Genomic DNA, 142,393 nt, shown 5'->3' with positions numbered 1-142,393 from the left:
TGGATCAGATCAAATGCCTCTCTAGTCCATCCTGCTGTTTGTCACAGTGGACAGCCAGGTGCCTTTGGGAAGACTGCAAGCAGGACATGTCCTCTGATTCTCTGAAGAATCTGACACCCTCTTTTTCAGTTGTGTGTGCCTCCCTCCTTCCAGCTATATGGTGTATTGGGTTCAGGCAGGATTTTTATACCCAGCTCTCTCCTATGCCTGAGAAACTTCTCCCCCAGTACCTTGTAGGGCTTACAACTTAGGCAGGCAGAGCTCATAGATCTTGTCAGGGGAAGAAGCCATTGTAAAATGGAGGCAGAGTAAAGGATAAGCCAGAAGCTGGAATAGCAGAGGGGTTGTTCCAATTCTGGGTCAAAGGCCTTGGCAGAGTTGAGTGGGGAAGCTTCCTGCTCCTTCTGGCTACGCTGGCATGCACAGTATTTGTTAGGCTTCTAGGCATGATGGGCCCTTTCTCTAATCTGCCCCTTTCTCCCCAGGTCTACACACGCTATGGGAAGTGCTACACATTCAATGGCGACCGGAACAAACCACGAGTGACTCGCCAGAGTGGGATGGGCAACGGGTTGGAGATTATGTTGGACATCCAGCAGGAGGAGTACCTGCCCATCTGGAGAGAGACCAGTAAGAGCTGGGAGAGTGCAAAGGACGTAGAAACATAGGACGCTGCCCTACAACAAATTAGACAATTGCGCCTTCTAGCGCAAGGGGTATGTGTGCTCAGGCCTGGGGGCCAATTGCAGCCCTCCAGGCCTTTGACTGTCCCTAGGAATTCTTCCCAGGCCACATCCCTCACAGCCATGGTCCATAACCACCTTCATTTCTTTTGCCCGACTGTAATGTGTCCTTGAACTGCAATAATGCCTTTCACTTGCCTGGATGGAGCGATGAAGGCATAGAAACCTCTGACTTGTGTGGGACTGGACTTCCGTTACCCTGCCCACCACTGGCCTGCGACACCTGGAAAAGGTTTCCCACGAGGCAACAACCATCAGGCTGAAAAAGGCTTCCCATGCCTGATACAGTTTATTATTGCCCATTCTGAATTTCAGAAGCCCTCCAGGGTTTCAAAGGAGGGGTGTTCCCAGCCTTGCCTGGAGATGTCAGGGATTGAACCTAGTGCCTTCAGGATGCAGAACATGTGTTCTGCTACTGGGCTAAAATGATGGAGTCACTGTGCCAGCAGCTCTAATCTCCTTGCTCCCCAGCTCCCCTTCTCTCTGCCTACCTCAGTCCTCACTCTCCTGATAACAGATTCCCTCTTATATGGCTCATTGATGGCACTATCTACCCCCAGAAGCCAGTGGGAGTGAGCAGGAGGGGTAGCTGCAGTTTTGTGAAAGTAACTAGAGGTTCACCAACATTTTTTCAAGGGAAAGAGCACCTAAAAAAAACCAAGTTCTACACCCTAATCAAAGAGTTAGGAAGCACAATAAGAAAATTATTCATTACAAATATACAAACATAAAAAGCATTCATCAAACAACCAGATGCCCTAATTACTATACTGTATATTACAATTAAAAAAAATGTCACCAAGATGACCAGTTTAAGACACTGATGTGCTGGCATATTCAAATGGATGCTCCTGGCAGCACATTTGTGATATTTTTAAAAATTATAATACATAGCAGTAACCAGAGCTATTTGTTTTATTAATGCTTTTAATAAAATCAAGAGTCCCCACTTGATTAGGCGTCAATCAGCTGCTCTGCTCACAATGGTTGGAAAGGACAGGAGTGTATGAATGCATGAAGATCTCATTAAATTACATGGCTAAATTTATTCAGCTAAGGTCTAGCAAAACCTTCCTTAACTATGGCCTCATTCCTTCCACTTGCAGATGAGACATCATTTGAAGCCGGAATTCGAGTACAGATCCACAGCCAAGATGAGCCACCCTACATCCACCAACTGGGGTTTGGAGTCTCTCCAGGTTTCCAGACCTTTGTGTCCTGCCAGGAACAGAGGGTAAAGACCATGAGACAAGGGGAGATGAGTGCAGGGCTGGTGGGGTGTGAGGAGAAAAGGGCTCCAGCTTTTTGGGAAAAGTGAGACTAGATATTGTGTGGGGTCTGATAACAGTAAGGGGGCATAGAGAGATAGGCCTCTGGCAGGGACAGGTGGATGCAAAGTGTCATAGTCACATTGAGTAAGGATTAAGCATTGCTCCCAGTCAGTGAATGTTTATCCCTAGAACCTCCCTATGAGCTGTTAGAGAGGAGGACTAAGCAGTGGCTTTAATGATATGCTAGTCAAACATCCCAAAAGGATCTGGACTTGAATGTCACTGTAACAGGCATTTGATAGCCTAGGACACAGGACTCTTACCTGGTCTGGTTCATTCGGGCTAGTTGGAATGAGGAGAATTGGACAACCTCAATATCTCTCCCACCAGACCCTAGCCTATAGATAGCAACCAGATGTGATGCTGTTACAGTGACCTCCACTTAGCAGGCTGGACAATGGGTCAACCAGGATTTTTAAAAAATCAGATGATTGCTTGCAGAGAAGTTAAATATAAATGATAGGTCTGCTTGCTGACATCTGGAAAAAAACCCCAGCAGCACAGCACATCTTAATGCTATTCAGCAAACTCCACAACTTCTCAGCTAACTCTAATGCAGTTTGAATGAAGACACTGAAGTGTTTACAGATCTTTTGCAGGGATTGTTTTGTGCTTTCTAATGAGGAGAAGCAAATCTATACACTTAAACTGGTTTAATGGTTATTCCATCTTTCCAGGGAACTGTGACATTTGTAATTCAATAGAGTAATAAGAATCTTAGGAAAGAAAAATCTCAGCACCTAACCAAACTACAATTCCTAGGTTTCTTTGGGGGAGCCATGAAAGTTAATATGACATAAAAGCAATATAAATCTGTAGTGTAAATATAAGGTGCTGATTTTCTCAGTGCTCCGGGAAGAAATGCCTAAATCAGGAGGGGGCAGCCTTTTTGGCTCATCAGGCCAGATCTTTATCTACCCCTTCCCAACCGGCAATCTTTGTCAGGTGGGCAGGACCACCCACACATCAATCATATGATGTCATAATGATGTCATATGATTGATGTGTGGATTGTCCTGCCCACCTGTCAAGGTTGGCCCACAGGGTTGGGGGAAGATAGCGACCAGGCAGGATTGAGCTCCCCATGCCTCAGTCAATGTGTGATGAATTTAGTCCTGCTTTCTGCAGGGTTTGGGTGCACCATTGAGTTTCCCACCTTAAATGATTGTTTCTTCACAGGCATTGGAATCAGAGGGAAAATCTGAAATGGCAAAACACGGTTCCCATAATCAGAATGAATTGCAGAAGCTTATTTCAGACCCAAAAAAATGCAAGACAGCTGCCGTCCTTTTAGAAGCATTCCTTTATCAGACGTTACATTAATTGCATTGAACTGTGTCAATTTAGTGCCTCATTTCCTTCCTCCACCATGTTCAAATTAAACTCTACCTAGCTTTGTTTTAATTTTAGCTCAGCTTCAGCACAAGGCAGTGAGCAGTTTAAAATTTTTCATACATATCAATGAATTGGCATATGCAGATGAGCAATCCTTTTTCCATCTAGCTGGGTGGCAACTCTGATTATTCATCAAAGAATTTCACAGCATTACAATGAATGAAAGAAAAAATCACCGTAAAAAAAGTGTTAAATCAACATTTGTCATTTGAAGGCTCATTTCTTTGCATTCTGCCAGCATCTGTCAGAAAGAAGTTGATCACATCACATCATGTAGGCTTTCTCATTAGATATTGATCTTGAAATACCACCCCCCTCACACACCAATCACCTGCCTTTGTAGGGCTTATGCTTAGTATTTATATAGCACATTTCAAGTATTCAAGGTACACGTTATTGATAATGTAGTACAAGGTACTGAGTACTTTATCTCACTAGCCCTTACACAACATTCCTGTAAGTTGGGCTGGTGTCTTAATAGAGCACATTGGAAGGGAAAAGAGTGCAGAGGCTGTGAGGACAATGACTTCCTTATGGGAGCTTGTTCTTGATTTGAGATTTGAACTGCAGACTTCCTTAGCCACTGCACTAGATCTGTATGAAGAACTGCCCTTTTCCATGGCTCAAATGAAAACTGTGTTAGATTCATTCTGCAGATCTGTAGTGAGAGTACAAAGCGTGCACACTCCGAAATGTCAAGCAAATCTGTAAAATCTGATGCAACTGTATTCCCATTAATACAGAGCTCGCTGGTGGTTTGAACTTCCATGCTGATGGGGGGCAAAAACCAAGCACCACTAGGGTTATTTACAGCTGAGCTTGTGGGACATTGGGAGCGGATGGGGCCTGGAGAGCTGAGCTGGGAAATGGGCTTCAGTGAGAGCAAAACTCCCTGCCCCAGAGCTGCATTGAGAGAGGCATTCTTGGTCCCCCAGCTGGCCAGGGCGCCACTTTCTCTTGGCTCTTAGCCTGCCCGCCTTCTCCTGCAGCTGACGTACCTGCCCCAGCCCTGGGGCAGCTGCCGGGCCAGCGTGAAGGGGGAACAGGTTCTGCCCGGCTACGAGAGCTACAGTATTGCTGCTTGCAGGCTGCAGTGTGAGAAGGAGGCTGTGGTGCGGAACTGCCAGTGCCGCATGGTGCACATGCCAGGTAAGGTGACCCACCACCACCCCTCCCCTTAAGTCCCACGGACTCCAGGACTCTCTCCTTTTGCTGCCTCGTTGATGTGCTGGAATATGAATTCATTTCTGCCATGTGCTATTTTGACACTGTTGTCATTTTCCTGGACTGCTCTTGTTCCTTTAATGGAGCAGCCAGACATTTGGCAGCCAAGCAAGTGAAGCTTTCCCCATAATCCATTTGTGTGCCAGGAAATTTTTGTGTGTGTCATACAGTTATTAAAGAGACAGGAGCTGGGGGAGACATAGAGGTAGCACTCGCACATACCCACCCTGCTCTCAGCCTCTTTGCACTGCCATATTCTATGCCTTCTTGGGTATTAGGATCCCTGACACACTCAAGTTACTTGTGGGAGAAGAGACTCTCTTGCATAAGCCCCTGGTAATTGTGACTCAACTTGCCCATAGTGCAGATCTTTGCCCTGAGATCTCCCTACTGGAGCAGAAGTGTGACCCTCCATAGCGACTCCATGCAGGCATGTGAGCACCTTAGGAAAAGATCATTCAAATTATGTCTCCTCTGGCCCAGCCCCTGGAATGTGTTGGGCTGGCTGTAGCTTTCCCTTGCCTTCCACACCAGCAGCTGTTCTGCCTCCTTCAGTCTCCACCCCCCCCCAACAGCCATCTGCCACCTTCCAGGGCATCTCATCACATGAAGTGGACTGAAGTCCACAAACCCCCATCTAGAGAGCGATCAATCTGACAATGAAGTCCTGGGAGGTCTTGGGTATGTATGTTTAACGTGGAGAAGAGATGATTAAGAGGTGATACAATAGCCATCTTCAGTTATTTGAAGGCTGTCACATAGATGATGGAGCAAATTTGTTCCCTGTTGCTCCAGAGGGCAGGACCCCAATCAGATTACAAGAAAGGGGATTTCAACTAAATGTTAGGAAAAACTTCCTGGCTGTACGCACTGTTTGAGAGTGAAACAGACTGCCTTGGAAGCTGTGAGGAGAAGGGCTTTCCTTCATTAGAGGCTTTTAAACTGAGGTTGAAAGGTCACCTACCAGGAATGTCGTAGCAGTGGATTTCCTGTATCCAATGAAGAGTTGGACTAGGTGGCCACTGAGGTCCCATCCAACTCTAGAACGTCTTATCAATACAGGAAATTTACTACTACAGTGTCCCCGTTAAATTTCAGTCCATCGTCAGCTCAGGACTCATCCAGACTTCCTTTTGTGTGGCATTTCTAGGCTTTAAAGCTCTGTGTCCGAGTGGTTTTGTTTTGTTTTGTTTTGTTTTTTTTGTCTCTGCACTTTCCCTGGGAAAACCCTTGTTTTTACTGCTGAATCAGAGCAAATAGCAATCTGCAAGGGGGAAGCCCTTCCGTCAGCAATCCTAGGCAATTGCCTATAATTGCCTAATGAAGTGACCAACCTTCTCTCTTAACACCACCGAGTAAGAGCATGAACTTGAATTGGGGTGAGGAGAGGACCCAACTCTGTATCTCACTAACCAGGTCCTTCTCCATCAGGTAACGAAACCATCTGCTCGCCCAACGTTTACATTGAATGTGCTGACCATACACTAGGTAAGTGCTTCAGCAGATACTGAGCAGCCTGATGAGGGACCTGGGGGGAGAGGATCTAGTCAGCCGGTAGAACGGAAGGGGAACCCCTATTAATTGTTGTAGACACAGCTGGGTGTTTGATGGCTTAAGCCATTAAGCGATAAGGCTGAACAGTTTTTGTTTGTTTTGTTGTTTGTTTTACAGCGTTTATAGTGTGCTCTTCATGGAATATTTTCAATCCCAGAGCAGGAAAGAAAGTAATAATCAGAGGGGAAAAACAACAATATACAACATTACAAAAACTGGTCCAATAAAAACAAATTAACAGTTCTATCATAAGTCAAGCAAGTTTAGTATGGTGGTTTGTGAGGAAGAGTCAGGGAGGCTAATACCACAATCCCTCAGCTGAGGTCTAGTGGGCTGGTACAGAGGAGAGGAGGGCAGCTGTCACCCTGGGGTGTGATGGAGAGGCATGGTTGTTGGGCTGCATCGAGGGCTCCACTGACCCTCTCAGACACGTGTTCGTATCCCAACAGGAGTCCCAAGAGGATTTCTAGACCATGAGACATTGCCTCAATAGGCTGTGGGTCTTTTGCCATGGCAGGGATGAGCAGGCAATGGCTCATTTGATTGCTGTTCCAAAGTGTTCTTATCCTGCCTGACGTGCGGCTCTCTGCTCACAGATACAGCAGTTGAGGATTCCCAGGAGCGCTGTGTCTGCCCCACGCCCTGCAACTTGACCCGCTACGGCAAGGAGATCTCCATGGTGCGCATGCCCAACAAGGGCTCGGCCCGGTACCTTGCTCGCAAGTATAACCGCAATGAGACCTACATCCGGTGAGTGCCCTGTTGCTGATGCGCAGCCCACAGGCTGTGGGAGAAGCACCAGAACATTATAAACAAAAATGGGCTAGGAGGGAACTGGGTTGGAGGAATATATGAGCCGGCTCAGCCTCTGAATCCTTTCTCTCCCCTTCCCAACTCCCCTTAGGGAGAACTTCTTGGTGCTGGACATCTTCTTTGAGGCACTGAACTATGAGGCGATTGAGCAGAAGAGGGCATACAACCTGGCAGGGCTTCTTGGTGAGTGAATCTGCTCCCCTACCTGCCACCTTCCTTTGGTTAGGGCTAGTGCTCTTGAGGCAAAGCAAGCTTCGAGAAGGAAGCTACACAGGCAGGCAGGCAAATGGGCAAGAACCTGTTTGCGATTCACACCTTATGTTGCTGAGACAGAGACATGACGTGGGCTCACCAAAATCCCAAGTTTTTATGGCAACACAGGTGTCACCTCATTGGCCTTTCCCTGTCATCTGACAGCATCTCTGGCTGTTTGCTGCAGTACTTACTTCTGGACTCCATCACTGGTGGTGCCAGCAATGCAGGCCCAACAGCAGTTCCCTCTTTTGACAAGCCGCCACAGCAAGAAGGCGCCTGGCCTGGACTTTATAGAGCCCCACCCCCCTTCTCCCTGACACACCACACTTTGAGGCCTGTGCCGCCTTACTCCCTGCTGGGCACCCAACCAGTGTGCAGGGAGGTACTACTCCCATAGCAGCTGTGCTCACACACCTACTTCATCCTCTCCATGAGGTCTTCCTCCAACCTTTTCCTCCAGTGCTAGAAGGACCCTGGTGCCCATTGCTTTCAAAAGGCGCAGGAAGCTAACCCTGAAGGAAAGCAAAGTCATACCAATGCTCCTGCTGCTCACTCTCTTGCCTTTCCCCAGGCCACCACATTCAGTCACCATTTCTCCCTCTCCCATTCCCTGATACTCAATAAAAGCAGCATGGATCCTGCCTGAGGCCCGGTCACCCTCCTCCCTGCAGAGGCCTTCCCAGTGCTCAGAGTCCAGCAGATGACTTGCTTTTCACCATCGTCTCCCTTGCCCTAACTGCCTCCTTTTCTGCCAGGGGACATTGGAGGCCAAATGGGCCTGTTCATCGGAGCCAGCGTCCTCACTGTCCTGGAAATCTTGGACTACATCTATGAGGTGAGGGCCCACCTAGGGGAGAAAGAGTCTTGTGTTGCATTAGCTGTGACTTTGTACTGGGCTGAGCTTAGAGCTTGCATCGAGGGGGAACCTATAGCTCTGGCACCCCCACTAAGATAGTGCTGTACCGTTAACTGCTGACACCTTACACAGAGCTGGCAAACTCCCCATGTTGTCCTAAATTCAATGAGTTTACCTGCCGTCAGCACAGGCTATGCTATCCCCCCAAGGTGGTAATAACCAGCACCTGGACCACTTGTAGAGCAAGGATGAGGAACAAGGGATACTTGGAGTTGGGAGTCAAACAACAGCTAGGGAGCCACAAGTCTTCCCTGCATCCAGTACTACAGAATGAGCTGGTAACATCTCCTGCATCTGGACAGCTTCGGTGAACTCCAGCCACAGTCTGCATGATAGGTGCTTGCTATGGTCCATGTAGGATGCCTGGCTGTTCATGACTACCTGCTTGCAGGACTTAGGGCCTCTGAAGTTATTTTCCAGGAAGAAATCTAGCTTGATGACATCATAGGGCGAAGTGGGAATAGAGCAAAATTCAAGTTGGCAGGAGTTGCTGTGTGTATATGACACGTTCCCTACCGCAAAGTGATATAGGAGTTTAAACACACATGGAGCTGCCACTCTCTGTCTTTTGCTGTGCCCCAGGTGATCCGTGACAAGGTGGCCCATGGCCTACGACGCCCCAAGCCCCCTCTGAAGAAGCCTTCAGGCAGCATTGCCACCCTGGGACTGGAGGAGATCAAGGAGCAGGTACACTTGTTTCCCTTGCCACCCAGACTATTTACTGCAGCTGCCATAAAACAGGGAGTGGGTGGATCGCTGGAAGGAAGCGAGGTGCAATTCTTTGCCTTTCCCAGCTTTGAACCTTGTCAGCTAGAGAGGGATGGGGAGGGCAAGAGAGAACAATATTCTTTGCATATTTGTATTGGGTAGATCCACACAATGGCCACCAATATGAAAAATGATGTTGGAGAGTTTGTGTCATTTAAGCACGAGAGCCTCATTTTGTTTGTGGACCACTGCATGCTTTGGGCCATGTGGGCTGCATGTGATGTGTGTCTGTATTTCTTAACAGCGTTGGCTGGAAGAGATGCACGTTAATGTGTCAGCTGCTGTGCAAATTCTGTGTATTTATTTATGAGATGATTTACAAACTGCTAACTGATAGAATACATCAAGGCAGTGTACAAAAAAAAAGAATTAGAAAGCTATAAAATCATAAAACCATAACATATAAAACTCAGGGATGGCTCAGTTGGTAGAGCATGAGACCCTTAATCTCAGGGTTGTGGGTTTGAGCACCATGTTGGGCAAAAGGTTCCCTCATTGCAAGTGGTTGGACTAGATGACCCTCATCGTCCCTTCCAGATCTGTGATTCTAAAACAAATGGCCAGCACCAAATCAAATTAATTCTCTTAGAAATGCTTGGCAAAACAAAATGTTTCCAGAATTGTCAGTGCCTGTTTGATTTCAACAGGAACAGTGTTGCAGTTTACTGGTACCACCATGCTAAAAGCTTTGGTTTGTATAGAAATTAAACAAATATGAAATAACTATGAGACAGTAAGTAGGGCTTCTCCAGATGGTCACAGTTTTCTGGCCAGTTTATAAAGCACAAGGTGGTCCTTCAGGTAACTTCAGGTTAGGGCTTTATACACTGACAGTAATACCTTGAACTTTGTTCAGTAATGTGCTGGCTTTCCACACCAAAATGCTGATGCGGAGCTGCTCTGGCCAAAAACTGGACCGCAGCATTCTTCACTTGCTGCAATTTCTGAACCACCCTCAAGGTGCAGCAGTCCAGTCTAGAGGTCCCCCAGGCATGCAACAGCGTGGCCCATGTATTCCTGTCCAGGAGGCATACAAGCCCAAGCTGGAAAAGGCATTCTTAGTCACCAAGCACCCAGTGACAGTGATGTATCCAAGAGTACTCCCATGCTATGTACCTGTATCTTCAGGGAGAGTGCAACTCTATCAAGAAAAGGCAATTTCTGAAACTGCCCATTTCTGAAACTTGGGAACTGCACACCCACAAAGCTTCCATCTTACCAAGCTTCAGTGTGTATCGCCATTGTCATATATTAAAGTGCCTCAACACTGGGTGTGACGTTGTATAGTAAGCAACAAACGTTGCTTGAAGTCTTACAGTTTTGTCTTTTTTGTGCTCTGGACCATGAGAAGAGCCCTGCAGAATCAGACCAAGGTCCATCTGGTCCAGCACCTTTTTCGCACCAACTGTATCAAGCTAGATATCCCTGGAAGCTCATAGGCAGGAAATAGATTTGATGGCTATCTAGTGTTGAAGTTTCATCCTGCTAAAGCTTCATTTAGCTGTCATGTTGACAGACCAACATGCTGAGTTCTCATGTGCAACACATGACTGTGCTGCTGCAAGCAGTGTGTGGACATGCTCCTATGAGTATATTTTTATATATTTGTGTGAGCCCATTGTGATCTGGGTAGACAGCGCCTATATACCAGTACATACATGTGTGCATTAATGTATACATATGCACATACATATGTTTCTGTTTGTTTGTGCATAAAAGAGGCAAGACTGCTTGTGTGATGCCCACAGAGAAGGCTTTGGTTACATCTGTGAACTTGTCGTAGTTAAAATGGGGAATTTACTACAAAACCATCCTGGGCAATAAGTGTTTTACAGTGTATAAACCCAGAGAGCAGTCAGTGGATGAAAGCACCTCCTAGCTCAGCTTGAGCATCTGTTCACTCTGCGTCTCTCAAGTGCAGCAGATTCAGTGTGGCCAGACAAGTGACAGCTCCTCTCTGCTTTCCTCTTGCTGCATCCCACCTGACATGGGAAACCTACAACAGGGACCAGAATATGGAAAGCTGGTTACTTACGAAGAATATGAGTTATTGCCTAGTGAAATTGACAAGTGTACTTTCCAAAGGTTCTGAGAGCTAAAGGAGATGTTAGGCCTGTGCTTCTAAAGAAACCAGTCTCCAATCAGGAATGATTTCCAGAAGTTCGTTTGCGGTGTTTATAGAAGGTGTCAGCAACTGGAAGCCATGAGCCAAATCTGTCCCTCTAGGCAGTTGAGGAGTGTGAGATGGTTCCTCCACTTAGAGAGATGGAAACCAATGCCTTTCCCACCACCTCTTACAGCAGTGGAGGGGAATCTCCAGCCTTCCAGATATTGTTGGACTCCCAGCTCTCCTCAGCTCCAGCTAGCATGGCCAACTGTCAAGGATTATGAGAGTTGCATTCCAGAGACGGAATGTCTTGCTGGCCCGGGAATTTACAAAGCTAGCCTTTAGATAGCAAATCTTGCCTCCTTGCAAATAAATAATAATCCTAAAGAGAGTGTAAAGAGTACTTGATAAAGAGACAAAAAAAATCAAAGATGCACACTGGTGTTTGGGTTTTTTTTCAGGAATAGTTTCTGCAAAAGAATTGACCTACTTTGCTAACAGTTAATGAAGCAAATTGGTAGGGAGAGGAAAGATGGCAGGATATAACAGAACAAAGAAATCTAATCTATAATAGTAACTATTTGAAAAACAAAAGATGTGACCGGGCACTGTACCACAATGACTCTATTTAGCTTTAAATCAGGGAGTTAAGTAGTGTAAACATTCAAAAACCAACACTGCACCCGTGAAGAAAGAGAGGCCCTGATATCTGCCGGCTGTTTGCTCACCTATGGAAAGAATTGCTTAGAAAATGTGTATCTAACAAGATGCTGATAAATCTCAGACCCCGAGCAGGAAGAAGCTGATAAGGCCATTCAGCTGCAGAAAGAGTTGACTGGGAATACATAAGAAGTAAATGCAAGCTAAAATTGCATCAAAGAAGGATCCAGGCTATGTATATTTTAAGAACTCCTCCAAATCAAGGAACCTGACCCAGTGACTTCCACCCACAGAAACAGGCTTTTACACCTAGATCAGCTGCAGTGCACACTCAACAGGCTGCCATTTGGAAGGACAAGATGGTGCCCAGAATGAGATGGCTGAAAATAGAACTGATTGAATTACCCCCTCCAGATCCCTGTGCTGAAGCAATTTCTGAGTAGCTGTGAGTGCAGCTCTGTGCAGATTTATGTAAAGATCCTGGTACCATAGATCTGAGTGAAGAGGTCTAGGAAATGGGCTTTGCATTTTTCACTTTTCTAAAAGGTTACACGTATGAATTTGAAGGCAAAATCATTGTTTGCCTCTGTTATTTTATTGCACAAATAACAATAAGGATGTCAATTAAATCAACCAAAGGCCTGGTTAAAAAGGAATGTTTTTGCCGGGTGCCTAAAGGGGTATAATGAAGGTGCCAGGTAAGCCTCCCTGGGGAGCCACTGCAGAAAAGGCTAATTCTTGTGTTACCACCCTCCAGACCTCTTGAGGAGGCAGTACATGACGAAGGGCCTCAGAATATGATTTCAGCATCTGGGTAGGTTCATATGGAAAGAGGCAGCAAGGTATTGCGGTCTTGAGTCGTTTAAGGCTTTATAGGTCAAAACCAGCACTTTGAATTGGGCCTGGAAACTAATTGGTAGCCAGTGCGGTCAGACCAGGATCGGTGTGATATGATCAAACCATCCTGCTACAGTAACCAACCTGGCCGCTGAATTCTGCACTAGCTGAAGTTGCCTGTCTTCAGAGGCAGTACAACGCATTGCAATAATCTAACCTTGAGATTACCAGAGCATAGACATAGTAGTTAGGCTATCCCTGTCCAGTTAGGGGCATAGCTGGGCCACCAACCAAAGCTGGTGGAAGGCACTCCGGGCCATTGAAGCCACCTGGGTCTTGAGGAATAGCAAAGGATCCAGGAATACCCCAAGCTACAAAACTTCTCCTTCAGAGGAAGTGTAACCCCATCAAGAGCAGGCGACCTCCCACCCATCTGGTATAGGGAACCGCCCACTAACAGTGCTTCAGTCTTATCTGGATTGAGTTTCAGTTTGTTGGCTCCCATCCAGTCCATTACCAAGGCAAGACACTGATCCAGCACTTCCACTGCCTCACCTGCAGAGGTAAAGGAGAAATAGAGCTGAGTGTCATCAGCATAGTGCTGACAATTTACTCTGAACCTCCGGATAACCCTGCCCAGTGGTTTCATGTAGATGTTGAACAACATAGACATCAACAGTGAATACAGAATCCTGTTTTTCTTTTTAAATGAAAAGTGGGCGTCTCAAGACTTCCTCATATAGTAGTCAATGGTATAATAATGGTCTTGTGCCTTCCTCGGCCTGTTAATCATTAAAGAGAAACCAGTCTTAACATACCTGTCCCCAAGTGTGCAAAGGAAATGCTACCAAAAATTGAAGAGGGCTCAGGCCTAGCTAGCCTTGGTCAAGTGCAGCACTTTAGTTTTCACAGAGGTGTAAAGAAGACCAGTACCATTTTTCTAGACTATGCAGAGGCTCCTGCTCCTGTGAACCACAGCAGACACCTACTGAAAGGAGAGAGAAAATATCTAAGACCTACCAGATTGTTTGGTTAATGGCCTCATTACTACATATCGACATTTTTTCACCGAGATGAATGGGAAGAGAAATAGATGGCAGAGATGGAGAATGAGGAACCATTTGCGGATTTAGGCACCAAGGATTTTTTTTTTATATAATTTCTTTTTCCTGCCTCCACAGAAGTATCTTTGTCCTGATAACCTCTGCACCGTTAGTCAAGAAAAGGAATGCTTCAGATCCGTTGAGTAGGAAAAGGTGTGCTGCAATTTCCAGCTTGTGACTTTCTCCCCTGCAATATGATTATAGCTGCCGGAAATAAAACCCCTTAATACATTACTCCAGGGTAACTGGTCTACTTGGAAAACACGCTAGGCTGTTCTTCCTTGCTCAGGGCACAAATCCCAAAACCAGGGAGGAAAACCAACAGCATAGTGTGGTTGGGCTTCAGAAGCTGGCAAATGTGAAATGGTACACAGATGCACAAATGTAGCAGCTCTGGCTCTGCTGACTGTTGATTCCCTGCCTGGTACTGCCCAGCCCATGCAAGGAAGATCAATGTGGAACTAAATTGTATCTGCTGTATCATTAGTGGGACCCTGAGACCAACACAGATGCGCAGTTCTTTGTACCAACTTGGAAGCACTGCCCCACCATCAATCCACTGCAAAGTAGCATGTCATCGAGGACGTTGGAAACAGATGGAGGATCCAGGTCACCCTTTGTTTAGACATGAATGGATGGCTCGGAGGCTGAGATTCAGGAACAGATTCAAGGACACAGAACCTGGAGAGGAGAAAGTTTAGAGACACATGGAGGACTGGGAAGGTGGAGGCACAGGCTACACAAGAAGGCAGCAATAACATGAACGAAGCGTACTGAGAGCTGCTGGTGCCAGGCGTGGAGAAGCAAGGAATAATTGGTAGCTACCAAAGAAAGGCAGCCGCCTGTAGGATGAATCCATGCAGTCTGCATGAGATCATGTGTCAGCATTGGAATACAAACAGGTGGCTTTCTGAATGATGAGCTGGTGCCTCTACCTAAGAAGAGTCTGCTGGATCAGGCTCAAGACCCACTTGGTCCAGCATCTTGTTCTCACAGTGGCCAGCCAGATGCCTAGGGGGAGCTTGTGCACAGGACTTGAACACAACAGCACTTGTGGTAAACCACTCAAAGATGCAGAGTGGAGGAAAACTGGGCCAGCACTTCTATTCTGGGTGCCATTTGTCATGTAGTCTGTTGGTTCCTTCTGACCCAGCCTGGATACAGATAATTTCAGGTCAGGGCTGAGTCTTTTTTGCGGACAACAGCCCTCCCACTCTGTGTTTTCCAGCCTACGTTCCCTGTTTCCGCTGCTTGACCTTTGGAAAGCTGGAACAGCTTAAAGGCCACAGGTTCCCTCTCTCTCTCCTTTAAGCATTATTCCCTGGTGGCTTTCCTGTGGTGCTAGAACGATACAAGATTTGGAGCCCTGCGAACTCCCCCCCCCCCACACAAATGGGTGTTCCTGCTGAAATGGTCCCTTTCACAGTTGCCTCCTACCTAACCAACCTCTAAAGGCAGGAACCACCCAGAGAAAGGTCACAGAGGATGATCTTAACATTCAGGCAGGTCTGCATGGCCATGCGTATACAGCAATATAGTGTAATCAGGGCAAGCTGTAATGGTGCAGTTGGGCATTTCCTGTGGCCCCAAGGCCAGCAAGCGACTTGCTGCCTCAACAGTAGTGCCATTCTCATGTTACTTGGAGGATTCAAGAAGATCAGAGGCAGCATGACTTGAATTCTAGGTTGGCATGGCCCATAACATCTAGGCTCGCATGCTCCCCAAATCCTGGAGCTGGCGCTGAATTGTTTGTGTGCATGTGTGAGTGAGCATGAGAGATAGGGAGAGCTGCATTGCCTGCCTCTAATCTCATGTGAGCATGATGGTGAGCGAGTGACATATACCGCATGCCTGTATTACGGCATGAGCGGGAGCCGTTCCGCTGGTGCATTCAATATCCCAGGAGCCCTGATGTTATATAAAGATAAAACACAGGAGGCAGAGCCAGGGAAAGCCCATCAAACATGCCGATTTTTGGCTGGCTCTGGAGCCTTTGGACAAGGAATAACTAATTAGCAGCTGAGTTTACTTTAATTTCCTGCTGCTGCCAACATTTAAGTCAATAGAAGCTAGGGCTCCTTGAAATTCAACCTGGCTGCAGCAAAGAGCTGTAAATAAAGGTGCAGACAGAGAACTACCCAGACTGATCTTCGTATTGTGGCCGTTCCAATGCCACCTCTGATGAGTTGGCCAGTAGGGCACTGAAGGCAAAAGAGGCCCATGTGGCTGCAGCAGGACCTCTGGGCATCACCCCAGCAAAGCTGTGCTCACTCCTAGCACACTAGCCAAGATGAAAGCAGCATTTTGTATTCCACTTGAGTGCTTGTGGATTTACAGGCTTAACTCTGGACCCAACCCGCTGAAGGAAGTCCTTTGTTCTCATCTTAGCTTTCAGGACATGAAAGCTGCAATCCTGAGCCATTAAAATCAATGAGGCTGTTGCTGTCGATGTCTCAGGATTGCAGCCAAACATCCCAGGGTTACTCCTGGCATGGGATATATATCTTTACTGCAGTAGACTCAGTACTGTCCACTGCACACTGGCACACTCCATGTGGCTCAGGGTTGAATTTGGACATTGGCTCCTTAACAGCATCGTTTGTCGGCACAGAGATGAGCTATTCTGGGCCGACTGAGCTGTGATTTCTCGGTTCCTTCACTTTCTCCTTTTTATGTTTTTATTTTAACCTCACATGTAATAACCATGCAGTTGCATATTACTTCGGTTTTTATCACAGAGATGCACAATAGCACAAGTCAAGAGGATGTGCCCTAGATACAGTGCGAAGTACATACCATAAGGACATACGGAGAGCCTACCAGGTCAGACCAAAGGCCCATCTATCCCAGCATCCTGTTCTCGCATTGGTCAGCCAGATGTTCAGGGAAAGCCCACAAGCAGCACCTGCGTTCAGCAGCACTCTCCCCTCAGTTGCAAGTCCAGCAACAGATATTCACATGGACCACCCTACGTTTAGTACTTTCTTGCTTAAAATCTCAGGCAACTCTGCTGGGAGAGTCCTTTGCCCGACACCCTGGACAGCCACTTCCATTGAGAGCGGGCAGCCCTGAGCTAGTTGATGGTCCTGTGTTCCCACCTAGTGCAAGGCAGCTTCTTGTAACCTAAACCAGCCGCATAGTAAGAATTGCAGTTGCATCTGATTTTTTTTTTGGGGGGGGGGGGGAGCAGCTGTGAAGTTGGGAGAGACTACAAAAAAGTTGCTCTTCCTGCCCATACCTGTTGTTTGGACTTAAACCCAGGTGGGCTGTGGAAGGGCAGCAGGTGGGATGGGTAGAAGGGGTCTTATAAACAGCAGAGAACACCAAGAAGGAGAGGAGTGCTTACAGGATAGAGGAAGATTACAGTGGTGGAAGAGTAGCAGGAAAAATACCAAAGAAGGAAGATTCCTCATGCCAGCTGGTTTGCAGGAGGGATAGGCACTCACTCGTAGGATGAGCTGGGGCTCTTTGGTCCAAGAGCAGAAACCAGGAGAGCAGATATAAGCCCTGTCCTCTGACATAAGAGGGGATTGAGAAGAATCTGAAAGGACTTGTGGAGAACACCACACTGTTTTTCCAACTTCTCATAGTGGAAACCTTATGAGAAAGTGTTGATTTCTATTGTAGGGGATGGATTAGAATCTCCCCCCACCTCTAAAAAAAACAATGGGAGGGGGGTCTGATGCCAAACACATTTTCAGCCACAGAAGCAGTGGAGCAACAGACACCTTTAGGACATGCCACTCTGCTTCAGCATAGGATATATCTAAACAGAAGCAGGAGAGATGGATGTTGTTCGTGGTCCCTCCAGGTTAGATGCACGCAACAGATGCCTCCAATCAATACTTATCTGTGGCAAACAGCTAGTGTAAAATAAGCTCCAGCGTAGGAGATCAGCTGTGTTGTCACAGCACCACCTTGTGGACAGAATCATTTTTTTCTGAGCAAGTACTGTAGTGACAGTTCATCCTTTCCTGCTCAAGCGCCTGGAGGCCTTGTCTTCAGGAAGGATGGTGGCAAGTCCAGTAATATTATCATGTAGTCAAAGGGAGGCTGCCTTTTCTCCAGGAACTTCTGGTTTAGCCAGGCATAACATGAACCCAGCAGTGGCACAGTTAGGTCACCCCTGTGCTGGTAAGCTAATGAGCACATGGAGGGTGGTATTCAGCTAAGTTTTACTCAGCGAAGACCCATGAAATTAACAAGCATGACTAAGATAGATCTATTCTGAGGAAAATTGAGTTGAACACGATTTAAACACACACCCCTCATTCAAGCCATTCTATCTTTATCCACATTCCATGAAGTGCATGTTTGCTTGTTTGCTTGCCTAATGTTTCTTGGAGATGCTGTACAGTATTTGAAGTGCAAGCTTTTGTGTGTTTTTGACATGCTAACTGTTTTTCCTGTTTGTGAAAGGCATTTCATGCTGTGCACAGGCTATGCTTTCTGAAGACCCATGGATGCAACTTCCACCTTAACCTATAATTAATCCTGATCCAGCAATGGCAGCTTTCTAGCGCAGCAAAAACATTATCCATGGGGTGTAGAACCTCACTGGAGAGAGTGGGAACCTTTTTCTTGTTTCATAATTGCAGCCGTGTCCGCCCTGGTCCCTTACCAAGGGAATATTGCAGTGAAATGGATTAGACCAGGGGAGTGTATATGGAATGAAAACAGAATATGTAGTTTAGACAATGATATTCCCACATAGCAGCTCCATGAAGAAATATCATCTGTGTGCAGCCTCAGCTCTCCGCATTAAAATTGCTAATGCACCTAGAGACCTCCGATGTTAAAGACCTGAAATAAGTTTCCTGCCCGGGAATCCCACATTTTATTAACATTGGAATTACTACTTAATCAACATGAATTGTTCCCCTTCACCTTATTTATACATGCAGCAGCTAAGAACCATCTCTCTGGTCCATTTAAGAATGAGATTGGACATTCTAATCTCTCTCATAATTTTCTCTTTGAATAATATCCACCCTAAAGCATGATTCCTGAGCTCACAGAGCCTCTCTGAATTTGATGGTGTGAAGTATACCATGGTACAGCTTTACCCTCGGGAGCTATCATTTCATCTCATTCGCTAAATCACACAGGGCACTGCATGTTTCTAACAGCTTTATACCCACAGCTGTAATTATATTTAGAGTCTTGATTTCATCTGACATGGTTGAGTGTGGCATCCCTCCAAGTGTAGATTCCTATTCCATGGGGTGAGATCCCCCCCCCCCACATCCTACCTTTAAGGGTGTGGGAGATTTAACAGGGCTACAGGCAGGGGGTCAAAAGTAAAGCAGGCTCAAGAACTTGCACTGGGAAGGAGTTATATTGCTCTCCAGCAGTGGAAATGGGGGACTAGACAAAAAAGGCAGGTGACTGTCAAGAAGGTAGGGACTGCCTAAACCTGGCTTGGTACATGGGATGCCTGGAGAGAGTGAGGTTGTCAGAAGGTGATGGAGCTGTTTGAGGAAGAGCTGAACAGGCAAAGCCTGTGATAGAGCATTCCGAAGGCCCATCTCAGAGAGCAAAATTTAGGAGTGGAAGAATATTGCTATTCTGTGCCATAATCTTAACAGCTCCAGCCTTTTGCTACCACCACAGAGGAAAAGAGTTCCTGCTAGTCCATGTTTCTTCATCCTGCCTCTTTCTCATTTCTGGATGCAGCAGACAGTGTAATCTCATCACCAGGGCCAGGGCCAGGCTATTGGAGCCCTAGGCAAGGCTAATTACTCACACACAACACACACACACACACACACACACACACACACACACACACACCCCATAGCTAACTTAAAATTTCAAGAACAGATGTCCTGCAGAAATACAGTTCTCCAAAATATTATCAGAAATTTTTAAGCTATAACAAAAAATAATCTGAATAAAGCTGCCCCTCAAAGGTCAGTCCTGCACTCCTCTGAGGCCTGTGCGCTGGACAGCTGCCTAGTTGGACTGATGGTAGCACTGCCCGTGGTCATCACACTGTGGAGATGGAAGGGGCAGGGCAAGGCCTAGATAGCATGCTGATGTTATATCACTTTGCAAGAAAGCAGAGATGTCTCTCCATCACTTCTTGTCACATGCAGCCTTCCTGGAGGAGGTCTCCCTCTAGGAAACTTCAGCAGAATGCTCATAGAGCTCCGTACCACCCACCCACCCAGAGGTACCAGCTGCTGTGCTGACCGTGTTTCTTTTCTCTCTTTCTTTCTCAGAGCTCCTGTGAGAGCCTGGGCCGCCACAACGAGGGCAGCTACCCCACAGGACTTCTGCCCAACCACCACCACCGCCACCACTACTCGGGCCAAGGGGTCTTCGAAGACTTTGCTTGCTAAGCCAGCTCGTGCGCTGCTCCCCCCAAACAGCAGCAGTGCCTCTGGAGCAGCTTGGGGCACAGCAGGCTCCGGCCTGCGCCAAGAAGCCTTTTCCAAGTGGCCAGGCCAGGCCTTCCTCCCACCTCCAAAGGCTTCCAAAAAGCACCGTGGTGCTTTTATAGCCCCCTCCCTCCTGTAACTAACCCCCTTCCCCAGTCCAGCTGGTCCTGCCCCTGCCCTCCAGGGCTCAGCACCCCCTCCCCCAACAAACCTTCCCCATACTGAAGCACAGAGAAAGACCGAGGATCAGCTGCCAAGAACAGGGAGGTGGAATGGACTCTAAACTGCTCCACTGATAGGAAGCAAGGCTTGACTGAGGCAGGCAACCTGCCTGGAATTTCACAAAGTGGGAGGAAGGGGGACATGGAGCACGCAAGGGAGCAAAGAGGGCGTCACCAAAGGTAGAGGCAACTCTCTCTCCCAGGGCCGAGTCTATAACACAGTAGCACCACACAACCAGCTGCTCACACAGCCCCACGTGGCAGCCTCTGCCACAGACTCTGAGTAGCGGGAGCCATGTTCCCTCCAACACCTCTCACTTTGTCCTGTCTTATCATTACTGTTCCTACTTACACCTCTTCCCTCAGCCTCCTTACAAACATACATTTCCATGTACCACTATTTTACATGCACACAGGGGTGTCTCAGGGCAGGAAAGAGGTCCTGTATCCCACTGGCTGCTGCTGCTGCTGTTGGGCAGTGAGTGCCAAGATGTACCCCACTGCTCACTTGCTGCTGCCCCCCACATTGAGACTGTGCCCACAAGGAGGTTTAAAGACCTGCCATCCTGCCCACATTGTGCCCCTTTACCATATGGGTACAGGCCCCTCACCCTCATGGCTGGCCAGCCATCACCCATCCCTTCTTCCCTCAGAACTGTATATTTGTACATAACTGTTTTGGGTCTGTGGTTTTTAGCCGGCTACACTCAGTCTTTTGTTGCTGCAGCTGGCCCCTGCCGGCATCACTAAAAATTGCTGGTAAGGCAGGACACCACGACATCGACGTCCAATCTCAGGTTCCCTCCCAGCTCAAGTGCAGAGGCCGATGCTGCAGGAGGCTGCTGGCACCAACAAAGCCCGAGTTCCCTTGGGGCAGCCCCTTCCCAGATGTACAGACGCCCCCCTTCCCCACATGTTCCACCCTCCTCCAGCAGTATTCAGGGTCCAAGCCACACAAAAACACCCCACCCTCAGGAGAAAGAGCCTTATGGGTCCCATACAATGTCAAGGGAGGATAAGGAGCCCAGGCAGCGCCCCAGGACTCAGATCCCTAGGCTGAAGCACTTAGTAGCAGACTTGCCCAGTGCATCCGCGTGTGGGGAGTGTGGGTGTGTGCGATGACTCCTCAAGGGCAGCAGGGGGAAATGTCAACTTTCTCTTTGCAGCAGAGCCCTGAGTAAAGGTACAACAGGAAAAAGCCAACCAACCTACCTTGTGCTGTCTTGATGGGACAAAGGAATACCCCAGAACCCAGCTGTGGTCCTCAGCCCTCCATGTAGCAAACCAAAGGGGGCTCCAGCATGCACCGTCGAGACACCTCATGGTGTCATGCCCCACACTTAGGGAAATGTGCCTGTACTCCTGGGGGTGCATTTTCAGGAAGAAAGGTGGCACAGGAATATGCTGCAAATGCCCCCCCCCTTCAGTGACAACACCAAACTCTTGCATACACCACCTTCAAGAGCCAAGAGCAGTCAAGGCATTTGACTGCTGCAGAGGGAGTGGGATATTGCAGATCAAATCTGCCTGCCTGCTGCATATGTGTGTGACTCCAAGGGTGCAGGCTGCAGGAGACTCTCGACTGGGACCCAGCCAGGGATCTTCCCAGGAGGGGGTCTGTTAATCCCATGACTTTACTGAGCGCAAGTCGCCGTTTTACAAATGTACAAGTTTCTCCCAATAAAGAGGCACAAGTAGAACTCCAGCCTTGTTTCTTGTGTCATCAGTGATTCTACCCCACTATTATCTAGAGCTCCATCCTTTCTTGGTTTCTTTCCAGCTCTGCTCCTATCAGGAAAGGGATGGGGGAAAGGCACTGGACCATGTGAGATAACACTTGCATTGAGGCAATGTCCTCCTGCCAAGATGTCCAAATGAATGCTCATTAAATAGCCAATATTGTCTAATCACAAACAACTCAGGCTGAATGCTCATCTGCAGGCAAGCAAAACAACACCATCCCTGGCTGCTGGAGACAGGCAATCCTTACACTCATGTAGCCAGCAGACCAAACTAGAAGAAATGGTGGGAAGGAGATCCCATAACTGGATTTCTTACTGGTCGGTTGGTTGTAGCACAGGGAGTTGGACAAAGCAGCCATGGAAGAACCCCAATTGAGTGGGATGAACGGAGCTGGGGAAAGGTATGTTAAATTCTTTCTCCCATATATGCAAGCTTCCCAATAATAAATCCATAATAGGCTAAATCCTGTACAAGTATATCTTAGCTGCGATTCTGGCATTGCAGGGGATTGGACTATATGGCCCTTTGGGTCCCTTCCAACTCTGCAATTTCTCTAATTTTACGAACATAAAATGCGTTTGACACCAAGGTCTTCATCAACTGCCTAATATAAAACAAAAACAAATTAACTATCATGAATCAACAAGGTTTACCTCACATACTCACGAGAGGCTTCAAGTCTGGAAAAAGATGATAAATTTGTATGGCGGCTGGTTATATTAATTGGCCCAGGAAAGTTTGCTTTGATGAACAACAATTCATTTATCCAGAATGGCTATTTACACTGGAGATGTGAAGTAATTGTTTCGCCTTCCTCCTACAAAGTTTAACATCCAAGAGTCAAAGCTTATTGATTTGCTATGTTTATGGTTTCATTTCATTCATGTTATATTAAAGTACTGCTAAACAGTTGGGGGGGGAGCAACCCCACTGAAGAGCTGGGACAGATAGGCATCTTACAGAGGATACTGTCTTGAATGTGTGTGGGGTGCGTGATTTCAGATGGCGTAAAGCTTAATAGCATAAAGCTTGCTGTGGGGGTGGACACTCTCATTCCTTATTCTTTTCTACATATTTTGGCCATTATTGGCAGCAGCCTGGTCCTAAGGGAAAGATGATTCAACACCATATTGCAAAGAACACAATTGGGCCCATCATTTGGGGTGGTCCAAATCTAACTGTGGGGTGCACCCTCCCAGCTGCTCCTTTGTAATTGTTGTCTGGGCTCACCACATATGACTGGCCATTGTCCCAAAACTATGGCTTTGACTGGAGGACAATTATTGCCCATCTTGAAGAAGACGGTCACCCAGTCATGGTGTGTACATATAATATGGAACAGACCAAAGCTTGTTTGGGGGTTCAGGGGCATATAAACTTTAGGTCCCTTAATAATAGTTCTGACTGAGCTTTGTTTTGAACTCTCAGTGCAAACAGGGAACTGGTAACCAAGTTCAAGATCAACTCAGTCAGCCTCCTTGTCCACTAGGCCAAACAAGGATCTGCAACCCCACACCCAAAAAGAAAGAAAGAAAAAGGAACAAGTAAAAGGGATGAATTGACACTACTCTTTGTAAATATTAAAGGCAGCGTGATAGGAGATTTCAGATTTGCCTGTGGTGAACAATTTGGGTGAATATGTGCACAGTGCAAGTACTCTGAGAACTCACATATTCACACAATGAAGCCAAATGCCAGTCTGCACCACCCAAGCCCTCCTAAGTGGTCCTGGATACAGAACCATTGGTACAAGCTTGACTGCATACAGAGCAGCCAGCAATAGCTGCCAGTTTAGCTCTTTAGGTTTCTTAACCAGTATTCTGGAGCATGTGACTCCCCTGTTGTACCATTAGTTTCTAGGCTCAGCATAAAGTGAGCTGTCAGGAAGGACAGAGAGATGGTCAGGAAGAAAAACTGGGAAAACGCTGCTCTTTCTTAATAGGCAATATTTCTTTCGAGCTAGAGGCAAATAGACACAACAAAATGTTAAACATGCAAGTTAAACAAAAGCCTCCCTTTTCTCGGCTGATAATTGAGCTGGGCCACTTCAGCCAAGGCATTTATCTTCCCAGCCTACGTTCTGATAACCCATTTTAAACAAATCCACCCTAACTCAGCATGTACTCCCACTGCTAGATAAAAAGTTGGGTGGAATATATGGGAAGTCTTATCAACAAAAATAAACAAAGTTGACAACAATATGCTAAAAAATCTCTGCCTATATAAATGCTGCTGCTAGCACCTAGGACTTTTTTTCAGCCAGAACTCAGTTCCGGCACCTCTCAGGTGAGTGCCATTGCTATTATAAGAGAACAAGGGAGGTATTCATGGTGAGTTTCAGCACCTCTTTTTCTAGAAAAATAACACTGCTCGCGCCCATTAGTAATCTGTACCCCTCATTCACCTCCAGGGATTGCCCACCTTTTTTATACCTGGAAGAAGCATAAACCAAGTAACAAGGCTTTTGAAAGCTAGAACACGTCACCAAGCTATAGTAACAACAGGTGAGTACAAAATCTGGCTCAATGTGTTTATGCTCCCAGGTAGCAAAAAAATGATGGGTTGACTTGCTTCCTTTTGTCCTAGAATCTGATTTGCAAAAGAGAGTAGGGCTCCAGTTAATTAATCACATCAATCTTATTAGTTGCTCACTATAACAAATTATCCAAGTGATATACAAAAACATTCAGAGCTGAAAAGGCATAAGGCATTTGCTAGCACTGTGATCACTGTTTCCAGTTGGGTCAACAACCCTAACACAAAACAAGTGTAAGTGCACTCCCAAGTGCACTTAAGATTAAGTCCAGAGTTGTTGCTCCTCTGGTCAGTTCCATAACCAATTGTTCTAGGTCACAGTCAATCAGAGTATCTAGACCTCATTGTCATGACCAGATCCCACGTGTACACAAGTCTACGTGAGGGTAACTGAAATTACACATCGCTATGCCACTTCTTCCTTTGGAAGCTTACTTGATTCCATTCTCCATATAAAGATCACCTGGGCATTTTGGTCAGGGAGACAACATTACGTTCCAAGTACTAAATTACTCTTGGGGTCCAGTATCTCCACCCACAGAAATTCTGTGGAAGAGTCTGCTTCTTTGGGGATTTCTGCTTTGCTGAACTTTAATATACAGAGCAAGACCACCTCTGGTATATGGCTGCTGATCCTTCCTATGTAGCCTGTATCCAGAGATGAGTGTCCTGTTCCACTCTTCCATCTCTCCATTCCACCAGGTTTTGATTATGTCCACTGTGCTCTCCTTTGAGATGAAGCCCTCCAGTTTGCCCAGCTTGACTCAAAGGCTTCTAGTCTGGGCATACTACGATTACCGTATTTTTCGCTCTATAGGACGCACTTTTTCCCCTCCAAAAATGAAGGGGAAATGTGTGTGCGTCCTATGGAGTGAATGCAGGCTTCAGGAAGCTATCTGCAAGCCTTCGGAGCGCGGCGGGAGTGCCCGCCGCGCTCCGAAGGCTTGCAGATAGCAGTCTGCAGCCCAAAGCCCGGGGAGCGCTGCGCAGCGCGCCCCAGGCTTCGGGCAGATATCCACAAGCCTTGGGAGCCGGGAGGGAGATCCCGCCAGGCTCCCAAGGCTTGCGGATAGCAGCCTGCATACCGACCTGGTTTGGAGCCTGACGGTGGGGAAAGCAGCGCTTTTCCCCACCGCCAGCCCCACAAGCTCGGGGGACACCGGGGAGGCGGAGCGCCGCCTTCCCGCTGTTCCCCGACCTGGTCTTTGGGGCTGGCAGTGGGGGAAAGCAGCGCTCCCCCCCCACCAGCCCCAAAGAGCAGGTCGAAAGGAACCCAAAGCCTCCAGAGCCCAGCAGGAACTCCCGCTGGGCTCCGGAGGCTTCGGGTGAACGCACCTTGAACGCACAGAATGCACCTTGTTTTAGAGGGGGAGAACAAGAAAAAAAAATTTTTTTCCTGTTATCCCCCTCCTATGGTCCGGTGCGTCCAATAGAGCAAAAAATACGGTATGTACTGGGTTTCTTAGGCACCCTTCACTACAAGTTCCGAGGGCAAGTTACAACATTATACAAAAATAATAATATTAGAAATGGTTAAAACAAGTTACTACAGTCAGAAGAACTGGGTGGATCCTAAAGTCTATAAATCTCAGGTATCAAAAGGCCAGTGAAGAGACATGCCTTCAGCATATGAAGAACCCTATAGAAGGGAGGGGCCACACAAACCTTAGTGGGGAGAAAATTCCACAGGTTGGGGCTCCCACAGGTAAGGCCATCTCTTTGACCTCCCCCTCAAACCCACAATTGCCCCACCTGCTGAAACACTGCCTCTGCTTCTGAGTGATGGCTGAATCAGGAGAAGTGCAGCACCTTGCAGGTTTACTGAATTCCTGCCCAGACGACTCTGTGGGCAACCCTATTAGCAAGGACAACATTTTCTCGGTTAGAAGTATTTGGGGTACCAGGCAAAAGTCCCAGTTCACCCTTTGCAAATCAGTTTTGTGATACAGAGCCCAAATTATATAAACTGATTAATTTGCATTGAATGATTGTGATTTTATAATGTTCTAATTTAAACAAGTCAAGCAATTTAAATAAATCATAGTAAAGTTTTAATTTAAACAAATGTGTAGGAGGACCCAGCTAAACATCAGGGTGGACTCTCTTTCCTTGGATGATTTTAAGCAGAGGTTGGATGAACATCTGTCATTTATGATCTAGCTGAGATTGCTACATTGCAGGGGGTTGGTCTAGATGACCCTTGGGGCCCTTCAAACTCTACAATTCTGATTCTATGACCCAGCATCAGGCATATGAAAGGAAGATCATAGTTTTAATTCAGTTTTCATTCTTGCTTGCCTTGCCCTCACTCTAGCAAACTAATCTCTCTCTTTCTCTCTCAATCTCTAACCATTAAACTGTATTTTGTTGACTGCAAGTTCCTAATTCTCTAGCCTTTTTTAAATCTTCAGTTGTTTGTCAACACACATCAAAGTGTCCTTATATATTTCAGAAAGGATTAGCAGGAAGGACACGGGCTGGATTAGAAGGGGTGAGGAACGGATGTTCATTAGCAAGCAATCATCTTCTGGAAAGAAAAAAATAATGCTTATGATTAAATGAACAGAATTTGAAGAAGTCAATTTTAAATCTAGCTCAGAAGCGCAAACGGATCAAAGAAGGGAATATAAATACACCCCTTAGGCCATGACTTGTTTTGGAAATTCAGAATAACCTATATCATTTGAAATGCATGGACCTCCCTCAGTTGAAATCCTCTGGACCAAACCAGTATAAATATCAGACTGTGGACTCTCAGCTGCTCTTACATAGCACATCACTGGCATTTCTATGGGACAACTTCTAGCGACTGTGGTTGAGAATCTGACTTTGCAGGCCCCTTCAATCTCATCTTGTCAGTTATGTGTGTTATGCTCTGCATTGTTCTGTCTGGTTTTATGAAAGTAGAGCAATAAATTAAGCAATTCCTGCCTCTCAAGTTCTTTGCTTTAATTTAAATGACAACATATTATACCTTTGCAGCACATTATTTCCCTCAAAGAATTCTGGGCACTGTAGTTTCTTAAGGGTTGCTGGGAATTGTAACTATGTGAGGGATAAACTACAGTACCCAGAAGTTTTGGGGGTGGGGTGTGCTTTGAATGTACTTTGTAAATAGAGGGTGGGGAATGGTTTTCACATTGAGTGTTGTATTTCCTCATGGAACCCTCTGGTGCCAGTAGTGGACAGGGCCACAAGCAAAAATGAGTTGGGCAGTGGACATGACTCTTTCTACAGTGGGCTACATTCCAGCCAAAGGTTTCCACAACACACACACCCCTCCATCCAGGCAAGAAAGACCCATTCCCAAATATTCAAGGACACCAGTGTGAACAGGGCTGGGCAAAGAGTCCTAAGGGGCTGTATTGTGAGAGGGCTAGAGAGCATCATTTATGCCTTCAACCTGAGATTCCCCATACCTGATCTAAATACTGAAGGCATAAAAACCATACGTAGGAAGCCTCCGCAACACTAATCAATTATGTCATTTCTGGTGGAGTAGTGAATTTGTAATAGAGGAAATCATTAGGCACATTTTACAAACCAATCCAGTATAGATTATGAATCTATGAGGTGGCCCTGGAGCCCTTATTGTAGCCTGTCCATGGCCTTTGCAAACCTGGTACTCATCAGTTGCCATCAACTCCAGCCAAGACGGCTGAATAAAGACTCCACCGTGTTGCTATTGGTTGCAGCCAGTCAGGAAACAGGCCTGCACTGCAACACATCTATAGCGTGCTCCATAAAACTCATGACACAAACCACCATGGAGAATTGCTTTAGCTGGGAAGCCCGCTCAACAAAGTAATCTTTCTGAGGGGCAAAGCAAGAGTGACAGGTTTTAGGAGACATGGCAACTGGGGTCCCCCCCGCCCTGCTTTATAAACTAATGTGAAAATCATGTCTGTCGCACGTATTGTGTGAATCTCTACAGAAAGACATTCTAGTCATCTTCTCCATCCCTTGATAGCATTTTATTTCTTACCTTCAATAACAGTGCTCTTGATTTTTTCTCTTTCCTGCGTTGCATCCATCAGCCTCCAGAGTGTAACATACCATTTTGACATTTTCTGGTATCTTTCCTATGGCTCTGATTACTGATTTGTATCCTGTAAAAACACACACTGCATTTTTTTGTACCCAATTTGTAATCACAATAATAAAAAGGCTGTTCTTATGTGTGTGGAACTAGTATGAATATACAGTGAACTGACTGGCCATGTGGTCCAGGAGCAAAAAGAATAGCATTGATTTATATTTCACTTGCCATTTTTCTCCTGGTGCAGCACAATTGCATATTACATGCATTTAACTTATGTGATATCAACTATAGGCAGTTGAATTCCCACAAGTTATAAGCGGAGTTGGTGCATGGAGAGGGCCTTCCTTGAGAAGCAACACAGTGAGCTTAAAAAGCTCACTGCACTACATTTTCCTGGAGCAAAATTTAAACTCTCTACTTTTGTTTCCTGAGCAAGGCTCCCACAAGATCTCACAGGAACTTGGGCAGCCCCAAAAGACCTTGTGAGAGCATCCTGGGTCTGCTGGAGCTCGCACAGGGGTTCAGTTCTAAGGGTTTGGGTATTATGCATTTTTGCATATACACAGAACCCTTGGAATTGAACCCTGCATAAGATACAATCATACTGTATTATGGGCTGTCCCACCCACCCCAGACCACGTTTTCTTTTGAGTTGTAAACATGTGGCCTGCCCTGCCCCTCACCATCAAGAAAGATTTACATTTCTAAAAATATGGACCATTCTTTTAAGCAAAACAGAACACTGACTGCTTAGGTGTTCACAAACATGGGCCATCACAGAAAACACTCACAAAATGTAAGTAAGAATCGGATGCTATTACATCAGAAGTTCAGAAACAGTTTGCTCTCAGGGTGAAAAGGATCACTCTGTTAAGGGGTCTCTGCATCATTTCTTTACACGACTTATATGCCAACACTCATCATTCATGGTTGGAGAAAATGTTATGCCGTTTTAAGTGGCTGGCTTTTTACACTTTTTTGAACACCATATCCTGTCCATTACATGTATGGGGACAATTTGATGGGTGCTGCTCCCACACCCCTACTTCCATTTTTTTCTATCAACAAAAAAGAAAGGGTGCACTTTTCACACCAGTTGGTGCTGAAGGCATGTTCACAGAGCAGAAGTACTTTTGCAAAAAAAAAAAAAAAAAAGTTAAAAATAAAAACAAAATTTGCCCTTGTAAGTACAGGAAGCAGGAAAGGAAAAGGGAAGGAATGCTTGGCTTCCAAAGAAGAAAGGAAGGCTGCTCTTTTGTGCAAATTGGCATATCAGAAAATCTGTATTTCAAAAATACTGTTTCTAAAAAAAGGTGTGCATGCACAAGTAAACAATCTTTGCCTCCACACCTACAACAGATGTCAGAGTTGCTGATGTATTATTTTTTGCAGCTCTTTTATGCAAATCTCATTGATAGCTAGTATTTTTTTTTAATGTTTGTTTTAAGATGCATGCACACAGGTAAACATACCAAGGCGCATGCCCACAAAAGATCTCTGGCTCCTGGAACTTATGGTGTGTAGGGTGCACTCATTGCGCGAATGGAAGAACAACACACAGTGCTACTGTATCCCTTCAAGCATCACCCACTAGCATGAATGGGAAACAGACAGGTTTTGGAGGCATACAATTGAAAGCACTCCTGTGTGGAGGAAAACACACATGCACATTAGCACCCTAGTGTGGACACAGCTACCTAACTACTTGTATTACATTCCTTGAAATACACATCGCTGCTTTCTTTTCATCTCCAGGGAATCATAAGTTCCAATACATAAATTAACTTCTATCGATTCCACAATCTCTCTCCATCATACAAACCAGGCATGCATATAGCCTAGAACAGAAAAATCATAACCAAACACTTTACACTTTATGCTTCGCTCCAGTTTATTAAAATGCAAAACAACATTTTAGTCGCCAACCCGCCCCAAATCCAAGTTAAATATAAACCCACTGGAGAGCCAAGCTCCAACTCCTCACGCGTGCACAAACACAACTGCACCCTTTCTGGGCCTTGCCCTGGACCCAGCGCCAGGCTGATCGACGCAACCCGCTCTGCTTAACAGTTCTGGGTCAACCACACATGGCAGCAAGATGGGCGAAATCTACGTACCTTCAGCCCAGTGGGTGAAGGAGGGCAGGCAGCCCCAGAAATACTGTTCATCCCCACCATGCCAGAGCCAGCCTGGCATCAGGGGGCTGCTTGACTCTCCCACTGAAAGCACCCACCAGGTCCGTGCCACCCTCTTGCCCCTACCACTCCTAATCTGAGGCTAAAGCAGCCCGAGTCACTGTTTCCCAAAGGAGCAACACCGGACAAAGAGGAAAAAATAACCAACCAGAATCCCTCTGCCCCTCCCACCCACAGAAGATTATCCTGCACCTACACCTGGAGTGTCCATTAAGTTAACACCCAAACTGCAGCAAGGGGACCAAGCAGTGCTCCTGAGGGGGCAGCTTCTTTCCTTCCTGCCTCTATTGCCCCAGAATCCAGAAACCCCATGCCAGCCTCCTTGGCTTCAGCCCACCCCGCCCTCACACAGAAGCCTCTTCTAAAAGCCCTGGTGCCGCCAAGGTGGCAGAAGTCCCACAGCAGGCCCTGCCTGCCCTTGCTTGGTTGGCACTGGCAGCTCTTAATCCTGCAGCCCGGGGGGAGGACCTGGGCCTGCATGAGGGGAACAGAGCAAGGCAGAAGTGGGACTGGATCCTGACCACCCGCCAATGCCCGCTTTTGGTCCACAAGGCAACCTGGACAGCCAAGCAGAACCGCTCCCTTGAGGTCCAGCCTGAGCCATCCTGGGCCGCCATCCTCTGCCGCTACAGGGAAGACGTGCAGGGGGAGAGGGGAGGTGGCAGGCTGGCCCCGGCCCCGGGCTCATGTGCTGTTGCCCTGCTCCTGTTCAAAGAGCACCATGGCCAGCTGCGCCCGGGAGCCCAGGCCCTCCAGGCTGCTCTGCACACAGCGGTGGTACTGCTCCTCACTCAGGCGCGGGTTGCAGCCGTGCGGCCTGTAGCGCTGCAGGAGGGCCGGCTCCACCGCCCGGAAGACATGCAGGTTGGAGTACTTGACAAACAGGTCGTAGATGTCCAGCGTTTCCAGGATGTCCTCGTTGTCCTGGGCATCGGCCGCCATGCGCGTGCGTGCCGCCATGTAGTCGGCGTTGTAGAAGCAGGCTTCGCTGAAGGCGTCACGGTCAAAGTGGCCGGCATCTCGCACCAGGTCCAGGCCAGACAGAGGCGGGGGCTGGTTGTGGAAGGCGATGGTGGGGTTGTAGCCCTGGAAGTGGATGGGGAAGAAGACCTGCCAGCTGTTGATGGTGTTCATGCGGCAGCGGTTGAGGAACTCGGCCGTGACCTCGGTGCCCACACCAGCCACGAAGAAGAGTGTGTCCACGGGGTGCTTCTTGGAAATGATGTCCATCACCTTGATCTGGGAGGGAGCATCTGTCTTGACACTGATCCAGGGGATCTTCACCTGCGCATAGCGCCGCTCGTACTCCGCAATGCGTGCCTTCACCGCCCGGAAGACGTCATTCTGGGCCACTTGCTGAGCCTCAAAGGGGTCGTAGATGAAGAGGAAGGTCAGCACGGCGTTCTCTGCATTCTCAAAGGCGGCCGCAGCATAGACCTCCAGGAAGTGCGCGGCATAGTCTCGCTCCGGGGCTGTCAAGGGCAGGATGACGTTGACCCGGCTGGCCTCTGTCACGTAGGGCATTGGGATGATCTCCACTTCGCTGAGAGGGCGCAGCAGGTGCACCCGCTTGGCCAGCGACCGGCTGTGCCCCTTCTGGGTCACCACTTCCAGCTGCAGGTCCAGGGTGTACTCCATGCCTCGGGTCGGGTCAAAGCGGCGGTAGCCGTTCAACAGCTGCTGCTTCCGGACGTGCAGCACCGGCTGGTACCGGTGGTTCAGCTCTTCCACAGCTGCAGCCACCACGTCGGCCACGTCGGCTGTGTCTGCGCCACGCAGCTCACACTTGGGAGCTCCATCCATGCAAGAGAAAGCCGCTTCTTCCGTGAAGTAATCCCAGCGAAGCACCTCAAAGCGGGTTTTGGGCTGGAAAGGGGGAGCGATGCCAATGGGCCAGGTGGCACTCCGGTCGCCATCTGCAGAGAGGCTGCTGGTGTTCTGGATCTCGAGCTGCAAGGAGAGGGTGCAGGTAGAGTCAATGTAGGCTCAGAATTTAGTTTTTCACAACTCCCAGCAGTTCCAAATGAATTAAGAGGCACACACAGAAACACATACACACACTTAAGGCAAACTTTCCCCATGGCTAAGAGCAACTCCCATATTTACTTGGATAATTAGTCTTTCTTTCTTTCTTTCTTTCTTTCTTTCTTTCTTTCTTTCTTTCTTTCTTTCTTTTTCTTTCTCTCTCTCTCGCTCTGTCTCTCTTTTACACACATCCCTCTACCTTCCAGGTAAATCTTCATTCAGAGGACCTGTGGTTCTCCAGATGTAACTGACTCCAGTTCCCATCATCCCTGAGCACTGGCCACAGTGGCTGTGGCTCATGGGAACTGGAGTTGAACCACAGCTTCCCCATCCCTGCACTACGGTCAGGTCAGGCACGTCTCTTTAGGATGCCTGACTGGAAGACACAACTAGGTGTCCATGAACACTTCAAAAAGCTAAGTACTTCCACCCCTCCAACGCTCCCCAAATAGACAAAGCATCCATTACATGCTTGAGGACCATTAAGTTTAACCACCCCTCCAGCATAGCTACCCCGGAGCAGAAACCAACAGGGGCACTGCCAGCTAGACCACAACAAGTGGCGAGCCTGCGACAAACTGCATTGGGGCACCAGACCTCTCCATATGAGCCCAGATGAACTTCTGCCCAACCCAAAGAGTAGCGCATTAAACAAGAGCAGGTTCAGCAAGCAGCAGGGTGTGCCAAGTTATACCATCCAGCCACCTGGTGGCAGTGTGGTCCCACGCTATGAGCCCAGCTCTGGGGCTAGCTTACCTGCACTGTTTTGCCCCATGAAGTAAAAAATAAAACAGTATTGTGGTGAAAGATGGGCCACATGGTTCAAAGCAGCCAGTATGTAAGCCAGTCTCCTCACATGCGCCTGTATATCTCACCACACCCAAATACTGAATCCCATTCTTCAACATTTATTGCATTTAAATTAGGCCACATTAATTAAATTAACACACTTTCGGTTTATATATTGATTCCTTTAGAAAATTCTCCATAAATTATTTCAAATTTTATTTCTGGCTTTCAGTCAGGAAATAAAGTGTTGGGTCTGCCTTGCCTAATGTGCCTGAAGTATTGTGTTAACAGTAGAACCTCAGTTTTTGAACATAATCTGTTCCAGAAGACCGTTCGACTTCTGAAGCATTCGAAAACCAAGGATCAATGGGCAGTTGGCAAAATCAATTGAAAAAATGGAGAAATGCCATTCGGAAGCCATTCGACTTCTGAGGCGCATTCGAAAATGGAAGCAATTACTTCCGGGTTTTCGGCATTCGGGTTCTGAATTGTTTGGCTTCCAAAACCAAGTTTCCACTGTACTTTCTTATATTTTGGGGTTGAGCTGTTAGTCTTGGGCCATAAATTAACTCTGGGAATCAACAGTCCTGTTACCACTCTGTTTGAATATACTGTTTTCAGTGCTGCCATTTTTAGATACTTTAATCATTGATTGCATTTTTTTTCATGTTGTGCACTGCCCTGGGCTCTCTTCTGAAGAGGAGAGGTAGAAAAATGAAGTTTAATTAATTAATTAAAATCAAAATAGGCATCATGAAGCCCCTAAAGTGGCTGGTAACCACATCACCCCCAAGTCTGCGAGAGCCTTCAGCCCAGCTCTCCCCACTGCTAGATGACAATCCAAGTCTAAAGAGGTGGAAAAGGCAGCTCCCCTCAGCTTAGGTCCCAGTCCGTAACAATCAGGAGTTGGTTTGGCAAAGGAAGCAAGTGAATTTTAAATACATGTCATTACAGCTTTTACCACCTTTTAAAATGTTTTCATTGGTTATGGAAAAGGTTTCATTGCCCTTTATTTATTTATTTTTGTGCCCAGATTAATATACTGCCATTATTCAAGAAAAGTTCCATTAATTCATAGCAGATTGCAATGGATTAAATATAGTTCGCCTGGTCAAATTATAATTACCCTAATTAATCTCTCTCCTTTGTTTATCTCTACTCAGACACCACCTGCTGCTCAAAAAATGACACCTTATGCTGGTGGGCAATTGAGCAAAACACTTTACATTTGCTTCCTCTCCAGGGAGAGATCTCTGCCCCTCAGGGGCTCCACACTCTCTTCCCCTCCAAGCAGGGCATGCTCTCTCTCTGTTACTCCCTCTTCCCCTTTCAAAAAAAAGCCCCCAAATATATTTGCTGTTGTTGTCATCAAGTCCTCCAGGATCCATGGGGGAGGGGGTGGGAGAACTGACCGTCATGTCATTTCCCCCCCACCAAAATATATGCTTTTTCTTTCTCCCCATTTCTCTCTTTTTTAAAAAAGTTATTTTAAAATGGATTTTCATTTTTTATTACACACATTACTGCATATTACTTTTATGTCATAGTCCCCAAGTGCCAACTGGCAGGGGCACTATATAAATAAATCACTTTAAAACTTATTATAACCTAAGGCAATAGACTCAAATATTAATTTACAGCAGCGCAAAGAAAAGGAAAATCCAATGTGCAATAGCAATCAATGTAATTTAATGTAGCTCCTGAGCACCTGTATGCATTTTCGGTTCCATATTTTACAATTTTTCAAGTATGTTTTCACACATCTCGATATTCTGCCGATTTTATTACATGAACCAAAAGGCTAATAGCGGAACCTATGAAGGCATCAATAACACCACCTAGTTCTTGGCTTATAGCACGCAGAGTTGCAGCCTATGAGTCAAGGTCCATCGTGGTAGCCAGTGCTGTGCTCAGCAATGAGATTAAGAAGCAGACAGCTGTCTGGACTGGTCTGGCATTTCCCCAAAAGCCAACCTCCACTTTGGAATCTAGGAATTGCCCTTTTTGGCTGATCAAACATGCAAGCTTGCTGCCTAAACCTCCAAACTTACGACTTGGGTTAAGACCTTCATTGAAGGAAACCCACTGCAACAACGCATACTAAGATTCAGCTTGAGGTTATCTGGAATGCATATACAGTGGTACCTTGGTTTAAGAATAGCCCTGTTTACAAATGATTCAGTTTATGAACTCCGTAAAACCGGAAGTAGCGAACTTTACCTCGATCTAAGAATGGAAGCCAAATGGTGGAAGGGCACTGGCGGTGGGAGGCCTCATTAGGGAAAGCGCACCGCGGTTTAAGAACACTTTCGGTTTAAGAACGGACTTCTGGAACCGATTAAGTTCGTAAACCAAGCTACCACTGCATATCTATTTTAAAAAACAAACCTATTAACCAAAAATTCTGTACATTTTTCAGTTTCACTAGTGCACTCTTTATTTTCCCAGTAAAAAGTGGTAGTTAATAGTTCAGAGAATTGAGGGGTTGGAACTGCAGCTGGAGGAAATGGGTTTGGAATGAGAGAAGCAGTGGGTGGGGAAAAGGTTAAGTGTGCATGGAAGCAAGCCAGCACACACACACACCACTTCAAATTCAGCCCTGCCCCCTCCCCAGCCAATCTCCAGTGGTGAAGCTACAGCCAGGGGTCAGAGCTCAGCATGTGCTGCCAAATATGGAGATTTCAGAAACTGCCAACATGAGGGTTGCCACAGTTAAGCCCAAATCCTTGGGGGGGGGGGGGAAAGGAAAGGTATAGCTTCAGATTCAAACATCCCCAATGAATGGAGTGACCAACAAAATCCAGAGCGTCCCAGGTTCCCCATCTCCGCCCTAGAAGACATCAGACGTGAAATGGGCTCAGTTACTTTCTACATCTGAGCTACACTGGAGAAAGCCAGTGTGGTGCAGTGGTTAGAGTGTTGGATTAGGGCGTGGGAGACCAAGTTTCAAATCCTCACTCAGCCATGAAGCTCATTAAGTGAGCTTTGGCCAGTCAAAGTCCCTCAACCTAACCTACCTCACAGGGTTGTTGTACGGATGGAATTGGGAAGGGAAGAGGAGTATACGACAATCTTGAGCTCCTTGAAGGAAAAGGTGCGACATAAATGTAAAAATAAACAAAACATGGCTGACTTTCCTATAGCTGGTAAGCAAAATATAGTGCCACAATGGAAACTGTGGCGGATGAGGATAGTGAACAGAGACCCCAGTTACAGACCCAGATCCAACGTCCTCCCTGCCTTACCTGTAACTGCTGGATTTCCTGGTATGTGTGCTCCAGTTCCACACGCGCAAAGTGTCTGTGCAGCCGGTACATCTGGACAGGGTCCAGCACAGGGTGAACAGTGAAGGCCGTGTTGAATCGCGGGTCGCTCTCTCTCTCAGGGTCAGTGTTCTTTCCAAGTTCAAAATACTGGTAATGCAGGCCCTGGTGGGGAGAAGGAATAAGAGTAGCACATCTGACGGGGAAATCCAAGCCATCCATGTTAGTACATATAACCATGACATACAACCAGCTGGTATTCCCCTCCAGTTGTAAGGGAACAAAAGCATGTCTGAAGAGGAAGCTCAGCTTTCAACTGGGATCAAGAATTCATCCTGTAATATTGAGTGTTTGGTTCCTCCCCCTAATCTTTGAAACACATGATCATGTTCATTCCACATTTGCAAGGATATCAGTCCCTTGGCTTAGCAGCACCTACACTGCAACTCCCTGCCCCTTCATATTAGGCAGGTGCCTCTGCCATATTGTTTTTTGGCACCTGCCAAAACCCTTTTCGTTTAGGTACATTAACCCAGATGTGTAAAGTTGGCCTGTTGGCAGGTAGTTAAATTTTTTAATTGTTACCTGCTTATTTTATCAGGCCAACTAGTTTTTAACTTTTTACCAATAACATTTGCATATATTGTATGTAAACCGCTTAGAGGTTTTTTATGATTCAGTAGTAGATACAAAATAAGTTAAATAAATGAACACAGGAGAGGGACACTACAGTGCAGCTGGCCCTCCTTACCTCACGCTCTGCCACACAATCTACCCCAGTGTAGTCAATGATGCAGCGCCCCAGCCACTCATCGGGATGGGCGCTCAGGATGTCGTTCCGGCAGCTTTCCAGGTGAGGCTGCAACCGCAGGAGAAGGGCCCGGGAAAGCAAGTAGCCAAAGCCGCCATAGCAGTAGCGCCCTTGCGTGTCCCCACCAATGAACTCCTCTGGCCGGCCCATGTAGAGCAGAGTGTCAATGCTGAGGTGAGAGGCCAAGCGGTTCACACGGTGGGCCTCGGTGTAGGTGTCGTCCTGCACCAGGAAAACCCAGTCGAAGTCAGCCACGTAATGGTCCAGCACATACTTGACAGTCTGGTACATGTTCCAGATGGGCCTCTCGTCGCCGTGCGTCACCACCGTCATGCCGTGAGGGACCTTGCGCCCCCGGGTGCCCGTGAAGTAGACCAATCGCTCCAGCCGGTGTCCCAAGGTGCGGTTCACCGCCACTGCAAGGGAGTGCAATGTGTTCTTCGAGGTCAGCACTCCCACAAAGAGGCGCTGGCGCATGCCCAACTCCGTGCTGATGTATCGGGTCCTTTGGGGGAATGGAAAGGGCAGGCAGAAAAAGAAGGTGAGGCAGTGAAGGAGGGGAAGAGGAGCCTCCAATTTTCCACCACCAACATCCCTTACCGACTGAGGAAGCATCATCTCAGCCCTGTGTTTCTGAACATATTTGCAAACACCTTCTGGAGCATTTGAAGAGTGGGATCTGCTGAGACAAGGCTTTGCGCTGCAAGCAGCAAACAATCATTTCTCCTCAAGCCCCACTTTCCCCATAAAATGACCACAGCGCTTGCCCCACTCGCACATGCCAGCACTGGTGCAGGAGCTGCTTCCATGTGGTGCAATCCCATGCAGCTGCTGGGTGTGTGCAAATGTGAGAATGCAAGTGTTGAATGACTGAGCCTCATGGCATAAGCCTTCACTTAGCTGGGAATGAAAATTGCAAAGGGGTGGGAATGGCCCATAAGGTTCCAGTATTCACACACACAAAAAACCCCCACAGCCACATGGGACTACAACACAAAAAAGTGGCTGGCATGTGTGCGCATGCACAGGGACAACGGTGTGTGTGCCTTAATCTGTAATCAAAATGGCATCTTAAGTGAGACATATGCCCACACTGCTCTTTTGCTACCTTTACCTCTCCAATCCCTCTCTGCTTTCTCTCGCCACTGTCACAGTTTAGCTTGCAAGGTACACTCCCAGAGTGAAGGAATCAGTCCTTTTTTTTGCCTATGCTACCCTGTAAAGCCTGTTGTGTTTGTCCATGAAGTTTTCTTGGCAAGGATACTGGAGTGGCTTGCCAGTTCTTGGTCCAGGTAGATCATGTTTGGTCAAAACTCTCCACTATGACCTGTCCGTCTTGGAATGGACGAAATTAAAAGATCCCTGCTTCTTGGGAGAAAAGCAATGACAAACCTAGACAGCATCTTAAAAAGCAGAGACATCACCTTGCCGACAAAGGTCTGTATAGTTGAACCTATGGTTTTCCCAGTAGTGATGTATGGAAGTGAGAGCTGGACCATAAAGAAGGCTGCTTGCCAAAGAAGGAAATCTGCCCTGAGTGCTCACTGGAAGGACAGATCCTGAAGCTGAGGCTCCAATAGTTTGGCCACCTCATGAGAAGAGAGGACCCCCTGGAAAAGACCCTGATGTTGGGAAAGATTGTGGGCACAAGAAGGGGACGACAGAGGACAAGATGGTTGGACAATGTTCTCGAATCTACCAACATGAGTTTGTCCAAACTGCGGGAGACAGTGGAAGACAGGAGTGCCTGGCGTGCTCTGGTCCATGGGGTCACGAAGAGTTGGACATGACTGAACGACTAAACAACAACACCCTGTAAAGCACCATGTATGTAACTGTTATTACATACATAATAGCAGCCCTGTATGTTCTGTAAGGGGACATGGGTGGCGCTGTGGGTTAAACCACAGAGCCTAGGGCTTGCCGATCGGAAGGTCAGCAGTTCGAATCCCTGCAACAGGGTGAGCTCCCGTTGCTCGGTCCTTGCTCCTGCCAACCTAGCAGTTCGAAAGCACATCAAAGTGCAAGTAGATAAATAGGTACCAATCCGGCGGGAAGGTAAACGGCGTTTCCGTGCGCTGCTCTGGTTTCACCAGAAGTGGCTTAGTCATGCTGGCCACATGACCCAGAAGCTGTACGCCGGCTCCCTCAGCCAATAAAGCAAGATGAGTGCCGCAACCCCAGAGTCGGCCACGACTGGACCTAATGGTCAGGGGTCCCTTTACCTTTATGTTCTGTAAGTGTACTACAGATCCTCAGGTGTGTCTAGCATTTACAAATGCTCAAGTCCCATTTGGTTCAGTGAGCACCTCCATTAGAACCGTACAGGAAATAAACAGAATACCGTTTCTGCTTCAGAATACTGTGCCAAGGGCTTATTAATAGAGCTGTGCTGTCCCTAATGCACCCAAAATGCTGAGACATAAAGAGTAGAGCAGATGCACAATAATTTAAAATTCCTAGTCCTTTCCAAGAAACCCTGGGGTCTTAAGTGAGTTGCTAAATCAACAGAACACCACATTTGGGAAACCTGTGGACGTCCATTTCATACACACACCCCAGGTGGGTGGGGGGACACATACCGGGACAGGGGTAGCACCAGGGACGGGGGTAGATCAGCTGTTAAGCCCATTATTAATCCAAGCATAGCTAGCAGTAACCTGGCGATGGATTAGGACCCAGCATTCAGTCAAAGGCAAGATGAGCTAACTCATATCAATGAGGATGCCAGATCTTTCGCAGATATCAACATCAAGGCAACCACAGCCAGGGCTGTCTTAAACACATGCGGCGCCGGGATGCAAGGTCCGCCCAGCGCCCCCCCCGATTGCCCAGAGTTGTTGAGCTTTTCTAGGGGGAACCCCAAAGTTGTTGACATGTTGAGGGGCGGGGCATCTCAGCAACAACCGAGTAGCCCAAGGAGGTGGCGGCGGCAGAGCAAGGCCAGGACCAGGAGCCGGGGGGGGGGGCAAGCAGAGCCCAGCGCAACAGCAGTTGAGGATGAGGTGGTGGCAGTCCGACGGCCTCTGCTCCGCTCGGCAGCAACTGTCAACTCTTCCCAATCCCCGGACTCCAAATCTCGGCCCCGGAGAGCCCGGCGCCCCACAGCCCTAGCACCTATATGTAAGATGGCCCTGACCACAGCAATAACCAAGAATGTGTTCTGCAACTTCTGTAAGAAACCCAGACTCTCACACAAAGCAACAGAGTATCCCAGAGTGCAAACTCATTGCCTCTGAAATCATTTCCGCATTATTCTCCAGCATTATTCTCCATTATTCTCCAGCTCAGGTTCAGCATCTTTCGGCATTGTTCTTTCCACCAAAGGAGATCTGAACTGGTTCCCCAGCTCAGAAACCAAGTTTCCATGAAAGCTGACGGGGTACCACCACCATATATTTGAGTGCAACCCCTACAATTGACAGAGATTCCTTGCATCTCTTAAAATATTGACTCTCACTAAGAGAGCAAGAAGAATGTGTATTTAAAGAAGATTAGAAAATATTTATTTAATATATGGAAAATAATTGTAAATAGCTGAAAACGCTGTCAGCATTAAGATAAATTCAACAGAGTAAACAATTTTTGATTGATGTAAAAGTGGAAAATTGGATTTGCATGGTTATAATAAAATATGCAGGAACGTATGATATGTAAGATGAACCATGGAAGGAGAAGAAGGAAAGTCATTGGATATTTTAAAGTTTGTAAAATGTTTCTTTTGAAATGTAGAAAAATGAAAACTCAATAAAATATTATATATATATATATATATATATATATATATATATATATATATAATATTTAGTTGCTTCAGTTGCAGCATGTCTAAAATGGCATGTGAGAGTAAATATTTTATATTTGCCATTTTAGACAAATATATAAAATATTTACTCTCACGTGCCATTTTAGACATGCTTCAACTGAAGCCAACCTGCAAGACAGACACCCAGATGGACAAATTAACAAAATGCTAGAGAGGGCAGCCATGGCTGAGCAGATCTCACTTGGCCCGAGTCTTCAGCTTCCATGCTAGACGGCCCCCTAAGGAGCTAATCATAATCCCCAACTGAGTAGCAAGAGGAAGGAGCAATAGTGTAAGGCTCAAGAGTGTGAAGAGAAGGGGAGGGTGTCAAGACTAGAATCCAAACGCCTAGAGAATTCAGCTTCCCACCATAATTTGACTGCTGCAATTGTGAATCTGGAGGGGGCGGAAAGACTCTGACATCTCCCAGTTAGGTAGGGGCTGCATTAAGAAAATGGGGAAGGGGGGTATCTTGCTCCCTGTGACATTACAGTTGGTGTTAGGATGCAGGTGGCCTGTCTCTTACAATAAGTTTCAGGTTTTAATTATTCAAATGCAGCAGGAAACCATTCCTTCCTTCCTACCCACCCACCCCCATTCCACTCACACAGTGGGCTCATTCAGCCCCTCCGCTTCCTGCCCATCCCACCCACCCTCACTCACTCACTCACTCACTCCTGGGGACAACACAGCTCATTCAGTCCCTCGTCCCTGGGCCCCCAACCCCTAGCATTGATCTCACCCGTTTTTGAGTTGAGGGCACGCAGGAGAAAGGAAGAGATGGTAATCCTGGTGCCAGGGATCAGAGGGGGAGAAACAAAGCAGAGTTTCTCCCCGCCCCCCACATCATGACTGGGAAGGGAGTGGGAAACAGGGATGAGGGGGGGCTCATGGGGCTCACTTAGACAAGCAATACCCCCAAGGCTGGGAAGGTGAGAAATAAAGGGGCCAACACACACTGCAGAGAGAGGCAGGCAAGGAAGGAGTGGTGGTGGGAGAGAAAGCAAACACAGAAGATCTGGCACAGAGATGCTGAGGATAAAAGCTTGACATAGTTAAACCTTGTAAGGAACAGGACAATTCCCTGAAAAGGAGGGAGGGAGGGAGAGACAGAGAGAAAGAGAAAATGCAGAGAGATAATAAAGGCAAGGCAGTCTTTTGGACTGCCAGCAGGCAGTATTAACCACCAGTAACCCCAGCAAACACAGACAGACACATGCACACACTGAGAGTGGGAAGGAGCAGATGTCACTATAAATTGTCAGAATAAATGACACTCTTAACTAAAAAGAGCAATGAACTGGGCAACCGGCAAACAGAATGTGTGACTATAGGAGCAGCAAGTCTCCTGATTCCCTTTCCTGGAAACACACAAACGCATGCACACCCCCCCCCCCTCATTCCCATCTCTGGGAAAACAGTGGCCAGGTATGCATGATCAAAGCCTACCTTAAGTAAGCCAGGTTAGGTACAATGTTTGTGCAACTGCACACACCCTCTGAGTGCCCACACTGCTTCTCCCTTTCATGCAAGCAGCGAAACAAATTAGGAAGCTACAGTGAGTCCACCATGATTTAAAGTAGGGCTCTAAATCCTGACTTGTTTGGAAGCCCTTAAACACATTTCCCAGTTTGCAAATCCTGGGAAGGCATGGTTAACTGCAGCTTTCTGGCTTGATTCTGCACTTGCACAAAGGGAGAAATGAAGAGAAAAATGGCTGCATTTCAGAGCACAAAGCCTGTGTATATCCTGGCTCATTAAGCTAGGATCTGATAGTCTAAAGCAGGCCAGAAACTTTAGAATGTGGTTCTTTGTCACTGTTAAAGCTCACTATGCCTGTGCCTTTGGGCTCTCCGCACTCCAGACCCAAAGGGAGAAAGTGTTCCCTGCCCACATGGAAATCTCTGCATGGCTCTAATTTCCAGAACTGAGCCTGTATCCTACTGGGTTACACAGAGTTAATGGGGCCACTACAAGACTACAAGACGCAGGTGGCGCTGTGGGTTATACCACAGAGCCTAGGACTTGCCGATCAGAAGGTCTGCGGTTCGAATCCCCGCGAGGGGGTGAGCTCCCGCTGCTCGGTCCCTGCTCCTGCCAACCTAGCAGTTTGAAAGCATGTCAAAGTGCAAGTAGATAAATAGATACCGCTCCGGCGGGAAGGTGTGATAAGAATTTTATGGTCTTAGATATATGGTAATGTTCATTCTTGAGAGTCCCATGGACTGCAAGAAGATCAAACCTATCCATTCTTAAGGAAATCAGCCCTGAGTGCTCACTGGAAGGTCAGATCGTGAAGCTGAGGCTCCAGTACTTTGGCCACCTCATGAGAAGAGAAGACTCCCTGGAGAAGACCCTGATGTTGGGAAAGATGGAGAGCACAAGGAGAAGGGGGCGACAGAGGACAAGATGGTTGGATAGTGTTTTCAAGGTTACCAGCATGAGTTTTACCAAACTGCGGGAGGCAGTGGAGGACAGAGGTGCCTGGTGTGCTCTGGTCCATGGGGTCACGAAGAGTCGGACACGACTAAACGACTAAACAACAACAACAATGTTCATAACAGCACGTACATAGATCAGCATAGGTAGGCCAACCTGGAACCATTTTGATTCCTAAACTGACCAAATGTTTTCTCTGCAAGGTCAAAATGGAAAAGCCTCCCCATTGTCTTTTCCTTCACAAATCCTGTCTTAAGGGTATGTCTGTGTTTGAATAAGGGTGTGAGCCTTATCATTACAAAAGACTGGCCAGGCTTCTCAGGCAATCCAATCAAGTAACCTGCAAGACAGGAAATAGACAAGGACAAGAGAAAAACAATATTGAAATTTCTGTTTTAAGACCACCTTTTCTGTGATGTATCTGAGGGGTGATCTTAGGTTACACCCCTTCTGTGATGTATGTATGATGTTTCTGGGGGGTGGTCTTGATCTACAGGATGGGAATTTTCAAAAGTCTTTATAAGCCCTTGCACAGCATTTTTCTGGGTCCTCCTCCTTTCCTGCATGTGAGGGGAGCACCCTGTTGCAACAGATCAATAAAGATCGAGCTTACTAGCTGCTTTGCTTCTCAATATTCTCTGGTTGGCCTCTGTTATTTTCTCCTACCAATGGGGAACCTATGTAAGGACTCTATATGGGCTCTTGGATACCCCATAAGGAAAAAGGGCATATTTTTATTTACAACAAAGGTAAACAGCGTTTCCATGCACTGCTCTGGTTCGCCAGAAGCGGCTTAGTCATGCTGGCCACATGACCCGGAAGCTGTACGCCGGCTCCCTCAGCCAATAAAGCGAGATGAGCGCCACCACCCCAGAGTCGGTCACGACTGGACCCTTTACCTTTACCTTTACACGACTATTAAGGCTGCAGTGACTGCGATTTTTTGTGCCTGGAGCATCAGAGGTGGGTGCGTGGAATGCACCTCTTTCCGAGGGATACTTCCTACACTCCATTTTGTGTGCTACAGAACTCAACTATGCTCATGGAAAGCTGCAAGAAGGATGTTCCCAGAATTGGACACTACTGATCACAGACCATGCAGAATGACCTCAATCTTCCCAGAAGCAAATTCAGATAAGACAAGGAGTGAGGAGAAGAAGCTCCAGCAGCTGAACCAAGAGATAAGAGGCAAAAAGCCCATCATCTAAGGGGGAGGGGACTGCCATGCTCCCTTAAAAACCTATTCTCCTGACCCTGAACCCACATACTTAAACTATTAGCCTCCTCCTTTAATTTCAGCTGTTATTAAATAATAATACTGCACAGATAGTGCTGTGCTTTTGTTTTAAATTGCGTGGATTTGTTATAATCTTGCAAGTTGAGAAAGGCATCCAAGAAGTGTAATAAATAATTATTATTCACAGATCACTACCAAGCATTAGGGAGCTGCCCCTCTTGCTTTTCTTTCACCTCTTCTCTGTTCACCAGCACATCCTCCTTGAACCAAATAGGCAAACCTTTTTGGAACTAAAATATCTGCCTGATGAAGTTAAACAACAGATCAACAAAGCCAGACTGATACCCAGAGAGAACTTGCTGCAAGACAGACCCAAAAGAGAAAATAACAGAACACCACTAGTAATCACATACAGCTCCCAAGTTAAAACAGTTCAATGCATCATCAGAGATTTACAACCTCTCCTGGACAACGACAGTTCTCTTTCCCAAGCTCTGGGAGGAAGACCTTTCATTGCCTACAGACAGCCACCCAATCTTAAACAACTCCTCACCCACAATAATACAGCAAGCAGACTTAACATGGACACTGGTACCAGAGCCTGTAATAAACCCAGATGTCAACTTTGCTGCCACATACATCCAGACAGCACCATCACTGGACCCAACAACATCAAACATATCATCTCAGGACTATTTAATTGCTCATCTTCTAACATTGTGTTTGCTATCAAATGCCAACAGTGCCCTTCAGCTCTCTATATTGGACAAACAGGCCAAGCCCAATGCCAAAAGATAAATGGACATAAATCTGACATCAGGAATCACACAACAGAGAAACCAATAGGAGAACACTTCAATCTCCCAGGACGTTCTATACAAGATCTCAAAGTAGCTGTCATATTACAAAAGAATTTCAGAAATAGACTGGAAAGAGAAGTTGTTGAATTACAACTTATTACCAAGCTTAAAACCATGGAGAGACCTGGTCTGAATAGAGACAATGGATTCTTATCACATTATACATGATAAAGCTATTTTTGGCCATCTCATCCCTTGCTTTTCCTGTAAGACCACACCTATCAACCAATCACCCATTCCCACCACCCTTCTGAGTAATACGCCTCCCCACCCTCTCACTATATATAAAGGTCGGGTGACTTCTGTTTCAGTGTATCTGAAGAAGTGTACATGCACAGGAAAGTTCATACCAAGAACAAACTTAGTTGGCCTCTAAGGTGCTACTGGACAAATTTTTTATTTTTAAAAATATATTTCTTCTAAATCTTGTATAGTTCTTTATCTCCTCAACATCTGATGCGAGGGCGTTCCACAGGGAGGGTGCCACTACCAAGAAGGCCCTCTGCCTGGTTCCCTGTAACTTTGCTTCACACACTGAGGGAACCAGCAGAAGACCCTCGGTGGAGAACCTCAGGCTGAACAATGTGGGTGGAGACACTCCTTCAGGTATACTAGGCCAAGGCCGTTTAGGGCTTTAAAGGTCAGCACCAACAATTTGAATTGGGCTTGGAAACACACTGGGAGCCAATGAAGACCCTTTAGGACTGGTGTTATATAGTCCCAGCAGCCACTCCCGGTCACCAGTCTAGCTGTATTAGTTGTAGTTTCCGAGTTACCTTCAAAGGTAGCCCCACGTAGAGTGCATTGAAGTAGTCCAAGTGGGAGATAACCATAGCATGCACCACACTGGCAAGACAGTCTGCGGGCAGGAAGGGTCTCAGTCAGCATATCAGGTGGAGCTGGTAGACAGCTGCCCTGGACACAGAATTGACCTGTGCCTCCATGGACAGCTGCGAGTCCAAAATAACTCCAAGGCTGCATACCTGGTCCTTCAGGGGCACAGCGACACCATTCAGGACCAGGGAGTCCCCCACACCTGCCCACCCTGTCCCCCCAAAATAGTACTTCTGTCTTGTCAGGATTCAGCCTCAATCTGTTAGCTGCCATCCATCCTCCAACCGCCTCCAGACACTCACAGAGGACCTTCAATGGTTCTGATTTAAAGCCAGGTAGAACTGGGTATCATCCACGTACTGGTGAACACCTAGCCCATACCTTCTGATGATCTCTCCTAGATGTTGAAAAGCATTGGGGAGAGGACAGAGCCCTGAGACACCCTACAAGTGAGAGCCCAGGGGTCTGAACACTCATCCCCCAACACCACTTTCTGGACACCACCAAGAAGGAAGGAGTGGAACCACTGCATCACAGTGCCCCCAGCTCCTCTAGACAGTCCAGAAGGATGTCATGGTCAATGGTGTCAAAGGCCACTGAGAAATCCAGCAGAACTAGGAAACAGCTTTCACCTTTGTCCGTAGCCCACCAGAGATCATCGACCAGCGCAACCAAGGCTGTTTCAGTCCCATGATGAGGCTTGAATTCCATTTAGAAGGGATCCAAATGGTCCACATCCTCCAGGCATGCCTGGAGTTGTTCAGCAACCACCACTCCATCACCTTGCCCAAGAATGGAAAATTTGAGACTGGGCGATAGTTGGCCATATTGGCTGGGTCCAAAGATGTTTTTTAAGAAGCAATTTAATAACCACTTCTTTAAGCAGGTCTGGAAAGACTCCTTTACATTCACCACCCCACGGAGCCCATCACCCAGCCCTTCCTGGTTCGCTTTTATGAGCAGGACAGGCAAGGATCAAGGAGACAGGTGGTCGAATTCACTCGTCCAAGCAGCCTGTCCACATCCTCAGAGGTAACAGATTGGAACTGACCCCATGCAACTTGACTAGACAGGACTCTAGCACTCTCCTGCCCTGGTCCCGCCACCATGGTGGAGTCTACCTCTTTCCGAATCTGAGTGACCTGATATGCAAAAAACTTTCCAAAATCACTGCAGGAGTTCTTGGGGTCCTCACCAAGCCCTGACTGCAAAGGTGGTTCCATTAGATTGTGAACCACCTGAAAGAGTCTCCTGCTGCTGTTTTCTGCATATACAATAGAGGCGGTGAAGAAGGTCCTCTTCACCATCGCTATCGCCACTTGGTAGGCTCAAAGTTGAGCTCTAACCCATGTTTGGTTCGATTCAGAATGAATTTTCTGCCCCCGGCACTCTAGCCGTCTCAGCAATTGTTTCATTGTCCTCAGCTCCGGGGAAAACCACAGGGCCGTCCAAGCTCCATGCAATCAGAGAGGGCGCTTCAGAGCCAGACAGTCAATAGCCCTGCTTAATTCCGCATTCCAGTGGGCCACCAAGGAATCAGCTGAAAGGCCATGGTTTCTCCCAAAGAATCATGGGAACTGTAGTTTGTTAAAGGGTGCTAAAAGTTGTTAGAAGCCCACTATTCCATGGATTGGGGGCGGGGAGTTGATTTGATGTTATTTTGGGGGTTTTTATCTATTGCTGAAAAATGGAAAGTGATAAATACATTTTTTTTAAAAAAAGTTAGTGGGTGCAGACAACTCAGTATCAAAAACTTGAGTAGCTTGGTGTGTGATATGACTTCTCCCTCCTAGCAGACACACAGCAGTGTCATGTCCTTTGCCATTCATATGTTCTGCTAGGGACAACCATTACTAACACTTGGTGAGCAGCAAGTTACAAGGACAAAATTAACCAAGTATTAAAGTGCAACCAGGGTGTGTGCCCAGACTTCAGCTGCCAGCATTGCTGGCTGCATATTTTGGAATAAACTGGAAATGTGGAAAGAAGGATCCACAATAGTACAAAGCTATGCAATGATATCCTATATCATCTCCATTTAACACAGAAAGCTGGTACTTCCCTGGTCAGCAATTTGGACTAAGGGAACATTCCACACAGGGAGAAGGAAAACCTTATATGGTGTGCAGGACTCAAACAAACATGCCAAACAATGGCAAATCATCTATGGACATACCTAAAAGTCAACTGACATGATCACATTTTGGGGCTTCTATACCATCCACACTATTTTTGTCATTCTGGATTAAATAGCTTTGTACCAGTACAAATGTCCAAGTGCCCCACCATCAATGAGGACCCTTATAGGAAATATTTGAATGCATGTTTACCTATCAATATGTGTTGACTATTCAGATGCATGGACAAAGGGAGCCACAAGACTTTTCTGAAGCATAGCAGCCAGCCGTTTCCTGGAAATTACTTGTTTTCAAAGTCTGGAAGAATCACCCACTCAAAAAGCCATAGACTATGGAGAACACAAAAGCAAAACCACCTTTTCTGCACAACTGCAAATTAAGTTTTTGTGGGCATGGTAAATCAGGATCTGAGCATACAGTAGAGCACTTAGAAGACTCCACCATGCTCTCAGCTTATTTGGGCTGCAAAATAATAATAATAAAGGAGACAGGGTATAAACCTATCTAAAACAAACAGTCAAAACCATTTTTTGCCTTTGTGGGCTATTCCTAGATGGAGCACTGTGCAGTCCATAAATAATGGACATTGCTGCAAGAAAGGAGGTCAGTTTTTTAAAGGAAATAAGCACTTCTGTGCTAGAAAAGTGAGACCTGAAGAAGTATAAAAAGGTTTTTTAAGAAAATCTTCAAATTGCAAGGCACTGCTAAAAGCAGGCAGAGAGGAACGGTCTTTCTATAATTTTGTTGCCCCAAAATATTCATGCCGTGGGAAATTGCAGTCAAACAAAACAAGAAAACATAGGGCTAATTACCGTATTTTTCCATGTATAAGACACCCCAATGTATAAAACGTCCCCTATTTGGGGGGACTCCAAATTAAGAACACACCCCTCAGCACTACCCGTGTGTAAGAAGAGGCCCAATTTTAAACCTAATTTTTTGGTTAAAACACCTAGTCTTATACACAGAAAAATACGGTAATGCATGAAGGGGTTAAGACCACAGTTCTATTGCTAGACTCAGTTAGGTCACACCCCCTCACCTTTGGTGAGGAAGTGAAGCTTCTTTCCTTTCCTTTCCTCACACTATCTTTGTGCCATGTAATCGACCAGGAAGGACATGTCTGAACTTGCTAAGACTCGTGTTTGCAGCTAATTATCTGTATTTTGTACCCAAGAGCATTCTACCTGTGTTCTCCTTGCTGCAGCATGGAATAATGCATGAATCTGACATTTGGGTTTTGTTAGTAAAGCTTTTAAACGAGTGTGGTTTGCTCATTGACAGAGCGGTAGAGAGGGGCAAGTGCTGTAAGCAGATTAAACAGGATATGAAAAGGGGTCTAACAACCTATATTCCCATGCTATGCTGCTGTTTAACTCTATGACTGTTTTAAATTTTGCTGGAGATTCTCCTCCTATGGAGTGTGTGCTAAGTCCCGTGTTTTGAATCCAGGCATCCAGCTGGTTCTTTTATTAATTAACCCACACAAGGGCCACAGATCTTATTTTCCTCCCACACATGCAAGTACTCCTTTCTTTTACTATTACAGGAGGAGAGTGCAGAGTCTCCAATACATTTTACACGTTGTTTTTTAAAAACACACAGAGAAAATTCATTAGTCAGTGCAACATGTGGTAGATGGTGATGGGAAATGCACTTTCCCAGTGATAAAATACAGTCTTTTGGAGAACTAGAAAAGTCCAGATCCCACCTTTATTCCATGGAATTCAAGGTGGTAGACATATAAATGCAGCACCCCAAGAACAGGAGGACTTTCATAAAGTGCCAAAATCACCCAATAAGCTGTACAGAGATCTGTAGTATAACAGCTAAGAGAATGAACTATGAATCAGAAGTCCTAGGTTTGAATCTCACCTCTACAATGAACTTAGGTCATTGCTTTTTGAAAATAGGCCTTGGGCCACTTTCAGGTGGGCCTCAGAACCACAGACTGCTTAGTGCCTCCTCATTTGCCTGTCCAGCCCCCTAACTATGCCATAGCCTTTCAGTTGGACCAATATCAGCACAAGCAACTCCTTTTGCAAGATGAGTAATGGTGACAAAGCAAGAGAGAAGTTCAGGAAGAGTTGGAGGAAAGGAAGTTCTTCCTCTGAAGGAAAAGGGACAGGGGAGGTGTTAAAGGGAAATGAGATAAAAGGTTAATATTTTTTATCAGTGGTAATAGAAAATAATAAACGAATGAACTGAACATAGAAAGGAAGTGGATAGAAAGGAAGTTTAAAGGAGGAAGAAGTGAATGTAAAAAGACAATAGAGGAGGGAGGAAAGCAACAACTGGTTGGGGGCAGGGGTGTAAGTTGAGTAAGGAAGGAGAATGGATGATGAAATGTTGCAAGGAATGCAGCATTTTCCAAATTTAAGTTAGATATGATGTCAGTAATTGCCAACTAATGCCAAATTCTGCCTATTTGCCACCATTTTGTGCCTGCCCCTGCCCCTACACTTGGAAAGCCAGTGTGGTGTAATGGTTAGGGTGCTGGTCTGGAACCTAGGAGACCAGAGTTCGAATCCCCACTCAGCCATGAAGCTCAGTGTGTGATATTGGGCCAATCACTATCTCTCAGCCTAACCTACCTCACAGAGTTGTTGTGAGAGTAAAATGGGGAGGAAAATAATAATGCAGCCCCCATTGAGCTCCTTGGAGGGAAAGGTGGTATATAAATGTAATAAAAATAATAATGCACCACTATTTTTTGACTGGTGGGCCTCAGCAATTTTCAGCCACTGCAAGTATGTCCTAGGGGTAGAATATGTGAAATCCCCTGCACTAGGTAGCCTTAAGTACTTACCGTATTTTTTGCACCATAACACTTACTTTTTTCCTCCTAGAAAGTAAGGGGAAATGTCTGTGTGTGTTATGGAGGAAATGCCTACGAGTGGCATGCCTACGGATTTTCCTCCTCTAAAAACTACGTGCGTGTTATGGTCGGGTGCGTGTTATAGAGCGAAAAATACGGTAATTTATCTCATTCTCTGCCCGCCTGCTAAATCAGTAATAATACTGACTTAGCTTAAAAGCTTATAAGTAAGAATTACAGAAAGATAAAATAAATGAAATATTTTGAACATCTAAAGTGCTATAAAAATTAAAAATATTATTACATTTATTAAGGGAGGAGAAACAACTATGTTGAAAGGTTCTGCAGAAGCCCAAGATATACACTGTTGTTTGATTAAGCCCTCATTCAGCTACCTCTGGAACAGCAATAGCCATCATTGCTTTTCTTTACTCAAGCCCAGTGGTTTTTTTCTAGAAAAAAACAGTAGGTGCTGGTACTCACCATGAAGTTGTTACAGTAAGTGCCACACTTTTTAACAACAACAAAAAGAGGTGCAGTTACTGTGTACCCTTGCATACCCCCTGAGAAAAGCACTGCTCAAGCCCATTTCCTTTCAAAGGAAACTATTTGTACCGAAAGACTTCCTGAATAGGAAGAACACAGCCCCAAGCTTTCCTGTGGGATGTCATAAAAAAGGAGGGCAGCAGTCTGAATGAAGGAGGCAGAAAGAAGGGGGCTCAGAGAACCAGGGATTGGCTCTATTGTACCATGGCCCTCCATAGCTTTTTCATCCAAGGCTGAGTCTTCTCAAAAAGCAAGTTTTAAGCCTTGCAGAATATCTTCGGGAGAAGAAAAGGCAAAGGAGTAAACCCTTAGGTTGCTTGGCATCTTGTATGCCTCCTTCCAGCAACTCCTGCAGCCAGGTTGGTGTCAAACATATTGCTCTGCTTCCTTTGGACCACATCAGTGAGGCCGAGAGGGGGGTCTTCTTGTCTGGGCAGCCCAGGACCTCCCATACTTACTGCCCAGGCTTGTGCCCCTGGGAGGTCACTTCAGTGATGCCAACACAGTGGTTCAACTTCACCCGTGGAGGCACACCTCTATGTCACTTGAGATAGGTGGATGCCGACAACAAAGCTCTCCCCCAGCCCACAGAGCCCTGAAGACCCTTAACCAATTTCTGACTGGAACCATCACAGGAAACAGCCCATGAATATGCACATTTGTTCTGAACATAGGCCCACTATGGATGCGCTTACCACATCTGGATAGGCAGTTAGGTGTTGCACATGGGAGGCATGGATTAAAGTCCCACCTATATCAGGGTTTAACTGTGTGGCCTCGGGCCAGTCACATGTCCCCAGTCACCTACCTCCACAGGGCTGCTGTGAGGGCGAACATTATATTGATCGAATGTTATACTGGTTTCATTCAGCATTATTAAAAGATTGCTTACATACAAGTATTTATGTCCACAGGCCAGCAGCTACATGGAACCACTAATAGGTCACATAATGTGGCATATTCCCATCACATGACTCCTGCAGTATAACAAAGAGACCGCAAATTACACCTACCTGTGAGCCTCTAAAGTCCACGGGAACCCAAACAGTGGCCAGATTACCTTGAGATTGCATTTGGGCCAAAGCCCATTTTTCTGTTCCCTTTTCGATACACACCCTTTGCTCCCCCAAGCCACCCCATTTCCTCCCCCCCCCATACCTGATAGTTTTCTTGGCAGCCTTGCCTGGGTTGGGAGGCTTGTAGGGCAGGACGCGGGGCTCCCAGCTCTGCTCAGGCTCCGTGCCCATCCCCGCAGGGACGGAGTTGGGCTTGCGGGCGGCGTTGCCCTGCCCGCCTTGGTGCTGCTGCTGCTCCATGCCCCCATCTCGCAGGCTGCCCTGGCTGGGGCCGCAGGGCTCCTCCACCCAGGTGACGCTGAGCAGGCTGAGGGTGAAGCCCAGGGACACCCCCACCACCACAGGCCCCACAGGGCGCAGGAGGGACAGCACCAGGGAGAAGCGCATGGCGCCAGTGCGCTGGGGAGAGGCTGGGGCACCTGGGCACAAGCAGGGCAGCGTGGCAAGGGGGGGCTGTCTCGAGCTGAAGGGGACACCGGGAGGGGCGCCTCGGTGGCCAAACAGGGGAAGGGGCTCAAGGGCGTGCCTTTAAACCTCCTGAGGGGAAGGGGGGAAGCTGTGGGGAGTCCTGAGGCCAAGGAGCCCGGGGGCTCTTGCCCACGAAGGTCACCAGGGGGCCTCTCCGGCAGGCCCAGGGGTCATGAGGGTAACTGGCTCCTGTGAGGAAGGGCCGCTCCGACGAGGCGCCGGAGCAAAGGGGGGGGAGCGAACCGGGTCCCGGCTTCGGGTCCTGGGAAGGGGGAGGGGCCGCCGCTGCCAAGCAACGGAGGGGGCGGGGCGGGCCGGCCCAATTCTGGAACACTTTCGGGATCCGGAGCCTTATTGGTCTAGAGCCGCCCCATCCCGACCCGCGAGGGAGCAGAAGGGCGGAAGGCGCGAGGGGCGGTGGGCAGGGGAGGCGCCGCTCCTGGGTTGTCTCGCAGGAGATCCGCCGCCGGCGCCGTCCGACGTGTCACCCCCGCGCAATCCCCGCCCCCTCCGCTCGACGTCACTGGGCCGGCCGCACCCCCAGCCAATGCCCGCCCGAAGATGCGCGCTCGTCAAAGCCCGCCTTAGGTTTTCTGGACCGTTGATTGAAAGAAGGTGCGGCGAGAGCGGGCGGGGGGTCCGCGGGCCCAGCTGTCCCGCGTGAGCCAGGCAAACTTCCGCTGCTGCTGCTGCTTGTGATGATGCTGCAGGGAGGGAACTGGAGCGCAACCCGTTCTCATGCTGCTAGAGGCGGAGGCCTCGTGGGGCTCCCAGACCTCGGAGGGGTGCAATTTTATGTAGTTTACTTTTTGTTATACCTTCGGAATTTCTAACAATATTTTGATTTTATTTTGTGCTTTGAACGCCATTTCTTAGAGCTCAAACTTACAACAATTGCATACGCTCAACAGTGTTTGCAAAAGAGACCTGTTGGCTTGGCAACCGTGTCAACTGAGCATGCCCAAGCATCACTTGACCTGAAGGATTTGGTGGCAAAATTTGCAAAGGAGTGAGATTTTGATGTGCCTGAGACTGAAACTTTTAAGAGACTTAAAATTTAAGATCACTCTTCACAAGATTGTTCAAAATGATTTGTGTGCCAAAACATTTTCTTCTGGTATTTGAGAAAAAATGATGAAACATTGTTGTATTATTATTGCAATTTAAAATAAATTTAACAGTTTCAAGTTTTGTGTTTTTCATTTTTTCCACATTATCCATTTTTGAAGGTGCAAAATAGCACAGCATAGCACACAAAATCAGGCCCCATGCAAGCAGAAAACTACTGGAGTAGGGAGGCACCTTTTGTGCTAGTTACAGGGGTTGCAGCCTACTGTTGTTGTTTAGTCGTGTCCAGCTCTTTGTGACCCCATGGAGCATGCCAGGCACTCCTGTTTTCCACTGCCTCCCGCAGTTTGGTCAAACTCATGTTGGTAGCTTCGAGAACACTGTTCAACCATCTCATCCTCTGTCGTCCCCTTCTCCTTGTGCCCTCCATCTTTCCCAATATCAGGGTCTTTTCCAGGGAGTCTTCTCTTCTCATGAGGTGGCCAAAGTATTGGAGCCTCAGCTTCACGATCTGTCCTTCCAGTAAGCACTCAGGGCTGATTTCCTTAAGAATGGATAGGTTTGATCTTCTTGCAGTCCATGGGACTCTCAAGAGTCTCCTCCAGCACCACAATTCAAAAGCATCAATACTTCGGCGATGAGCCTTCTTTGTGGTCCAGCTCTCACTTCCATACATCACTACTGGGAAAACCATAGCTTTAACTATATGGACCTTTGTTGGCAATGTGATGGCTCTGTTTTTTAAGACGCTGTCTAGGTTTGTCATTGCTTTTCTCCCAAGAAGCGGGCGTCTTTTAATTTCATGACTGCTGTCACCATCTACAGTGATCATGGAACCCAAGAAAGTAAAAATTCTCACTGCCTCCATTTCTTCCCCTTCTATTTGCCAGGAGGTGATGGAGCTTCAGACCATATTTTGCGCTCTCATCTTTCACCCTCATTAAAAGGTTCTTTAATTCCTCCTCACTTTCTGCCATCAAGGTTGTGTCATCTGCATATCTGAGGTTGTTGATATTTCTTCCAACAATCTGAATTCTGGCTTGGGATTCATCCAGTCCAGCCTTTCACATGATGAATTCTGCATAGAAGTTAAATAAGCAGGGAGACAATATACAGCCTTGTCATCCTTTCCCAATTTTGAACCAATCAGTTGTTCCATATCCAGTTCTAACTGTAGCTTCTTGTCCCACATAGAGATTTCTCAGGAGACAGATGAATTGATCAGGCCTACTAGCCTACTAGTTACATTCTACAGACAGGGGTTTATTTGTATATGGGGCAGGATTCATATGCAATCTAATATATTTTCATTTCAGGGTCAGCCCAATAGGTGAAAGGCAAAATGGTGTCCGCTGCCCACACGGAAGCATGCAAGCCTGGCAGCAGAATCTTACTTCAACAACTAGGGATGAGGTCCTGTGCTGTACCTAAGCCAGTTTAGAGAGGACAGGAGGGGTAGTACTGAAGCATCTGTCATCCAACAAAGGGAAATAGATGGGAGACCTGAGAGGAACAGCCAGGGAGCTGCCATTGTTGCCCCCTGCCCAGCCCCAGCTGTTCACCTTAGTTTGCCTAATCTTAGGGCTGGCTTTGTTTACATCATATCACAACAGGTCTTTACTACCATATTCTGCTGTATGTATAGATCAGACCTTGTACGTGTTGGGGAAGCCATTTCACATACTGTGGGCTCCTCCAGACAACCTGTTTATTTAGCATTTATCCTGATTTGCTTGTAGAGTTTTTATACCTCTTCTTGTTAGCCATTACCCTCTTTTCAGTGCATTTCCATGTCACCTTTCAAACTGCAAAAAGTCTAATTCTTTTTTAAAGTGGATTTGTTGCACTAGGGCAGGGGTCTGCAACCCGCGGCTTCGGAGCCGCATGTGGCTCTTTTACACCTTTGCCGCGGCTCCGGGGCGGATACTAGCAAGGGGAGGAGGCGCATTGTGCGCACCGACACTCCCCACTGTGGCGGGCGCTGTACTGGCTGTGATGTCGCATGGGGGCGGTGCATGCGTTAGTCACGCACCGTCCCGACGTCACCTTCCCGCCCGCTGTCAGATCGGAGGGCAGCGGCGCACATGCTTTAAATGTCACAATGGTTTTGCGGCTCCCAGTGTTTTTTTCTTCGGAAACGGGTCCAAGTGGCTCTTTTTGTCTTAAAGGTTGCAGACCCCTGCACTAGGGCAATGGAGCCCATAGGTGGGGGGTGGGGGTGGAGGGCAGCTGCCTCCCTAAAGCAAGTAAATAAATAAAAATACTTAACTGACCAATTCCATGGCAGATAACTCAGTTCTGCCCCCCACCAACATAAAGCCTGCCCCCCTAAAATAAATCCTGGCTAAGCCCATGATGGACCAGCAAATCTAAAGTTCAAGCATACACTTGTATCCCACCCACAAAATGGTGACAAGAGTCATCATTTGTGGCAGACTTTGGGGCATGAAAAGTTACAGGATTTTAGCAGGAAACTACATGATGCCCAAAACATTTTGCAGGCACAAATTGTTATGAAAGCATGATTGTGTATAATCGCCACCGACGATCACGAGCATAAATAATGATAAATGCTTAATAAAAATGATGCCTGAAGGGGCCTGTCATTTAAGAAACAACTTCCAAGGAAGGCAATCCCACAGCTTGTACTCGTCAGGAAACTAATTTCATTAGCCTAAATCTGATGCACTTAATTTGACTCACTTGCAGCTTGTTTTGAAAATGAACTCAGCTGCAGAAGAAAATAATATGGCCTGTGGGTAAAATGATTTTGTTGAGCCAAGGTAGATAGGATCAAGCTATCTAGCATTCCCATTTTAGTGTTTTTCTTACCAGTCCACAGTGCCTTATTTTTGGCTTTGTAAAATTGTTATCATGGTCATTACAATGCTCAAAATTATTCATGCATTAATCCATTAATTACTTTTGATTAAAAACTAATTCTTCACCTCATTTACAGCTGTTCCTGTTGTATCACCTGAAAGTTAGCTGCAAAGTCTCTTTATTTATTTTATCTAGTCATTAATGAATATATTCAGTGTTGTGACATCTAGGGCACTCTTCTCAGCTCCAATTTTGAACTTGATTTATTGTTGCATTTATGTCTAAACCCTACTTAAAAGTAATTTGGCTTTTCATTACAGAGCCTCATAGATCAGCTAAAACCATGTAACATGCACACACACAATATATATCTACAGTATTACTTTTACATTTTTCGTATAAAACCCTAGTATCAGAACATGTGATCCAAGTACCTTCCACATCATTTTTCAGAAGGGTTGCAAAGTTGCAGAACTTTAGGCAGATCCACACCATCCACTTAGAGCAGAGCTTTCCAAGCATTTCATGCTGGTGACACACTTTTTAGACATGCATCATTTCGCGACACAGTAATTCAGTTTTGCTAGCAAACCAGAGGTTAAACTAACCCCTTTCCTGCCCCCGGATGAGTGCACCACCACTGCAGCCAACACACTAACGTGTCATGACACACATTTTGGAAAGCTCTAATTTAGAGCATATCCAACTGACATTTAAATCGCATGGCACCCCCCAAAGAAGCCAGGGAGCTGTAGTTTCCCTCACAAAGTTACAATTCCCAGCATCCTTTACAAACTACTGTTCCCAGGATTCTTGGGGGGAAATCATGCCCTTTAAATAGGTGTTGGATATGCTTTAAATGTTCAACAAAGAAACACAAAACTAGAACTGCCAGATGGAAAAGGGCACAGGGCTACTGCAGCTTTAACAGCCACGCAGAATAAAATATGCTATCAAGTGTACATTGCATGGCAAGCAACACCTGCTGAAATTCCCTTTTCCACACAAGGTGCAGGAGCCCTGTTATTTCCAGCTGGCCAGACTACATAAAAAACCTTATTTTTATTCCCCTCCTACATCATCTTTACAGTGCCACCCCTAGAATTGGCATTAGCCTCAAGCCACTAGCATTTCATGTACCAGATCTTTAATGAATCAGACTGCAATCTTAAACACACTTACTAGGGAGTAAGTTCCATTAGATGTAGTGGGACTTACTTCTGAGTAAACATGCATAGGATTGCACTATCACACACTGACACACAAAGGCTATCTATACCCAAGGAACACCCCCCCCCCCAAAAAAACCCCCTCTCTTTTACACAAACACACCTTCAAGCACATTATATTAAAGTTTAATTAGAATCCAAAATCAATTATGAGTCTGATATTCATTCAGTCTTCTTATTTTTCTCAGACTCACAAAACTGATTTAATGTGAAAAGCCTGGTGTTTTGCTTTAGAACTCAAACTCAGCCTTGCATTTGAGCTGTTGTGTGGTAGGCACAGGCAACAAGTAACTGAAAGCAGGCAAAGATTTGGGCTGGTGGAGAAGGGGTACCCCATCCCTTCTCTAATGCCAGCAGAGAAACCAAGTGGGCTGCTGCATGGGGATAGAAGGGCCCCCCCATCTTTGTGAGCAGCATACAAATACAGCAGGCTGCTGGAGAAGGGACCAAGCTCATTGTCCTTCATCTGCCAACCTTCACTAGCAAGTAAACAGACCACCCTTTGCAGACTAGTAACTTTTATGGGCTTATTTTCAGGGTGGTTGTAACGATGTATACTTTCAGCTATGGTGGGCAAAGATGGCATTCTGCATTTATTCCTTTGCTGTTAATTGGCTCTCTCTCAGCCCATTTACCCTTGATCCTCCCCCCCCAAAAAAAACAAATTCCTTTGATATATGTACACTTGGTGCTTACTGCACTTGGATTTGTGCCATATACTTCAAAGAGGTAGGCTGGTCTGAGCTGAAACTCAGCAGGCCTTGTGCTTTAAGGCAGCAGGAATATGGCTAAGAAAGGTTTGGTGCATCAGCTGCTTATCCCCATCCAGATAAGTGTTAAGCTGGTGACAGGCTAAGAAGACTGCTTTACCGGCCAGAGCGACTGGGATTAGGGTTCTGATGCCCAGACAATAAAAAATAAATTTTAAAAATGGTATGATGTGCTGACAATGCATGGGTGACATCACCAAGTCTTATACAACCACATAACCTTTAGAGGTGGATATGCATACATATGCATTCCTGCTTGACTATATTACTAAGACCTTTAAATAAAGGTTTCTCTAGGCTACAGGCCAGAGCTAATCACCTGGCACAGCAGAGGAGGATCTAAACTGTCTTAGCTGCTAAAGGCTGAGAGTGGGAAGGGAGGAGATGGCAGTAGGAGCAGCAGTGCCTCATCATCATTCCCACACATCCTCCTCCTCCTTCTCATGACACAGGGAGCTCAGCAGATGGTAAGTGGGATTCAGCCTTGAGCAGTTTTGATGACGTGCCTAAGCCAGTGGAATGACTGACCTCTGGGGTTCAGGGATATCTGGCTTCCCTGCCAAGCTCATATCCTTCCTGTAATCCAAACGCAACTGATTTGGCTACTGTCCTACATGTGAGGGGCAGCAAATAAAAATCCAGCCCAATGGTTGTGGACACGGAGCAGCTGCAGTTCCTGGACCACATGGCAATGAGAGCTAGAGAGTTCTGTGCATATGGTCAGGCCACATTAACAGTTTAAGCCACGGGTCCCCAGATGATGTTGGACTACAACTCCCATCATTCCTAGTTACAAGACTAGTGGTCAGGATGATGGGAGTTGTAGTCCAATAGCATATATATAATGTAATAGATATTTGCAGCAGCAACCTGTACTTTGGAACTCCCTGCCTATCAACATTAAGGAAGTGCCATCACTGCTCCTTTGGACAGCTGCTGAAAACTTTTCTGTTTCAGCAGAGCTATCCAGACACATCATTTGGTTAAAGCTGTTCTTAAATTTGCTTCAAATGTTTTATTGCGTTTTATTGTTTTCTATATGTTTTTAACCGTTTTAAAATGTATTCAGTTGTATTGTGATTACTGAAGTGTTTGCTGCCCTGGGCTCCTTTGGGACGAATTCCAGAATACAAATTTAACAAATAACAGAAAGAACAGCCAAGTCAACCACATGGTGGTAGGAATGTAGGCCCACAGACAAAAGTGGATGGAGCAATGGAAGTGATTCTTACCTTTCTTCAGCAGGGTACATTCCAAAAAACAAATGTGAGATGTTTCTACACAACCCGACCCCCATCTTTTCCTCTTCCAAACAAGCAAGAGAGTGTAGAACCACACACAAAGAGCCATTATCAGACAGAGTTCAACTACCCATTCAAGCCAATAATGCTGGAGGGGGGCACAGAGCAGGGCTGATGAGGGGGTGTGGCCTTAGGAGAGCCTCAGTCCTCAGGCAAGTCAAGGCAGAGACTCCAAGGTGGTGGGGCTGCATTCACCCCAGAGGCTGGGGTGTCTCAGCACATGAAACATTGTTTACATGGTGTGTCTCTGCTAGTAGAAAGCTTTTCCTAGACAAAACAACTAAAACAAAACAATTCTTTTTTTCTAAATGGAGTGTTTTTGATTTACATTACAGCAGGGGTGGGAAATGCACTGCACTGGAGCGGGGAGCGATGCAAACAATACAGTTGCAATCCAGCCAGAGGTAGACCGTCGAAGCCGCTGGAGCAATGCAGTTGGGGGCGGGGCAGAAGTGGACAGTCTCACAAGGTGCCATATGGCGAAGGAGCCAGCGTAGGCTGTCCGGCAAGCGGGATTGCACAGTGGTGGTGCACAACATAGTAAGGATCGCAGGTAGTGCGGAGCGCGGGGGCGGGGAGGAAACCAAAATCGGAACGCGAGGCGGGGAGCGGGGGAGGGGTAGAGAGATCCACCAAGGCGGCGATTGATGCAGTGCCATGACAATAGGGAAGCGCCAAGGGCCCGCCGACGCGACGCACTGGAAGCGGGGGGGGGGGGGATGAATGCCTGACAAGTGCTCCTTGAGCGGATAGGATCCCGTGGAGGAGGCTCTGCGGGTGTGCGTGCCTGTGTGACACACGCTCGCCTGTGCGGAGCCCCCGCTACCACCGCCGCGCGCTCCAGGCCCTAAGCGGCGCGGGGGATGAGGAGGGTTGGGGGCGGACGGCAAGGGAGGAGCTGGAAGGGGAACGGAAGGAAGAAGCAGCGGCGGCGGCAGCAGCAGCCTATTTGTTGTGTCCCTGGCGCGCGCCTGGCTGCATCCGCTCCAGGCAGCCTTTCTCGGCCGCCGCGCGCGCGAGGAGCGGCGGAGGAGGGAGGGGGGGCGGCCGAGGGAGAGGACCTGGGCGCTGACGTCACGCGGAGCTGTCCCTCAGCACCGGGCCGAGCCGGGCGGGCTCTGGCGGGCCGGGTTCGAGGCCGGACCGAGCAGGTAGGGGGGAACCGCCGCGGGGAAGAGGAGAGGGAGAGGCTTGCTGGCTGGGTCTGCTGCTCCTTGCAGCGCCCCTTGCCGGAGGAGGAAGGGAGACGGAAGGAAAGAGGGAGAGACGGGTGCCGCCACCGCCGCTGGGCTGGGAAATGGGAAGGAGGGTTCGATCGCGGAGCATTAAATGAACGGGATTGTTGGAGAAGGAAAGAAAAAAAGGCGGCGCTGAATGGCTGGGAAGCGCACAAAGAGCGAGCTGGGCGCCTCGGCAGCGCTGGGTAAATGCCAGCGAGAGGAAAGCCATGGATGGCCGTGCCTCGCTGTCTCTCCTGCCCGGGGGCAGCAGGCAGTGGGAAGAAGTTGGAGAGGCAGCGGGGTTGAGTTCACGTGGACGCCCGTCACCCGCGCAGCCATGCTAAAGCAGCCCTGAAGGCCGCCGAGCGAGGGGAGAGATGCGCATGAAGCGGGTAGTGGACGGGTGCTATTCCAGACTGTCCCCCACACATACCCAACAGGCTTCGCTCGTCCAGGGCTGCGGTGAGCCACACATCACACTTTGCCAGGCTCAGGGATTATCAGCCTTCCCTCACCCCGCTGGAAGGGTAGTTCCAAAAAGTGTGTCTGCCTGAAGCCCCTGCTTCTTCTGGCTTGTGTTGCTTGGATGTGATTCCCCGCAGGGAGAACAATAAAAGCCCAGCCTTCTATTTCTAGTTATTAATTAGCATAAACTTATGTCAACAAAGGCAGAGTTTAAAAGAAACAAAAGCAAAATCCTCTATTGGCTGGATGGAAACAATGTCTCCCGCTTCAAAAAGAGAACCATTGCATCCTAAGTCAAGATAGCTATCTGTAGGCATCTTTGGGTCCACCAGCCCAGGATCCCCTGGGGACCCCGTCTTTCCAAACAAAGGGAGTCTGGCGGGCTCCCCAGAAGTCTTTGCAGCTCTGTATCCTAGCAACTCTGCAACTTCCCTTATGGGATCTGCCAGTCCCAAACAAGAATGAAACCTGGTCCAGCTTGTACTAGTGGCAGGAACAAGCTGATAAGTAGATGGAGCAGGCTGAGGTGTAAATGGATGAACAAAGCCAGTACCGGTATATGTCAGGCAGGCAGAGGGGAGAGATGGAATGCAGGCTGGTGGAGCTAATCTACACCAGCCACCATAATGCCAACACAGGAACTACTTCAGAAAAGTTGTGCTTCCTAGAGAGGGGTATGAGTGTGGCTAATTTAGAGCTATCACCGCAGCATCACATTTTCCAGTCCTGCTTTCCATTTGAATTGATAGCGGTCAACATAGGGATTGGGTGTTTTCATCATACTCAATACTTGCAAAACAAAATAAGGAACCCTTTCCAGAAACACCTGCAAGTCCAAGGTTGGATGGGCAAGCTTTGTGCTTGAGAATAGAAAAGGTCAGCATGTCTTGCTATGGAATGGCATAGAGTCTGTCAACCAGATTGCAGTAGAGGGCTGGCACTGCATGGAGCCAGGCAATGTGAAGAGAGGCTATGGTATGGTCATGTGAGATTTGCATGGAACAGGAAAGCATCAGGTTCTTGCAACCTGGCTATGCCCCAGTAAAGTGCATTTCTCCTTTGAACCTGCCCCATGCTTTATATTCTTCAGACACACTAGCTACAGGCACAAAACAGCTATCCTATATTAGGGCCCTCCAGTCGGCCACTGAGAGGAGCATAGACAGGAAGATCCTGAGCTAGTCCTTCTCTGGTCTGGAGTAAAAAATTCTTAGGTGCAGGTCACAGGCTCTGGGTAGTGTGTGTAATGCTTGCAGCTGACTTTTGTACCAAGTGTGGTTGATTTGGGTGCTTCCAATACAAGTGTTACAAAATCGTTTTTAAAAAATCCTTCCTAGAACATAATATAAATACCTTATTGCCACCTCTGTGAAAACTCTGTACAGTGTTTCCTTATAGTGCAGCTAGTGCAACTAGGAGTACCTGCAGGACAGGGCCCTGTCCTGCAGATACTCCTCAAAGTACTACCACTCCCCTGGGTTACTCCCAGGTTAATAGGATTCTCTCATTAGGAGCTTTTCAGCAAGCTGTCACAGTAATCCCAGTGGCAGGAAGAGGATAAGGCGCCAAGGATTCCCTTCCATATTGCACACAGATCCTATCAGAGTAGGTGTGCCTAACCCTAGCACAGAAGAAAAGTTCCTGGCATAACATTGTGCCCTGGCACTTTCCCCTAAAATAGGAACAGCTTGGTTATTCATGTTTCTGCATCCTGCAGCAAAAGGTGAGGCAGTGTCTTCCTAGTCCTTTCACAACTATCCTTACCCCACTCCTACTAAGTAAGAATCCACAACATGCTGTCATATCCTCCTCATAGTGTCTTCTGTCTTTTTTCCCTAAAACTTCACATGCAGAATCTACATTGTCACAACCTTTTCTTATCACTTCCCTTGCTGAGAGAACCTAGGATTTCAGTATTGGGCACAGCTCCTTTGTGGAGTGGCCTGGTTTCCAGGACAATCCCAGACATACTCCAATCAGGTTTCCAGGGAGTGGTATAAAGAAAGTTCCTCTGCCTCCCTATTCCTCTTCCCTATGAAATAATCAAGATTACATTTGTAGGAAAAGGTCAGTCTCCTTGCTCTAGTTGAGGGCAAAAGGGTTGCATAGGCACACGTGAAGAGAGCCTGTGGGAAAGTGGGCACTCTTGTCCTCAATCGCTATGGAATTCATCCAATTCCTGGACTGCAGTTAAGCCAGTTGGCCTGGAACCCACAGCAGGGTCATGATTCTCCTCTAGCTGCCTTGGGGGTGGGGAGCAACACTCAAATATATTAAACACTAAAAAGTATCTAGGTTTGAGTTTCCCTGCTCCCACAGAGGAGAGGAGAGGTCACAGGCTGTGGTACCTGGTGCCAGCCTGGGCAGAACCTTGTTTGTTCAGATACACACTTCTTAACATGGTTTACAGATCGAGAGTCCCTCCTTACAGGACAGGTATCTGTGTCTGTATCAGAGCTACTTCTGGGCCCATAGCAGGCATTAGCTAGCTGTGAACTGCATTGGCCTTTCTTCCTCCCTAGGCAACAGGACCACGTGGAAAGAGGGAGATTAGAATAACTGGCAGGGATTTGGTGCGGAGTGGGGGGGAGAGAGCTGGAAAGACTGTGCCACAGAGAAAAACAAATTGGAGCTTGTCTAGAGATAAACTGTTAAGGGCTGGATTTTCCACACTTAGGTTTGGAATGATTTTGGCAGATAGTTGCTGGCATGATGCCAAATGTTGCTGTTTGGGAACAAGAGCCTGACAGTTTGTTTGTGTCAGCTCCATGGATCTGTGTGATTTTCGGAGATATAAACTAGGTGAGTGATTTCTTTTGATTGAATCTTGTTATGGTAGAAATGTGGAGGCTTTTGAGGTGTTCACCAAGCTTCAACTATGCAAGCTTACATGTTATACAGATATGACTAGTTCAACATCTTGCATATTGCTATACCAACAAAAAGTTGGTTAGAATTGGACTAGATGATTCTCAGGAATCCCTTTCTAGCTCTACAGTTCTATGATTCTACTTTGCATTTAGTAGCAATTTTTTGCTCTGAGACCCACATGGTGGCAATGCTTTATTGATTTTAAAGTTGCCATCCCATGTGCACTTACTTGAATTAAATGGGATTTCTAAGTAAACACTCATTAGAGTGGACCAGAATTCCAATCCAGGAGCAAAGTGTTCAACAAGATATCCTGGCATAAACTCCATACACGGACCAAGCATTTTGCTTCCACTTTCCCCAAACCAGCTTACATGTTCAGTGGCAGCATACCTCAGAACACACTTTAAAAGATTAGACAAATTCATGGAGGATAATGCTATCAGTGGGTTATAGCCATGATGGCTATGTTCTTCCTCCCCTGTTGGAGGCAGTATGCCTCTGAATATGTCACCAGGGAGCACAAATAGAGAGGGCACTGTTGTACTCAGGTACTGCTTGCAGGCTTACCTGGGGCATCTGGATGCTGGACTTGATGGGCCTAAGGTCTGATCCAGCAGGACCGCTCTTACATTCTTAAATGCTAGGAATAAACAACAGGAAAGGGCTGTTGCCCTCCAGTTCTGCTTTGGGGCTTCTAAGAGGCATTGGCTGGCCACAGGATGCTGGGATACTGTAGATGGAGCTTTGGTTTAATCTGCCATATGTCTTATGTTCTTACATTTTCAGTTATATTTAGAAGCTGTTTTTAATGACATAGACTACAGAAGTTTGTAGGAGGAACTACATTGGCCACAGTTGTGGGTATTACTCCACCCAGGATGCCTGGATTACCTGGCTCAGTTACAATATTTATCATAGACCATTCCTGATTGTATGGCAGGTGGGTGTATATCAACCTCCCTCCAGATCAGTCAGTTTCCCACTGATGTTACTTGATGGAAAATCCTACATGGCACCTGGTATTCTGTAGATGTTGGGAATGAGCCCAGCACACCTCTAATTTAAATCCCAATGGGTGGCTATTAACTCTGCATTTGTTAAGAGCCTGCCTTAATTTTGCCCATTTTACTGCTGTCAGGCAGCCCTCTGTTTTCTGCAGAGACAAGTGGGAAAGCAACTTTCTGTTAGTTTTGATTATCACTTTCCTGTGACTGGTATACAGTACTTTGCATCTCTTGATCCAGCTTGTCTGAATACTGTGTGACATGACTCACTGATGTGCAGATCATGAGGCGATGATCAACCAGATAGTGATGATACAGAGGGAATACAGATGGCCATGTAACAATTAACCTTGCCAGTTATCTGTGATCTTCTACCAGGTGGTGAGGAGGGTCCATTATTCCCATTGCTTCCCTAGATTTCTGACAGGGAATGGCTGTGGGGGGAATTGTCTTCATTGATAGCATAAGAACATAAGAAGAGTCCTGCTGGATCAGGTCAATGGCCCATCTGGTCTAGCATCCTGTTCTCACAGTGGCTGATCAGATGCCCATGGAAAGTCCACAAACAGGAGCTGGGTGCAATAGTACCTTTCCCACTTGCGATTCCCAGTGACTGGGATTCAAAGGCATATTGTCTCCGACACTGGAGACACAACATGAAGCCAGAAGCCACTGATATCCTCCATGGATCTGTCTAATAAACTTTTAAAGCCTATGGCATGACGTTATGGATGACCAGCTTGTCAAATGGTTACATGCCTACCACAGTGAAGCTTCCATTGGCAAGTGACTGAGTACGTTCTCCATACAGTGGGCAGCTTTGACTTGAGGTGACAACAGAAATTGAAGTTGCTTTGTCTCTGTGTGTTGAGCTGTGGAGGGGGAAAGTCCAAAGTTCTTAGTGTCAGCCATTCTCAGTGTAACCCACTACCTAGAAGATTTACTTGCTGACATCAAATATTCTATATGTTGTTGTTGTTGTTTGAATGAAAGTAAACCTTAGATCCTTCTAAGAATAAGAACTGGGTTAGCACAGTCCTTCTCAGGCAGTGCCTTTTTCTGGATCTGTAGCTCCCAAACTTGATGGCAGGCCTTTCCATGTCACAAGGGTCACTGGTTCCTGCCAAGCCAGGAGCCACTTGGGAGTGGGAAGCAAGTGGCACCAGGATGAGCTGTTCTGTCCTTCTGTGACACAAGTTGTGTCTGTGGTTGCACTAATAGTGTGTGCGTGATAGCCCCTTTTTATCTCTGCCATTTGTAATGTGGGGATTTCAGGGGATGTTTGAGGGCTATCAAGGGTCTGAGGGGCCAGCAGGGAGGACACATATTTGGAATAAGGGCCATTGGCACACTGCAAATTTTTTTGGGGGGGGGAGGAGGTTGCAGGTGGGATAAAAACTGAAGCGAATCAAGGGGGGGGGGGCCGTGAGAGAGAAGTAAAGCAACATTCCAAGAGCGGGCGGGGCTTCGTGAGGAAAAAGCCGAGTTGCTGAAACAAAGCGAAAAAGATATAGCCGAGGAGAAGGCCGGCGTTTGGTAATTTCTCAGCATCCAATGGGAAAATGACTTGTTTTCCTTAGCAACAGAGAGTGCACCAATCCGTAGGCAGCATGCTTTCAGTACTAGCGGCCATTGGTGCTGGCGTCAGCGGGGAGGGGGGAATGGCAGACAGACAGACATGCAGACAGACAGAGGCGGCGGGGAGGGGGACGCGCGCACGTTGGGATGAGATTTCCCAGGCTCCAGACCTGCTTGTGGGCTACAAGTCTCCAGCCACGCTTTCTTAAAGTCTCCTCACCCATCCCCATGCCACTGAGCCCCTACCCTGCAAACACAGCTCTTCTGTGCTAGGGTGTGAGAGGGGACATTAGTAGTAGTAGTAGTAATAATAATAATAATAATAATAATAATAATAATAATTTATTTATACCCCACCCATCTGGCTGAGTTTCCCCAGCCACTCTGGGCGGCTCCCAATCGAGTGTTAAAAACAATACAGCATTAAATATTAAAAACTTCCCTAAACATTAGCTACAATATTTCCAAAAACCTCACCTGTCTGGAAGTGGGTTCAGAAACACCCCACCCCCAACCCCAGTTGCATCATTAGAGTGTCCTGTCCTTTCTTACTTGGGGGCTGCTGGAGTGGGGAGGGCTTGGTTCGTGCTGGACGGATCTGAGCATGTGTGAGCAATGGAGAACTAACACAAAAGGCTTTTCTCTGTTGTGCCTTCCAGCCTGCAATCCACCAGAAATGAGGAAATGGGGAGGGGTTGGGGTGCGGACAGTGCTGTAGCCTACAACAGCACTCAGGGACTCTCTAATCCGCACTTGCAGCTGCTTTCCAAGGCTGAACATCAGAGGTAAAGAAGAAGGAAGATGCTTCAGCCGACTAACCAGTCCTCCTTTGTCTTCAGAGCTGCTCTCAGCCAGCCAGCCAGCCATCCTGCACACAGGGTTAATGAAACTCAAATCTCTGGCAGATGCTTTCCCGAACTGCTACATCTCCCTCTTTGGTGACTCATTCTCCTACCCCACAGGTTCTTTGAGGAAGAAGGTGGGGTGGGGGTGAGTGTTGGAAGTGGGGGAGCATGTGCGTTGCTAAAAGTATCATCTGTTCTTTGCTCGGTTGCCGTGGAGACCATACGGTGGCGATTCTCTTTATAGCCACATTTCTCCCCCCCCCCGCCACCCCACTTTTCCATTTTGGAAAGTTGTTGTTGTCCCATCCCTTGCTCAGCGCCCTCCTCTTCCTCCCAGCATTGCTCTGATTCCATTCCGACATGGAATATGCTGCTAAGCTCCCTGGCAGGCTGAGGCTGGGGTGACTCAGTGAGATTGGTACTCCTGGGACAGAGGTGGAGAAAGATCAACGGGAATCCTAGAGGCCCAGCTAGGATGCTTGGCCTGCTCTGCCCCTTGCATAATATATTGCCAACACTCAAACCATCTTTTTGCCTGCCAGGAATGACTAGTTGGACTTGGCTTGGGGCCCAGGGAGTTAGTGGGTGTTCCCATCTCTAATCTCGTCACTTTTTTTAAAACCCTCATTGCAGCCTCCAGAAAAGTGGGAGTTGTTTCTTAATGAGTGGAACAGCCCTGCAAAGTGCGGAATACGTTATGCCTTCAGGTCTCACCTTTTTTGTCCCATCCGCCCTCAATCTCTCTCTCTCTCTCTCCACAGATGGAAGCAATGCCATGAGACAGCATCCCCCGCAGGTGACGGGGAGGGAGTGGGGAGCCTGACATTGCCCCAGGAGACCCTGAAGAGCCATGACGTCAACAGTACAGACCCTGCGTTTCCCGCTGCTGCCGCACGTGCCAAACCAAGACTGGACATACAGCTGTGAGGAGGAGATTGAGCGGCGCTACCAAGTGGTACCCTCGGTGGTCTGCGCCATGTGCTGCCTCTTTGGGATCATCTACTGCTTCTTTGGTGAGAAAGGGTTTGGGTGGGTCTGTGTGCTGTCCTAGGTGCCCGGAGGACAGTTTGAGCTGAGGCATGGGGGCAAAGGAGATCAATGAACTGAGTGCCCTTATGAGGCCCAGGGAGCCCATTCCACTCAAAGCCAACCCTGTGTCACAGTATGTCTACAACAGGCATGAAGTGGGACTCACGCTTGAGCTTGCACTCAAAAATATGGGGGCATTTTTGAATATGCATGTTTAGGATGAGGCTATTGGGAGATGGAAAAGGCAGGTTCCCACTTTTTGTAGCTTACTGCTAGCTTGCTCTATTAGCCCTCCCTGTTCAACACCTAATGCACTAAACAAGGGAGGGGGTTGATTTGTATTTTAATCATTATAATTTTGATATGCAATATGCTAACAGTTTGATATGGAAAAAAATAAATAAACCTAATGTAATTCCAAGCTGTTCCAACAGCAGAGAGCTGTGTTAATGCTTTTGATTCTACAGAATACACCCAAGTGGGTGCTTTAGCCTGTATGGGTCCTTGCCAGTCCATGTGACTTACAGTAACTAGTATTGGTTTTCCAGACTGCATAACGGGGCTCCTTTGCTAACCGCATCAGCGTCCCAGGAGAAAAAGCTAGCACTGTTTTCCCTGAGACACTGCTGTGCATTCACTTATGCATTACACAGATCAGTTGGGAGTGTGGTGAATGCTCATGTAAGGCAGCATGCTCTTTGAAGCCCTGGATATTAGGACTCCCCAGCCTTTGTGATATAAGGACCAGGTGCGCAGCCTGGGAGTCATTTTGGACTCACAGCTGTCCATGGAGGTGCAGGTCAATTCTGTATCCAGGGCAGCTGTCTACCAACTCCACCTGGTACGCAGGCTGAGACCCTACCTGCCCACGGACTGTCTCGCCAGAGTGGTGCATGCTCTAGTTATCTCCCACTTGGACTACTGCAATGCGCTCTATGTGGGGCTACCTTTGAAGGTGACTCGGAAACTACAACTAATCCAGAATGCGGCAGCTAGACTGGTGACTGGGGGCGGCCGCCGAGACCACATAACACCGGTCTTGAAAGACCTACATTGGCTCCCAGTACGTTTCCGAGCACAATTCAAAGTGCTGGTGTTGACCTTTAAAGCCCTAAACGGCCTCGGCCCAGTATACCTGAAGGAGCGTCTCCACCCCCATCGTTCTGCCCGGACGCTGAGGTCCAGCGCCGAGGGCCTTCTGGCAGTTCCCTCATTGCGAGAAGCAAAGCTACAGGGAACCAGGCAGAGGGCCTTCTTGGTAGTGGCGCCCGCCCTGTGGAACACCCTCCCATCAGATGTCAAAGCGATAAATAACTACCTGACATTTAGAAGACATCTTAAGGCAGCCCTGTTCAGGGAAGTTTTTAATCTGTGATATTTTACTGTATTTTTGGTTTCTATGTAAGCCACCCAGAGTGGCTGGGGAAACCCAGCCAGATGGGCGGGGTACAAATAATAAATTATTATTATTATTATTATTATTATTATTATTATTAGCACAGAGTATCTTTCTCTGTGTGTAAGTGTAGGACATTGTGTAGGTATTCTGCGTGAGCCTCCTAAGTCAGAGGCCAGGACTTTCAGTGCAGGTAGCTCAAATGAATGTGGATAGCCTGTCCTGCTCAACCAAACAGATGGGCAACCCGTCCCGTGCTCCTGACTGCAGCAACAGCCGCTAGCATCCATTTCTTCCTTTCCTCAGGGTACCGATGCTTCAAGGCGGTGATGTTCCTGACCGGACTGATGTTTGGCTCCGTGATCATCTTCATGCTGTGCTACAAAGAGCGGGTGCTGGACACCCAGCTGAGCGTTGAGGCCTCCGTGGGCATCGGGCTGGGCATCGGGGTGCTTTGTGGGCTGGTGACCATGCTTGTGCGCAGCGTTGGGCTCTTCATGGTCGGGCTGCTGCTGGGGCTGCTGCTGGCGGTGGCTGCGCTGGTGGTGATGGAGCAGTTCTACCACCCGCCTACCGTCTGGATCCCCATCGGTCTGCTGCTCGGCGTGGGCATGCTGTGTGCAGTGCTCACCTTGCAGTGGCAGCGCCTCTTCACCACGCTCTCCACCGCTGTCTTCGGCAGTGCCGTCATGACCGCCACCGCCGACTACTTTGTTGAGCTCTTCCTGCTGCTGCAGTACGTTTACGAGCGCGTCAAGGTAGCTCCTGCCCGGCCCATCTGCTGGTACAGCTGGGTCATCTTGGGCACTTGGCCAGTCCTAGCATTGTTGGGCGTCCTGGTGCAGTGGAAAGTCACGGCAGAGGGATATTCCCACACAGAAGGTGAGTGTGGTGCAGCAGGGTGGGTAGGAAGGGGGGTGGACATTGGTGTAAAATTTGAACTGTCATCTTCACTTGCCTGTGGTTCTTATTGCCAGAAGGAAAACCTTAGTGATTTCAGCCAGGAAGACAGGCTGTGTCCCAGCTATGGTTATAAACTGGGAGCCATCTTGAAGTTCCCTTTTCCACAAATTTGGCTGAGGGAGAGGGGAGAAGACACACAAGTCTGCCCCCTAACAATTCAATTGAGGATTATTTTTTATCTGTTTTTAAGAATTTAGCAGAAATTAACCAATTAATGCTTTGAACCCTTATTCCGAGTTACAGAGGGTACATACAGAGGGTACCTCTTTTCTCTGAGGGCTAAACTACATATTGCATCCAAACAGATATACAGTAGTTGCAACAAACCTGTTAGCAGGTGATGCCTTGTATGAAAAGCATGAATCATGCTCAGCCACCTTGAGATTTCTGCTGTAGTGAAAGGAGGCTAGTTCCCTTAGGTAGCAAATGCTGCTATATGTGCTGGCACCTCATTTATCTCAGTGGCAGCTTCCTGGAATAAAAATGGTTTGGAACTTTGCACCTTGAGGCTACAGGTGCATTCCCCAGTCACCACACCTAATACTTCATGTTGGCTCTGCCAATTATGAATTTACCTGGTTATGGGAGGTGGTATCCCAACTCGGCTTTTGGCTTTCACTTCATCCCACAGCAAAGCATTCCAGTAGTGGCATCTGCTTGGTACCTTGGGCCACCCCTTCTGACCACAACCCCTTCTCTTCTCTCTCCTGCCCCTCCCTCCCTCCCTCCCCCCCCCAGTGATTATTAGTCGGCAGCAGCGCCGTGTTCAGCTGATGCGGATCAAGCAACGAGAAGAGCGCAAGGAGAAGAAGAAGAAGAGGCGGCCACACCCCCATCCCCACGTGCAACACAAGGCCCACCCACCGGAGCCTGCCTACCGTCGCAAGCCTAATCCTGTGCGCCGATTTGATGGGGATGTGCTCTCCCCAGTGAGTCAATGCCAGTGCCCTCCTGCACAGGGCTAGGGTGGTGGGATTGTATGTATTACACTGCAAAGAATCCAGCTCCCTAGGGGTAAAGACTGATGGGAGTCAACTTGCTCCCAGTTCTGTTCCTCCAGGCTTTCCTGCTTTGTTTCCTTTGCTTTTGGATCATCAGTGACACACTTCCGCCTTAAGAGCCAGCCCTGTCAGTCATGCTTCCCACATTCAGAAACCCATCTGTATAGGACAGAAGTGTCTCTGGCTTCTGCACCCTTTGCTTCTCACACTCCATTCATACGGACTATCTGTATGGAATTCCCATAGAGAGAGGAGCAGGGAAACAGTTCAGTGGGACTCCCAGCACTGTTGGCCACTCCCACCCCCATTGATGCCTCTATATGCAGGAAGCCCAGTGCGAGACAAGAACACCATGGCATAACATATATGGAGGGAAGATGGGTAGAGAAACTTTGTCCAAGTTCTGCTTTTTGCTCTACATTTGGCAGTTTCAGTTGGGATCCAAAAGCAGAGCTCTGTGTCTCTTAACCTTTTATTTGTGTGTCTCTGGAAGTTCTCCTCAACCCATGGAGGATTCTCTGCCTAGTACAAATAGTGTTGTCAGGTGGTCCTTGGGGAGCTTTGCTAATTGATGCGGGGGAAAGGCAGTGACTTTCTCATGACATAGTAGAAGAACAGGGTGATCTTTAAATGAAAGTGAACATGCTTAACTATGCCAGCCAATGCATACATCCAGTAAGTCTCTCATCAATTCATTCCCAAAGTCTTCCCAAGTACAAATAGCCTGGGACAAGCTGTGCTCTGTTGTGGCACCCTCCCTGTACTAGGGTGTTGAGCTTTGTAGAAAACTAAGGTATTGTGATCTGTTCAAAATTGCAAGGCAACAGGGCTCTGACAGTGCCCCAGTATGGCCAATATGGAACGAGTGAATGGCAGACACACATTCTTAAACTTTTATGGACAGGCACCATAGAATATTGAATGGCTGTCTGTGGCTTCTGGACATATGCAGATTATCTGTCTAATAATGCACATTTGCTGTTCACACTTTTACTGTTCACACCTCACTGCAGCCCTTAGTTTTCCTGATCACAGCACAGAGAGGCAAACCTCAGCCTCCCTAGCAGTCATTTCCAGCAGGACCAGAAGCTCCTCACTACCCCTACCCCAGGAAGCACTATGAGCCCTTTCCAGTAGATGTGGGAGAAAATAAATCCTATTACATCTCAAGGCATTGTGTGGAAGAACAGCTGGTTCTTGGTTACTTGCAAGGAGAGGGTGATTTGGCAGCCATTAGGAAGGGCCTTGTCCCAGGAATTGAGGTGGGAAGAGGCTGGACCTGCCCAAAGCACTCAGGAGCAAGTCACAGGCAAGTCCTTCCACACAGGGAAGTTTCAATCACAGATGGGGGATGGAGGCAGCACCCTCATCTTCTGCTTTCCTCCTCCTTGTAGAGCTACATACAGAGCTTCCGGGAGCGGCAGACGGGATCCTCTCTCAACAGCCTCCTGGCCAACGCTCATGCCGCCATTGACATTGACTATGACTGTGGCTCCACCGTGCCCCTGACAACGGGCTCTGGCCCTGCAATGCGGGTATAGTGCAGCACCTCCCGCCAGGTCACAAGGACGCTGCCCTCGCACGGTCACGCAGGTCAGGCCGTGTGGGCTTAGCCTAGCGCCTGTGTTTCCGTGAGGACTTGCAGATACTCTTTGCTGGCATTCGTAGACCTGGCCTGGACATGCAGTTGTAGCCCAGTTTCTCTCACACTGCAAGGATATGCGGAATTCTCCCCAGTGCAACTCTGGCTCCAGCTAAGCTGCCCTGCAACAAGGGGCAAGGAAAGCGTACATGAGCAGGTGCTTGGGGCAAAGGGCTGAAGAGAGACCTGGTTGCTAACCCACCCGAGCCAGGACTGCGGGGTGCAGTGAAGGGTGAAAAGGAAAGAGCCAATCGCCTGCATGAAAATGACAAGGAACTGTCAACATTCCCCACCCACCACTGTTGGAGTGACTCATAGATGGAGTGGCCAACGGGGTGTTCCTGTGCTGTTGTCTTGCCACACGATGGACCCACTCCTTGTCCTGGAGCTTTGTCTTTGCCTGAACTGACCCCCGCAAGGACTATTTCAGGGCACAAGTGGTAGGATTTGACTCAGTTCACTCTAGTCTGGCTGGGGCAGCCAGCTCAGGGAAATGGGGTCCTCTGGGCCCCGGGCCCCTTGCCCATACCAGTGCCTGGCATACTGTTTGAATGGGCAACTCAAGGAGGGAAGGGAGGAGGGAGGGGTGGGCATCTGGGCCACCTGGGCTGGGCTGTCTAACTGTTGAAGTGTGCAAGTGTGAGTGTGTGAGCGTGTGTGAGGTGGAGCTGGAGCAAGTATGGGGCATTCGGCTGGTATCCAGGCAATGAGCCTTTTCGATACCCCCCTCCTACTTCCCCTTCCCCCTGTTCCTCATTTTGGAGTGAGGGTCAGGGTAGTCAGGGGACTGGGACTGGGGGGAACATCCATGTACATATTCTTGTTGCAGTTATTTGTATTAATTTATTATTGACAAAGAGTTGGGCCTGAAGAGCTCTGCTGGACCCAGGGTTGGGGGGAGAGGGTCCTGCAGTCTTCGTATCTTTCCCTTCAGGCCCATGCCTGGGGATGGGTGTCACCCTTTTCTACCCTACCTAGCCTCAAAGAGCTGGGGTGGGAGTGTCCCCCTGCACAGGACCCTGTCAAAGTGTGGTGGCCCCCACATTTGGAGCTTGTCTCCTTGTTATCTATCGTGTGGGAGGTGGGGCTGTGAGTCAGTGTCTCCATCTTTAAGGGGACAGGAGCAGGGAAGATTCACCATCTGTTTCAGGATGGGGGCAAGGGAGGGTCCAGCACAGCTCAGAAAAGCCTCTCCTTCATGGAGAAACTGCATGTTTCTGTCACCAATCGCCACTGTTGTCACCACAGAAACCTTGCACTCTCGTTTTTCTTTGTTTTGTCCTCTCTTTCTCTTTGTATATGTGCCAAACGCTGCCGGGCTGCGGCTGCGCAAGTAAAAAAAAAAAGCCTTTCAGAGGAGCCTCTCCATGAATGAAATGGGCCACAAGTGTTGGACTGCGGCACAAACACTACCACACATGCATGAGCTTGGATCTTGGACATGGGCATGAGGCAAGCCTGGACTGGGCACAGAAGGAGAATGAGGGTGAGGAATGGGGTCCACAACTTGAGGCAGCATGTGCAGCAGACCTTTAACCAGAAGAGATCCTGAGCCACCACTTCTTTCTGCATGGCAGTAGAATGGCAAACAATGGGTCTGTGCACATGGTGGTGGTCGGGGGGCATGAGCAGAACCTTGTTTGGAGGAAAGAGACCAGAGGAACATAAAGATCCCACTTGCAGAAAATTGGTCCATCTAGCTCAGTACTGTCTGCACCAATTAGCAGCAGCTCTCCAGAGTTTCAGGCAGGAAGTTCTCCCAATCCTACTTGTGGATGCTAAAGCTTGAACCTGAGCCCATCTGCACATAGACCCTAGGCCCTTTCCCTGTGCTGCGCTGGCTGGGACTGATGAGAGTTGTCATCCAAAACATGGACCGCATTCTATTGGGGAAGGTTGCTCCAGAGCAGGGAGGCAAACGTTAAACCATAGTTTTAGTTACACCCCAGACAATCCCTTCTATCCACCCCCATCTGTGGGCTCTCTTCACAGCCCATGGCCCTTCCTTCCTCTTCCCGGACTTCAGGTTTTCCCAGAGGGGTGGGGCTTAGAAATACATATGCACACACCTATCTATGCTGCCCAGTGTATGCACCCTAGCATGGGGCTCTTCCCACCTCTTTCGCGAAGCCGGGTGTTGCCTCAGCCTCTTTTCTGCAATGGGGCATTGAGAGAAGGAGGAAACAGCAGTCACCTGTCACAGCAACACACCCACCTACTCGCCTGTAGGAAACTGCTGTCCCTGCAGTTTAAAAAGCCTTACACTGGAGCGTGCTGAAGGGTGTGCTGAGGCACAGGTGGCACAGCTCCAGCGCCTCACCATCCTTCTGCTTGTCTAGGCGACTGATGAGACATCCCGCCCAGAAGAGCCATCTCACCTACCAAAGAGCACCAGCATAACAACAATAATAAACAAACCAGGAATCATGAGCATTTAATAAAAGCAGATCTTGCTTCCCTTGTCATGCAGAAGAGGGAGATAGGAAGAGGAATTCTCTCTCTTTGTGTGTGTGTGTCCATTCTTCAGGCTGTCCATGCAAGTGTCAAACATGCTGTCTCCACCTTCCCCTGGTAGCCCCAGGGCTTTCCATGCTCACACATGGCTCTTTTGCTCACAGGGTCTCCCTGATGCTAGCGCTCTGTGGAGAGAATAAGGCATTAGAGAGAAATGCTCTCAAGGCAGAGGCACCGTTCAACCACCTCTTCTTCCCTCAGTGATACTGCTTAGACCAGGGATAGGGGACCTGTGGCCCTCCAGGTGCTCAGTCCCAGCCAACGGGGCCAGTGATGAGGGCTGATGGGAGACCCAACAGCAACTGTGGGGCATCACACTGGCTACCCATGGCATACACAGTCTCTTGTTGAACCCAAGCACACAGCCCAGCTTTCCCTTCTGCATTTTGTCACCCAGCACCAATGTGTCATCTCACTGTCTTGTTGTGACCCAGCTAAGTCTACAGCAGCGCCCAAGACCATGCAGAAGGACTGGTCTTTTTCTCCCATGGTTCTTTCTACAGGACAAGGGTTCACCATTCCGCCATTTTAGGATAAAAAACAGCTTGCATTTTTATGTCCTGGAACACACAAACACACATACCCTCTTCAATTTCTTCCCTGCTACCAACCCACTCTGCTGCCAGGCACACGTACCTCGGACTGTGAGGTGGGCTTTAGAACGGGCATTGCCAATAGTAACTTTCACCATCCCACTCATGCCAGGGGTTGTCTGGCAGAGCCTCAGCCTGTGGATATGCCCCATGCTCTCCATGTGCACTTGTGAGCCGGGCTGCAAGTCTTCTCCATTGAGACTCCACTGCGGGCTGCATGCCGGGGGAGCAGAGATTTCACACTCAAACCGAGCCTCTGCAGGAGCCACCACATCTACGTTCCGCAATGCTCGCACCACCTGGATCCCTTCAGCTGCAGGGGCAGAGAACAGCACCAGTTTCCCATGTGACACAGCAGCCTGCCTGTCCCCCTACAGTGGCACTGCCTGCTTTTCATCATTATCCCCTCTACCCTGGCTGGCAGACAACTTCATACCAAATTCACAGCATTGGTTGCCAACTCCCCTCTGGGCTCACCCATCTCCACCCCTCTGTAGTTCTTCATGGTACTTGCATGTTCCCCCTAACCTTCCACCAGCAGACGGGCTGTGGAGCGGTCGTCCAGTGCATCACATGTATACAGGCCCTCATCTGCAGGCTCAACGCTGTGGATAACGAGGGTTCGGTAGCAGTCCAAGTTGCAGATTTCGTACTTGTTGCCAGCAAAGATCTCTGTGTCCCCACGGAACCAACGCACTCGGCCACGAGACTGAGACACTGTGCATTCCAGCGTGGCTTTGTGCCGTGCGAGCACAGTCTTGTCCCTCAGCGGCTTCACGATGCGGATGGGCAGTGCTATGGAAGCAGAAGACACATGCACAAGTTCCAGTCCCTCCAGAGATGGTTGGATCAAAGCAACCTCCAAAGAGGCTCAAGCTGGCTAGGGATGGAGCCTCAAACCCCACACAGGCACCAACCTTTGTCCTTTGCTAGATACGATACATGCCCAGCAACCTGCCTAACATGCAATCCTACCGTTCATCAACACAAGTTGTGTGTTCCCTTAAGTTGATACCAACTCATACATGCATCCATTCAGAGATCTTCCCAGATACAGGCCTGCTTGCCCAGACTCCCCACATCACACACACACTTTCCTACCACACCTGCTAATCCCAGCCCATTCTTCCCACCTGCCTATATTTAGAGTTCTTTATTCCATTTATGTTGCAGAGTATATAGGCTGAAAAATGTAGAAGATGTGGCAGAAAGTATCTTATGGTTGGTCAGGTTGAGATTATGCTCATAACCTCGTGTAATGGAAATCTCTCTATATAATAGTACAGCCAGTGACCCAGAGTAACAGAGACCTCCATTTATCAAAACACTGTGAATCCATAACATACATTGGGTGGCATCACACTTCTCCTGCAATGGTCAATCACATCAATTCATGTTTGCCTATCATTGCAATCCATTCTCACATGATAGCTGAGGGCCAATGGTGAAGCAGCTCCCTTACCCTCCACTTCCAGGCGGGCTTCAGAAGCAGCTGCCTTTGCCACAAAGCGGACCTGGCCCGAATCCTCAGGACGGACACAGCACAGGAGCAGAAAGTGCCGGGTTCCTGTCAAAGACATGAGGAATGCCATCATTCTTAAGGGGGCAGGAGGGTTTCTGCTGCCAGCCCCAGGGAGGACAGGTGTGTGTTGCAATGGTTGTAACTGGAACTACAGATGCTGCACGTATCAGCTGTGCTGCTTATTGAGTTAACTATGTGCGTGATCCTATACTCCAGATCTGCTGGCTGATGGGCTTTAGAAAGTGGTGGAAGCCCATTGGCATGACACATTGGCATGACACATATTCTGGCAAAACTCTTCCTCCCATATGCTGATGGAGGCAAGGGCTGAGAGGAGCACACTTGCGTCAAATCCTATACAGTCAAACCTTTGGTTTTTGAACATCTCGGCTGCTGAATGTTTTGGAAGCTGAACGCTGAAAACCCAAAAGTGAATGCTTCCGTTTTTGAACACGCCTCGGAAGTCAAATGGCTTCCAAGGTGCATTTCTCAATTTTCCCCACTGAACTTGCTGACAGCCCTTTGATCCTTGGTTTTTGAACGTTTTGGAGTTGAATGGACTTCCGGAACAGATTATGTTTGAAAACCGACGTTCCACTGTACTACTACCACAGCCAGACCACCACTCTTGGCTGCACAACTTCACGTTAGTCCCACTTTCCATGGACTTCAGTGTGACAAGGGAGGGGAATAGCTGCCCAGCCCCACACACCTCTTGCCCCACCCATGTTGGTGTAGCAGTACATAGGATACAACATAAGCCTGCAGCCTGTCCCACCACCACCGGTAATATAAATTTCATGCAGGTAGACAACAGCTCAAATGATAGGATATATAGCCTAGGTCTGTCTTTTTCTAGCCTCATGTCATGCACGATTAGAGCTTCCAAGAAGGAACTCTGGGGATAGGAAACACTCTGACAGGGTCTTCAATTCTGCCCCACCCATGTCCTTTGTCACATCTCATGTCTGAACTGTCAAGTTCTGACACCCTTCTCTTCCAAAAGGAGGGAGCGGTGTCTTCCACACAGGTGGAGGCACTCACTCCCACATTTAGGTAAGCATTCTGTTGGCAAAGGCCAGGCAATCCACTCTAACCATTGCAAACACTGATCAAACACTCCTGAGCACTTTCTCCTTGGTGGATCATGTTATGTAGCTCGTTCGGAAGGGAATCTGCATGCATGGGGAAGGTGATTGCCCGCAGAGAGCTATGGAGTGGAATGGAAGCAAACTTCAGTCCAGAAACTGGCTCATGGTATTAAGCAGACAGGAAAGTCTGTACCGATGGCAAAAATGCCTCTCGCTGTCTGGACTCCGCAATGTGGGGAGCAAAAATGCTGACAAGGCCTTAGTCAAGCTAAGACAGTACGCCAGTACAGAGAAGATACGAAGATTTGTTACTCCATTTGGCTAGCAGCACTAGACGACCTTCATGATTCTCCCTGCACCTCGATAAGGCTTGAGAATACATCAGTCCCATAAAACAATGGTAAACTGTTTCTGCAGATGTCTGCCCCATGACTTGCCAGTTAGGAATACAGAAGAGATTTTTTTTTTGTGAGGAAAAAGTGAGGTGACAACAAACAATAAATCAAAAGGCAGAACACTTGGGGTGTCAATGGTGGATCAAAAAGAGATTGTGCTTAGTGCTACAGCTCACTTCTTTGCTTTATTTTATTTTGTTATACTTCATTTCATTTCAATTTATGTTTAGCTTAGCACCAGTTTGCTAATATGCCTTTGCTTATTCTGGGGCCTTGGGAACCCAGTTTACCTTTTCGCCTTCTCTTTGAGAGAAGAAAGGATTTCTTACTTTGAAACTGCCCCTTCTTTGGTTTTGAAGAAATATTATAATAATATTCCCCTAAACTAGCCCTTTGGGTCTGGATCTCTGACTCACAAGCAATCTTGAGCAGATTTAAATTTTAGCAGTTTTTATATATACAGTTTTCTTATTTAATTTTTGCTTTTTTCCTGGTGAGGGTTAAATGTCACAATTTTGTTTCTCAGTCTTTCCCCTCCACTTGGATTCTTCTGAATCCTACCCATTGGATCCATCTTCCAAATCTCCCCTAAGCCCACACTAACTTGTTCCTTTGTGGCACTGCTTGGATAGGTGGATATACTTTCATTTCTCTTTTCTTAATATTTAGACCGTAAGTACTAGGTAACATAGCATTAGCTTGAACTGGTCTGGTGGGAGTGTTAGGTGAAAAATCAAAGTAGAGTTGGTTTAAGTTTTACATCCCACAATTTTTGTTTGCCATAGTTGTTCCATAAGATTTTTTTGATACAGTGGTATCTCGGGTTAAGTACTTAATTCGTTCTGGAGGTCCGTTCTTAACCTGAAACTGTTCTTAACCTGAAGCACCACTTTAGCTAATGGGGCCTCCTGCTGCCGCCGCGCTGCTAGAGCACAATTTCTGTTCTTATCCTGAAGCAAAGTTCTTAACCTGAAGCACTATTTCAGGTGCCACTGTATTTTTCTTCTGTCTAAGTAGAGCTAAATTTAAAAGGTAAACTTTTTATTAATCCCAACACAACATAGAACAGTTATTTCACTTTGGGGCTTCAGATTGCATATTCATATTCTATTTTGTTTTTTTTCATGTAATCATTGTATTTTATTGTATTATATACACTGTTCTTTATATTATCCTTTCCTTCTCAAGGTTCATTAATATATTATGTGCTTTTAATTTCTCTTTAATATTCCTTATGCTTACATCTTTTATAAACTGAAACGCATTCTACTGATGCACTTCAAATACATTTCCTGGACTCATTTCAGGCTCTGGTCTCTGGCCACAACCTTCTTGCCAACTGGGGCAAATTAAGGACTCTGCTTTCAGAAAGCAGCACAGATGCATGAAGCGGAACAAGCTGTCACTGTACACTGAGTTCCACTGTTACCCCCAAAGGGGAAGGGAGTGAGTCTGCTTATAGTCAGGATGCTCTCTTTCTCTCCTCCAGTGATGGGGAGGCTGAGGCATGATCACTGCCTGGGCACTCAAGTGGCACCACTCTCTTAACTCCTCACAAGCAAACACATGGAGACCCTGAGACGATGTCCTCCAGTCATTGCTGTCTTCTTGGGCCACCCTTTACTCTCGGCGGGCTGTTTTCCTATTGCTAAAGGATCTTTCCCACACCCCATTCTATGCAGCCTAGAAGGAGAACAGTGGCTTTGGGCTTTTAATTTCAGCAGCGCCCTGTGTGACCCCAACATTCAGCACCCCTCCACATCTCACTTTCCATTGTTTGTCATTGTTGCTGCGCCCCCTGTAGTGCCCTCTCGGCTCAGCACCCAGTGTGGGAAAACCAGTTGCACTCCCCTACATCTGCCTCTGAAGGGGAGCAGCAAAAGGACCAGGATGGATGTGCCTGACGTTTCCTCTGTGGGGTTGAAATCCTACTTTTTCCAAGAGTTTCCTCTAACCTTGCATGTTCTACGACAAACAGGCAGCAGGTGAAGGAGTTTCTGGGGTGAAGCTAAAGCCATAAGGATACTGCACCCAATGTGCCCTGCTGGGGTGACAATCCCACTCAGTTAGGCCAGAGACTCTGTGGCCTTCTAGACACTGTTGGATTCTTAATTCCCTTTTAGCCCCAGACCTCAAAGCCAGTGGTCAGGGATGGTGGGAATTGTAGTCCAAGGACATGTGGAGAGCCAAAAGTTCCCTTTCCATGCCTTTCAGGATCCACTACATCCTGCATGCTGGGCAATACATGCTTTGCCTTTGCCACATGAATTGTGTCTTTGTTGCTAGGGTGTGGTGAGTTGAGATGCTTTTCCCATGCCCTCATTTGCTCTGGCTGAGGCTGGTCTCAGAATGGGCATCTAAAGCAGAGGGGCTCACTCACATGCCCTTGACTGAGGCAGCAGATGCCTTTGGGTGCACAGGTGGGGTGGGTGTTGCTGCCAGGATGTGTGAGGCAGCCAGTCGGAGGAAGGGAGGAGGGGGGATTGATGAGGAGAAGTAAGGATGAGGAGGAAATGGAGTGGGGCTACAAGTCCTGTTGGGGTGCTACCAGGCAAGGCTGGCCTATCAGGCAACACAGGGGACAAATGGTCATGTGGGATGCCAACAGAGATGGACCAAAATGGCTGGTTGTCCTTTGCAGGAGCCATTCTATTTGCCAATGCCATACACCTGTTGATTGGGCCCAGATATGTCTGCATGTGGGAGTGTCCTCCCTGCTCCTGTTTAGTTTTGGGGGTCACCCCCTGAATTTGAACCAGGAACCTCCAACCTGTTAAACATGAGCTGTTCCACCTAGCTAGGGCTCCTTCTGCAGCTCTTGCACTCATGGTACCTAGGAATGGGTGTGAGGTCTGGGGGAATGCAAGTGCTGCATCATGGTTAGGAAGCTGTTCTTTGATGTCTGGGTTTGAGCACCAGGAACTCCCTCTCTGATATATTTTGTTTTAAATTGATAAAAATATACATTCTATGGGTGGAACTCAATGTTGCGCTAATACAATTGTTCCATCAGTGCAAGCATTGCTGCTTGCCAGACAGAATAAGCTTCCCTCCCCGCCTCCTGCTCTGCCAATTTGGGCTGGGGGTCAGCAGGGGGTGGAGAAGAAACCTCATGGCACTAGTGGGACTCATTGGCTTGGCTCCTGCTGGCACAGCTGTTTAGTTGAATCTGGCCATAAGTGTCTCCCAGGAATAATCTATGCAACAAACAAGAGACCCAAGTAGTGTAATCCAAATGGTATCAGTATATTTCCTAATACAGTGGTGCCCCGCAAGACGAATGCCTCGCAAGACGAAAAACCCGCTAGACGAAAGGGTTTTCCGTTTTTCGATGCGCTTCGCAGGACGAATTTCCCTATGGGCTTGCTTCGCAAGACGAAAATGTCTTGCGAGTCTTGAGATTTTTTTCGCTTCCCCCCCTTTTTCTAAGCCGCTAAGCCGCTAATAGCCTTTTAGCCCCTAAGCCGCTAAGCCGCTAAGCCTTTAATAGCCGCTAAACCGCTAATAGCGCTAATCCGCTAAGCCGCTAATAGGGTTGCTTCGCAAGACGAAAAAACCGCTAGACGAAGAGACTCGCGGAATGGATTAATTTCGTCTTGCGAGGTACAACTGTACAAATATACATCCATATGTACTTGTGGAGTGAATACTGATAGCTCATATGTCTTATAGAAACAGAGTTGGTGACAAGATGACACAGTGAGCTTGAAGAAGTGCACCTGATATAACTTTCTTGCAAAACTAGTGATTAGTAGCAATTCAAGCTGGAATTTGACAAAGAACTTTCTGCCAAGGAATTAGAAGCTGTCAATTATTCACAGGGGTGTAATTGAAACAGACTTTTTAGCCATGTTCAGTAGTGAGGAGTCATAGTATTAATTTAGTTAGACTCTTTTACGTGGTCATATGCCTGCATTAGGTAAAATACAGGTGCAATCTGGATATACTACTTGGTTGTTATATACAGTAGATTTGCTTTTAAAACAAGGCATGCTAAAACTGAGTGGGGATATGTTGCTCCCTTCCCCTTGCTGGGGCTCAAAATCCCTTCTGGTTCCCAAACTTTTGCCCTTTAGCGTGAGCCCGCTGAAGGATGCCCTGGGGTATGCCTGGATCACCATGAGTCCTTTGGCTCCCTTGTGTCCAGATGAACAGTGGATGTCATTGCTGGCACAGTCCCTGACTGGTATATTGTGCTAGTGTTTCCAGCAATGCTGGCGACATGCCTGTTGTTCTCCCACTGGTTTCTATTTCCTTTTTTAGTATTTCCCCCTACACTTCTCAGGCAGAGTGCATGTAGGATTCAGTGACTGGTCCAACAGCACAGCAAGAGGCTCGGCATGAGGTAAGTTTATGTCAGGGACTGGCAGGGCTCTGGTGAGTGTGCGGTGGAGGCAGGAGGCCCAGGGATTAACCCAGGAGAGGAGACCAGAGATTTATGAGGTTTGGGCTGGCCACGAGGCAGGACCCAGGACGGGGGAGAAGAGGAATAGAGATGGGCACGCAGGACATGTTGGAGGAAGAGTCTGTTCAAGCAAGGTAGGGGCCAGCTGAATCCCCACTATCCCCTGCTCTGCTGCCTCCTAGAACCAGGAGAGGCTTGAAGAGGGAACAGCAGTGGCAGCTTCTGTGTAGGAGAAGCCTCAGGCTGCTCTCACAAACGCCATCAGATGAGGGTACATAAGCTGGGCTGGGGGGGTGTCCCACTGTTGCTGTAACTGCTCCACAGGGCACAGACCTAGGGACAGATGCCTAGAGGCGAGAAGCATGTGTGCATGTGCATCCAGGGCACAGTGGGAGTTGCTGTAAGTGCATGTGCCTTCCTTTGCTAGGGGTGCCTAGGACAGTACAGGATTGTTTAGCCCAGGCCTTTCGACATTTGTGTGTCTGTTTGCATAAGAAAAAAACGGCTGTTGCCTGGGAGCTGAACATCTTTTGGGAAGCGGAGTGTCTGTTTCAATTTCCCAATTGTTAAACCACAAGATTCAGAAGCTGCAGGAGAAATTCTTTTCCCCATCCCCATCTGTTGCAGGGGTACAGAACTGGATCTGCCCAATGGGCCAGATCCTGAACTCCCCCACCCACCATGGGCCACTGTGACGGTGGGGACCTATCAATCAATCAATCAATCACTACACTGGGTGATAAAGCTTCAAATGAAATAAGTGGGAGTATTCCTGGTTCTTCCTCTCCTCCTTTGTTGATGTGGTTTGATTTCAAGCCACACATTCAAAGGAAGATTTTTGAAATCTGGCTGTGGGTGCAAAGGAAGAATGTTCAGGGTAACAGAGAAAAAGGCACCAAATTCGAAAAGTGCTGACTTTTGGCTCCAAAGGACAAATGAAGAACGTGCTTTGAGTGCTCTCCCAGTTCTTCCTTTTAGCCACAGCTTGAAGTTTCCCACTCCTGTCTTCATGACATCAGGTCAGGGAAAGGTAGGTGTGGTTTCCCAAAATGGCCTTGTAGGCCAACCTCTAAACATGGTAGGCATAATTAGGCCCATGGGCTAGAGGTTCCTCACCAGTGATCTGTTGCAATGACAAATACTTTGTGGAGTACAGCTGCACAGGTGATTGGATAATGCCCACGACCAGTGACTCGGGCTCCCCCACCCCAGGCATCCTGCATTCTTTTGAAAGCAGGGCACCAATTGCTCCAACAGCCTTTCTGTACAAACAGTGCAAATCCAGCTACATGCCCCATTTATTCCAAAGACAGAGTTATCCATGTGCTTAAATCTGCCATTAAAATCAATGGAACAGAAATGCACTTTGCATTAGTGGCAAATGCACATCTACAAATTTATCAGAAGGAACACAGAAAGTTGCATTATTGCTGCATCTGGTTCAGTGTTGCTACATTGACTGGCAGCAGCTCTCCAAGGCTTCAGGCAGGGTTCTCTCCTGGCCCCACCTGGAGGTACCTGAAATTGAACCTGAGACTTTTTGCATGCAAACTGTCTGTTCTGCCACAGAGCTGCAGCTTTTCCACAGATTCCTCTCACATCTCCTTTCTCCTGTGCTGGAGCACACCTCTCTTCTGAAGAGGATATTCTTCTGTAGCAAAGCTATTTTATTATTAGCAAGGCTGCCACATCTTCAGGCATTACAATAGGATGGGATACTATGTCCCTGGTGCTGGATTTGGGCTAGCATGACTTCCACACAAAGACCAAGGACCACATTTCGGTGTTCTGGACAGGCACTGCAGGAGAGGCCTATACTTAGGATGAATACAGATGTCACTCTTCACAGCAGCAACCATGAGTGCTTTAACCATGGTGTGAATCTACCTTTGCAACTTGCATTGCAGCTGTACTTCTCCTAGAAAGCTGAACATGGGATCAGCCATCAGGCTTGCTTCTATCCTCACCTTCCAGGGAGACTCAGGTGCCATAATAAACCACAGGTATATTGTGATGGGAATGAACCCACTCCACAGCTCTCCTCCTCCAGTGTGACAAATTATGATTAATTTTAACTATGGTTTGTTTTTGAAACAAGCCCATTTCAAACTATGGGTTCTGAAGCTAGTCTGTTTCAAGCAAACCATAGTTAAAATTAGCCAGTTTAGGGTTGGGATGCAATGCTAAACTAGTTAATTGAAACGGGAAGGAAAAACTTTCAATCTCTTCCTTGAGGCTGCGCTTGAGCAGGAGGGAATGGAGAGAGTGGCTTGTCCCCATCACAATAAACTATGGTTTATCATGAAGTCCGAATGCAGCCATTGTCTCACAATTTGACTTGTCATCAGTTGTCCCTGAGTAGCTGCAATTCTTGCTTGCCTCGACCCAAAGTTAGAGGGGATCACATCTCAGCACCACCACAAGACAGAAGGGGTTCACTTACCTTCCTGCCGTATTTTCACAATGCTGCTGACTTTGATTCTCTCCCCATCCCGGAACCATTCGCCTTTCACCTCCTCGAGTGACACCTCACACATGAAGACAGCATTCTCGTTCTCTCGCACACGCACATCCTCCAGCTCCCGCACAATCTGAACCTGGCGTTCTACAGAGGGGGAGAAAGCCATGAAGTTGGGGCTGAGGAGCACCTCCTACTGGGTGTCATATGGGCTTACGGGGTCCACAGAGAACACTGCCTCTGACCTGTTTCCACCCCTGACCGTGGGACTCCTTCTGGTTATTACTGGCCCAGAAAGACTGATCTCATCCAAGCAAACTTCCTTTTCCATGAATTGGATGATTTGATGAGAATCAGTAAATACATTCTCTCAGACTATAGAAAAGAGCTGGATTAGACAAAGTGTCTCCCTAGTCCAGCATCTTGCTTCCCACAATGGCCGGTCAAATGCCTTCAACAGCAGCCTCTGATCAGGGATTTTCCATTTAGTGCTGCCCTCCTGAACATCTCCCCTTGGATATACCTGCCGGACCCTTAGGTCATCATTGGAGGCCCTCCTCTTAGTGCCCGCTCCAGTCAAAGCACAGAGAAAGGCTGCAGGAGAAAGGGTCTTTTCAGTGGTGGCTCCCTGACTATGGCATGCACTCCCCAGGGAGACCTGCCTGGCAACAACTGAGCCAATCCGATTTGGAAACTCCCAAGTGGCACAAATCCCATAAGGGCTTGCATGTGGGACCAAATTTTAAAAAGTTCCATATGCAAGCCCCACTTGTAGAGGAACAATTAGAAATGTGCTTTAAGGCTCCCAGTTGTTCTTTTGCAGCTGCATCTTTACCTGCCGTCACCTAATATATAGTATGGGGCAGCTAGCCATGGCTGGGGGAAAACAGCCTCACAAGCCCAATTAGGACCCCGACAGGCCTCATGTTCTGACTTAAAGAATTCACCATTAGTATTCACTTCCTCTGTCTTCCTCTACTTGGATCAAAGAGCTTACAAGTGCCTAAGGAGCTTAAGATACTACTAGGGTTTCCTAGTCTCCTAAGGGATATTTACACTCCAGACAAACTGGTTTTACATCAGTTTAATGTTCATAATGTTCATTATTTCCTCCAAAAAATCCTGGGAACTGAAGTTTTGTGAGGTGGATTGAAATTCACCTTTCCCATCATAGAACTACAGTACCTGGGGTTCTTTGAGAAAATGGTTTTTTAAAATCAATTTAAGTCTATGTAACCCAAGTCGTTACTTTTTCTGACAGGAGCAGCAGTACTTAACTGGTCAGTCAAGGGTCAGGTATGCCTCGAAATTATACTGTCTGAATTGGGGGGGGGGGGTGTCTGACTTCCTCATTCCAGTTGTGCATGAGAAAGCTGGCTGTCCTTTCTTAGGGACGAAGGACAGCACTCTGTGCTTGCCCAGAAACATCTCTATCATTATTATGGCGTCTTGAATGTCAAGAGATATCCTGGCATTAAATCAGCTTTCAAAGCTGAGCCCTGCTCAGATTAAAACTTGAGAAGCTAGAGTCCCATCCTCCCCACTAATCCCCTCCAGACTTTCCTGCACAGCTTGCTTTCTACCGCAGAGCTGGGAGACATCATCACCCAACGAGTCAATCCACTTCCAGCCCAGTTCCTAGTCCTAAAAAGGGATATCTATGCTTTTAAAGCAACCTTGACATGAGGCTGTCAAATGTTTTCTTGAAGGCTTTTAAGGAAGTACGATTCCTCTCCTGGGCATGCTCTTCCATTGCTGAAATGCTATTATAAGTTAGAAAGATATCCTTTCAAACCCAGCACTGAATGTTTATCCTTAAGCACGGCTTCCTGTACAAGCTGTACAAGCTTCAGGAACAAGACTCTGAGTCACCACGGTGTAGCCGATCCCAAGTCTACCTCCAAGGCACAAGAGAGGCAGTGCCAGGAAGATGCTGCAGGGGGGTGAGTCGACAGCATATGGCAAAAGGGAACAGCAGACAACCCCCCACCCAGAGAATGTGGGCGCTTTGTATAGCCCAACCCTCTTCCTCGACCTCTGATCCCATATGCAGCCCAGGCCATTCATACCAAAGACCCTCAGTTTGGCAGAGGCACGGCAGTCACCAGCATCGCATGTGTACTCGCCCGCGTCTTCAAGGCCACAGTGGCTGAGCTGTAGGAGGCGCCGGCGTCCCACTGAATACATGCGGCAGTTTTGCCCGGTCTGGATCTCTTCCCCATCCTAGGGCAGCCGGGGACACAGAAAAGAGAGGCTGGTTAAGGGCTGAGCAAGGCAGCGAGAAGGAGAATGCCAGAGAGCAGGGGATTGGGTGCTGCTCTCGGGTTCACTAAGGGCACAGTGGGGAGATGTGGAAGCGGGCATCGCAGAAGCACTGGCTCACCCTGCCACAAGCCACGCTCTTTGGAAGGAAAACCACTGCTCTTGGGAGCTCCGGGGAGATCCAGGAGAGTTAAAGGAGGGGGCAATGCTAGAGATAGCACCCTCACCTTGTACCATTTCACCTCAGCCAGGGGCCGGGACAGCTCACACTCAAAGGTGGCTGAGCCTGTCTCAGGGATGCCCATATCCTGGGGAAAGCGCAGCATAGTAACTGGTGGCTCTGCAGGGACAGAGACAAAGGCGGGTGCAGGTGGCACAAAGATGCATCGACTTGGAGACGGAAAAGATCAATGAGACAGCATAACGCTCTGCTTAGTCAAGGCAGGGCACTCCCTGCAGCCCTTACCCAAGTTCAGCGTGGAAGGCACACACTCGCCCAGCTTCCTTACCTCTTGCCTTCACCACTCCCAACCTGACCCCACGGTTAGGTGCTTCGCACTTGACACAGCCCTGCAGAAATAAGGAGCTTTGGACATTGCTCCATAGAAACGTGTAAGAAGAGACCTGCTGGATCAGATGGCAAAGGCTTATCTTGTCAGCACCCCACCTCCCACAGTGACCAACCAGATGCCTCTGGGAAGCCCAGAAGCAGGACATGAGGGCAACCATCCTCTCCTGCTGCCATTCCCAGCAACTGATATTCAGAGGCAAGGTGCCTCCGATACTGGAGGCAGTACACAGCCTTCATGACCAGAAGCCACTGATAGCCTCACCCCAGGTGAGCTTGCCATTTTAATGCTATCTAAGCTAGTAGTGATCACCACATATTGTGCCAGCAAATTCTGTAAGTATCAACTGAGAAGTTTAGTGTAACTGCAAGTGCTGTATTGAGTGTAAAGCAGCTCAAAGCAGTGTCGGGCTGAGTGTCTTGTAGGACTAGTGAAGGGATGGGAAATCTCAGGCCCTTGAGGCTCTCTTCAGGCCACCCACCCACCCCTGCCACATCTCTCACAGGCCCTGCTTGGCACCTTCCTTGAATGTTCTTGCTTGGCTGGAATGTGCCCTTGAGAACTCTGATAATACCTTTTGTTTGCCTGGATGGAGGATAGAAAGGGGTGCGTGAGTATGTACAGAAACTGGCCCATTATGCAGAGGCACAATTAACATTAACTGCTCTGCCCATCTTTTTCCCTGGCTCCACCCACCACTGGCATGTGACCACCACCCCAAGAAGGCTACCCAGCACAGAATGCGCATGGCTGAATGGAAATGATGCCCCATCCCTGAACTAGTGCTTGTTGTGGTCAATGCATGTGAAGGGGAGAGATGCGCATCTCCTAAAACACAGTGGACATGCCCCGGGAGCAGGGGGAGCTGCAGCCCAAAGAATGCATTTGCTGCTTGCAGAAGAAAGTATTAAATACAGCATTCTATGTGAGCTGGCACTTCTGTGTTGGTGCTGAGGATAGTGGCATTGGATGCGTTTTGTTTTTGCTTTGTTCAGCTACTGAAGAGCCCAGACCCAAGGGTCCAACTGGGCAGCAGGAAGTATCATTACTGCGGTTCCAACCCCAGACAACTGCACATGGGAAGGAAGGAAGGAAGGGGCATGTACAGGACTTTCCTCACCTCAGGGCCATTCCAGGCACTATCCCCATTTGCATCTCCTTCCCATTGCTTCCCCTTGACTGCCCATCCCTGCTGAATGTATTAGGTGGGGCTCATCTAGCACAAGACAATTCTGCCCTTTGCACATGGACTGCCTTGCCCCAGTACCTTGGACAGTAAGGCGGGCACTACTTCGCACAGTGTCAGCAGTGAAGGCCACGGTCCCTGAGTCGTCCAGCGTGAGCCCCAGCAGTGTCAGGCTGTGCACAAAGCCCGTGGCGCTCACTCGGCAGGTGGAGCTTGGCTTCACACGGATGCCATCGTGTGTCCAGACCCCGGCCACGTTGGCATGGGACAGCTCCAGCTCAAACGTCACGGTCTCCTTTTCAAAAGTCTCCACATCCAACAGAGGCTTCCTCACCGTCACCCTTCGGGCTGAATTAGTGGGGAAAGAAGGTTAAGAGATTAGTGCAAGTTCCATTTTGGTTCTGTCAAGAAAGCAGCCTGCTCCCCAAGAATAATGGCAGCTGGCTAGGAATGTTATTGATGTATTCCATTAATTCAAATGCATTTCTAAACTGCTTAATTAAAAAAAAAAATGGCGCACACCACATACAATATAAAAAAAAATCCATTAAAACAAAACTACAGCCTAAAATCAACAAAATGGTATTTTATTAAAAAACATATAAAACAGATTCAGGGGATTCATACATAAGGTGGGTTCCAATCTTATGAGTTTGCCTGGGCCAAAAGGTAAGTCCTTACAAGTCATCCTAAGCAACTGATGGTTGCTGCTTCACATTTGGCAAAGGTAAGGACATTTCACAGAACAGGGGCAAGAGCTGAAAATGCCTGTTTTCAGGTATGTAGAGTTTTGTGTTTGTGACACAAAACAAACCTCCTCCAACAGAGGTACATGCAGAGGAGCCTCCTCTGAAGATCTTAAGGTGTGGCAGGTTGGTAGGGGGAGGGATGCTTCTTCAGATATTTGGGTCCAAAGCCGTTTAGGACATAAAGGTAAGCTCCTTTTATTGGGCTCAGAAACGAATAGGCAACCAATGTAACTCCTTCAGCAGCAGTGAATTATGATTCTATCTGGCTACACCAGTTAAAATTGTGGCAGCCACAGATAATCTACAGCCAAGATCAGAGAGACAAAAAAGGATGGGGAAGAAGTCAGAGGTTGGCACCTACGTTCTACACTCAGCCTGGCTTGGGTGCGGTCATGCAGGCTCTCACAGCGGTAGGTGCCCCGATCTGCAAGCTCAATGTTGTGGATGGTAAGGGTCCGCTGAGACCCACATGCCTCCATGGAGTATTTGGTGTTCTGCTGCAGAAGGATGCCTTGCTTCATCCATTGCACTTCTGCGCTCTCCAAGCTCAGCTCCACTTCCAAGCAGACGTCTTGCCCTTCCTCAGCCATCAAGTCACGCAGTGTCTGCACAAATATCACCTGAGCCTCTGCAGGAAGAAGTCAAAGATTTGTCAACTACAGTTTCATATCCTATCCTGGCATGTTACCAGGCCATGCCCCCTGCCTCTCTATCAGGGAGAACCATGAATCTGTAAGCGCCAAATTATAACCATCAAGGTCCAGGTGCGTTTGGCATGCTGGTTGGAACAGAATTTGGTACTGGCTACAGAATCCAGCACCCTGAGAAGCTCAGCTTTCGCTGCTTGAAAGTGCAAGGACCTGTAGAGCTACAGGGGATTAAAAAAAATAAAAAATCAATTGTGCAGCAGCAGGCAAAATCTCATAAGACAAGGGGTGAGGGTGAGGTTTAGCAGAACTTCCAACAAAGCTTCTATTGCGAGCCCTGCAGGGCTAAAGAAGCAAACTATATCATGCCAAATAAGCAAAGACGGGCAATCGTTCTTAATTTGTTTACTTTATTCAGATAGCAGAATTTGCATTTCCTTAATGCACAGTTCAGAAGCAGGGTGGGGCACATGGTAGATAGGGTAAATACAGGTGTCCCTACTCCTGCTTACTACCAATACGTGCCACCTCCCGGCTACTTAGATGCTCCTTTGATCCATCCCAAAACCACATGCTAGCATCGCCTTTCTTCTTACCTTGCACACTGAGCCTGGCTGAACTCACCAGACCTTCTGCGTGGACAGTGACTATGCCAGTGTCACTCAGCCGGCACTGCTGTATGGTGAGGGTGTGGCACAGCCCAACCCTGGTGGTGGCGAACCGCTCACTGGGCACTATATCTTGGCCATGGTGCTGCCACTTGAGAGCCACGTCATCTGGAGACACCACAGCCTTGAAGGTGGCATCATCCCCCTCCAGCACAGTTAAGTTGTGGAGCTCGGAAATGATTTCCACTGATCTAGGGACTGGGGAAGAAAGTGCTTAGAGTCAGGGATGGCTAGGCCTGTGCTGGGGGGGCCCTGGCTATCCCAGAAGCCTATTGATACACAGTATCTTGTCAGTCCAGTGGGGGTATCCCAGCACCCAGCCCTCATAGCATCTCAGTGGCCCACAATAAAAATGTATGTAGGATTATGGACACAGGTTATTGGAACCAGAGCAAGTTGTTCCATGGGAAATAATATAGGTAGCTGCCTTATACTGAGTCAGACCATTGGTACATCCCATTCAGAACTGTCTACACCCACTGGCAGCAGCTCTCCAGAAATCTGAAAGGCGTCTTTCCCCATCGCAGTCCTATCTGGAGGTGCTGGGGATGGAATGTGGGACATTTGGCATGCAAAACATTGAATGCAAAACCACTGAGCTCAGGCCCTTTCCCCAAAGGACTCACTCTGCACTGTGAGGATGGCGAGGGTGCGGTCATCCTTGCTTTCACACGAGTATTCACCAGCATCCTCAGGCCCTACGTGTCTCAGGGTCAAGGAACGTTCCCGTCCCTCTGCTCGGATCTCCTGGTGTTCGTTGGCTTCCAGCTCCTGCCCATCTTTCAGCCAGAGGACATCGCCTTTGGTTTTGCACAGCTCACACCAGAACAACACCGTCTCCCCCTGCAGCGCCAGCACATCTGAGAGACCCCGAACAAACTTCACTGGCAGCTCTGAGGAGGGCAAGGAATAGTACCACTGAGGTGAGAAGGCAAAAGGCAGAACACTTGCTGTCTTACATACTGTGAGTAGTGGTGGTTGTCTGGAAACCTGCAGAAAATCCTGATCATACAGCAACTCAGATCTTTTGCAGAAGCCCAAGACCCACAATTCTTTCTAAATTTCCAACCTTCATGAAAACAAATAAATATTTGAGGACATAATTTTCTGAAGAAACCCAAAAGATTGAGGAACGGTTTTCACTAAGTTCAGAAGGAAAGGCTTCTGAAGTAGCACTCTTCACTCACTCTTAACTCTTCCAAATTGCTGAATAAATAAGGAACTTGTGTGAACACATGCAAACATGCATTATTTATGCCAGTCACAGAATTTGAGCACAGGGAACTGGACTCCCTGCTTTCCAATCTTGGCTACAAAAGGGCTGGACTGTTCCAAGCTCTACACCAAGCCAAAAATGCCAGTTGCTGAACCAAGGAACAGAAAATCTTGTGTAAATATAATATGGCAGATAAGTGATTTTAGTTTTTTATGTAGAAAGTACAAGCTGCTTTCATAAAAGTGGTGGCAGGGGTTGGAGAAAAAATAAAAATCCTGTGTATATGAAGTTGCCTTATAGTATACAGTACCCACCCGCCATTGAACCCAAAGTGTTTTAACTACACACGATTTTAGCTTTAAGCGCCATCTCCAGAAAGTAACCCCTGTATAAGTTGTGGGCTTACAGTACTGAGTCAGGCCAGCGTTGTTTCCTGGCCCTCCACCCTAGAATCCCTTTAACTGGAGATGCCAAGGACTGAGTCGAAGAATGCTGGACATGCAAATCCCACGCTCCACCACTGGGCTCGGGCCCCTTCAAAGCAAAGTCAACTCCACAATCGCTAAAGTGCAAACCCAGATTAGGGGGATCAAAGTGGGGATCCAAATAAGAGACATAAGCATGCAGAAGAGGCCTGTGTGCTAGAGCTTTGGTTGCTACTTATTGTCATAAACCATGAACTGCCTTGTTGGATCAGAGCAGAGCCCTTCTCACCCCATATTATGTTTTCTACAGCGGCCAGGCAGATGCCTCTGGAATTATACAAGAGCATCGCAATGGGGATCATCTCACTGTTTGCCCCAAGCACCTGGAAATTAGGTCAATATTGCCTCTATGAATAGAGACAATCTATTTAACTAACACTTCTAATAGCCACTGATTGTTCTCTGTGTGGAGGAAAAAATACAGGCTATTTCTGAAACTGGCCGGAGGTCTGTCTCTTCTAGATCAAGAGCAACCAAACAGATAACACCAAGCAAAGCTTCAACTCCACCTGCAGTTCTCTCCTGCTGACTGCCCCTGTCCTTCACTACCTGAACAACACAGCATAGCTATATAAAAGTGAGCTTTTAGGCTATCATGTGGCAGGGAGAGGCTCACGGTTTTGTGCTTGCCACATCCCCTTGTAAAGAAAGCCGTCAGGTTTGGAATAAGACTAAATTAGCAATTGCTCCAGGCCAGCCTTCTCCAACTTGATATCATCCAGATGTTTCAGACTACATTTCCCATCAACCCCGGACAGCATGGGAATTGTAGTCCAAAACATCTGGAGAACATCAGGCTGCTGAAGGCTGGACTAGCCAGTAAAGGTGCAAGGCTCACTGGGAATAGATACAGGTTCACTGGGAAATACAGAGACTTTGGTGAAGCAGGCTCCTTTGACCATTGTGTAAAAGGGAGAATTTCAACCCATGTGGCTTATCCCAGTATGGTAGAAGCTGGCACACCTGCCATAATTCTGCCTTTAACAAAATCATTTGATGCAGGCTTCCCTGTGTAGTGGCGTCCAGCTGAGGCTGATGGGAGTTGTAGTCCAAAGCATCTGGAGGCCACTATGTGGGAGAAGCATTAAATTAACAAAACATCCTCACTCCATTTTGAGTCTCACAAGCCATCCTAAAGGGACTTGCTTCCTTTTTGTTCAGCCCATTCCACAGAGCCCCGAAGTGCTGTCAGTCTCATATGGGATTGCCTCCTGTGTTCCCCAACACAGACCTCTCACCTTTGACACTCAGCTCAAAGCGCAGCTGGTCATGATGGGAGTGGCATATGTACTCTCCAGCATCTGCTTTGCCCACGTTGCTCAGCAGAAGGCTGTGGACCCGGCCCTCTCTGCGCAGCTGGCACTGGTCGCCCGCCACCAAGGCCCCTCGAGGTCCTTCCCACCTCACCATAGCTGGCTCCTTGGAGACGATGGCAGAGAGCACTGCACTGCCACCCTCCAGCACCAGCACCTTCTCTGGATGCTCTGGCTTGGGAACAAACAGCACGGGGGCCTCTGGCGGAAGAAGAAGAGGATTAGAGAGGGTAGAAGGTGGTCAGAATGGTCTCCAACATCTGCCCAGCTGAGCCAAGTGGTTCCTTCAAATCCCCACCCTACACCTTGTCAATTGGTGCAGCTAACTCCACTTCTGGCTTTTCTCTTTAGTTGTTCTATGTGTGTCACTCCAACTCTCCCTTGTTACTAGGGAACACAGGAGACTTCCATCAGACCCTGATGTTTGGTCCATGAGTTTCCCCCTTGCCCCACACCACCACCAGGGAGGAAATACCTTTGCAAGGAGGATATTGCAGGTTGATAGTTCACAGGCTGCACGTGGGACCACCCTACAGCTCCTAGCACCAAACACATGCTCCTCCTGTCACAGCACCTTGTGATACCACACACTTTTCCAATCCTCCTCCCACTGCCAATGTCACAGAATGGAACTGCCACAATGGCTGCCACAGGCTTCCAGAAACATAAGGAAGATGGAGGAGTTGGGGGGACTTGGTTCTGGAAGCTTCTCCTTGCTACTGTTGCCCCATCAGGCCTGGAAAAGGAACTGGTGGGCCCATCTTACCTTGCACATACGTTGTGAAATGCACTTCATCGTCCCCAGTGTCACAGGTATAGGTGCCACTGTCACCTGGCTCAGCTTGCCTGATGGTGAGGCTGCGCACTGCCCCCTCGCTGCTCACCACCAGGCGTGGCCCAGGATAAAGGGGACGCATGTTTTTCAGCCACCGGACAGAAGCTTTCTCTTGGGAGAGACGGGCAACCAGGGTCATGTTCTCTCCTTCCTGGACTTCCAAAGGCACATGGGCATCGTTCTTGTTCACAATGTGCACAGGGGGTGCTGGTAACAAGAGATATAAGACCTCCCTCTTAAGCAAGGCAGGGGACATTTTGCTGTCCTGTGAAAACACAGCCAACCCCACTGCAAAGTAGGCAGGCTGGTGAAAGGAGGTGGTCTTGGACTTGTGCCAATAAAGGGCAAGAAATTGTCAAGGGTGGCTGTTTTTCTTTTTTTAAGCTGTAGCTCTACAGCTACAGGGATTGTATTTTACATAAACCCCAACTAACATATTTTCTCATGGATCATTTATTTTGTGATAGCACTTTAGTACATAATTAAGATTGCCTGGCACAAATTCAGCATTTCTAGACAACAACATATGTGGCTTCCTTCTATTAAGTATTAACATTTTGTTTGCAGAAAAGATCCTAGACAAAAGAGGTCCAGCCTCTCAAATTATAATAATCAAATACAACAGCATCGCTGGGAAGTGCCATTTGGATTTTCTGCCCCAGGAGTCAAAATTCTTGACATCCACTGTGTATAATTTTCTGTTTGGTGAAAAACAGAATATCACCAGCTTTCATTTTATAAATATTCGTAATAAACCAAGTTTCTACTTCATTCTTTTTGTGACAGCAAAAACAGACTTATGAGTACATAGGCTAGGCTTGCCATATGTCAGGAAAATTCCTGATATGTCCTGGTTTTCGGGTGTAAAAATGGCATCGGGGGGAATTTTGCCAAAGTGGCAAAATGTAAGGGAAAACCCGGATGTATGACAATGTGATGGAAAAAGCAGTGGAAACAGCTCCAAAAGCTTAAGATCACTATTTGGGGGGTAGGTTTTCCCCCAAAAGCTCAATAATTTGGGTTTGTTCCCCAAAAAAGCTCAACATTTTTGAGGTCTCAACAACTTTGTGGGTGTCAGGAATTTTGCTTTTTGAAATATGGCAACCCTACCATAGGCAATGTCAGGGAACACTTAATCCAGAGGGAAACTAAGTAGGACTCAATAGTCAGTAGCAAGACTCCATGGTTGCTCTTGTTGCTCCCACTCCTTCTTACTCATACCCATTTCAGGAAATAAAATAAATCATGTAGGGCAAGTGCATGTCAGCAAACTTGCTTCGTTTATATGTGGTAGCAAAATTTCACTGCTTTTGGTGAGCATTTGTATGTTCAAAGTCCTGAACTGCCCTGGCAGTGGGTGCCACAATGAATGGAGCTGAGCGTTTGCCTCAAGACAAAATCCACAGCCACTCTAGAAATGTGTCCTGCTGCCCCCAGCACTTGTTTTTGCTCTTTGGCTTCCTCTTCTCCCAAAAAGGCACAGTGCCCAGTCCCAGATGCTGGAAAGGCCACTGCTCCTGCCTGCTGGCACCCTACCTTCTTGGCAGAGGCCACTGGGATTACTTCCCTGCCTCTCCTCAAAGCACCTGTCCTAGTAGGGGCAGCCCTTGCCAACTCCCTCCCCCTCACACTTAAGAAAAGAAAAACAACCTCCAGTCAATAAGGCCTCCCTTGCTTTCAAGGAGGGCAGCATTTGTTGGCAGAAGGTGCAGAAGTAGCGGCGCCTGAGAATCGGCCGAAGTTAAATTTAACCCCCTCACTGGCAGAGTGCAGATAGAGAAGCAGTCTGAACCCTTCACTTGTCACCTGCCGCGTTCCATTACTAAGTTCCTCTGAGCCTGAAGGTGGGAGCACAACTCCGGCTCTCTGTACTAACCCCCCAAATGCTATCCATGAAGCAGGGGTCACCATTGTGGCACCCAAGGGCATGCATGCACCCCCAGAGGCCTTCCCTGGTACTCACAGGGTCCCCTCCTGTTGAATTTAGGCTTGAAAGAAGCATTCTTTGTAGCTAGTAGAATAGGTTATGGTGTGTGCTTGGCTGTGGGTGGGTGTGTATGGTGCCTACAACATGCCCATGGATCCAAAAAGGTTGGCAACCCCTGCCACAAAGCAATGAAACCAGCCAAGGCTGGCCCAACCACTAGGCAGAGTGAGGCAGCTGAGGCAGCAGATTTTGGGTGTCATGAAAGGGCAGCAATTTGTTAGCTTGCTTTTTGACTACCTCTGGTCCAAGCAATTGCACAACACCAGCTCCTGAGTTCTCCATCCAGTGAAGAAGGAATGGGATAAGCACCATTTCTGAGCTGCCCACCTCTCTGTACCCCCGACTTTCAACCCCAGTCATGGCTTGCCAGTTTTCTCGCTTTTCTGACGAGGCCTCACCTGCCACTTTAACTGTGGACTCCATTCGGTCAGTCCCTGCATCGCACACATAGGAGCCTGAGTCTCCCGGCTTGGCTCCAAGGATGGTGAGTTGGCGTTGTCTCCCATGGGCTTCAATGCGCACCCGCTTGCTGGGTACCAGCTCCTCCCCATTCCGCAGCCAGCACACAGCAGCACTAGGCGAAGACACCTTGCAAGCCAATACCAGAGCCTCTCCGGACACCAGCGAGTGGTGCTCTGGAACCCCTGTGTTTCCCACAATGGAAATGGGAGGTTCTTAGGAAACAGAGAAAGAGACAAGGTGTCACAGTGCAGGGCACAGACAGGGTCTGCAGGTCTAGAGGAAGAAAGGCACACACAACCATCTGCCATCCGGTAGTCATAAAGAGGGTGAACACAAGCACGAACACAGATAAGATGGAGCAGAGGGGGCACAAAGGAATACCACACAAAAAGGTGGGGAACATTGTGCTTTTCTGACCCAACAAAGGATGAGGCAGCAAATTTCAACCCTATCTCACTTCCTTTCCACCATGAAGCAGGCCCAGGTTTGGGGGAGGGGAAAACTAGAGATTCCTTTAAATGGGCAGACCCTTAAAAGCTCAGTGTATTCACATGAGACTGATTTCAGAGGACACATGAAGGACTGATAGGCAGTTTGCTATGAAACATCAAACACCAGCGCATTAGAGCTCATACACTGTGGTGTTCTCACTGCCCACCACTTGCAGCCCTCTCAGTGCCCAGTGAGGCCTGTCATGCTGCCCACAGATGGAGTGATTTCCTTGGGTCTCTTTCCTGGGTGGGCAGCTGTAACAACACCAGAGGAGTCCTGCTGGGTTACACCAAAGACTTCTCTAGTGCAGCATTCTGCTCTCACAATGGACAGCCAGATGCCCAAGCAAAACACGGGTGTAATCACCCTCTTCCCACTTGTGACCCCAGAAACTGGCATTCAAAAGCAGACTGTATGAAATATACTGGATCAGGACTAGCAGCAACCAGTAGCTTTATGACCTGATCCAGGTCACTTTCAGATAACCTGCTTATAGAGAATGTTTGCACCAAGTCTGCAGGGAGGTTGTTTATTAAGTATTCATTCTAATTCCTGGGGAGATTATACAATTCTGCATCAAGCAGTTGTTATCTGACCTTTTCCAGTGAATTTTCCCATCACTTTCCTTATCACAAAAGGTCCAGTTTTGGGGGAAAGTGGGTTTGTTGCAGGACAGCACCAAATCAACTTGATTGCGTAAAAAAACTGAGAGTTTGGAAGTGCCCCCTGACCCCAGAACAGAACTCAATCTGCCAGGGACTTGTCCTTTGTACTTTTCTGCAACAGCTACTATCTGTTCACAGGCACCTTCTGAGTTTCCACATTAAGTGGTTAAAACCCATCTCTTTTAAAAAATGATTTTACTATATGATTTTATGGTTTTATATTGTAAAACTCTGTGATCTATTTCTATGATACAGCGGTATCTAAATATTTTTATATATAAAAATATATAAATATGTTCTCAACAGCAGTTGGAGATGAGGTGCTAGTATTCTCCAAAACCACCAACATTCTTGAAAATAAGCAAGTAGATATGCATTTGCTTGGTTTTCATAAGTAATTCATGTAGAATACAGCTTTTTTGGTACTGAATGTTGATTGTTGTTAGAATGCTGTTTTTTTTTAAAGCACCAAGTATCCACAACTCTCATTATTACTGCAAACATCAATAAGAACAAGTTTTAACTCATAAAATCACCATGGATGATGGGAGATTATTTGTTGCAGAGATCCCACTTAACAGGTGCTTTGAATGATAAATGTTACAAGATGTTATATCAGTGGCATTTCATATAGAAGCTGGAGATGCAACTATGAAGGCAAGCTAATTACATGCATGTTGGTGTCAAGGAGAAGAAACTGAATGCTATTGGCATAAAGAAGCCAAGGCAATAAATTACAGGATATGAATTTCCCACTCTTTCTTTTCCTAACATTATGAGGATCCCTCCGAGATTCTATTCAAGAGACACTGAGAATTTGTGGGCAACATTACAATAGCAGCCAGAACTGTAGTTGATGGAAACACGAAACAAAAGGTAATGACTGTGAATAAGTTGACCTTTTGCAAATGTACGTGGGAGGACAAATTCCCATCGAAACCTTTTTCTCCCTTACTGAATTTAGATTACTGAAATAATATTGAAGCAATCTGTACACTGGAACATGATGCTCTTTCTGCTGTGAGACTGCATTCTTGCCTTGAAAAAAATGATTTTTTTTTTAAGGTTCTCAAAAGCGGCCCCTCTCCTTCCAGGCCCAGACCTTACCCTCTACCGTGACGTAGAAGATGATGCTGTCATCACCACTATCACACAGATATTCTCCTGCATCACAGCGCTCGGCTCCCAGAATCACCAGCGAATGGCACGCGCCATCCTGCTCCAGACGCACACGGTCTGTGTCCTGCAGCTTCTCTCCATCCTTGTACCACTTCACCTCTCCTTTAGGGCAAGACAGCGTCACAGACAGGGTCAGGTCCTCCGAGGTCAGGCAGCGGTGCTGAGTCTGCAGTTCATCACGCCCCACAATCCGCACTGGGGGGTCTGCCAGCATAAACAAAAGTTCTGTTAACTTTCCACTGCTTCTCAATCTAGTAAACATTTTCATAGCGCTCTTACTGTGCAAAGCATTCTGCAATTCATATTGTGTTCATCCTAACAACAGCCTCCCTACCCAAGAGACTATTTTTTTCCTGGTTGTACATAAAATGCGTCCTAAGCACTGTGTCGTTTAAGAGAACTGGAATGAAATGAAGTATATCACTTGGGGCACCTAACTTCCATGGGGTTAACCAATGTAATAACATTCTGAGGCTATGGGTCCATTTGACTTGGGGATGACTTGCTGCTTAGGGTCAGTCCCAGTGACTTCAGTTAAGCACCAAGAAGGCTTGCTCACAACAGTGTCAGGGAGCAAAGAGTCCTGGGCACAGCAAAGAATATAACAACGATTACTTCCATTTTCTATACAAAAAATGTGTCAGTATACTGTTTTGGGCATTTTGAGCCAATGGGCAGGTTTACAATGTTAAAGGAGATTAAGATCAATTGAAATAAACAGGGCATAGGAGTTAAAGTGCAAGTGATATAGAGGGCGCTGCCATTTTCACATGTCAAGTTTAAATTGACTTTGAGCCGCCTGTCTCAAACTAGCTATGCTATATCCAATCACTGCTCCTGCAGAAGAAAAGTGGCGGAGAGGCACTGGTCAATGCAAATGACGTGAGCATCCGGGACACTGTAGGCTTTATATGCCTAACTGAAGCAATACGTGAAAATATATCTTATCCTCCTCCTACAGAAGCCTCCCAGGGGTCTCTCATCCAAGAGGCTGACCATGTCTACACATACACCTTCAGCAGCATCACGTACATGTGCGTGTGTGTGTTTTGGGGGGCCCTTAAGATGCCCAATTGCCTTGGAATTTTGCTCCTTTTGTTTCCTTGCCTTCATAACAAATTCTTTTTGGCTTGTGAGAAAAATTCCCATATCAAATGTGCATCAGGGCATAAGTTTTCCTTAGCTGTGTGTAACCAGCACGCTTCTCGTGGGCCATGCAATCTTTCTCCATCTCAAGTTTATTAATTGACGGAGTTCTCCTTTGGGGCTGCTTGCTTGCTTCTTTACTTACTCTCTCCCCCCACCAAAAAAAGTCGAAGAACATCCTGTTTCCTGGCCTCCGTCCCGTCATTTGGATATGAGTTCTGAGAAATTGTCTGATAATCACTTACGTGCTGATTCTACTGAAAACAAATCCACTGCCAAGACTACACGCCACTGCCACAAATGCAGTGCCACCTAGAGGCCAAAACAAAAAGCACAGCAGACATTTCCCCCCACTCAAGACTCCTTTTGTTCTCATCAGCACACTGGGTTGTGTACACACTCCCATTGACTCTGCATCCAGGGCACACTCACCACTGGTTTGGGAAGCTGTGTACACATGACATTAGCCACAATCCACATCTATCCTGCAGTGTCTTGAGAAATACTGAGTTTTGATGTGTTTTACCCCAAATGAGCTTCAATACAATTTGAAAACATAAGTCATATTAAGACTTCCGCGCCCCCTCTCTGCCCACTGGCATGGACAGACAGCAGGCAACCTGGAAACACATCCAGCTGTAATGATGTGTATGACAGCATGCAACTATGATTTGAAATGCAGCAGGGCGGAGACCTTGCTGCATTTTAACCAGTAATGTGTACAAAGCCCAGCTCATTTTTAATCAGTTCTCATCAAAGTGTTAGGGGTGCTGTTATGTACTGAGTTGAATAGGATCCAAAATGCAGCAGTCTGATTGGTCCTAGAACAAAAGGATCCAAAATACAGCAGTCTGATTGGTCCTAGAACAATAGGATTCAGAATGCAGCAGTCTGATTGGTCTGCAGGAGCCACCCAATCCGGCTGTAGATGGAAGTGAATCCACAACCTGATTGGCCTACAGGAGAATTCCGGAATTAGCCAATCACTTGCAGCCCATTGTGTAAATAATGTATATAAAGCAGATACTTTGAGGGGACTTTCATTCCTCCTCACCACTATGAGCTGAATAAAGAGCATGAAATCCACTTTCGACTCTGAGTATATTTCAGGTGCCAATGCATACTTTATGGAATGGCCATGTGTCTTGCTTTGCAGACAGCATTCCTCTTTTTGAAGGAGTTCTTTGTCTGAAGGGTGGTCCAATCCAAGTAACGTTTTAAAAAAACCGAACCCTGAGAAGGGAAAGCAGCGGGAGGGTCGGGCGGGGGTCTTGACGTTGCTCATCAACCGTGAACACCTGAACAACAGACTGAGCAGGCTCATAGTCACCCTGCGGAACGCCCTCCCATCAGATGTCAAGGAGATAAATAACTATACAACTTTTAAAAGACATCTGAAGGCAGCCCTGTATAGGGAAGGGGGTTTTTTATGTTTGGTGTTTTATTATGCTTTTATTTCTTGGAAGCTGCCTAGAGTGGCTGGGGCAACTCAGTCAGGTGGGCAGGATACAAATAATAAAATTATCATCATCATCATCATGACATGCAAATCTGTGCCCTCTTTTAGGGGGACCCTCTGCTAACACCGCTGTTAACTACTCCAGCCTCTATGGAGGCTGATAGCATTCCTGTGGCTAAGCATTTCCCTGGGTTTCTGCTCAAAACATACAGGATGTCAAAAAAATGTGTTGCAGCTATCCTCAATTCTTCATTTTCCTATGTGGAATTTGCATTCCCCTGCCATCCCCAATACTGTAACTATAAAGCCCAGCTTGGAGAACTGGCTGTGACAAACCAATAATAAGGGAAAGGCACTTTTTTTATGATTGGCAGGAGAGAACAGAGAAACCCTTGTGCCAAAAATGACAACTGTCCCTCTATACTCCTGTGACCAGAAGTACCATTTAATTAGGTACTTCCTGTTGAGCTTCCTGTTTGCAAGCTACCGTTGCTTATTGGTGTGATGTGGGGTGGAAAACATTTTTGGCACCAAGAAGCTAGGGGGCTCTATCTGAGGAGAAAATGACCCCTGAATCCATGCTATTCATTATTGTCTTGCATTAACCCATCTTAATCGTGCCAGATGCACTCATAAAAAGTTTTCATTTTACAAAGCTGGCAACAGTCCTATTAAGAATACCCTTCTCTAAGCAAAGCAGCAAGGGGATGGGATCCAGTTTTCAAGGAAGTGCAGAATGAATACTGTTCATCTCCTTCACATTCTGAACCTCTACTTCACTGGTAAATCATAAAGACACCCCCCACCCCCCCACTCCTACTAAGCAGCTGCTACCTATCTAATAAAATTTCAGAGTAATTGAGTCTTAGGGGTTGGACAAGACCAAAAGTCTTCTTCAGCTTCTCCTCTGTGGCTGAAATGAATCTACAGCACATAGCAACATCTTCCCCTGCAGTTTTAACCTTTTACATAACTAAGACTAAGAGAGTGCATCACAATCAGAGAACATGTCTCACACCAAAAGATAACTGCATGTAAAGAGTAGCTCAATAAAGCAACCTAGACAGGATTGCTACTTTTGCAATGGCCTTCAACGGCCACAGCATTTCTTATCACTGCAGCTACATAACAAGAAAAACTTCACCTGTTGGTTTCAGCCTGCCATTCCACTGCTATAGGCATACAACCTCTGTTGGTAAAATACTGTGGCAATCCTTAAAACCAGACAGTTAAAGCAAAAGAAATGGTCCACTCAGGAACTGCAATAGATCTGAACTGGTATCAGGAAGAAGCAGGGTTTCAAATCCCCTCCCAACCCAACACAGCAGTTCTTTGGACTGGGTAGGAGAAACCTTGGTATGTGGGCCATATTAAAACCCTCCTATCTACAATGTTCCAGGGAACCAGAGAGCATTTTTATTCAGTTCAGCTACATTTTTGTGGGTTGTCCATTTAAAAAATTGAGTTCTAGGGCATTTATTTTGGCAAGCGAGCATATCAAGGAAAAATAAGTTTCTTCCATTCATCAAAGTGATCTCACCACTGCTCTGCACATGCTTTAAATAAGCTGATGGTGATGATGGAGCAAGAGGGGATCTTGTGTGCATGAGGAAGAATATTTTCAAATCAATATGTATGAGATGGAACACATTGTTTCTGTACACAGAACTCCATGAACCTGACATTTGTGGTTTTGGGTCTCTAGCCTTGAGTGTGAAGCCAACTTCAAACCCCAAGTCTCCAAAGCCTAAATCCTCACCTCACCACACACAACATGCATGTCTCCGGTTGTGGCCATCTCTGGAGCCTCAGAGAAAGAAAAGGGCAGCACAAGTCACTTTTGTGCCAGGTGTAGGAAATGCAAATGGTGCTCCCCATAGTAACAGAAGGGGGGGACCCATATCCCTGAAGAAGAGGAGCCTTTTTGCTGGTGGTGCTCCAGCTTTGAAACTCCTACATTGTATTTTATATTTTGGCTCCAGGTTAACATGTTCTTCTTATTTGCCCTGGCTTTTTAAATGTACCGTATTATTATTTACTGTATAGCTGGCTGCATGGGTTTTGGTTTGTTCGTTTTGATCTTGCATGTAACAAATAACTTGTGATTAGCAATAACCCAAAATCTGCCACTAATGATAGGGTTGCATTTGTAGTACGTGGAGTGCTTACGAACTCATGCTCAGAACAACATGCACAAGCTCTCTCTGGACAATGAATGATGTGCAAACATAGTAGAGGGAACAAAGGCATCAAGCGGTACAAGAATGCAGAAAACACAAAGAAAAGCCAGTGCACACTTCTACGCAAGCCAAGGAACCAGAAATCCAGGGCAGAAGATCACAAAAAGCCAATGTTTAGAGCAAACACTTCCCGTAGACTTTAATGGTCAGGGGTGTTTGTTATGAGTCTACTGGCAAAGAATGCTACCAAAGTCATACAAGACGAGATTGCAGGCTCAGTTCTTTAGGAAATAATACTGTTATGCCTCTGCTTTCATTACCAAATTAGAACCTGTCTGGATTTAGGAGATAAAGTCATGCTGATGCCCAGAGCACCGGCTCTGGGGAATGTACAGCCAGTCCTCATTAATAAGCTCCAGGACAACTTTGCTCTGTACAGAAGGCAGTGCAAGGAACGTGGCCCACAATGAGAGTGTCTGGGGTCTGGAATGGATCAGTACATGAAATCCATCCCAGCAACATTGGCTTGGAATTCCAACACCCCCTTGCCCAAACTACCACCCACCCACACTCTTATCTCAGCTCCCTTCCCTGGTGCTACCAGGGTCCCTGAGCACTGCACTCACCAGACACCTGGACGGCGAAGGCCATGGTATCATCAACAGCGTTGCAGGTGTACTTCCCAGAATGCTCTGGGCCAGCTGCAGGGATGACCAGACACCGCCGGGCACCCTCTTCCTCCAGGATGAGGCCGCTGTTAGCCTCAAGCGTGACACCGTCCTTAACCCAGCGGACTGGCGCATTCCCATGAGAGAGCACACAGGTCAGGGTCACTGTCTCCCCCGTTGAGGCCTTCAGGACAGAGGGAGTCCTGCGGGGCTGCACGATCTTCACAGGGGGCTCTGGAAGGAGAGGGCAGGCAGCCCAGATATGAAGCGGCCACAGGCAACACTGCTGTTGCTGGGCCACACCCACAAATTTTTCACTGGAGGGGCATGTGGGAGAAACACTGAGGAAACCCTACGTGTAACTGAGTATCACATAGAGTTTGGCCTGACTTCCCCAAACATAGGTCATTCCAACAGTTCTCCAACTTCCCTCTCCAGGAATTATTTTAAAGCCATACTTTTAAAAGGGCTGCTAGAACTCAAAGCAATGCTGGAGGGTGTCTGTACGGTTAAGAGAGGTTCCCACAAATACACCTGGGGGTGGTATCAGGCCTTTTTGCTGCAGCACTATGCTAGCAGCTTACGCCCAAACATTTGTAGCTGGAGTCCTCTGTGCAGCATTCAACTCCTTCTACAGGTTTTGCCAAATTTATATACTGGTCAGAATAAATGTTTGAGAGCTGTTTGAAGTGCAGCCATAGAAGGATGCACTCATGCAAATAGCATTGTTGGATCCCCAAACGACAAGGGAGATTCCCTATTTAGGTAGATGGCCTATTTATTTATTGCTTCCTTAGAAACACATTTAGCAAAGCTCTGGCATTTCCACAGTATGCAAAGCCTAAGCTTTGGCCAGCAAAAGCTCATACAATGCATTGTAAACAAATGTTGGTCTAAATAAGAGTTATTATTTTATTGACCCTGTGAATTTTGGCCAGTGGGGATTCCCAAACCACCACTAGCACTATGGAGTCCAATCCCTAAGAGATGGGATCTTATGGCGAACACATAACATGCATGCACGGAATGACAATCCCTCCTTTGTATTGATTATTTGAGCTCTCTCAGGGTTTGCCTGCAAGAGCACAATAAATTTATCTATAAAGTAAAAGGTACAGTGTCTAGGGCTTTGTAGTTCGGAAAAAAGGTGAGAAAGGGGGACATGACAGAAGTACATACAATTATGCATGGTGTGGAAAAAGCGGACAGAGAAGTTTTTCTCCTTCTCAGACTAGAACCTAGGGTGATCCAGGGAAGCTGATCATTGGAAGATTCAGGAGGACAGTCAAAACTAAATACTTCTTCATGTAATTAAACTATGCAATTCGCTACCAGAAAATGTAGTACTGTAATGGCCACCAACTTGGGCAGCTTTAAGAAGTGTTTAGGATAAGGCTATTTGTCACGATGGCTGTGTACTACCTCCAGTGCCAGAGACAGGATGTCTCTGAATCCCAGTCTCTGGGAATCCCAAGCAGGGAGAGTCCTGTTGCACACATGCCTGATTTGTGGGGCTCCCCACAGGCATCTGGTTGGCCACTGCGAGGACAGGATGCCAGACTAAAAGGGCCTTTGGTCTGATCCAGCAGGCCTCTTATGTTCTCATTAGAGAATACTTTAATAATCTGCTGGTGTAGATTAAGTTGGCATCATGCTTGCTGAACATTTCTGGGCGTCAATGTAAAGGCAAAGGTAAAGGGACCCCTGACCATTAGGTCCAGTCATGGCCGACTCTGGGGTTGCGGCGCTCATCTCGCTTTATTGGCTGAGGGAGCCGGCGTACAGCTTCCGGGTCATGTGGCCAGCATGACTAAGCCACTTCTGGCGAACCAGAGCAGCGCACGGAAACGCTGTTTACCTTCCCGCCAGAGCGGTACCTATTTATCTTCTTGTACTTTGATGTGCTTTCAAACTGCTAGGTTGGCAGGAGCAGGGACCAAGCAACGGGAGCTCACCCTGTCGCAGGGATTCGAACGGCCGACCTTCCAATCGGCAAGCCCTAGGCTCTGTGGTTTAACCCACAGCGCCACCTGCATCAGTGTAGGTACTTCCAATAATAAGTTCCAATTGCACTGTACTGAAGAGGGATGAGCCCCTGCTAAAATATAAAAGGGCATATATGTTTGTGAAGGCCAGACATTGTCTGATGGGGATGGAAGACCCACAGCACAATGAAACTTTCTTTGGATCACCTTATAAGAAAGGGTATAAAGAGACACAGCGTAATGGCACCTCTGTGTCTCTTGTACTATTCCATTTGTCCCTGGCATTAATTCCGTTTCCAGAGATTTTATGGGTATAATATACATTGTGAGTGCTTTAATAATAATTCTGTGCCCAAATCTATACACTAATATATAAACCCAGATTTATGGCTGGGACTAGACCAGGGCGAATAACAAGTGACCCTTCACCTGCTGTTGGGAATCCACTAGCATGGCTAATGTCAGAGGCCACAGGTTCCCCATCCCTGGACTAGAACAGGAAAGGCTTCATTTACAGATTAGCCTGTTGGAACTCAGTCTGGGCTGTGTTGGGAATGGGGTGCTTAGAATTTAAGTTTCTGCGCTGGTTTAAAGTTGGAACTGGGTTAGGGCTTTGGATGCTTTTTCTCCTACTTCTTCTCAGAACTGCAGGTTCAAGATCAGAGTGCTCACCTGAAACTCTAACATCAAAGGAAACAGACTCATCCTTGGTCTCGCAGATGTATTCACCAGCATCTTCAGCACTCGCCTGCAGGACAACTAGGCGACGCTCAGCACCTTCCATTTGAAGCAACAAGTTGTTTGTCTCATCCACTTCCAGGCCGTCCTTGAACCAGCGCACAGGGGCATTGGGAATGGACACCTCGCAGCTCAGCTCCAAGCACTCAAATGCCTGTATATGCTTCTCTAGTGAACGCTCCACTGGGTGCAAAATCTGCACGGGTGGCTCTACAAGACAAATGTAGGAATATATGAGGCTTCATCCCCTGTGTGAGATGACTTAGAGCCACTTAATTCTAGGAAGCTCTGAGACAGAACAGAAAGGATAGGAACCAGAAATCTCAAATATGGCTTCCTCTAATTAGCGAAGAACGAACATCATGGTTAGTAGCAAGAGACAGAAATCCATACCCAAGTCAAAAAGGAAGGGTGAATTTGGGCACAAGATCACTGGGACTGAACCCTGGAGACTTACTTACCTGTGACACTGACATTGAAGAAGACAGTGTCGCCCCCAGTGCCACATGCAAACTCCCCTGTGTCCTGAACCTGGGCCGCAATAATAACCAGACGGCGATGAGGCCCTTCGCTCTCCAACAGGAGGCCATCCTTTTCCTCCACCTCCTCTCCATCCTTGTACCAGCATACAATAGCATCAGAGCAGGACAACTCACAATCCAGCACTACACGCTCTGAGACCCGATAGGCATGGGCTGCATCTGCATTGGAGTGCAGAACTCGGACAGGTAGCTCTGCAGGGGAGAAATTTATTTATTTATTATTGCATTCATATCCCATCTTTTCTCCAAGGTGGTCCCTCCCCTCCATCCTATCCTCATATCAACCTTGTGAGGTTGGTTAGGCTGAGAGACGGTGATTGGCCCAAGATCACCCAGGGAGAAACATGGTTGATTGGAAATTTGAACCTTGTTGTACCAGGTCTTAGCCACTACACCACACTGGATCTCCATCAAAATACCACCATAGCATAGAAATGTCATAAAAGCATGGAATAGAGAGTGAGGGCATCATTTCTTATGTGAGTTGTTGGGGGAGCAATGGAACAGGAGGCTCAGTGCTGTGCATTTCAGTGGAGCAGAAGATAGTGAAAGGGACCTCTTGGATGAGGTACAGGTGGGAAGCAGGGATCCTGGTGCTTGCAGCATGCCTGCCGTTTTAGAGGAGACTGGTGCTACTGAGGTTATTAACAATCAGTTAGGTATGGCACCTATAAATTACACAAAAACGACAATGAAATAACGAGAGCATGAAGAAAGGCAGAGATATGGGTGGCCTCAAGTAGATAAACTTGGTTCAGGTCCTAAAAGGGCAATGAAGGGAGCGACTGGGCAGCTGTTCTGAGAAGTTGTCACCAGCTCCTGAGTTTTTTCAGCCAGGAACAGCACTTTAGGTCTAATAGCATTTTTGATCTCCAACTGGTGGGTTGCGACCCTAAAAGAGGTCATGAGCTAACATAAGGTATGTTGCACCACCATACAACTAGATGTTAAAAAGGGGGGGGGGGATGGATAAATGGGTCCATATGAGTTAAAAATGCATCTCAGGTTTGGGAAAGCTGAAGACTACTGGTTTAGGGCTTGCCTCATGCACTCCTTTGACATTTCTTTGACTCAACTCACCATCCACCATCACAGTGAAGTCCACAGTGTCATCAGCTGTGTCACATGTATACGTCCCAGAATCCAGGGGGCAGGCTGAATGAACCAACAGCCTCCGAATGCAGCCCTCTGATTGCAACGTGAAGATGTCATGGTCCACAGGATTTCCATCCTTGAACCACTGGACAGTAGCATCAGAGGCAGAGACTTCACACTCCAGGAGGAGAGGCATCCCAGTCAGGATTGTCTGGAGACACTGGGCCTCTGACACTGGAGCGATGTGCACCTTGGGAGCTGAAGAGAGACATTGTGAATGGGTGGAGCACCTTTGTGCTCCTGTGGCCACAGGAAGGAGGACACATGATCTCAAATTGACCTACAGGGAATCTGTGCTATGGAACAAAATATCCTATCTCAGTTGCCCCTTTAATTTATAGAAAGGGCTCAGTTTCTGAAAGGAGAGGTGGGCTCAAGAATAACTAAATGTCATATCCTCTGACCTGCAATGCCAAATGAAAGGGCCTGGTAATTGCTCAGAGATGTGGGTGCAGGGAGACACTTTGCACATGCTCAGAGGCACATTGTTTTCCTGCTTCCTAGAGTTCAAAACAGAGCCCTGGTTATGAGCACAGGTGAAACAGAAAGCTTTCCAAGGGGTCCCAGCCCCCTGGCACTTTAATTGGCACTTCCCATTTTCAACTGAGTGTAACCATTTGTATGGCAACCAATGGCAGACAAACAAGATATTACTCTGGACTCATGTGTGGGCAAGCAACTTCCTCCATCATAGTTCTGCTTCTCAAATAGTGGCTTTCAAACAGGGAGCAGGAAGTGAACTCTGTATGTTACTCTTGTCTTTTTCTCTTCCCCTGTTTCAACAGGCTCAACTTATACCAGAGGTGCAGTTGAGTGGGATGTGTCTCAAGTTACAGCAATTTGTAATGTTGAACCAAGACTTTTCTCTGAATTGTGCCTTGGAAAAGATCCAGAGCTGAACTCCAGTTCCCTGATGAGGAGCTTATTGGAGTGCCTGTGAATCTGACAGACAACCAAAGAAGTTTAAATTAACTTTACTGAGAAGTTAAAATGAAAGCACAATATGTAATTGAATCGGTATTGAATGAAGAATTGATATTCAGAGGGGTATGCAGAAGGTAATTCAATTTACAACCAGCGATAGTAACTTTTAGGTGAGCCGTAATTCTCTTCTCTGACTTGATCGCCCATTGGGAAAGAATTTGCTTTGATCATTATTTTAGATTTTGCTTTTATTGTTTATTATAGCTATTGGTTGTTTACTGCATATATTCATTATATAAAATATATGTGGGTGAAAGTGCGTATATAATAATGCTGGAAACTGTGAAAAATTGCAGAGAGCATTAGGTGGGCGGGAGAGAGAAGGACATCATCAATCAGTGGGCCACTGTAGCCCTGTTAATGTTTCCAGTGCATGGCTAGCCTCATCCAACAGATTTGGAGGAGGATGGATTCCCACAGGGGTCCATAAAGTTGCTGGGTAAACACTACTGTCAGTGGAAGCATTTCCGCCTGCCGGGCAGAACTATCTCCCATCTCTTCCCCTCTCATGCTGTTCTAGGGGATCTCCTGACCCTGCTGAGTGGATGTGGGGAGGGAGGGAACACATGAGGAAGGAGTGGGGGAGCACGGGGGGGGGGGCGCGTTGATGGAGGAAGATCCTATTGCACTAATAGGAGCCTTCCATTGGCTTCTGCTAACATAACAATTTAGTTGAATCTGGACTAGTATCTTGAATAAATACAGACGGGCAAAATTTTCAAGTGTGAAAACCACTGCTCTAGTAGGCAGCTAGTGGGCAGGTTTGCTGGGCAGCAAAACAGCAGAGGAAGAGGATAGGAGTGTGAGGGTCTGTGATGAGTCAGGAGGGATGGAGCAAAATCTTGGTTTGTTGGGTGGGGATGGGGGGAAACCCTGCCTCTACCCAAACCTGCAGAAATCACAAGGGGGTGAAGGCCATGTTGCTTTCATGATGCCAGCAAATGCTGATAAGGGAGAGAAGTGTAGAGCTATAAGCCCTCAGCCTCTGGAGCCAGGATTTAGGGTGAAAATGGAAGATAAAGGCTGGCCTGCCATATGCTCCCTTCCCACCTCACCTCCCACATTGTGCCAGACAACAGCACTTTTAGTTGCATGGATCTCCACTGGATCCCCAAAGCTGCAATGAGTACTCCACCCATTGGGTCATGATGCAGTCAAAGCTGGAGACTGGCTTGCTGCGGCCATCCTCTAAGCCAGGGGTGAGGTTCCCCACCTCAAGCCCAAGAGCCAAATGTTGCTCTCTGGTCTCTCCACCTGCCTCTCAGGGTTCTCCCCAGCTACACAGCCTCTTCCCAGGCTACCACACCCTTCACTGGTGCTGCTCTGCATCCTTCTCAAATGTTTTTGCCTGGCTGGGACTGCAACCTTGAGAATTCGGATAATGCCTCTTGCTTCTCTGGATGGAGGACAAAGAGAGTCCTGTGAATGTGTGCAGAAACCAGCTTACTGAACAAAGGTGAATTTTGTATTCGCTGTTCTGCCCACTTTTCCTTCTGTACACCACTGGCATGTGGCCCCCTGTATGTTACTTAGAAAGGAGTGTGGCCCTTAGGCTGGAAAAAGCTTGCCCTTCCCTTCCCTATGGCCAAGACACACCTCCACAAAGATCAGGGGCTTAAGCATGAGAAGCAAGCCCACAGACACATACCTTTGGCCCACAAAGTCATGACAGGATCTCCACAGCTACTGCAGCCCCTGGCTCTAGAGCTGGGAAGGGCTTAGCCTGAGCACAGAAGCTGCAGTAGGGCTCATAGGGCTCAGCACCATGGTTTGGCTTTGGGAAAAGCAAGGGCTGGCACAGCCCCTCCTAACTAAAGCCAGACACTCCCATATGATGCAAATGTGCAGCATGGCACAGGATCCGTGTTGTGTAGCAAAACCAAGTGTTGGATTGGAATCTAGGAGAGACATTTCTGTTCATTTCTCTGGGTATCTTGTAACCCTCTCTGAGCCCACTCAGATATGGTAGGAAAGACAATATATACAAACTGTATTGCTTTTTGTTATTTTCAGCATTTCTTAATTTCATTTTCTCATGAACATCTATTCCTCTTTCAATATATATTCAATTACATATTGTACTTTCATTTAAACTTCTTAGTAAATATCATTTAAATATCTCTGCTTGCCTCTAAGGCTCAGGGGTGGCCCATGGGGGAACAAGAGTTGACTTCTGTCTCCTCCCCACCCTTTCCAATACATAAATCAATTAACAGAAATCTGAATCCAGGCCTGTCAACTTCCACTTTCGAAAGCACCCGCTGGGTGCAGCTCTAGCTGGCTTCATTCACCAGCTTCTGCTCTAACCACTGAACCCATATAGCTCTGTTGTGGAGCATACGTTTCACATCCTAGGTTCAATCGCCAGTGTGTCCAGGTAGGGCTTGAGAAAAAAACGTGTCAAACCCTGGACAGCTGCTGCCAATCAGTGTAGGCAACACTGAGCTAGATGGACAGGTTGTCTTGCTCAATATAAGGCAACTTTCTTAGAGTTTTTTTCAGGACGTAGCACAGGAAAAGCTCAAACTGGCATTATCTCTGCCATATGGCTCCACAGTGAAGTGCAATACAGATTATAGAAGCTAAATGCAAAAGTGATCCCTGGAATTTGAGCTCAGGTGCCCATGCCCTTGGAACATAGGATGCTATCTTATACCAGGTCACGCAACTTGTAGGTCTAGCTCAGCTTGGGGAACCTTCAGCCTGCCAGCCAAAGTAGGCCTGGCAGGAGTCCTTATTTTCCCCCAGCCACACCCTCCCTCCCACAGGTGACATCCGCGGGTAAAACTGAGGCTACTAAGGAACAATTGGGAGCCTTAAAGCCAGCTCCCAGTTGTTCCACTGCAAGTGGGGCTTCCCTTCAGTGCCTTCTAAATTCTCAAGCAGAGTCAGTCCCTGCTGCAACTGGAGCTTACATTTACTGGTGATGAATTTAAATTCAGTGCCAAATGCCAGCCTGCAGGGATTAGCTCCAACAGTGAATTTAAGCTGGTGTGCAAAGTGAAATATTTCACCTGATGGCATGCTGACATCAGGTGATTGGCAGGCGGGTGGGGCTGACCACCTGCCAAAGTGGCCCATGGAGAGTGTGGGGACATCAGAATCTGGCCTGTTGTCTAAATCCAGTTTCCCACCCCTAATCCAGCTCAGTATTGTCTACTCTGACAGAAGCTTAGGAATGGGCTTCAAAGTGGGACTCTGAGGACATATATGCCATGTATTAGAGTGGTCAGGGGAAGAGTCCCAAGGAAGGCGCCACTGTACATTTACTAACCTGCAACTGTAACCACAAAGAAGGCAGAATCAGTCCCAGTGTCGCACACAAACTCGCCTGAATCTTGCACCTGGGCTGAGGCAAGGACAAGTCGTCGGAGGGGCCCTTCGTTCTCCAGCAGCAAGCGCTCTCCCTCTTCCACTTCCTCCCCATCCTTGTACCAGCGGACAGGGGCACTGGAGCAGGACAGCACACAGGACAGCACCACACGTTCGGAGGCCTGGTAAGAATGGGACGCATCTGCGTTGGAGTGCAGAATCTGCACAGGTGGCTCTACAGGGTGCGTGTGTGTGTGAGTGTGAGAGAGAGAGAGAGAGAAAGAAGTTTCAGGAATTAGAAGCAGATTTGGAGACTGCTGGGGGCAGTAGTGTAGTAGCAAAATCAGAAGTGCAAGGTCCCTTCACAGTTACGGTATGTGTCACAGCCACATACCCTCACTGCTATGCCCCTGCTAAGGGTATGCAACTTTCTAAGACTAGGCAATAATCTTATAATTATACAATAATAATAATTAAAGATACATTGCAATGATCAATGCAGGTCTTCATTTTAGTTAGATTTACTATTTTCTGCATACATACATGGAAAATGATTTGGAGTGCTTCAGTATCTTCTTTCAGCACACCATTCTCCTGAAACTGAAGCACCTTGTGTTTTTAGTGTTCCTAAATGTTTCATGTTGGATCACAAAGTGGCTAAAAAGCCCCCCCCCCCGTCCCTTCATGCTGATTGGGTGGCTCTAGGAGACTGGAGACCCTGCAGGAACCCTGCTGCAGAAATAGTAAAGGCAAAGGTAAAGAGACCCCTGACCATTAGGTCCAGTCGTGACCAACTCTGGGGTTGCGACACTCATCTCGCTTTATTGGCCGAGGGAGCCAGCATACAGCTTCTGAGTCATGTGGCCAGCATGACTAAGCCGCTTCTGGCGAACCAGAGCAGCGCATGGAATCGCCTTTTACCTTCCCGCCGGAGCGGTACCTATTTATCTACTTGCACTTTGACATGCTTTCAAACTGCTAGGTTGGCAGGAACAGGGACCAAGCAATGGGAGCTCACCCTGTCACGAGGATTTGAACCGCCGACCTTCCGATCAGCAAGCCCTAGGCTCTGTGGTTTAGACCACAGCAACACACACGTCCCTTGCAGAAATATAGTGGGGTTAACAACCTGGGAAGGTAGCCCATCTGGGAGAAGGAAAACTCTGATCCTAAACCTCCACTGCCTCACTGCTATACTCATTCAGAAAGGTTTCAGAGTAAATCCTGAGGGAGAATCTGTACCTGCTGCCTTGCAGGACATCTTTGGGAGAAGAAAAGGCTAAGGAGTAAACCCTATACAAATCCGGACAGGAGTCCCTAAGGTGGTTGGATGGCGTCTTGTATGCCTCCTTCCGGCAACTCCTGCAGCCAAGCTGGTGCCAAATGTATTGCTTTTCTTTGGATCACACCAGTGAGTCTGAGAGTGGTGGTCTTGTCATCTGGGCAGCCCAGGACCTCCATACAGACTGCGCAGGCTTGCGCCCTGAGGAGGTCACTTTGGTGCTGCAAACGCAGCAAAAACAACATGGGAGGCAGCAATTACAAGTTATAAGCTCAACCTGATTGGCATTAGGTATAAACACTATGGGTTGTCTTCACCAATGGGAGAAATCATTGTGTCTCACTGGTCAGCTACTGCCTGCTTCATAGCTGGATAGCCACTGAACAGTAAAGTGCTGACCTGTGACCGTCTGCCTGCTTCAGTGGGTGCTTGGAACTCAAAGTATCACATGACAAGCAGAGTGAACTTCTTCAAATCCATCCACCACCAGCACTCCGCCCCCCCCCCCGCCCGACCTTAGACCACTACACCACTGGTTGGGGGAGGATGCTTGGTAGGTTGTCTTTTTTTCTAACCAAAGTGAAAAGCAGTGGATCAGGAACCAGATAGCAAAGTGAAGGGGGCAGGAGAAACCAATGTGTCATGGGAAGCATAAGTGTGGGGGCAGAGTGCATGCGAAAGAGAGAGGGAAAGCTTATTGAAAATGTCATCTCAGCGTGCTGCCATATTTTTGTTTTTTGGAAGGCAAATGCCGTGCTAGGAATTTTTGAGAAAGTGCCTGAAAATAAAGTAGCAAATAACACAACTTCCTTATATAAACCTGTGATGAACCCACATTTATAATAACAGTTATGCATGCCTGGATTGAGAGGGTTCAGGGGTGCAGTGAATGAGGACTGGCTGAAGCTCTGTTTCCTTTCTAAGGAGGTCACTGGAAGCTTACTGGAATTTATAAATATTTGCAAATTTAAAGGTTGAACATAAGTGGAAATTCACAACAGACACTGCTCCTCACTTAGGTTATTGGAAGGCAGCTCCTAGGATCTTCAGAGCCCCCATAAAGCCTATAGGTCTGACCTTTTTCTCAAATTGACTCAGTCTGAATTCAAAGCTCCAAGCTTAGCTCCATTTGCCCTTGACATTTGGCACTGATCTTAATATTGCCATACTTGAAGGAATGAATTACAAAGAGAGGCTCCAGCCTGAAACTGCTGAATTACAATTCATCAAGGCCATCAATTCTATTCAATTGTTTCCCTTCCCACTTCAGATGTTAATTAACTCAGCACTGTCAACCTGATTATCACCTATCACTGCTTTGTAAAGGGTCACTGTGCTTATTTTGCATATATTTCAGCTCTAATTGTCATTATCTGTACTTTTTGCATTTCATCTGTCTCTGACCTCACTGCTTATAAATCCCCCTCTTACAATCTCTGTGTGTGCGTCTCTACGTATCTACATACATACATCTGCACCTGAGGATTACACTTCATGAATCTGATGAAGCGGACTGTAGCTCACAAACACTTGTGCCATAACTTTTTGGTTTTTAAGGTGTCACAAGATTCTTTGTTGTTTTTTCTGCAACAGACTAACACAGCTACTCCTCTGGAAGTAGCAGAGCAAATGATGGCAGAAAAAGGCAACTAAAAGAATTCAGGAGATCAAGTATCTTTCTTGTAAATGAAGTAGTTTGATTTTATTTATTTTTTTAGCTTAAAAAGAAGAAAGACCAATGTCTTCTGAACAGAATTCACTAACGGCATGAAAAAGAGTGAATAGGAAAATATTATTCACTCCCACTCAAGATGTATACTGTAAACTAATCCACTGAAATGGATAAGAAGTGGGAGGTTTCAGACAAACAAAGGAAAGAACCTCTTTGCACAAGGTATAATCAGCTTATGATACTGACTGACACAGGATGTTGTGATGACAACCAACATAAAGTTTTGTCAAAGGATTAGATAATAAATGAGGATAGAGTGGCTTACTACTCAGAACAGCCCAAAGTGCAACTCCTGTGTTTATTCGGAGTCAGTAGACCTCTAACCACCAGATACTATCAACAGTGAACATGAACTTCCTTCAGGCATCTGTCTGATGACTGTTCATAAACACAGCACAAAACAAGATGGGCCAAGTACAAATTATGCAGCATGGCAGTTACGCTCCTCTCCCTGTTGGTTCTGACCAAAGTACACCAATGAGGCCTTTGAAGCACCATGGACTGCAGCACAGAAAAGAGCAAAGGGCATGGGTTTGGGAGGGGACGTCTCTCTACGAAGATAAATTGATTAGTTCTCTTACCAGTAACCGTGATGTTGAAGAAAACAGAATCACTGTCTGCATCGCACACAAACTCCCCTGCGTCCTTCATCTGCACTGAAGGAATGATCAGCCGTCGGTGGGGTCCATCACTCTCCAGCAGGAGGCAATCACTTTCTTCCACCTCTTCCCCATCCTTGTACCAGCACACGGGAGCATCAGGGCGGGACAGCTCACAGGCCAGCACCACCTGCTCTGCAACCTTGTAGGTATGGGCCTCCTCAGCATTGGAGCGAAGAACCCTCACAGGAGGTTCTGTGGCAAGAAGAGACATTCTATAGATGGGGATCAGTAGAAAGAAACATGCCCTCTCCACCAACACCACACCAAAATCTTGGGAAGTAGAATAGAACCATATAAAATAGGGCTGGGGGACTCTGGGCCCTTCAGATATTGTTGGACACCAAGGCTGTGTACATACACTTAACACACACGGCTTCCTCAAAAGAAGGTAAACTGTAGTTTACCTCTCAGAGCTACAGTTCCCAGGATTCTTTGGGAGAACTCGTGTTCTCATCAAACCCTTTGCCAACTCTGTAATCTATACTGGACATATAATCTAGATTGCCTTTAAAACTGAGAAATTGTCAACAAAGTGTTTTGGAGGAGAAGCTATGTTTGTCTGCTGTATCAAAAGCCACCAAGTTTTTGGGCACTGAAGAGAACTGATAATTAACAAAGCGAAGTCTCCCTAGATGACAAGATATATTCACTCAAGAGTTCTGAATCTGAAGTGGCTGAATTCCGTGCATTAAAGCTATTCAGCAAAGACCTTCAAAAAAATTCAGTACAGGGCAGGAAAGTGTCATGGAACAGCCACAGAGAAGAGAGGTTCAGAAGAAATAACGAATGCTTACAAAGGAGAGAGATAAATAAGAAGTTCTCAACTACATGCTCAGAAACAATCGCTAATGACAAAGGGGGCAGACTGAATCCTCTTTTGGTATCATTTAACTCAAACATGGCTATGAAAAGTTACAAAAAGACTGCATTGTCTTGAGTTTTAGAAGTGAAAGGCTCCCTAGCCTTAAGATTGAGGACCATTATTGGCCTTAAAATGCATGTCTGGGGAAAAACAACAAATCTCACACTGACCTGTAACAGTAATACTGAAGAAAACAGAGTCGCCACCTGCATCACACACAAACTCTCCTGTGTCCTGTACGCAAGCTGAGGCAATGACCAGCCGGTGATGGGATCCTTCACTCTCTAGCCGAAGTCCCTCACTCTCTTCCACCTCTTCCCCATCTTTGTACCAGAGCACAGGGGCATCAGGACGGGACAACTCACAGGACAATGTCACACATTCCAAGATCTGATAGGTATGATCTTCTTCCGCGTTGGAGCACACAACGTGCACAGGTGGCTCTGTGACAAAAAAGAAGTGTCACCTTCCTTGGAGGTTTATATGCAGTGGCTGGATGCTTTAGTTGAGATTCCAGCATTGCTGGGGGATGGAATAAAACTTCCCAATACAGGGTTTTCTTCAGATGTCTTCTAAAAGTCAGATAATTTTTTATTTCCTTGACATATGATGGGAGGGCGTTCCACAGGGCGGGTGCCACTACCGAGAAGGCCCTCTGCCTGGTTCCCTGTAACCTCACTTCTGGCAGTGAGGGAACTGCCAGATCTTCAGAGATGAACCTCAGTGTCCGGACTGAACGATGGGGGTGGAGACGCTCCTTCAGGTATACTGATGTCAGAGGTGCAAAGGGGAAGCATGGGGAGGCTTGCAAAGCCCTCTGCAATCCTCCTGCAACCCTCCTTTCCACCCACAATGTCAGAGGTGCAAAGCATGGGGAGGATTGCACAGGATGTTGCAAGTCTTTCTGAGGGGCTCCCTTTGCCCTCCTATGTCAGAGGTGGAAAGGAGCTGCACAGGGCACCTTTAAGGAGCAGTGCTGGGGGAGACAAGTTCTCCCTCAAATGGTAACCACTTCTTCCTCCCTGAGCAACCACTTCTCCCTCCCTGAGCACCCCTTGGCTGTCAAGAAGGCAAGATATAAATAATGTATATTTATGTAATGTATATATAAAATGTATATATAAAAAGTAATGTATATATAAAAAGTGGGGAAGGACAGGGGACAGCTCTCACCTGTGATGGTGATGTTGAAGAAGGCAGAGTCACCGCCTGCATCACATACAAACTCCCCTGTATCATGGATTTGTGCAGAGGCAATGACAAGGCGGCAGTGTGAGCCCTCACTCTCCAGCAGGAGGCGCTCACTTTCTTCCACCTCTTCCCCATCCTTGTACCAGCGCACGGGAGCATCAGGGCGGGACAGCTGGCAGGCCAGCACCACACGTTCAGAGTTTCGGTAGGCATGGGTCTCTTCAGCGTTGGAGTGCAGGATCCTTACAGGAGGGTCTGGGAAGGGGAGGGAGAACTGCACCATGAAAAGCCTATTACTACCCCAGAGCCTGTTGCATCCCCACTCTAGAATTGGAAACGAACTCAAAAAACTGTGAGCTTAATAATAATAATAATAATAATAATAATAATAATTTATTATTTGTACCCCGCCCATCTGGCTGGGTTTCCCCAGCCAATCTGGGCGGCTTACATAGAAACCAAAAATACACTAAAATATCACACATTAAAAACTTCCCTGAATAGGGCTGCCTTAAGATGTCTTCTGAATGTCAGGTAGTTGTTTATCGCTTTGACATCCGATGGGAGGGCATTCCACAGAGCGGGCGCCACTACCGAGAAGGCCCTCTGCCTGGTTCCCTGTAGCTTTGCTTCTCGCAATGAGGGAACCGCCAGAAGGCCCTCGGCGCTGGATCTCAGCGTCCGGGCAGAACGATGGGTGTTACACTGGGACGTGGGAGAGCCATCACTGCCTCTCCGTCTCACCTGCCTCGCAAGGTTGCTGCGAGGATAAAGTGGGGAGAACTATGCATATCACCTTGGAGGAAAGGAAGGGTGCACAAGGAGGCCTGCTTTCAGTGACAGAACCTTGTGCCATCATATCTCCCATTACTAAGAGGTCAGCTGGTTTAGAAGAAAGAAAGATGAATTTGTATTTGGAAGACTTGGATTTCAAATGTCACCTTTGCCACAGACTCTTTGTTTGGCCTTGAGCAAGCCACTGTTTGTCAACTTCAGCTCTCCCATCTACACACAACAGAGATAACAGTGACCAATCTTGCAGGGTTGTTATGGAATGGGAATTTGCTCACTTAGCTAACAGTTAAAGTAATTTAGAAATTATAAATGCCATTAACATGTAGGGCTTGGACACAGAATGGCCCACATACAGATTCTGACTTTGCCATGAAACTCAAACTGCCAAGCCACTGGGCAAGTCTCCCTCTCTCAACGAGGGAGGGTGTTTGAAAAGTATGAGAAGCTGCCAGCTCTGCAGGCAAACAGGGTGACATAACTGGGCTCCTGAGTCCCACAGGGGTGCCGCAGAAAGAATGTAGTTGGTAAAGGGAGTCATGGACTCAAAAAGGTTGAAATCCTGTGCTTTAGGTCATTCACAGCAGCTACCGGTACTTCACTCAAGCTTCATTCCTAAGCTTTTGGGCCAACAATGCTGTTGAACAGGTTTCTTTTCTTTTTCTGGAATGGTGACACCAGCAACTTAGCTGAGAAACAACGAAAGGGGAGAGGTGTGTTTGAAATAACCTTTGAAAATCTAATTGTGTGTTTGGAACAATGAAGCACCAGTAGACAATTTCAGAAAAGCTCAGCGTTTCAAGTTTATAAAACAGTGATGGAGTGGTTAATTCAAGAGTGTGAGTGCTCTTCACGATAACCCCACAGCTATGCCCCTTCTCAGACTATACATTTTAAAAATGTATTTTCCCCCTCATATAACACACACCATCTGCTTCGCTTAACATTCAGCCTGATTAAGACTTCTTGTGGACTCAAAAGCTTGCTCACTATTTTGTAACATTTTGGTTAAAGGAACTTCAAGGTTTTTTTCAAAATAAAAGATCCACTTTCAGCCTTAGTCATGCACACTAATGTAGCCTACATCTTCCTTGGCTTAACTTATTTAGTGAGTTTCTCTTGGTGAGAGGCCTCATTTATTTGACATGAGAAGGACTGACAAATAGTGCCCCAAGAGATCACATTATTATTAATATTAATATTTCTTACCCTCCTTTCATTTAAAGTTGTAGGGTGAATTAGAAAGCTATTTTAAAACACAGTATTAAAAATGGCTTTATAAAAACAACAGTCACAATAATAGGGTGTGTCTCCTGAAAATATCTCTCTCTCAGGCCAGGACAAAGAGGTGCATCTTCAGCATACAATGAAAACTACATAATGAAAGTGCCAGACACACCTCTGTGCGCTATTGTTCCTGGTCTGCTACATCACTGTTGTAAAATCTTCTGCAACTTAGGTGCCAGAGTCCAGATGGCTGAGAAGAATGTTCCTACTCCTCAGAAAAAGGAGCTATGTAGTCTGCTGTAGAAAAAAGATTAAAACCCTACCCCAAACTGAAACATGTGGCACCTTAAAGACAAGCTACTTAATTTTGTCATGAGATTTGATAGACAAGAGCCTATTTCATCAAAATCAGAATTAAAAATGGATATCCACCATCTTCATTGTCCATGCATTGGATGAAGCAGGCCTTTCCCTATGAATGCAGATATATATTCCTGTATTGTTTTTAAGTGCCACAAGTCTACTTGTCATTTGTCCCCTTATCTGAGCCAGAAAAAAAGGTTGTTATCTATCTGATTCTTTGTACCAAGCTATCAAGGACTGAGCAGGGAGGGCATGTTCGGATTGTGGTGGCCCTTCATTTGGGGGAAATTACTGACCTGTAACAGTGACGTTGAAGAGCACAGAATCTCCACCTATGTCACACACAAATTCCCCTGCATCCTTCACCTGTGCTGCAGGAATGACCAGGTGGTGGTGTGGGCCCTCACTCTCCAGTAAGAAGCTGTCGCTTTCATTCACTGCCTCCCCATCCTTGTACCAGCGCACGGGAGCATTGGGGTGGGACAGCTCACAGGTTAGCACCACACGCTCTGTGACCTGGTAGGTATGGGCCTCCTCAGCATTGGAGTGAACAACCCTCACAGGAGGTTCTGCAACAGCAAAGAGTTACTATAATGGCAGAAAAGGTGGAAAATATTCAGAGGATGGAGCACATTTTCTGAATTGGGGGTGGAAAAGATTGGGCTGCAGGACAAACTCCTGCTGGGACCGGATGGCAGAAATCTCACAGGTGCCCCTTATTTTAAGGGACCCCTTTATTTTAATAGGTTAGACCTTATTCTAAGACTTTAATCTAGCAAGGGTTGCATAACTCTTTTTAGGCCCATAGGCACATTCAGGTTGTTGAGCAAATGTTGTGGGTACCACCCATTCTGGTCTCTTCTCCCTCCTCTCCCCTGGACTATTCCTCCTCCTTGCCCTGAGACAGAAAGAGAGAAGGTGCGCACACACACAGTTATGTTTTCAAAGGGATCTTAGTAAAAGTGTGACCCCGTACAATTAATCTGAGCCTTGATAAGCACATAGAGTTGAAGAGGAAGTGGGAAAGAGTATCAGTCTTCCAATTTCCTCCTTCAGCTCTATGTAATTCGCTTTTCAAGGAAGGAATAGTTAACTATCCTAACCCGCCATGGCCAAGGTGACAGTGTGTGGGTGGCCTCAGAGGGTTCACAGGTGTCAGGGAAAGACCTCAATGACACCCTTTTGCCCACAGCAATGGCTCCATTGGTGACCCAAGTAGAACTTACACTAGTTGATCCTCAAAACTAGGCCAACTTCTTTTTCCTCCACTCACCATCCACGGTTACAGTGAAGCTGATAGCATCATCGCCTGCATCGCATGTATATGTCCCAGAGTCCAAAGAGCAGACAGAGGAAATCAACAACCTGTGGATACGGCCTTCGGTTTGGACACCAACGCGACTATCATCCAAGGCCACAGGATTCCCTTCTTTAAACCAGTTGATGGGGGTGTCAGGTATAGAGACTTCACACTCCAGGAGTAGAGGCATGCCAGCTGTGAGTGTTCGGAGTCGCCTGGCCTCAGGCACTGGGGTGATATGTACCTGTGGGGCTGGGGAGACACAGCGTGTGAAACCTATGCAAAATGAAACATTAACTTCACAGACAGAACAGGTTATGCCACTTAAAAACACCAGGTACACCTGTGAGAGAAAACCTCTGTCCAGTGTCACATGTGAAAAGCACAGAAGTGACTACCTTGTGGTAATAAGTTGTGGTGATAACCACAAGAAATTGCTGGGATGGAAGAATCATCAGGATATCTGTATTTAAACACAACTCTGAGTGACAGATATGAAGCTTGTGATGATTTGTTCCATCTTTCAACACAGTTGGTGCCAAGGCAATGGATCCATAGGCTTAATCCAACTGTTCATAATCTCCTTTACTCAGAAGAATATTGTGACAGTTCCTGCTTTAGTAACAGTGATTCAGATTAAAAGCCTTCCTTGGGTAATCCTTGTAAATAACTGAAATGCAATGGAAAGATCCTTTAATCATGTCACGCCTCATACACATATTATACAACAGCAGGTATGTTTATATCTATTTATGCACAATGAATTGTAGCCTTTATAGTATAGAAAAAACATTTTTAAAGGGCAATAAAAATTAAAATGTACAGACAAGGCAAACAAGAAGACAAGCTTCCCATTCATTTTAATTGCTTAAACTGTCGCTACCTCTGTTTATCTGATTTTTTGCTTTGTTTTTGGATTGCTGTTTTACTTGTTATGCAATTGCAACTGATGTATTTTATGTTCAGTTGTATTTATGCATGCATTTATGTATTTTAGCTGTGCTATATGTTTTTAATCATATAGGGGAGATGCCTTGGAGGCCACAGAGATCTTGGAAATTAAATAAATACATAAGACAACATAAGTTATGACTGAGATTTTAGATTGGCTGAAATGTATCATGTGCAGGAGGACATCTTATCTACTAGTTTCAGCAAAACTGGATTGTGCCAATTTGGCTTTGGTTTGTGCAAAGACTAGCGCAAATCACAAAAACTCAAAATAAACAAATGCAATTCAGAGTAAACTGTCAGAGGGGTGTTTCAAAGAGATCTGATGCAAATGCCTTGAAGCCAGTTGTTGTCATTTACAGCTATAAAGATTCCAGCTGCAAGGAATCCAAGTGGAATAACAGCTGGCAGCTTGGAGGGCTAGACCACATATGGCACAGGAAATTCATGATCAGATCTCCTGCTATATTTTTTTGTTTTACTTGAAAATAATTGCAAATGGGGCTCTGGTTTTGACTGGAACAGCAATACCTACAGAAGAGGTTTTTAAACCTTAACTTCCATGCCGTTATTTCCATCTAAATTCCATCTAAACTATTATTCTCACAGCAGAACAATCCATAGGCCCAACCTCTGTTCTTCTGCCATGGGTCCGTAGATGTTGTTGGACTATAATCCAAAGCAGGCCTACCCAAAGGTCAGGGATAAAGTCCAACAACATCTGGGGACCCAAGATTGAACACTGTTGCATATTATGGGCAAAGCACTCCTCTTTTCATGGGATGGTTGCTTGTATGTAATCATTTTAGGTACAGTCGACCAATTCCTAGTCCGCTACCTAGATCCAACCAAAGGCTCACCTTGTACACATAATGCAGCACATTCCTTCACACCATTAGCCTCAAATTGCACCTCAGACCCATTGGCTGCTAGCTGCACTCCTTTGATCCGCAAAGCATGGTCCAACCCGCTGTGTGTGATTTGGTACTGCTGTCCTTCTTCCCCCTCCTCCTCTTCCAGCCTTTTCCCATTGAAGGACCAGCAACCGCTCTGAGAGGCTGAAAGCTGCACTGAAAAAGTAGCATCCTCTCCAGCATGAACCTTCACATCTTGCAGTCCTTTTTGTATACGAGCCCTGGGCACTACAAAGGCGGACAGAGATGAAGGAAGTCAGCTCAAAATGGGTGAGGCATGCATGTATACACACACTCAACTGACACACACAAATGGGAAGAAAGGAGTTCAGATTGTGGAAGAAAATGAATAGGAGGCATTCAACTGTCTGAGGGTACTTCCAGATGGATAGTTATTGTGGAATTGGTGCTGCTCACATCTGAAGGTGGGTTTTTTGCAGGGGCAGCATCTATATGACGTCACCATCATCAAAACGATAGCTTGTATTTTTTATATGTCTAATTTAGATTTCTGCACACTGTGAAAAATCCAATAAGTGAAAACAATCCATTATATATCACTGTTGTGAAAGCTTGTTAGCACATTTCTCATGGTGGGTGGTTTGTCACATCTGTGGTGATGCTTCAGTGGGTGGCTTGTATTGCCAGATTCCGCTACTGCAGTTTGCTCCTCACCTGAGCACAACCTAGCCATTTTGTTTAAGAGGCCCCAGTACCAGACAAAAGGCATCTACTTCCACGGATATGCCACATGCTGGAAGCAGGCCTGGTTTGAAGGAGATACTGTCACAAGATCGCCACACAGTATATTGTGAATTGCCTAAGGTGGAGATAGTAATCACAGCACATACACTGAGCTTTAAAATAAAAAGGAATAGGGAGGTCTCAGACAAAAAAAAATGGAAATGAGCATTCCCACCCACCCACCCCCAAAAAGAAAGAAAACCACAAGCTTCCAAAGCTGACTGCAGCAAGCTCATACTAATAACAAACTTAGTTGGTCAAGGTGCTCCTGGAAGGAATTTTTTTTATTTTGTTTCTACTAAAGATACTGGTTAGTTAGTAAGAAATAGCCTAGCTAATTTAGGTGCCCTGCTGAGCAAATATAAGCAGAAGGTAGCTGGACAGAGTAGTGGTCCTTCCCTTTAAATGGTAAGGGTAGTCTAGCAGGCAGGTGGATCATCATGGCCCAGGAAAGCAAGGAAGTGGCAACACTTATAGTGTTTCCACAACTGCAGAGGCCAACGGCAAAGGGCAGTGGAAGAAGAGAGTGCCCTGTGGTTCAATAATAAAAGGTCATAGATCCTTGCAATGTCCATGCTTGAGTAAGGGACAGTGTCCAGTCACTATTAGGGGGCAGAGAGGCTTACCAAGGTGCACAGTGCCTGGGAATTCCACATGGCCACTACATCCATACTGATTGGCAGAACACACACGGAAACAGTAGTCAGCCTCCTGAGGCACACCATCGCCTGGAACTTCAACCATGCTGGCAACATCAGTGGTGAGGCAAGGCACCCACTCAGCTTCTCCTACTGCCTGCCTCTCAAGAATGTAACTACTTGGTGGGCTGCGGTGAACATCAGGTGGTGGGCACCAAGTTAGGAGGGCAGCATTGTTGCGTGACATGCACATCCTTGCTGCCACAGGTGCACTTGGTGGGATCCTCTTGGCACCTAGAGAAAATAATTCACTTCTATCAATTTTCCATCTTATTAATGGATAATAGATAATAGATAATAGATAATAGATAACTGATCAGCATCTGTCTGTGTGTCTATCTATCTATCTATCTATCTATCTATCTATCTAAGGCCACAGTTAGTGCACAAGCTTAAAATGATGCAAGGCACTCCTGTCAGATGACATTATACAACCAGCGCATCCTGTTAGTGCAATAGGACCCCCTCTTCCTCCTGCACTCTCCCTGAATCTGCTCCAGGTTGTTGGGGGAACCCCTAGAACAGAGTTAGGGAGGGCCTGGAGGAAGAAGAGGGGAAGGGAGAGGAGACGGGTACATGGTTCTCCAGTAACAAAGCTTGTGAGTTCGCCAAAACTACAAACTTGATCCTTAAGTTTAGAGGGGTCACAAGCCCATTCAGTACAAACTGAATACCATGAAGCCTCTTAGACAAATTACTTAACCTCCATCTTGTTAGGATTGAGTTTCAGTTCTAGCCCCTATCTAGGCCATAACTGGTTCGTGGCAATGTGCGTGCATCAAATAGCAATAGTCTTCTACAGCTCTTCATCACACGTGCACATGGCAGAATAGACACTTCAATGTGATGTTGCCAACAGCATGTATGTTTACACAAATTCAGTTTACACTCTTAAAACCCAAAAAGTGGTGTCTTGGGAGGGAAGAAAATCCTCAATCTGCCTATCTGCTTGATAGACCTAGGGCCAAAATATACATTAAACAAAGCTGTGTGTCCTTTCCACAAAGTATGATTTTGTTAGTTTTTTTCTGTTTTAAACAGAAAAGCCGTTCTGAGGCTGCAATCAAGAGTGGAAGAGAGATAGGGTGGCTTATTTAACCCTTGTCCTCCCTCCCCCATTCCAGAGCATGGGAATGAAGCTTGAGGGAATGGGAGAGGAACAAACACCTAGATAAAATATTAAGCAGCCCTTGCCCATTCCAACTACTTTTGCATGATCAATTGCAACCTCTGAAACTGTTAGCAAAACAAACCATCAAGGCAAAAAAAAACACAATTGGGGCATACAGCAGGGAGCAGGGAGCAGCTTAGATTGTTGGACAGCAGGAAAAACAGAAAACAAAAACAGCTGCTGTCAGCAAAGCCTTCTATGTATGATTAATTTTGTTCCTGAGACGTTTCAAGTACAATAACTCTTTATCAAGGGTTATTCATAGATTTCAGCTGTAAAGTCTCACAAGTAGCTAGTTTGTAGCTTAGCTGCAATTTCTTTCTCTTGTGATTCTACAGCAATTTGATCCTCATTCTGGCATAGAGATGCTCAGGGCTCCTCTAGACAACTTATTTATTGAGCATTCATCCTGATTTGCTTGCACAAAGCTTACATGGAGGTTAGATCATATCTGGTCTTTATTTAACATTCATTCTAAAATGTTGGCAGGGTGGTTATACAACAATGATCATTGATCCTCCTATTCATCCTGATTTGCTTGCAGGGTGTTTACTACACAACTTTCCATTAATCATTCATTCATTCCACCTGCTTCAATGCAATTTACTGCCACTTTCCTAACACAAAAAGTACATTTTTTAAAAAAGCGGGTTCGTTGCACTCTGGTGACATAGCACTTTAACCTACTTTAACTGCACAAACCTAAATTTCACGATATGTGCTTGCATCCCTCCTGCAAAATATTGGCAGTCTGGTGACACCCTCTGAAAGGCAGAGTGTGACCTTTGAAGGGTTCTCATAGGAGAATGGATAAAAAACAGCACAAAACCAGAACCTGAGGTCAAAAGAGGGGTTGAAATGTGTTAGTCATTATTAGAATATTGGTTTAAATTTCTGTGACAATTCAGTCATGACCCGACTCCATGTCATTCAGGGCAGTCTCAATCAGGCTGGATCCAGGCCTGGCCTACCAACTAGAACACTACAGCATATTCCTGCATTGCAGGGGGTTGGACTAGATGGTCCTCAGGGTCACTTTCAGCTCTATAATTCTATAATTTTATTATTCATTATGGGTGAATCTGGTTTGACTCTAGAGTGGGATATGTCAAACCTATTTTCTGTGGGATATCAATTCCAATCCAGTCCAGGATGAAAGACAGGAAATAATAAACTTTTCCTTTAGTGAGGAAACTAATGATTGGAGTTTGTGTCAACGGCCAAATGTAATGGGTTTTGTGGCTAGCTGAATGCTCCTTCTCCTGCTGCAACTAGCCCCATCTCTCCTCTCCACTCACATTTGACACGGAGCTGTGCGGAGGTCTGCGACTCGCCCGCCGTGAAAGTGATGACCCCAGCATCGTGCCGTGTTACGTGCACCAGGACCAGAAGATGGGTTTTGCCAAAGCTTCTAATGAGGGTATGGGGTGCCTCCACCAGTTCCTGACCATTACGGCCCCAACTCGGTGCCTCCACAGGTTCCCGCGTCTCCACGTAGAAGGCGGCATTCTCCCCTTCCATCACATCCAGCTTCCGCGGCAACCGCTTCACAATCAGACCTGAAGAAAGAGTTTGGACAGTTAGCACAGAAAGAAGAGCCTCTATCATAGCCACACATGACTCCAAAACTCTCCTCACCTTGCACTGACAGCTCCCCAACGCTGCGGCCCTTGCCCTCCATCTCACACAGATAAATGCCATCGTCATCAGCCCGGGCATCCCGCACTGTCAGCCGCCGCAACAGGCCCTGTTCCTCCATCAGGTACTTGGGGCTGGGCTGCAGGCGCTTGTCTTCAAGATACCACGCTGTAGGGATGGTCTCCAGAGGTACTTGGCACTCTAAGACTGCATCCTGGCGCTCCAGCACTTCCACATCCACCAACGGTGCCTGGAACCGCAGTCGGGGTTCTGTGAGAAAGAGATAAAGACGGACCTGAATGTATGTGGAAACCTGAACATAAGAAAAGGACCATCTCCACAGAGACAACTGAAATCTTCAGGGTTCCAGAGCTGAGGAAAAGAGTCAGGGTGCTGGGATCCAGAAAATATCAAGCTTCTCCCTGACAAAGGTCCATTCCTTTGTTGTTGCCACAGCCCTCCTGCCTCAGCCCTCTGGCTTCCTTGTGTTTTGTTTCACAACCAACACAACTAATATTTTCTCCTCTCCATTTGGCTGGGCTCCTACTTCAACCATCAAGCACATTTGCAGCCCAGAAACTCCTATCTGGTTCTTCTTTCTAGAGCTTGGGAAGACCAAAGAGCTGAGCACCACGTCACATTTTCTTGGTGTTGTGATACCCACTGACCCCCCCCCCAATCCATCATGAGAAAGTGTCCGTAACTAGTTAATCTCTTTGGGGCTTTGCCACATGGAATAATCAGTAAGATGAACAGAGGCGTTAATGAATACTGAATCTCAACATTTACAAATGCACAAGGCAGTTTTAACAAACATGATAGTAATCTCCCCGGCCTATGTTCTTTCTAGAATATTTTGTCATCAAACCTTGAAAGGGAATATGAATGTGAGGGTTTAAACATAATTGTTTTAACAAGCACTAATGGTTATCTCCTGCCCACATTCTTTCTGGAATGTTTTGCCATCAAACTGAAAAAGGGACTAGATAAACATGAAAGGTTTAACTCAATTGTTTGTAAAGCTGCTGTGGGGCCCTGAGGAAAGGTACTGAGGAATATTCAGCTAGTACCTGCCCTTCCTTTGCCTGCAGAATTGGGAAGCAGAATTGGAATGTAGAATTGGCGCGAGGGCAACCAGGTTCTCCTACCAAGGGTTATTCTGAGAAGTGGCAGAGTGCTAAGTGGGTGGCATGTGGTATCTATCACACTGAATCTCTTTGCTGTCAGCTATCCGGGTCCCAGTGCAAAGGGACACCTGCCACCCACACAGCAGCCCAAGGGAATGCAACACAGAGATGGAAATGTGGGAAACAGCAAGGGCAAATTGCTCTGGGAAGAACAGGCAGGGGTTGCTTTGATGGCACAGCTGAGCTCAGTGATTAATTTCAGGACAAAAAGACGCCAGGCTCAAGTCAGTCTGGAAATAATATCCTTTTGTCTGGAAGTCCTTCCCCTTAATCTCCAATGCATGGGGTTTCTATAAGGTTACTAGTGATAAGATTAATATACTTTGCACCCAACTGGTAAGAAGTTTCATCTTTTCTCATAGCAGCACTGGATTAAGGGCGGTGTGGGTGGTTCCCTTGCACAGGGCGCCAAGCTGAGGAGGCGCAAAATAATAATAATAATAATAATAATAATAATAATAATATTGAGAATATCTATTTAAAAAGTAACTATTGCAAAAGGAATTATTGTGAAAAGATGAATTATTTGGGAGGGTGCCAAAATTTGTCATTGCTCAGGGCACCATATTACCAAAGTCCACCCCTGTTCATAGCTCAGTGGAAAAGTATGTGCCTTGCATCCAGAAGGCCTCCGACTCAATCACCCAGAATCTCCATGGAGATACCCCTGTCCAGTGCTCTTTTTTTTAATAAAAAAGGTGCCAGAACTCACCATGAACGCCTCTCTTGTTTTCCTATAATGGCAAAGGCCCCACCTGGGAGGTGTTGGAACTGAGTTCCGGCAAGTTCCAGCTGAAATAAAGCCCAGCCCCTGTTTGAAATCCTGGGTAACTGGTTCTAGTTAGGGCAGACTGTTCTGAACTAATGGCCTGTCTCTGTATAAGGCAGCACCCTATATTCTTATTCTTATTATTTATTAAATTTGTATATCGCCCTTCATCCAAAGATCTCAGAACTGAGAATAGATGTCAGGACTGAGGCCTAGCAAAGATTAAGCCCTGGATGAGAAGACATTAAGACAGATAACAACAAATAATCATTTAAAATGTGTGTCATGTTTTAAAGGGAATTCCCCCTAGAAATAATGTTCCGGTTGGTCCAGGTCAACACAAGCAGTGAGGTGGTAAAACTAATCCTGATTGAGCCACTTCAGTTGGGCAAACCCCCACCCCTCCCACACCCAAAGAAAGCTAGCATTTCAGGGGAAATGGCAGGCTGTAACACTTTTCTATCATGTCCCATTTTCTATGAGCAAAGAGTGCTTTATATAGTTTTTATGGTTTTATTGTATGGTTTTATGGTTTTATTGCTGTAAACTGCTTTGATTTTTTTTAATGATATAGCAGTATGCAATTTTAAATAATAATAATAATGATGGTGATAAAATAAACATTTAATTCAATCTGAAGGGGTACAGTCAGGGAACAGTTGTACTGCCTCATCTACTATTTGCTTAATCTAGGCTTTAAACAATCTGTATTATGTTTCCCTTCTGTTTACCAGCATGCCACAATAACTTATTCAACTTATTATTAATGGGCCACAGTTGGCCCACTCAGTTCCTCTGTACAACTAGCCATCTCTCTTTCTCTGCTTCTTCTGAGGGGATTTTTTCTTTCCATCCTTTATCCACTCAGGCTCCCGTCCTGACAGATGTTTCAACTATTTAAAAACAAAAAACAACAACAAGAATGCAGGCACTTCAAACTCTCTGGGTAACATGTTCCATTGCGTGGCTATTCTTATGGACAGAAAAACCTTCCTGGTATTCAATCTCTCACCCCTGCTCCCACCCCCCGCCTTGTAAAGCCCATTTCTCATCTTGCCTGACCCTCAGTAGGTTCAGAGAACAGTTGGTTCATTTCTTATTAAGGACAGCCTTTGACGTATAACTGAAGCCTGTTATCATGCATCCACCTCCCAGATTCTGCTCTCCAGGCTAAACAAAAGTGCACAACTCAGCAGAGCCTTTATCATCATCTCCCTTGATCTCCTTGGAACCCTCTTCAAAATTAAGGGCTTCAAGCCATCAAAGAATGGGCCCGTCCATAAATGCTGTCACACTTCGAAAAACTTTTTTTTTTAAGCACACCCTCCTTTCTCCCCCTTGTCACACTTTGCCCTCATTTTAGCCAATATGACATGCATTAGTACCAGTCCACAAATGTCCAGGGGTGGCCAGCAGCTTCTACAAGGAATTCTTACTTCTGCTGCGGCAGCACCAAGAAGTATGGGCAGCCCAAGGCCAAACATAGCCCAATTTCCAGGTCTGACAAAGAGCGGGCTGTTGTTGACCCTGGCACTGGCAGACCTTTCCCCTCAACATCCTTTCTGAGGCAGAGGTCTAGTTCAACAGCAGGACAAAACAGTAAAAACCACATCAAACCGCAGGTGGAAGATCACATGACTAAATGCTCATAGCACTGGATTAAACCCTGTGGAGGCCTCTAGGGCCTAGGCAGTTGAACGGGGGGGGTGGGGGGCCCACAAATTGTGTCCTAATACGTTTTTGTAATTTCCTTTCAAAATCAAATCAATATTATTTTGATCTGTTTTCACGGGGCCCCTAAAAGGCATAGGGCCCATAGGCCAGTGCCTACTTGGTAATCTGGCACCGAATGCTCATCCATTTTTACTTTTTAAATGGATTTAGTAGCAAGCTGGACATTAATTTTTCAGCTTGACATCTTGGGTTGTATGTGCAGTAGAGGAGGACTCAGTCCTGCAATCCCCACCTACAATCCAGGAGTATTTCCACCTCATCTGCCGTTGTGTAACTAGGCCTCACTATCCTGCTAGCCAGCAAACAAAATCTCCTTCAGTTCTCTGAGCCACCAAGAGCCTCCTTCACTCAAAAAATTGAGTAGAATCCATGGGTAAAAGAGGGGATTGTGCCCATTGCCTTCACACACACTCAACTTCTATGTGTTGATCAGTAATTCTGGAGAGAAATCCCATGGGCTTATAGCTTGTAGGCACATAACTCCGAAGATTTGTCAATGTGCAGTTGTTGCTAAAAAGGCTACAGTTCAAGTGAGCTGTACCCCCCTGCCCCACCTACACACACCTCTTGATTACTTGAGTAATTTCTGCACACATTCATCGTATGTGTAAAAAGGGCTATAGTTCTTCTTGCAAGATGGAAGAATATCCTGCCAAGTTATGTTCTAGGACCGCTATCTCACATGCCATGTCTCCTCCTTCCGGATGGGAAATATTTCATGTTCAGCCCTGCACTTGGCATTTGACCTGGTCTCTCTGGCTACTACCCAAACTACTCAGCACTTCATAGGCACTGTCAGTGGCGAGTGGCATACACTCCCCATTCCTGGCAAGGCTTCCAGGAATGTCCCAGAAGGGTCACCCAGACACCTCAGCATAAAAGCAGACAACAAGCAGGGAGCAGTACCCACCACGCTTACAGTGGCCTTTGAGTCTGCTACTGTCTCTCAGGCCCAAAAGAGAAGGCCATAGGAGTTCCACATGAGACCGCTTTGGCTCCAGGCCTGTCCCCCCTCTGGCAAGTGAACTGCCAACTCTGGAGCTTGTACTTCTTTATTGCATCACGGTTCTTATTTTACATAATAAGCTGTCTGTACTCTCCCAGCCTGGAGCAATTGGCTGCTTGGTTCATCATTCTCATTAGGGCAAGGGTGGATCAGAGGTCATGCAGGCATAATGGGTTCCATAATCTAAGACCGGGCCCTCCAAGTGTCCCTGTTTTCCAGAGACATTCCCAGATTTACAGAAGCCGTCCCAGTTTCTAATTTGATCCCAGAATGTCCCACTTTTCTTTAGGATGCCCCTATTTTCATCAAAGAAATGTAGGAGGGTATGGATATATGCTATCCCCATAGGCAGCCCTGTATAGGGAAGGGTTTTTTTTAATGTTTTATGTTTTATTATGCTTTTATGTATGTTGGAAGCTCCTCAGAGTGACAGGGGCAAACCAGTCAGATAGGTGGGGAATAATAATAATAATAATAATAATAGAATAGGACATCTCTATTTTCATCAGAGAAATGTTGAAGGGTGTTTTTTTTTAATGTTTTATGTTTTATTATGCTTTTATATATGTTGGAAGCTCCTCAGAGTGATAGCGGCAAACCAGTCAAGTAGGCGGGGAATAATAATAATAATAATAGAATAGGACATCTCTATTTTCATCAGAGAAATGTTGAAAGGTGTGTAAGAGGAAGGGTTTACTTTTAACTCAAAACTCAGAATTTATGCTGTAACACCCACCACTCCACCCTGTCTCTGCTTTTCTACAACCTCAAGGGGTTGTCCTACCTCTAATACTTTAATCCTGTTGAAAACAGGCTCCCCTGTTTTCAACTAGATCAACTCCTTCTTCTGTCCCTTAGAGGCGCCCATAATTGTTCAGGCTTTGCCCTCCCACATGCCAAGCGCCCTTCTTGTTCTGACTCCTGGATTCAGACACCCACCCCTCTGTCCCCCCTCCCCACAGTGTACGCACCTTTGACATGGAGGCTCACAGCGCTGAGTGTCTGGCCAGCAGTGTTGCAGGCTGTGCATACATAGAGGCCACAATCCCGAGCTGTGCAGTATAGCACCTTGAGGATAAAGTAGCCCTCCCTGTCCTCGTAGAGCAAGTGTCTCCTTCCAGGGGACAGGACCATCCCATCCTTCTGCCAGACGATCTCCGGCTTGGGCTTCCCGGTTACATAGCAGCGAAACTTGGCGTGCTTCCCTTCATTGACGGTAAAGGCCTTTGGCGTGGGTGGGCTAGGAAGCACTTCTCCGTTTTGCCTGGATTCTGACGACACCTTTTGCCCAGGATGGTGCCCCCTCCACTTTTCATCTTGTGCCTCCAGCTGCTTCTTGAAATGGCTGTTCTGGGGTGTAAACGCGTCACTGTGGGGAACACATGCTACAGAATCCACCAGGAGCACAGCTGCAGCCATGGTTTCTCCAAAACTGTTCTGTGCCCGGCATACATAAACACCGGCATCTGGGAGACGGGTGTTATAGATGTGCAGAGAGTGCCAGTCACCAGTCTCTCTGCCCACTTTGTAATGGCTGCTCTCAAAGATGTCTGACAGTTTCCACCCATCCTTTTCCCACTCAAGCTCCCCCGAGACCCTGCAGGCAAAGGTCACATCCTCTCCCCTGGTCACGCGTGCAGAGACCGGCCTATTCAGGAAGACCGGAGGTTGAATGTCAAGCTCTCCTTTGGGTTTCAGCTCTGCTGCCTCCACTTTGAGAGTAGCAGCTGCGTAGGTTTCACCCACACTGTTCTTAGCTTTGCACACATAGCGCCCGCTGTCCGCTGGACCAGCCTGATACACCAGCAGGCTGTACGCATCCCCATCAGCCTCCACCAACATCCGCCCTGATGGCAGGTCCAGCACAGAGCCATCTTTCTCCCAGGCGACGCTGGGACGTGGCTCACCAGCTACCTGCCATTTCAGGACCGCATTGGTGCCACTCGGCACTGTAAAAGTACGGGGGTAGGTGAGAAATCGGGGAGCTCCCCCAAAGGCATCCATGGTTGGCACACTCGGGATACAGCTGAGGCCAGGGACCTACAGAGATGAAGAAAGAACCATTGCTGGAGAAGCTGGGGTGAAGGATGGGGAAGGAGACCTTCCCTGCGATTCAGCTCACTCAACCCAATGGTGATGTTTAAGTGGATCAGAACTCAGTTTGGCAAGCAGGCAAGTGGCCATGCGATCACTTATCCTACCCATATTTTTATCACACTGCTATCCAACCTTTCTTCAGCAGCCAGTGAAGCTATCACATGGCAGATGGAGGCCAGAGGCATTCAACCCACCCATGCTGCTCTCACCACCACTGGCTTCCTTTGGTTGTGCCTCCAGGCCAATCCCACCAGATAATCCCAATAATCCCATTTTGTACCAACCTGCTTCAGTGATGCTGGCCCTTTTGTGCCCTGTGCTAGGCCTGTATGGTTTAGGTTAGCCTGTAGGGAATTAATGAGCAGAAGGTTTCTGCTGTAAGTAGGACAGGGTACTGGACTACCTTCTGGCTCCTATGATCCTGTGGGAAGGTCCTCTGGACAAAATAAGATATCAACAAATGCTCTTTGGGCAGGCGGAGTCCATCAAATTCTCCCCTTGCCCTAATCTCAGCAGCTGCTCCATGCTGGCAGCAGGCCAAGGTCAGGGGCAGACACATGGTCTCGGTGTGCAATTCTACGCCTCCTGAAGAGGTGACCCTTTTTCCTTTCTGCAGTTGCACCCACCATGAAGTGCTGTCCTATCAGACTTTTATTCTGCTCTCTCTTTGGACATCTCAAGACAGCTCACACATACCGTATAATGTATATGTGTCAATCAGAGGGGAATGAATGGAGAGACAGGGCTACATTGCGCCTTCATTTTGTGGGTATTCATAGAAATCTGGGAAGAAGCATCATGTATACATGCAACTCTACTCTGCCCCCCCTTCATGACCCCAAGACACACAAGTCATGGGAGGGAAGACCCAGGATTCCCCACTCTGGTCCAGGATGGCTATGAGACAGTTCCAATGCCACCAGTCCATGAAGATGGGGATGATCATGTTAAATGAGACTGATTATTCCTTCATCCAACGTATCTCTAGTGTTTTTGCCATCCACCAACTATAAAGTAGGTCAGTATTATCATCCACACAGTGTGGGAGGGGAGGGGGTGGAACTGAGGCTAAGAGGATAGTGGATTCTCAAGGACCACTCAGAAAGAGCATAGAGTCTGAGGCGAGATTTGAACTGGGCACCTCACAGCTTGCTTTCTGTGCCCAAACGCCACGCCAGCCCCCAGAGGGCCCGCAATATGCATTCCTGCCCTATCCTGTTCTGTGTAATGTTTCACTGATAACAGGCTGACACCCCATGGAGGGAGGGAGAACATTCCAGAGAGCCTTCCCTTTTCCTCCAGCTCTCACTCAAAAGGCTCCGGTTTTCTGTGTGAACATCCTCTTCGCACAGAAGGAGCTGGGGGATGAGAAGAGAATGTCTGTGTGCTGTGTACTAGAGTCAGTGGCAGGGACAGGATGGAGAGAAAGGGTTTGCTTCAAAGCAAGGCTCTGGGTTATTATCATCACCTTGAGCATGTACACACACCACCACCATCTCCAGGCTTCAGGTTAGCCAGGCTCTTGGTGCTGTGGTTTCTGCTGGTATCCCAAAGCCAGCCCCAATACTTTCTCATCTGATTCATCCCTCAGTAACTAGGATCTTGGAGGAGCCATCACCACTCACAGCAGCTCCAGAGTACCACTGCCGCCACCATAACTTTGCCTCCCTCCAGCTCCTTCCCCTTTATCCCCACCATGACACTTACCTCGTAAGGGGCTGTGAGGGGACCGGCCTGCCTTCCTTCCGGCATCCACTAACCTCAAGCCACCTTGTGCATCCACTTTACGACTGCCCCACTCTGTCAATCGATCAGCTCCTCCTCCTCCAGTCAGACGATTTCCACTTGCCCATCCATCCATCTATCCTCATGCCAGCTGCTCTCCTTCGTTCTTCTCTCTCTTTCTGTACCACGGCGCCTCAGACTGGGCATCCCTGCTGCCAGTCTGCCAATCCTGCACCACTTCCCCACACACCTACCCTCTGCCCCTCACATACTGTGGGTCCCTGGCCTCCTCCTCTGCTGCCCTGCTCACCAGGCGTCTGAGAGCAGCGACTCGACGTTACAAATGCCTGCAGCTGCTGTCCCCAAAAATACCCTCTGATGACATGGCTGGGCTGATAAGCGGGGGCTGGGGCTTGGCTAAGTATAGAGCCCAGCAGGGAGGAGCACAAAGGCATCCCTCAGCCCTGGAGCTGCCTCAGGCAGAACCCACCTCAGGGGACAGGGAGAAAAGGGTCACCATGGCCTCAAAGCAGGGTAAGCCACCCCTCAGGATAACCCCTTCCCCCACAGGCTGCCTGAAATTTTGGTTCTTGTCACACCGCAAGAGTGACTGGCTTAAAACGTTGGGCAGGAGGTCTGGCATCAGCACCTGGTACTCCAGGGCAGTTGCTGGGACCCCAGAGCCCTTATAGGGCCCGCCAGCATCAACACCTGTCCTCCACATGAGGCAACTGGGTTTGCCAGCCTCCATCTTAATTTCCCCAATGCACCAAGGTGACACTATGTTGGACATTCCAGGGCATTGTGGGAAATGGAAATTTAGAGGGCTGTAAGCCTGAAGGAGCCTATCAGCAAAAAGCGGGTGGGGGCACAAGAGGACACTTCGACTGGGGACCCCTTTAACCTGGAGCCGTCTCTGCTGCTGGATACTACTTTGGAAGTAAAATCAGAAACCAGGCTACAGCGCTGGAAAGTATTTTATCACTGAAGACTGGAATGGGGAGGTGACAAAGGATATGGCAACATCAGCCAAAAGAGAAGCAGAAGGTCACAGGAAAATTCAATATTCTCTCACTGCCACCATTTCAGCAAGTACTGAGCTGTTAAGTTGTTTTTCTCCCCATAAACTGCATTCTTCATTTGCTTTCCATGTTACAAATATTATCAACAAACAATACTGGTGCCATTTAAACGCACGCATCATTTTCAGGATAATTTGCAACTTTCCCCATTTCCCAAGAGATTGGCTTCCTTCTTTCCCAGGAGGGAACAACTGGCAGCCTGCTCTCAGCTGAGAGGTTAAAAAAGAAAAGAATGGAATCCAGGGTGGGGGCCTGAGAAGGA

General features: G+C 47.1%; 4 protein-coding genes and 1 long non-coding RNA gene across 23 annotated transcripts in view; 2 read left to right on the top strand and 3 right to left on the bottom strand.

Moving 5' to 3' along the window:
* The window catches only part of ASIC4 (acid sensing ion channel subunit family member 4), a 222,074-nt gene extending 194,554 nt beyond the window's left edge, over positions 1–27,520 (top strand). For 3 of the 7 annotated variants that reach the window (XM_080977009.1, XM_080977011.1, XM_080977010.1), the window contains exons 2-11: positions 486–630; positions 1,850–1,977; positions 4,459–4,618; positions 6,125–6,181; positions 6,844–6,997; positions 7,152–7,243; positions 8,071–8,150; positions 8,814–8,918; positions 24,464–24,557; positions 27,041–27,520. In XM_080977009.1, the coding sequence (XP_080833135.1) occupies positions 486–630; positions 1,850–1,977; positions 4,459–4,618; positions 6,125–6,181; positions 6,844–6,997; positions 7,152–7,243; positions 8,071–8,150; positions 8,814–8,918; positions 24,464–24,557; positions 27,041–27,150 (1,125 nt within the window). In that variant the 3' untranslated portion in view covers positions 27,151–27,520. Of the gene's footprint in view, positions 1–485; positions 631–1,849; positions 1,978–4,458; positions 4,619–6,124; positions 6,182–6,843; positions 6,998–7,151; positions 7,244–8,070; positions 8,151–8,813; positions 8,919–13,784; positions 13,941–19,930; positions 22,016–24,463; positions 24,558–27,040 lie in introns of those variants that run through there. The other 4 variants (XM_080977012.1, XM_080977015.1, XM_080977013.1 and 1 more) reach the window with 2 other exon arrangements.
* Positions 9,967–27,048, bottom strand: LOC308460546. Its single transcript, XR_013978576.1, has 3 exons — positions 26,341–27,048; positions 22,707–22,870; positions 9,967–10,995 (listed from the first exon to the last, which is right to left on the bottom strand). It is a non-coding gene; the product is annotated as an uncharacterized lncRNA (long non-coding RNA).
* Positions 27,521–30,496: 2,976 nt separating the features above from the next.
* On the bottom strand, positions 30,497–68,079 carry CHPF (chondroitin polymerizing factor). Of its 2 annotated transcripts, none has more exons than XM_081001036.1 (4): positions 66,910–68,079; positions 37,654–38,218; positions 36,885–37,067; positions 30,497–32,775 (listed from the first exon to the last, which is right to left on the bottom strand). In XM_081001036.1, the coding sequence occupies exons 2-4, from the start codon at positions 38,188–38,190 to the stop codon at positions 31,510–31,512; spliced, it is 1,986 nt and encodes a 661-aa protein (XP_080857162.1). In that variant the 5' UTR covers positions 38,191–38,218; positions 66,910–68,079; the 3' UTR covers positions 30,497–31,509. The 2 variants fall into 2 exon arrangements, with proteins under 2 accessions (XP_080857162.1, XP_080857161.1); XM_081001035.1 differs by lacking the exon at positions 66,910–68,079 and adding an exon at positions 53,549–55,012.
* On the top strand, positions 61,558–76,496 carry TMEM198 (transmembrane protein 198). Of its 6 annotated transcripts, none has more exons than XM_081001061.1 (5): positions 61,558–61,665; positions 69,873–70,124; positions 71,843–72,418; positions 73,238–73,428; positions 74,895–76,496. In XM_081001061.1, exons 2-5 carry the CDS (start codon positions 69,962–69,964, stop codon positions 75,039–75,041), a joined length of 1,077 nt encoding a protein of 358 aa, XP_080857187.1. In that variant the 5' UTR covers positions 61,558–61,665; positions 69,873–69,961; the 3' UTR covers positions 75,042–76,496. The 6 variants fall into 6 exon arrangements, with proteins under 6 accessions (XP_080857187.1, XP_080857185.1, XP_080857186.1 ...); XM_081001059.1 differs by having other exon boundaries at positions 61,559–61,678; XM_081001060.1 differs by lacking the exon at positions 61,558–61,665 and adding an exon at positions 61,769–62,276.
* Positions 76,497–77,563: 1,067 nt separating this feature from the next.
* On the bottom strand, positions 77,564–141,393 carry OBSL1 (obscurin like cytoskeletal adaptor 1). Of its 7 annotated transcripts, none has more exons than XM_081000965.1 (31): positions 141,032–141,391; positions 138,199–139,267; positions 132,532–132,801; positions 132,192–132,452; positions 129,651–129,956; positions 128,227–128,508; positions 126,389–126,667; positions 125,412–125,684; positions 122,716–122,988; positions 121,713–121,985; positions 120,600–120,872; positions 116,967–117,239; positions 112,634–112,906; positions 111,473–111,745; positions 110,946–111,221; positions 108,247–108,522; positions 102,764–103,039; positions 100,436–100,711; positions 97,982–98,257; positions 97,141–97,416; positions 94,828–95,094; positions 94,130–94,399; positions 93,248–93,514; positions 92,219–92,485; positions 90,610–90,722; positions 90,190–90,343; positions 88,106–88,267; positions 79,712–79,816; positions 78,778–79,044; positions 78,293–78,562; positions 77,564–77,781 (listed from the first exon to the last, which is right to left on the bottom strand). In XM_081000965.1, exons 1-31 carry the CDS (start codon positions 141,074–141,076, stop codon positions 77,774–77,776), a joined length of 8,229 nt encoding a protein of 2,742 aa, XP_080857091.1. In that variant the 5' UTR covers positions 141,077–141,391; the 3' UTR covers positions 77,564–77,773. The 7 variants fall into 7 exon arrangements, with proteins under 7 accessions (XP_080857091.1, XP_080857092.1, XP_080857095.1 ...); XM_081000966.1 differs by having other exon boundaries at positions 141,085–141,390; XM_081000969.1 differs by lacking the exon at positions 108,247–108,522 and having other exon boundaries at positions 141,032–141,390.
* Between the last annotated feature and the right edge of the window lie 1,000 nt (positions 141,394–142,393).

Source organism: Podarcis pityusensis (genome assembly GCF_964106645.2).
Source record: "Podarcis pityusensis genome assembly, chromosome: 1".
NCBI classification, from domain to species: Eukaryota; Metazoa; Chordata; class Lepidosauria; order Squamata; family Lacertidae; genus Podarcis; species Podarcis pityusensis.
Note: the sequence above shows the minus strand (reverse complement) of the source record. Positions and strands in the feature narration are given on the sequence as shown.

What these genes read in the sequence shown, in the direction of transcription:
- CHPF (XM_081001035.1), bottom strand. Translation starts at nt 53,853, where the DNA reads ATGCGCTTCTCCCTGGTGCTGTCCCTCCTGCGCCCTGTGGGGCCTGTG. An exon ending in GCTGCCAAGAAAACTATCAG is followed by an intron (nt 38,219 to 53,548) that starts GTATGGGGGGGG and finishes ATTCCCCCAAAG; the next exon opens with GACCCGATACATCAGCACGG. An exon ending in AGGAAATCCAGCAGTTACAG is followed by an intron (nt 32,776 to 36,884) that starts GTAAGGCAGGGA and finishes CTCTCCTTGCAG; the next exon opens with CTCGAGATCCAGAACACCAG.
- TMEM198 (XM_081001061.1), top strand. Translation starts at nt 69,962, where the DNA reads ATGACGTCAACAGTACAGACCCTGCGTTTCCCGCTGCTGCCGCACGTG. An exon ending in GATCATCTACTGCTTCTTTG is followed by an intron (nt 70,125 to 71,842) that starts GTGAGAAAGGGT and finishes TCCTTTCCTCAG; the next exon opens with GGTACCGATGCTTCAAGGCG. An exon ending in GGGATATTCCCACACAGAAG is followed by an intron (nt 72,419 to 73,237) that starts GTGAGTGTGGTG and finishes TCCCCCCCCCAG; the next exon opens with TGATTATTAGTCGGCAGCAG.
- OBSL1 (XM_081000965.1), bottom strand. Translation starts at nt 141,076, where the DNA reads ATGCCGGAAGGAAGGCAGGCCGGTCCCCTCACAGCCCCTTACGAG. An exon ending in CGCACAGCTCCGTGTCAAAT is followed by an intron (nt 129,957 to 132,191) that starts GTGAGTGGAGAG and finishes TATTTTCTCTAG; the next exon opens with GTGCCAAGAGGATCCCACCA. An exon ending in CTTCAACATCACGGTTACTG is followed by an intron (nt 117,240 to 120,599) that starts GTAAGAGAACTA and finishes CGCACCCTGTAG; the next exon opens with AGCCACCTGTGCAGATTCTG.